We start from the raw sequence: 140,882 nt of genomic DNA, 5'->3' as shown, positions 1-140,882 counted from the left end.
AGCAGAGTAGTACTCTTTAATTAATATTTTGCTTTGTCTTTTCTGTGAGAGAGACTGACCCCGACACTACACGGGATAGAGCGAGCACTAGTATTGAAGAATAAAGATAAGGGTGGGATGAAATAGTGTAAGATAATGAGTCCTGCTAAAAATGAGTTCAAATTTTGTGCTATGTGAAAAGCAAGCCCCAGCGAACAATATCCTAGGGTGCAAATGAGGACAGGGCTATATGAAGAGATTTTAAGGACAAAGGGGAAGTGGAAGGTAGGGAAATGCAAATGTAGATTCACATTTTAAAAAGAGAGACAAAAAAAGAATGTATTCAGCCGTTCCAGATTAGTGAACCTTAAATTAATGTTGGGCAAGGCTCCAGGATGAATTATTAAAGAGATGATTCATAAAACCCTAGAAGAGGATTAGCAGAAGTTCACTATGATCGATTCATGACAGAGCTCATCATTTCGTTTTTTAGCGAAAGAAAGAAAGAAAGTGAAAAAACATCTCCTGCCTTCCGAGCATATCTGACATTCCACAGGCGCACTGCAATGTTTCCTAAGTGTCTGGGGAGAGGATGGAGAAGTAGGTATTGGAAGTGGTGGTGGACCCCCCATGGCACCACGGCCCACACGTGCCCAAACCAGGGACGCTTAACAGAGGAGCGTCATCCAAAGACCAGGGTCTCAGTGTTGCTTCCCAGGGTTCACCCATGTTTCACATTCCTTGCAGGACAGGTCTGCTGCTGATGAATTCACTCAGTGTTTGTCTGACAAAGTCTTTATTTCTCTTTCACTTTTAAAGGATAACGTCACAGGAACGTCGTTCTAGGTGGGTGGCTTTTTGTTTCTTTCAGCAATCTGACTATTTCATTCTATACTTTTTGCTTGCGCGGGCTGTGATGAGGAGCTTGCTGTCACGTTTATTCTTGTTCCTCTCTAGACAAGGTGCCCCACCCCCCACCCCGCCAGCTTTCTGCATGTTTTCCCCTTCTTCTGTTTGGTTTTCTGCAGTTTGAATATGAGATGATGAGCTGTTTGCTTTGTTTATTTTATTTATCCTGCTTGGTAGTCTCAGATCTGCCTGTATCTGTGGTTTGATGTCTGTCATTAATTTGGAAAATTCTTGGCAGTTTTCCCTTCAAGTATTTCTTCTGCTCCATTCTCTTTCTCCTGATATTTTAATTGCACATATGTTATGACTTTTGAAATTGTTCTGTAGTTCTTACATGTTGTACCATCTTTTTCAATATTTTTCTCTTTACATTTCAGTTCAGGAAGTCACCATTGACCCATCTGTGAATTTGTCGATTTTTTCCTTAGCGGTCATGGGTCTAATGATGAGCCCATCAAAGGCATTTTTCATTTCTATTACAGGGTTCTTTGCTTTATTTCAAGTATTTCCTTTTGATTCTTGTTTCAAATTTCTATTTTTCTTCTTGCATAGCTCATCTTGTATAGCTTCTTGCATAGCTCATCATCTTCTTACATAGCTCAACCTTGCATGTTGTATTAAATTCTCCATTAAAGCACCTAACATATTAGCCATTGAAATTGTATTATAAAATCCCTTTCTGATTTTCAGTATCATTTCAGTTTCTGTGGCATATTTGAGTCTGGTTCTGAGGATTGCTTTGTCTCTTCAGACTGTGTTTTTTTGCTTCCTTTTTGGTAAGCTTCGTAAACTTTTTTTTGAAAATCAGGCAGGTAAATAAGTAATAGGCCTTTCATGTAAGGATTTATGTTAATCTGGCTAGCAGTTGGGCTATGTTTATTTTTTAAATTTTTTTTAAGATTTTATTTATTTATTCATAAGAGATACAGAGAGAAAGAGAGGCAGAGACACAGACAGAGGGAGAAGCAGGCTCCATGCAGGGAGCCCAATGTGGGACTCAATTCTGGGACTCCAGGATCACGCCCTGGGCTGAAGGCAGGTGCTAAACCACTGAGCCTCCCAGGCATCCCTGGGCTATGTTTAATGCTCACTAGAGCTTTAGGTACCAGAGGCTTCAGATTCTTTCTTAAATGTGTCTCCTCCTGACTTGGGTTTCCCTATGCACTTTTTTCTTCAGAGACACTTTGTGTCTTGCAACCCCTTCATCTGTAATCCAATATTATTATACCAGAGCCCCATTGCTGTGGTGGGAAGGTGTGTGTGTGGGGGAAACATTTAATAATTTTATGATTAAATCTCAGTCTTTGAGACTGTGCTGTGTCTCTGGGCTGTCACATCCACAACTGATTTTTCAGTGGCCTACCTTTTAAATTTCTCCCCTGGGTGGTACAGGAAGGCTAGAAGGGGATGGACTTAGGAGAACGCCTCTCTTAGCTGGAACAAGGCTCAGGGAAAGTCTTTCCCCCACAAAGGTAGGACTTTGTTATGGAGAAGACCATTGAGTATTTCACAATGATGATTCTTCCCCATTTTCTGGCACAGACAATAAGGAATATTTCTCAGATCTTCACCATGAGAGCCTGGCTGGATTTCTGGAGGTAAAGCTTATAAATGTGTGGGGGCACCCCTAAGACTGTGACCCCTAGGAATTTTTCCTCTAATCCTCACTCAGCTTCTAGAAAATTGTCAGAATTACTCTGTAAATGTTCCTACTGGTTATGGTTCAAGTACCTTCTGCTCTAAGTAAACATATCAACTGTGTGTCTCCAGATTACAGGGTAATGTTTTGTCCTGAAACCTCAGTTCTCTGATGGGTACAAGAAAATCATTGAGTTTTAGTTTATTGAGATATTTTAATCATAAGGATGGAAGTGATGACTTCCAACTTCATTACATGTTGAAGCTGATATGGAAGTCCTCAATTCTTCTGTTTAACATTTTAAATTCTTGATCTGAAGATGTAGTGAATATGGTTAGACAGTCCGAGGATAAGTTATACTAAGAGGAAAAATGACTACACGAATGACAGAGTTGTGATATTGACAAGGTGAAACAATGACATGACTCGACCAATGATAATATAGAAGGGATAAAATTAAGTTCCTGTCCTTGCGTTCAAAACGCATTTTTCAAGGATGGGACAAGCGAGCTGATCCTTAACAATGACACGAAAAATATTCCAAAATAATTAAAGTGTTGGTTCACTAAAAGTGTTTTGGTTATTAAACAAGAAGAGTCAAACCTCAAATACAGTAGGTAAACCATTTTCTTTATTGAAGGCTGTCAAGAATCTTTAATGTGCTCAAGTTCATCATGATTTCGTAAGAGGATAAAGAACTAGTAGCATTTCTCAAATTTATTTGACCATTGATCTGTTTTTTAACTCTGACATTTAATAGTTGTGAAATATGTAACCTTTGACGATCTTAGTTTTCTCATTTATAGAACAGGAATAATGCTGACTCTTTACAGTCATGCTATAACAGCTAAATGAGAATAAAGTTTGAAAACACTTGCCATTGTGCGAGGCACGGAAGAATTTCTGGATTTTAAAACTTTAAAAAATTTTTGTTATTTCTAGACTTTACCTTTAAAAAGATACTTTGGAATGTTTAGCATACAATTTAGTCATTTACCAATCAATAAGACAGTAGTCTAGGAAAAACCCTTGGTTATTAGCCACAAAGACGTCAGGAGGGTCCCAGTGGATAGGGAAGGGTGGTGGTGAGTGCTCAGGGAGAGACTTAGAATCATGGCTTTTTTTTTTTTTTAAATCAATCACAGTGAAACTATTTGGATATTTTAATACACTGTGTCTGTAACATTGTATATCTTCCCACTATCAGTCCCATACATGGGCAAATAAGAATATGTTCAGAGAAGAATGTTGAACAGTGTAAATAAAATCAATATGATGTTACATGAGGAATAGCTAAAGGAACCATAGATGATTGTTCCAGAAAAGGGAAGACTTGGGGGATAGGGATGGGCATAAAGATTGTCTTTAAATATCTGAAAGACTGTCATATGGAAGACAGACTGGATCTGTTATGTGTGGCTAGAAAGAATTTAATCAAGAACAATGACTGTGTGAAAGCTTTAAGACATGAAAGTTCAGCTCCACACAAGGCTGTTTTCAGAACTCAGAGTTGTTCAAAGCATGCTGCCCCCTGTGAAGTGCTGAATTTTTCGTGATTTAGGGATGTTCGAAAAGAAAATAGTTAAATGCTGGAGCAGATGTTGTAGAGGATATTAAACTATTGGACACTACATGTTATAGATTCAGCTCAAAGTCCCCATCATCCCTGAGCAGCTGGGCAGGAGCCCCAAAAGGCAGAAATAAAATGAAAGCCAGAGAACTACATAAATTAACTACATAAGCTGCTGGTAAGTTAGTCTACAAATTGAGAACTTCTTCATCCCTGAGCACTACTAACCCAAAGAGAGCCAGATAAAAGCAGTTTTCTATCATAGAGATGTACAGAAAAATTCAAGACTGAGGTCAGCTTATTTTCTTTTTAAGAGATGTGTTTTGATGTTTTAATCTTCCTTAATTTAGTATGTAAACAACATATGTTACTGTATGTAAACAGTAACATAGTTACTGACTAATGCCAGGTAGTTTAATGAACAAGGAAGCAAGAAAGATTCAGAGACATACAGAGAAAAAGATGAGAGAGATCTGGAAAAAAAAGAGAGAGAAAAGCATATTCTCTTTTATTTGCCTGACTCTGTTGCCTCTCTCATGCCTTAATTTCTGCTTCATGAAATGTCCACTTCTATGAGGTTTGCATTTTTCATTTATAAAAGAAGGAATTTAGGCAAGATGCCTTGTTTATTCATTCAACCAACATTTATGAAGTGCATATTTGGTTGGCAGGCACTGTGTTGGTTCTCTGCGGGTAGTGCAAAACTCCTTGCTCGCCCTCAGGTTCTCTCAGCCCATGTCCATTCTGTGACAAGATGTCTTTGGTCTGGGGTCGCCAGGCATTGTCTTTGAAGAACCCCTAACTGGAGACTCAGTCTGAAAGGATTCAATCATATCAAATGAATGCCTGGTTGTGAAAGACTGTGACCCTGGAATAGTTATATTATATAATATTATATATATATAATATATATAATAATGAAGGGCCCAGGAGATGTGGGGCAAACTAGTTTGGTGACCAGTGAGTAGCATAAGTGTACCCTGACTTTCGGTCAATCACAGCGGCAGGCCCTTTCTAGAGCATGTGTCCGACACCAGCCCCTGGGCTCTCTGGCTAGGCACGTATGCAGTCTTCACAAGAGGCGTCCGAGGGCAGCTCCTATCATAATCTTAATTTTTCACATCAGCAATTGTGGCTTTCAAGGATTAAACCATTTGCCCATGATCTGCTGGTGAGCAGCATACTGAAGGATGGCATTGGGCCTGGCTGGCCAGGATCTGGTCCTAAACATATCAAACAAGTTGCATCCTGCCGCAGCATATGGTGGTCCTCTGCTAGGGCTCTCTGCTCTGGGAAATCTGACCCAAATATTCACCTCCAAATTAGGGCTGACTCACAGGGTATGTAATACCCTCTTCGAATACGTGAAGATCGTGTTGGCCGATGTATATTTTACAGAGAGGATATGTCCAGTGAGCAGCCGGGAGGTGGATGAGAACAGCCTTCTTTTTGTGTGGCCTTAAGCTCTGTGTTCATTTCATTTTCTGACTTGAATTCTGTTTACAACCGGTGGATGGTGTCTTCTAAATCCTACACTGTAGAAAACCCAACAAATGCTTAGATTCTGAATCCTTGATATTTAATAAAAACAGATTTAGAAAAGGAGGATGAAAAATTGGGTCAAGGCTATGTTCAAATGAATTTTACTGTCACGTTCTAATGCTAGAAACCTCTAGGCCAATTAAAGTGTATTTATGTAACATAGACCATGAACCAGGGCAACGCTTGCTCCTGCAGAAATACAGAAATGAATCACAAAAAACTTGCAAGGACCTGATAATATATTAATAAATATCATAGCTATCATAACTCAGCTCTCACTGTATGTCAGGCACTGTAACAGGTTATCTACCTATATTTTGTCACATAATTTAATCTTTTCAAAAATTCCATGAAGTAGGCATTCTTTGGATGCTCTGAGGTTCTGCCATTAGCTTTTCCATGACAGAAATGAGATTTAAATTAAGGTCTTTCAATTACAACATGAGAATTTTTGGTAGTGAGGTAAAACTATTGTATAAATAATAATGTAAGGAAAAATAATGAGGTATCAATAAAACATAAAGATAAATCATGAAAGAGGCTCAAAGAAAAGCCCAAGCACAAGCCATGGTAAAAATGTCATGAAATGCTTTGTAGAGAATATAATGTTCGTGAGGGGCCTTACAATGCGGCTCTGATTTTTGTACCAAGTGAAGAGGATGCGGAGTGATGTGAGAAGGCAGGTGTTCCATATACGGGAAAGAATAAGCCAAGACATGGAAATGGCAACTGGTAATTCAGAATAGCTGTCTGTGCCAACGGTAGAAAAAAGGGCTGGGCAAATTTTAGTGATACACCTGAAAAGTAGCTGCAGCCATTATGAGCTTGTGCTTAATATGACAAGCAAGGGAGCAATGGGCAAAAGCTGAGTTTACATGTGTGTGTGTGCATGTTTGTGCATGTATGTGTGTATGTGTGTGTGCGTAGGAGATCATGGAAAATAAAGAATTTTTAAAATTCATTTTTCATTGAACATCTACTATCAACCAGGCAACGTACTATGGGACTATTCACACTATCTCAATTTGGAGATGAGGGCCAAAGAATTGTAGACTGGAGATGGGGAACAGTGGTCCACGTGAACAAATCCGAGGGCCCAAATTCACATTACTGTGCCGACCCCACTGAGTTGAGTGTGTTGCTCTCCCCAGGCTTGTCTTGAGTTGTTCATCTTCTGAAGTGCATTTTCTGTTTGTCTTCAAATGTTTGGAGATGAGTAAGTGAATCAATAGAGCTCTAAAAACATTGCTTCCCCTCACCTGAAGGTCAGGAGAACCTACACAGCTGTCCAGTGTTCCTTTCATGGCCTCAACACAAAGACTTTGATAGAGACCCTAATATATCTGCAGATTTTTTTCACTCATTGAGAGTGTGTGAATTTTTCCTGTGTACCCTGAGACAAAGTTTACTGAGCCAAATTATCTAAGAGGCATCTTAGGAGAAATTAAATTTGTTCATGGTCATATCACTTTCACCTTCTTACAAAAAGCAGAGATGACTTTTTTTTTCTTTAAGAAAAAAATGTGTTTAATTATTTTGTTGCTTTCTCCTCTGAAAAACAACATGTTGCCATAAACTCCTAGTGACATTCAAAATAGTTCAGGAGAGATGCCGCTGATAGTGATATTACTTTCATACAGCTCTGCTTCCCCAGGAGGATTATAAAATGCTTTTGAACTACCAAGCAGTCTATGTGCACATACAGGTAAAAATTCTTTTTTTGTGTGTGGTTTTATAGACCCCTGTACACATTCCATTTCTATCGACTGAACACTTATGGCCTCGTCGTGAATAGAGAAGCAATTCTTTCCACTAAAATGCATCAACAAAAATCCCATTGTAAGTAAAACAGGTTATAGCTGCCTGGCTAAAAGCTCTAGAGACCCCAGTCCATTGGGGACACTCCCTTAGGCAGGTAGGATAGTACACTCTTACATTTACTTCGTGGGGCCTCCCTTTCCCTTATCTGTGCGATTGCTTCCCAATACTCTCAAACATAATTCATCCCTACTGCATGGATTTGTGCAAGAGATAGAGTTATGGGTTGGGATTTACAGAGCCACCCTATTATTTCATAGTTTTTAAGAATCAGTTTCTACCAAGTCAATGCACCAAGGTATTTGTAGTGGCCGCAGGCTGGGACTCACACACTAATCCCACCCCCAGATCAGAAGGATGAGGTCATGGTGCTCATCCCAGTGTGTGTTATTAGATGGAATGCCACCATTGTTTGCAATGATCCCCTACAACAATCCATTTTAAAGGTGCCAATAACTGAAATTTTCCTGGGGACTATGGGAAGCGACAGGCCTGAAAAAGCCACGTTAGACCTAAACTCCATGTATGTGCACAAGGAGCAGGCATGTCTTAGCTTCTACATTTTTTTCTACTGATAAAAAAGAGCCTTTCAGTGATTACTCTACCCAAACAACTACAAGTTTCAGGCAAACCTGTACTGTCAAATGAGAGAGAAGAAAATACAACTTTATTATGAGAAGTTTTTTTTTGTTCTGTTACAAGCAGTCCAAGATAGTTGAGATTCAAAACTATGTATCCTACAAATGGCTGGAAAGCTAAACTTTCTTCCCCTAGTCAGTCAATGAAATGAGGCACAGAAGCAAGAAATTCATTGTATTAGTTTCCTATTATGGCTGTAACAAACTATCACAAATTTAGTGGCTTAAAATGGTACAAATTTATCATTTTTCCATTCTAGAGGCTGAAGTCTAAAATCAAGGTGTCGATAAGGCTGCATTTCATTTAGAGGTGTCGTGAGAGAACTGTTTCCTTGCCTTTCCAGCTTTTCTGGGGGTGTTCCTTAGCTTATGATTCTTTCTCAGTATCACTCCAACCTCTTGCTGTCTTGCCACATCTTCTCCTACTCCCTTTGACCTTCTTGCCTCTCTTTTATCAAGACTCTTGTGATTATTACAGTGGATTTGATCTGATAATCCAGGACGACCTCTCTATCTCATGTTCCTTATTTTAATGTCTGCAAAGTTCCTTTGTACTAGGTAAGGTACCAATCCACACGTTATGGGAATTAGGACTTAGACATCTTTAGGGTGGTCATCATTCAGCCTACTATACTCAGCTGAGATATGGGACCCAGAAAAAGAGTGAGCCCTGAGGTTCCCCTAAGTACCTCCTCACCTCCTAATACTCACCTTAATTGTGATAGAGAAAGGTTACCTGTGACTTGTTTAAATGCTTGGATCCAAAGAAGTAGGAAACCAACTCTGGACTTTCTAGTTAAATGACCTGTTAGGTTCACAGAGTTTAAGATTCTTTAAATTGAGTTCCTATCATCTGCAACCCAAACAGGCCTGATTCGTACACTTACTTGCCCAGGGGTTCCACGTGGCGTCATCTGATTGTTTGAGTCCAACTCTTGAGCACTATCGAGGTCACTGATGATAATGTCCATTTCTCCTTTATTTGAGAGATTCTTCTTAATTCTTGGTTGGTGCTCTCCTCCCCATCCCCAACCCTTCCCTGTGTGGCCATAAGGGACTTACGTTGTGGCTCCTTTCTTTTAGGGTTACACTCTTCTCTAATCCTCAACAAACATCCAACCTGTTTCTCCCAGCATTTTGTCTTAAAAGGTGTACAGTGACTTACTGGGACTCCAGGCCCCAGAATCGAGGACCACAAAGAGATGCACCTTTACCAGGGTATAAGAAAGGCTTCATCTTTACAGAGATGAGGGACAACCCCCACCCCAACCCCGACTTACCTTCAAGATTGGAATGCATGCTTCTTGTGAGATATAGTTGAATTTCAAATTCTATTATGCCAAATTCTTCAAACTCACATGCCACCCACAGACTTCACTACTGGCTTTCTGGAAAAACAACAACAACAACAGCAAAATCTCCTTTATACTTTAAGACTTTGAATTGCCAAAATGGCAGCTATTGTTTTATATCAAGAGTAAACACAAGGTACTAAGATGGTGTCAGATAATCAACTTTATCTAACTTATACTAGGTGGCAGGCAATTATTTTTTTAAGTGAAATGCAGAGATACCAATAGAACTTATGATGTTATATTTTATATTTCTGTTCACCTTAGCTGGGTTGTCCCTTTAATTTGGGATGCTAATCCCTTAAGTGAAGCAATTCAGATTATCTTATTAACTTCAGGATTGCACATTCTCTTGAGGCATTACCTATTCCTTATAGAAGTTTCTATGGGTTATTGGTAGGATTTTGAGCTAAAAATTTGCATGTGGTACCACCCTGGCTCAGAGAGATGCTGAAAGTCCATGATGCTGTTGTTATTTGTCAATCTGACAAGTCTAAACAACATTTTCCAAAATCTCCTTTCTTGATTGTTTCCAGGAAAAGAAGTTGGGCTAAAAAAGACATTCTTGTGTGAGATTTGTGTGACATAAGTGAAGCAGCAACTATATTGTAACAACACACTCTTATTAACCTATTGGCTTACCTATTGCATAGTAGCACTGAGCCTGCGAGTGCCCCCACCTTCCCCTGGATCTTCCTTCAGCTTCTTGGATTCCTAGGCCATGGCAAGGGGACCACCTTTTCCTACGGGAAACTGAGGTCAGAGGCAGTGAGAACTGACCTGGATTTCAGTTTGTCCCGTGTGTTCTAACTTGTTTTTGTTTTTTTACATCCATCTTCCTTTCCCAAATTCTTGCCCTTTAGGCTTCAAGCTCAGACTCAACCACAAACCTAAAGAGACCCCTTAAGCAGCACTCACAATTGTGTAAAGTCAAAACCCTTCAGATAAGTATATAGATCACAATAGATCAATATACTGACCTCTTAGTACCTCTACTTCTTTGTTTAAACCCTGATTGTTAGAATACCCCTTTTCCAGCCATACAAATCTGTTTGTATAAGAATTGGCTCCCAGCTGTCAGGATCAAAAGCTGATCTTTCAAATTCACATCTTGTTTTTATTCAGTGATCATTGGCTATCTCTTAGGTAGAGCATTGACTTATGGCTTGGTTCTTACATATTATTAAAGGTCAAGATTTTATGACTTTTCCCAAATCTTATTTCTGGACCTTAGCCTTAACATTTATCATTTGATATTTGACAAATGGAATGTGGATATTTATGTACTTTTATTTTGATACTTTACATTCCCAGGTGATGATCCTTTCATTATTATCATATTTTCATATTTTGTTATAGATGTGATAATGGTTACATTTATACGAGGTCTTTTATCATAAGCATAATAACTAGGAAAAAGACAACAAATAATCCACTAAATCATCTAAAAATGTCATATTTCATGCAGTGGTGATTATGCAATAGTACTTAAATGAAGGATCATCAGTGCACATTCTAGCATACTGTATAAGTTATAGATTGTTACTGAGGGGGAAAAATGTTGCTGCCACCCCAATATATGCTTTTGGAATAGTGACTATTTTAAGCTGGTTATTTTTAAGAAACTGCAGAAAAAAAGAGAAGCTTTGAGAAACAAGTAGAAATTACCATGTTGTAAGAGATATTCAGGGACCCCTGGGTGGCTCAGCTGGTGTGTCTTTCTCAGAAGGGCCTTACTATGGCCTCAGGCCCTCTGCTGCCCTCTCCTGGCTACAGCTACTTCTGCTGCCAAGGAGGTTAATTCATCAGGCCGGATGGAGTCCACTGGGACCTCTAGCCCAAGGCAACGACAACAGCTAGGCCAGGGATGACACTAGGTTTCATCGATACTGCACATTCTCATCAGTAGGTTTACTAGCTGTGCGACCTTGAACAAGTTCCTTAATCTCTCTGTGCTTCATTTTTCTAGTGTATAAAATGGGATGATAATAGCACCTACCTTGATCAAATGTTTTATTATTTGTGAAGCAATTAAAACAGTGCCTGGTAAGGTGCCTGGGTGGCTCAGTAGGCTAAGTGTCTGCCTTTGGCTCAGGTCATGATCCCAGGGCCCTGGGGTTGAGTCCTGCATCAGGCTACCTGCTCAGCAGGGAGTCTGCTTCTCTCTCTCCCTCTGCCTCTACACCCTGCGTATGTGCTCTCTCACTCTCAGATAAAATAAATGAACAGTGCCCAGCATATAGCAAGTGCTATAGAAATATTAAAGAAATTTTAAAAAAACAAATGAAGGGTAGCAGATTTTACTACCTCAAAATATGCCTCTTTGGCATAAGGATTATTTTGAGCTGATTAGTTTTGAAAAATAGCAGACACTGAAGAAGCTCTGAAAACAGAGTAGAAGTTTCTCTTATACAGGGGAAACTGATGTTTATGAAGAAAATTTTCACTTGTGTGTCTTTCTCTCTGTACCAGAAGAAAAATGACTCTGAATCACAAGAGAATCTTACCAACGGAAAAGACCTGCACTTAAATCTGCCTAACAACTTTACCCTTGTTTACTATGTTTTTCCTGGTAACTCTTTGTCACTGCTTCCCTCTACCCCCAACACATACCTTTTCTTCTTTTGTCTTTAGCTGAAGATGATATTTAAATTGGTAGTTTGGGCCATTTCAAGGGTTTACTGAGTTACCCTGGGTATCTCCCTTGTAAACATGAAGTACATGTGTTAATAAACTTCTGTTCCTTTTTCTCTTGTTAATCTATCTTTTATTGCAGGGTTCTCCACCAAGGACTCAGAAGAGTAGAAGCACAATTATTTTTCCTCTCCTACACAAACAGTGTGTTGCGTAGGGAAGAGTTGGTGATGACAAGAGAGAACATTTTAGGGTCTTTTAAAGATGTCTTCCAAGGACATGGGAAAAGGGAATGAGGGCAGAGTGCCAGGCAGTTTCACACCTACTAAAGATCCTGATGAGCTCAGCCTTATATGCAGTTTTATTTTATTTATTTTTAAAGATTTTATTTATTTATTCATGAGAGACACACACAGAGAGGCAGAGACACACGCAGAGGGAGAAATAGGCTCCATGCAGGGAGCCTGACGCGGGACTCAAACCCAGGACTCCGGGATCACGCCCTGAGCCAAAGGCAGACGCTCAACTGCTGAGCCACCCAGGCATCGCCTTACATGCAATTTTAAAGGTCAGATTTATAATTATTTGCCAACATCTATTCTTCTCCCCTTTAGAAATGACCTGTAGCATGTTCTTTTGGGAGTAATATTTATTCATTTATTCTATAATATAAATTTAATAAAAATAATATGTATATTTATTGAGCACCTACCTCATTCAAAGCAAATGGTTCAAGCTGGAGACACATTTAGACAGGCTAAGCAGTTCTCTGCCTAGATAAATCTTAGATTTTGGTTGGTGAAAGAGACATTATATGGATAATTGTACACTCAGTTTTTTAATCACAATTGTGAAGAGTACTCTGAAGGACAAAGATAATGTGAAAGAGGATTCCCATCCTAATCTGGTGGGTCAGGGAAAGTGCCATTGAAGAGATGATATTTCATCTGAAGAGCTGATAATTTAAAGAAGCTAGATAGGAAGGGTTTTTTGCCTTGAGGAGAAGAAAGACATTCCACACAGAGGCAGCAGCATGGGCAAAAGGTTCTGGAATCATTTTGCACTATATGAGATCCAAAAAAGAAAAATAATTAATGTCTTCCTTTAAAAAATAAAAGATTGGTGAGTCTTCAGAATTAAGATGGTGGCATAGTAGGGGGACCCTGGGCTTGCCTCATCCCTCAAACCCACAGCTAGGTCAACATCAAATCATTCGAAACAACTAGGAAATTGATCTGAAGAGTAAGATAACAAGTGGCACAATTGGGAGGGAAAAAACGTGGCAGATATGAAGTTTGGACACATGAATTGGGGAAGACAAAAGCTGCAGTGCCCCGGAAGGGAGAGACCCCTTTTTGGGGAAAGAAGTCAGGGAGGTAGGGAGGGAGTGGAAGAGAAAGCAGTGAGTAGATATTGTGGTGTGAGGATCCCCTGGGTCACACTGGGAGAGATCACTCCTCTTCTTGGAATACATTTGGAAGAGCATATATTGCCTCTCCAAGGACAAAAGGCCAGCTGGGAGCCACTGAGCAGCTGTTCAGCAGCAGGGGACACAGGTACACACAGAGGGTAGAAAATCTGGTGCTTCTTGCTGAATCATAGATTCCAGGCACCTACACAGCCCTGCGACTGCTTTTTTGGGACAGGATGGTGCTAGTGCAGTGTTGTGAGGCTCTCTTCTGGAGAGGAGAGTGGGTCCTTGCCTTGCAGGTGCTATAGGATTTGGAGTTTTGAATCCCAGCTACCTGCCAGAGATAAAATACAGAACTGCCCACAGCTGGGCAGACAGGTAGAGGGCAGGGATCTGACCAAGCCCCAGGAAATTGTTCAATTATCTGTGAGGGCCTCCTGAACAGTAGTGGCCATGGGTTCCCCGTTCCCCTCCCTGGGGACAAGATGGCGGGATGATGTCATCTTCCACCCACCACCACCCCTCCCCCCTCAACACCCAGTCAACCAGCACTGTAGAACTCCAGAGAGAAACAAGCACATCCACTGAAGGATAGAGTCACTTATGCAAAACCCCATTCCCATGCACTAGGCAGGGGTTTCTTTACTAGGGCAGGTCTGACTGTAAACCAACCCAGCCAGCCTAGCTCTCAGAAGACCAACAGAGGCTCCTGACATGTACCAACGCTACCGATCATAGAGTGTTCCACGTGTGTTAATTTTACTTCTGGTAGAAATAGGACCATGCTTTCTTTTTGAAAATTTTTTTAACTTTTATTTTTATTTTATTTATTTTTTCCCTTGGAATCAGATTTATAGTTTTTTGTTCATTTGTTGGTTTGTTTCCTTTTCTCCTTCTTTTGGATCAAGCTTCTTTTTTTCTTTCTTTTTCTTTCTCCTTTTTCTCCCTTCTTTCTCTCTTATTCTTTGGAATCAGGCCTATAGTTGTTTGTTTGTTTGTTTGTTTGCTTGCTTGCTTTTTTATTCCTTTTCCTCTTCTCTTCTCTTGGATCAGATCTTTTTTTTTTTTAAACCAGGCTTATCTTAACAAACAATTCAAAGCACATCTAGTTCAGGTCCAAACACTCCCCATGGTAAGCAAAGAGGAACTCTGCAGAGAACTGACCTGTGGGAAAGAATAGTTAAAACACAGCAGAGTGCACACAGCACTGGAGAGGAGCCACCTTAAACTGTCACCTATAAAAAAACGGGCCATAAACAAGCAGACTGCTGCTAAGCAGGTGCTGCTGGAAAAGCCGGCCCTTGACAATAATAAGATCTTAAAATGGCATCTGCCTTTATTTTATAGTACAATTGGAAAGATGGTTAAAAGTAATAAACCCAGCTGATATGTTTTATGAGTTGGTAGTTAGCAGTGTTTACTGTGGAGGAAGATTTTGGAGAAGATACTGTCTGCCGCCCGCCCCCACCCCCACCCCGCACCCCAAATACCCGCCTCCCTCCTCAGCACTGAGATTCCTAAGCAGCTGGAAGGTGGAGGGTCCTCTGTACAGAAGCAGGCAGCAGCCCACCCATCATTCCTCACTCTCTTCCCTGCACTGGTATTTCAAAGAAACCAGAGTGATTTGGAGAAACACTCTGAAATACCAGAACCAGTATCTCAGAAACACCAGAAACACTTCCTGAAGCACCAGGCTCTGGAAAAGTGTAGGACCCCTTATTTATACAGTATAACTCTCAGGGGAAAGAAACATAACATGCTTTCATAACACACAAAAGATAGAAACCTAGATATAATGAAAAGATGAAGGAATTCTCTCCAAAAGAAAGATCAAGAAGAAATCACAGCCAGGTATTTGCTCAACACAGATATAAGTAATATATCTGAATAAGAATTTAAAACAATAGTCATAAGAATACTAACTGGGCTTGAAAGAAGCATAGAAGCCACCAGAGAAACCCTGGCTGCAGAGATAAAAGACCTAAAAAATAATAAGGCCAAAATAAAAAATGCTATAACTGTGATGCAAAGCTGACTGGATATAATCATGACAAAGATGGAAGAAGCAGAGGATTGAATAGGTGATACAGAAGATAAAATTATGAAAAACAATGAAGCTGAAAAGAAGAGGGAAAAGAAGCTATTAAAGTATTAAATCTTATATTTATATATGAATATATATATATACATATATATATATATATTCAGTGATTCCACAAAGTGGAATATATATATATATTCAGTGATTCCACAAAGTGGAATAATATTTATATCATAGGAGTTTCAGAAGAAAAAAAGTGGGAAAAAGGGGCAGAAAGTTTATTTGAATAAATTATAGCTTAGAATTTTCCTAATCTGGGGAAGGAAACAGGCATTGAAGTCCAAGGGGCACAGAGAACTCCCCTCAAAGTCAACAAAAACAGGTCAACACCAAGATATATTATAGTGAAACTTGCAAAATACAAAGAAAAAGGAGGAATTCTGAAAGCAGCTAGGGACAAAAAGTTCTTAACCTACAAGGGTAGACTCATAAGGTTAGCAGCAGACCTAACCACAGAAACTTATCAGGCCAGAAGATATTGGCACAATATATTCAACGTGCTAAATGGCAAAAATGTGCAGCCAAGAGTACTTTATTTAGCAAGGAAGACATTCAGAATAGAAGGAGAGAGAAAGAATTTCAAAAGCAAGAAAAGCTAAAGGCTTTAGTTTAAAAACTTTAGCTTATGGGCACTAATCCATTTTTGCAAGAAACAATAAAAGGGATTATGAGTGGGAAAAAGAGACCAAAAACAATAAAGACTAGGAAGGAACAGACACAGTTTAAAACAGTGACTTTACAGGTAATAAACTGGCATTAAATTCATATCTATCAATAATTACTCTGAGTGTAAATGTACTAAGTGCTCCAATAGAAAGACATAGGATATCAGAATGGATTAGAAAAAAAAAAAAAACAACAACAACATCGATATGCTGGTTTCAAGAGACATATTTTAGACACAAAGACACCTCCAGATTGAAAGTGAGGGGGTGGAGAACCATCTATCATACTAATGGACATCAAAGAAAGCTGGAATAGCCATCCCTATATCAGACAAATTGGATTTTAAGCCAAAGTCTGTAATAAGAAATGAAGATAGGCACTATATGATAATAAAGTGGTCTGCCCAAAAAGAATATGCAACAACTGTAAATATTTATGACCCCAAATTGGGAGCATCCAAATATATAAATCTATTAATAACATACTTTAAGAAACTGGTTGATAATAATATAATAATAGTAGGGTCTTTAACACCTCATTCATAGCAATGGATAGATCATCTTAGCAGAAGATAATAAATAAGGAAACAATAGTTTTTAATGACATCCTGGACCAGAAAGACTTAACAGATATATTCTGAGCATTTCATCCTAAAGCAGCAGAATACACATTCTTTTTGAATGCACATGGAACATCCAGAATAGATCACATCCTGGCTCACAAATCAGACTTCAACCAGTACAAAAAGATGGAGGTCCTACCATGCATATTTACAGACCACAATGCTCGAAGTCAACCACAAGAAAAAAATTGGAAAGACCACAAATATATGGAAGTTAAAGAACATCCTACTAAAGAATGAATGGGTTAACCCAGAAATTACAGAATAAATTTTAAAAAAATACAAGGGAGCAAATGAAAATGAAAAAACAATAGTCTAAAACTTTAGACACAGCAAAGGTAGTGTAAAGAGGGAAGTATATAGTAACAGAAGCCTTCCTCAAAAAGCAAAAAGTGTCCAAAGACACAAACTAGCCTTACATTTAAAGGAGTTGGAAAAAGAATAGCAAATAAAGCCTAAAACCAGCAGAAGAAGGGAAATAATTAAGATGGGAAAAGAAATAAATGACACAGGAATTTAGAAAACAACAACACTAGAACAGATCAACAAAAATAGGAGCTGGTTCTCTGAAAGAATTAGCAAAACTGATGACCCCCTAGCCAGACTTATCAAAAAGAAAAGAGAAAGGACCCAAATAAATAAAGTCTCAAATGAAAGAGGAGAGATTACAATCAACACCACAGAAATAGAAACAATTATAAGAGACTATTATGAGCAATTGTATGCCAACAAATTGGGCAATCTGGAAGAAATGGATGCATTCCTAGAAACATATAAACTACCAAAACTGAAACAGGAAGAAATAGAAAATTTGGACAGACCCATCACCAGCAAAGAAATGGAATCAGTATTCAAAAATCTTCCAACAGACAAACAAGAGTCCGAGGGCTGGATGGCTTCCCAGGGGGAATTCTACTAAACATCTAAAGAAGATTTAATACCTATTCTTATGAAGCCGTTCCAAGAAATAGAAATGGAAGGAAAATTTCCAAACTCATTCTGTGATGCCAGTATTACCTTGAGCCCCAAACCAGAGAAACACTCCACTAAAAAGGAGAATTACAGACCAATATCCCTGATGAACATGGATGCAAAAAAATTCTCAACAAAATACTGGCTGATCAAATCCAACAGTACATTAAAAGGATTATTCACCATGATCAAATGGGATTTATTTCTCGGCTGCCGGGGTGGTTTGAAATCTGCAAATCAATCAGGGTGATACAGCACATCAATAAAAGAAAGGTTAAGACCCATATGATCCTCTCAATAGATGTAGAAAAAGCATTTACAAAATTGAGTATCCTTTCTTGGTAAAAACCCTCAAGAAAATAAGGAAGAAGAAATGTACTTCAACATCAGAAAGGCTGTAAATGAAAGACCCACAAATAATGTCATCCTCAATGGGGAAAATTGAGAACTTTTCCCCTAAGAAAGAGGACAAAGATGTCCACTCTCTTCACTGTTGTTCAGCATAGTGTTGGCAATCCTAGTCTCAGCAATCAGACAAGAAGAAGAAATGAAAAACATCCAAATCGGCAAGGAGAAGTCAAACTTTCACTGTTTGCAGACAGCATGATACTCTATATAGAAAACTGGAAAGGCCTCCCCCACCCCCTAAAAAGAATTGCTAGAATTGATACATGAATTCAGTAAAGTCACAGGATATAAAATCAAAGTACGGAAATCTGGTGCATTTCTATACACCCTTAATGAAGCAACAGAAAGAGAAATCAAGGAATCAATTCCACTTACAATTGCGCCAAAACCATAAGATACCTAGGAATAAACCTAACCAAAGAGGTAAAAGGTCTGTATGTTGATAACTATAGAATAGTGATGAAAGAAATTGAAGATGACACAAAGAAATGGAAAAATGTTCCATGCTCATGGATTAGAAGAATAAATATTGTTAAAATGTCTATACTACCTAGAGCAATCTATACATTCAATGCAGTCCAGATTAAGAAAAAAAAAAAAACCAGCATTTTTCGCAGAACTAGAACAAATAATCCTAAAATTTGTATGGAACCAGAAAAGACCCTGAATAGCCTGAGTAATACTGAAAAACAAAAACAAAGCTGGAGGCATCACAACCCCAGACTTCAAACTGTATTACAAAGCTGTAATCATCACGACAGTGTGGTCCTGGCACAAAAACAGACACATAGATCAATGGAACAGAATAGAAAACCCAGAAATGGACCCACAACTATATGGTCAACTGATCTGTAACAAAGCAGGAAAGAATATCCAATGGAAAAAAGATAGTTTCTTCAACAAATGGGAAAACTGGACAGCCGTATTCAAAAGAATGAAACTGGACAGCTTTCCTCCACAACATATAAAAATAAATTCAAAATGGATGAAAGACCTAAATGTAAGACAGGAAACTATCAAAGTCCAAGAGGAGAAAACAGGCAGCAACTTCTTTGACTTTATCTGCAGCAATTTCTAGATACATCTCCAGAGGCAAGGGAAACAAAAGCAAAAATGAACTATTGGGGCTTCATCAAGATAAAAAGCTTCTGCACAGTGAAGAAAACAATCAACAAAACTAAAAGGCAATAGATGGAATGGGAGAAAATATTTGCAAACGACATATCTGTTAAAGGGCTAGTACCCAAAATCTATAAAGAACATATCAAACTCAACTCCCCCAAAATAATCCAGTTAAGAAATGCACAGAAGACATGAATAGATATTTTTCCAAAGAAGACATTCAAATGGCTAATAAACATATAAGAAAATAGTCAACCTCAGTCATCATCAGGGAAATACAAATCAAAACCACAATGAGATATCACTTCACACCTGTCAGAATGGCTAAAATTAACAACTAAGGAAACAGAAAAGGCTGATGAGGATGCAGAGAAAGGGGAACCCATTTGCACTGTTGGTGGGAACACAAACTGGTGCAGCAACCCTGGAGAACAGTATGGAGGAGGTTCCTCAAAAAGTTACAGATAGAACTACCCTACAACCCAGTAATTGCACTACTAGGTATTTATCCAAAGGAAACAAAAACGTTGATTCAAAGGGGCACTTGCACCCTGATGCTTATAGCAGCACTATCAATAGTAGCCAAATTATGGAAAGAGCACATTGTGTCCATAGATCATGTATTGTGTCATATATATAAATCATGTATTGTATTATATTTATATATATAATGAAATATTATTACTCAGTGACCAAGAATAATGAAATCTTGCCATTTGTAACAACACGGGTATGTTGTTTTATGCATATTTTCTCTTAGTTTTATGCTAAGCAAAATAAGTCAGTCAGAGAAAGATATTACTATATGATTTCACTCATATATGGAATTTAAGAAATAGAATATAGTAGAAGAGATGGAAAAATAAAATAAGATAAACACAGAGAGGCAAACCATAAGAGCTTTAACTATATAAGACAAATTGAGGGTTACTGGAGGGGAGGAGTGTGGGGGGATGGGCTAAATGGGTGATGGGCATTAAGGAGGGCACCTGAGATGAGCACTGGGTGTTACATGTAGGTGATGAATCACTAAATTCTACTCCTGAAGCTAATATATATGCTTAGTACCTTGAATTTAAGTAAGAAAAAAACTGACCTCTTAATTCAGTGGTCACTATGATATTCTGAGAAATTAATACAGCAATTCTTATTATTTTTAAAAGCATTTGGCTACATTAAACTAACCCCTTTCTGTTTCCGTTTGTCAGAGCATTTCATATGGTCTTAATCTAGATTTATCTAGATTGGATCTAGATGACTAATCCCTAGAAAATGCTAATCTACATTACAAAGAATCATACATCTTTTTATTATAGTCTGTTCTCAAACTGACACTTATTTTTTCAGTTGTATTTGATGCTATTGCCCTACCTGGCTCCATTAGGTCTTGAAGGATTTTTTTCCAATTGTTAAATTACTGGAGTACAATGAGTCAAATTGTCATATGGAAAAGAATGTAAAATTTTTTTTTAAAGAAGCTTGTTTTCATGTTGTTTCTAACAGAAAGCCAGTTAGTGAATCATTCACTGCCATGAAAAATTTTTTGTATATCATGTTTGTGAATGTGCATGCATTTGAATTCACATTTTCAATGTCACAAGGAAAATATCATGTGACTTTTAAATGTATTTCATCGAAACTTTAATGAGTTTTCATTGTGTCATAAAACAAATTCTTAAATTAAAAAAACCAAAATAAAAAAATAAAAAGGAAAGGTTGGTAAGTTGCAGATGTTTTCCATGATTACCTGTTTTTTCCCAAGGGCAGACTGTGTTGGTGCTATATAACTTTATAGGCATCATGCAACATCAATAGGGAATATTGAAAATAAATCTGATTGGACAAAGGGGAAAGTTCATGGAGGAAGTGATTTTAGGGCTTCAAAGGATGATTTGGACTTCAATAAACATAAATAAATTAGAGAATAAGAAGCTACAGACCAGATGAGTTATTCTGAAATGAAAGTTTTTGGTATTAACAAGATGGAAGCATTTTTGTTGTTGTTGTTGAATTTTTCCTTAGGTCTTTTCTCTGGGCTTCTGAAAATACACCGTGGAATCTGCTGCCAGAACCACTTACAATAAAGTTGTCCTATTTACAGGTTTTTTGATACGCTGTTTATTCTTTAATGAATAAGAAACGATGCCATTATCCCTTACAAAATAGCTGGGGTTTTACTTGAACAAAATCCGTTTGGAAGCGTTAAGCTGGTTACACAGAACTAATATGCCTCAAGGTGGTCATTCTCTCTGGATTAAAGCTGTGGAACAATTGTGTCTCCTGTTACAAGGAAAATGACAAAGGGCCATTATGAAAATGGACAAAAATCTCTGTTCCCAGAGGGGGACTGACAAGCTGAAAGTCCCCCTCGCCTTGCCAACACAAAAGCCTGATTGCCTCAGATTGTTTGTTTATGTAAATCAAAAGGCTGCCATTAATTCAACCAATGGAGCTGCCCAGTGACAAGGAAGGTGGTGATTGGCTGGGTGCTTTGCTCCTGGCAAATCTGACAAATCCTATTGCTTTTGTTGTAAACTCTATCTGGACACCTTTGGGAAAAGGAGCTTGTTATTATACTGAAGTAGATACTTTGTATTCATAGAGTAGGAGTTGGAACAGTAGAACCTGAAGGGGTAAGAACATAGTATCAAGGATCTTTTTGCTCAGTTTCCCCAAAGCTGTCTCCGCGTCTTCGGACTCAACTGTACAGAATGACAGATGTTCCAGGGACACTCAGCCAGGCTGAGTGCAATGGGGATACACCACCTGAGAATGGTCAACAACCCATCACTAAAACAAATGAGGGAACCAGTGATGTGGCTGGTACCCCACCATACTACAGGGTAGAGCCCCGTCTTGAAGACCTACCCACAGAGGGAAATCAGGAGAAAAGTGAGAAATTACAAGGGAACACGCTAGTCAACTGGTCCACCGATGAGAAGATTCTAAAAGGTAAAATATTTTCCTTCTCTTTGATTTGCTTGATTTAATTTGTAAATTCACTTGTGATTCTTTTGATAAACTATATGACAGGAATGTGCTGTCCATCCTCTCACTTCTGTCCCTGGCCAAATGTGGCCTCTTATTCTAAGGGGCTGAATAGCTAAGGACCAAACCTCTGCCTCAAGTCAAATCCAGGCTTATTTATTTGATAGATTTATGACCCTGGACAACTTCCCGAGTTTCCTAAAGCCTTAGCTTTCTCAGTTAGCAGGAGATGGAAATATTGGTACTGACATTTGTAGGGTTGTCATGAGGATTACTAAGTGTTTCTTAAATGTTAATTACTATTGATGATGATGATGATGATGAACAGCCCCATTATTATTTAAGCAAAGGGAATTCAGCATTTCAAGTTTTCCTTCTGAAATATATCTAAATGTATCTGAATTCATGGTTCTATATCTTATATAGATGGAAAAAGAGATATTATACTTATGTTTATAAATGGGAACCAATGAAGAAATGATTTGGGAGCATGAAATAGTTGATTTTAGTGATCACAATTGCAAATCAAATAGATCTACCTAGCTGGAATCTAAATTGATAATTTATTTAAACTCAAACTGCTTAAATATTACAGTGTCAATCTTGTGGGTTTTCCCCCCCAGAAAAACCAGAAGAGAATCTCTTTATTGTTCATAAGGCTATCACCGATCTTTCTCTCCAAGAAACAAGTGTTGATGAAATGACATTCAGAGAAGGTAAGAGGAACTTCCATTTTGTACACAGACACTGTCTGACTGAACACGGATGGCAGTTTTTACATGGGATGTTGTGTGAGTGTGATGTTGAAAAAGCAATCCAGGCAATACCTTCAAAAGCTTAAAGCTGCTATAGGCAGATAAGGGAGTCGTCCTGATTATCTGTAGGTTTCACCTTAAAATGTATTCCAGAAGCATCAAGCCTGAGACTGCATGGATTGGTATAACTGATTGGCATGCCTTGACATGACAATATGATATCAGCCTCTTAATGAGTTAGGCCACTAAATCAATCCATTTGTAAAATTTGTTTAGCATCTTTAAATCTGTGCCAGGCATTTGTGAAATGTGAATGTTTCAAAAATGTTTCAAAAATGGGTTTATCCTAAAAGCTGACCATTTACGTACATTTAAAAATAATATTAAACATTTATTTGACCTATAGAGAAATTCTAGGCCTCTGATGTAAGCAGAAAATGGTTATCTAATTCTTGTTAAAGAAATCTCCCAGGTCATGAAGCTAATTTTAATTCTGTTCTCTTAGAAAATGAGGGAATAAAAGGAACATTGATTTTTAAGTGACTTATATTTTAAATAAACTCAAGAGATTAAGAAACACAAGATCTTTTAGATTTTACTTCTAAGAAGGTATCTACGTTGAAGCAATTTCCAAATCAAGTGCAGGATAAACACGTATTAATTAATCACTCATTTCCTCTTTTGCAACCATAAACATCTTATCTCAAAATTGAAGTCGGTTCATTAGACCTGAGCAATTTAGCTTAGTTAGGACCTTAATAGGCAAAATATGGAAGAGATTATTTTTTTTAAAAAGTATTAGTTGCAAAAAAAAAAAAGTATTAGAACATCACATAAAATAGTAGATGCCAAGGGAGACAGAGATGTGATTGGCAGTTTCTTGGGTTTGTCCACTGTGCCTGGACACCTCTAAGACTACCTGCTGTCCCTACGTAGTGATAGAACAGCCATTATTGTAGTAACATCATAAGGAACAACCATTATTAAGCTTTTACATTATCACAGGTAATTTATAAAACTTAAGCCTTAAGTCCCATGAAATGAACTAAATAACTGCTTTGCCCTAGTCTTTCTGTTTCCAATGTAGCAAGTTCTCAGAGACAGAGATCTCCAAGTCCATCTAGAGACTCTTTCAAATTCTTTTTTTAGGATTTATTTATTTATTTGAGAGAGAGAGAGATAGCAGGAGGAGGGGCAGGTAGAGGGAGAGGGAGTCTCAAGCAAACTCTGGGCTGGTGCAGAGCCTGCCTGGGGCTCCATCTCATGACCCGGAGATCACAACCTGAGCTGAAACCAAAAGTCAGACACTTCACCAACTGAGTCACCTAGGCACCTTGAGACCCTTTCAAATTTCCGATCAGCAAGTCCACTGGAGACACCAATTTGCTAGGATCTTTCATTTTTATCAAATAGAGAATGAAAGCAGTCTGGATTTTTTAAGTAGATGGTGTCAGGGTGAATTTTTCCCTGAATGAATCCTTTTGTGTTTGGTGGAACATATGTTTTTCCTGTAAGACACATGTTGGTGTCTTCTGTTTTCACAATGACAAACAGCTATAAAGTCTCCAAAGAGAATACTCCTGGGTTGAAAAATAGCAAGATGCTAAAAATATTGAGGGAAAGCTATAATTTAAATTCAAGATGTAATTTTATGCATGACAACTCCATGCCTGAGTCATGATGTGAGCAAAAAGATCAGCTTCTTTGGTTCTTGTGGAAAAATAAGAATAAAAGAAAGCTTATGATTATGGAAAATATTCTAACATACATTTATTTATAATGTAAAGAACATTAACTGGGTACCAACAAGCAGATAGGAACTGGTACAACTAGTTAGGAATAATAGTCCATCCTTGCCTCTATCTCTTTTTCTAAGTTTACAATCTGATTCCTGTAGCTGGGAAAACAAAAAAATGAAAAGAGAGTGAAAAATCTTGACTGGACTTGTGGATACTTTCAGTGAAAGTAGAAAACTGGTGGGGAAAGACAAAGAGAAACATTGCCTCTCATTTTATTTAAAGACTCTTATGGTGTTGAAAAGGAATAGTGACAAAGGATACAATCTAGACTATATTTTGGAGTCACGCATAGACTAAAGCTTCCCACAGAAGTCTCTTTAGAGGCGAAAGCCCAGAGAACAACCTCCACTCTGATTAATTCTTTTTAGCATGCTCAATAAATATTGTTAAGGATATGCTGATGTGATTGATTTGAAAAGTAAAATTTGAAATGAATTAAGCCTTGTAAAAGTCACCACATGGTGTCAAACAACTTGAGTTAATTAGTTGTTATTAGGGGTATGTCTAATGTGACAGCTAATCTAGCCCTATATAGCAGTGACCTCAGCATGATTTTTAAAGGTTGGCTCTCTGGAAATCAATGACAAGTCTTAGACTACATTGTGGGTGCTTTGGCGGGCTTGGTGTCACAGTTAGCCCAGCATATGACTCCTGGCTTCCACCCATGGCTTCCAGCTCCTCTTTCTGTAACTGGTACTGTAGCACAACTCTGAGAAGCTTGGTGGCAAAAACTTGGTGGCAAAAACTGACTGTGTTACTCTGAGCATGCCCAGATGTGGGAAGTCATTGTTTTAACTACTAGAAGAAAGCCTTTTTTCTCCTGTGAGATATTTTAAAAATTTTTCTTGGGGAATGTGTGTGTGTGTGTGTGTGTGTGTGTGTGTGTGTAAGAGATAGGTCCAAATATATTTTATTTTCCATGTTCACATTTCCAGTCACCACAGGTTAGACAGGATTTTTAAAAGTCTGTCTAAGGAATACCAGTTTCACTAAGATACAATAGTCTACAACAACGACAAAAAAGTTGCATGGTCAAATGAGGTTGAGGCGTCAACTTCTTTGAGGTTTACAATATTCATTGGCATTTTATTTTATTTTATTTTTTAAAAGATTTTATTTATTTATTCATGAGAGACACAGAGAGAGAGAGGCAGAGACACAGGCAGAGGGAGAAGCAGGCTCCATGCAGGGAGCCCGACGTGGGACTCGATCCTGGATCTCCAGGATCATGCCCTGGGCTGAAGGCGGCACTAAACTGCTGAGCCACTGGGGCTGCCCTCATTGGCATTTTAAAGAGTTGGGTAAATTCTGAAGCTTACTTAACTGTGTTTAGTGCAGTATTTCCAAACTAATTTGATAGTACAAATCCATTTTATTGTGTAGACAGAACATATTATTAACCCACAGAATAATAGCCTATAAATCATGTGTGGGAAAATGATTGTCCAGAAAAATAATTTAAAGAATAAGAGTTGGGTATCTCAATTACCAATTGATTTTGCTACAGGCCACCAATGGGAGAAGATTCCTCTGAGTATCAGTAACCAGGAAATAAGTAGAAAAAAAGAAAGGATTGCTGAACAACCTCTAAAAGAGAAAGAAGAGGAGGATGGGAAGAACAAAGCTGACCAGGCAACTGAAATTGAATGGTTGGGATTTCGGAAACCTAGCCAGGTTGAGGTGTTCCATTCCAAACATGACGAGGAGCAAGAGGTTTGGGATGAAGAAATTAATAATGATGATGATGACGATTGCAATGATGATGAAGATGAAGTTCGAGTGATAGAATTTAAGAAAAAAAATGAAGAGGGTTCTCAATTAAAAGAGGAAGGTGATGCAAATGAGGACTCCCCACTGAGCAGCCCCAATTCCCAACCTGTGACACCTGAGGAGCAGCCAACCTTTGGGAAGAAGGGTGATATCTCTAGAAATGCTTATTCAAGATACAATACGATATCCTATCGAAAAATCAGGAAGGGGAACACGAAGCAAAGAATTGATGAATTCGAGTCTATGATGCACTTATAAATTAAACGGAACTGAGAAATTCTCCTGCCCACTAAAGCAAAAGCTAATTCTATTTTCCCGAAATGCGTCTTTGCAGGTCTTATTTGAGTCGTCCCCTTTAAAGACGTGAAAGCTTAATCTCTGTTTCACTGTAGAATAATATGGAAATAATCCTAGACAAAATTCAGTCTGGTAATCAAAAAGCTTTAGATTCATTCGTGGGCATTTGCTTTTTAAAATTTCACTAATACAGCCTTGTGTGATAAGCACTAAACAGCAAACAGCAAGCACCCCTGGAGAATCTGGCATGATTTAGCTTTAAAAGTAGCAACACTGGGAAATACAGTCATTAAATGAAAGAGGACTATTAGAAGTGACCTGTATTTCTTTTGGTGTCTTTCTTCTTGTACACTGAGGGTGCTAAAAGTCTGGTATTAAACCTCTCTTTCTTTTAAACATGTTTTTATAGACCTTGGCAATAAGCTGTCCAAAATGCTTTGCCTTTCCTATTATCTTCAGAAAAAGATTTTAAGTGGTTTTCCTTGGCATGTACAGAGTGAAAAGTCTGTATAGGCCTCCTTCCTAGGTGTTACCATTCACTGAATTTTCTCACTAGAGGGGCTGAGCAATTGTCAGGAAAATTCTGTTGACTAATTGTTGGCTTTATGTGCTCAAGATGAATAAAATCCATTGTGAGGTTGATACAGGGAGAGGCTAGAAGATTGGTGGGCAATAGACTAAAGAGTCAGATAGTTTTTTCTGTGACTGAAAATATAAACCTCGTCTAGCACAGTTAAAGTCATTAAAAGCAAAAATGACAGCTTTAGCACAATTTTAAGAAAATATCCCTATTACCACCCTTTCTCTTATTAACAGTATCTCAGAATAATTTTGTTTCCTTAGAAGCCCAAGACGACTCTAGTCATAACTATACTAGTTACTATGAAAATGGAAATAATTATCTTAGGATATTTTCAAAGTAGAGTGTGAGCATGTATTTTTAGTAAGAAAGCTCTGATAGTGGTTGAGAATATATAATTTACTGGACCTCAGCCCAAATCAAGATGCTTAAAATTGTGCCTGTGGAGCTTCACTCAAGCCAGTATGTCAAATAATCTATTGAATATTTATGAAAGGGAGAGTCTATATTTATATTCTTAGATAGTTTCATAATTTTTCATTTCAGGCTTCCATATATATCACCCTGAACTTTCTGTCACCACCAATAAGGATATTTTTGGCTCTGCAAATAAAAAGACAATTCCTTATTGTCTGAATGTAATACAGTCTTCATTGTACTATTCAACCCTTTGTTTATTTCTTTTTTCATTTTGTGGAAAAAAACCCGGGTTAGGCCTTCTTAGATTATTGCTTATTTATGTGTAACAAATCCCACACATTCTAATGGAAAGTTCTTCAGTTCTTCCTGGTCATATAATATATTTCCATGGTATCATATACTATTATTTACTGTTTACAAGACTCAATTTTGAATTCAAGATTAAAGCACTCCTTTTATTCTTTCAAACAGATATTTTGCAACTTGATCCTATAAAAGGTCTGTCACTCTTCATCTGCGGAACCTATAGATTTCATTCTTGATCATGCAAGTTTTCAGAATAAAGCTAGGGAAATCAGGTGTCTACTGATAAATTTAGGTAAAAGATTGGTGCATTATGACAATTTCCTATTTATTTAAATCCTCTAAATCATTTCACGTGGACAACCTATTTTCTTTTCTGGATTACTGATGACCCCTACGATTTTCTACCTAACTTCAAAACACGGTGTTATGTTACCTGTCATGGAACAGGAGAGTATTGTTAGCCTGCCATCAGCAGTGCCTGCATTTTTAATTGTTCCAGCAGAAGCATTGAATTCCTGTGGAGGTTGAGTGACTGGGTGGTCTGTGGCCACAGTCTATCGTGTCATATGGCCAAGCGACTGGCTCTAATGGGGATCCAACACATAGTAACCCTGGCCTTGTCAGTTTTGTGGCTCTTACCATATAGTTAACCAACCATGAAAGATTTTGTCAACCATGACTTTTTTGGGGTATGTTCAATGAGTCAATGCCTAGTGCTTAGGGATGAGGCAGTGTAGCTACAGAAGAGCACTGAAACTACTCTTTGACATTAATTCCCATTGCCCTGGGCTGCCATCTTACACTAAGGCCACAGAGTTAAGTGATCATAAGTAACACGATGAGGTTAGGTGACTGTTTGATTTTTTGTAACCTAGGAAAGGCAAGGGAATGGTTCTAATTTCATGAGGGATATTTAACATATTAGACCCTCCTACAGGACAAGTTAGAACACAAACTGGTAACCATACTGGAAGATTCACTGCTTTTACGATTCCAGGGTCAGGGTAGAAGAAAGGCTCTGGTACCTGGTAGGAGGGAGAATTGATTTATTGTGAGAATGTTGATATTTCTTACATGACTTTTAATTTTTCTTGGTTTTGGGGTGAACAGGAATTAATAAAAGCTCTATTTCTTTGTCAGTGTAAAATTTACCTTTCATATAATGCTACATTTGAATGCTACATTTGAAGACATGGAATTTGTCAGAATCTATCTATCATCTGTCTACAATATAAATAAAGAACTGCTATGTCTGACTTGCTCTCAATAAAGGTTTGTGTCCTTGTTTTTGGTGTCTAGAATTTATTCTCTTTCACTGCACTTCAAAATTTAGGAAGAACCCTTGCCTGTTAAAGACCATTAGTAAATGTGGCTTCAGAAATGAAGAGAACGCCTTATTTAAATTCAAAAAGGCATTATTTATTTCAAAAAGGTCTTAAAATGATTGTGTACACCATTGCAAAAAAAAGATTTCTGGCAGGTAGATATGTAATGTTCATGAAAAATTTGTAATATTTTTATAGGAACTGAGCTCTTGTTTTAGATACATCTTAACTCCAACAACTTGATAAAAATATATATGTCTCTATAGCCATTTAAACTATGGTGACACTTTTATAATAATTGTTTCTGCATATTTACATGGGGTAGTACTTCTGGCGCATTTTCAAATGCAGAATGGACATTTAAGTTTTTCAGAGTGATAGGAAAAACATTTAAAATAAGTAATAATAGAGAATTATGGAAAAAGATGAAGCACCAGAGTATCATAAAGAAGAAATATGTTTGACCACATGAAAAAGGCAACTACTTTTAAAGGCTTAACTCTCATTGCTCTATAAAAACAAGAAGGCTATAAAAAGTAATGTCAAAAGTTACAGCAAACATTTGCCAATATTAAAATATCAGACAGTAACATAGTAAATATGAATACCAAAATGTGTATACAGCTCATGAGGAACACGAGTGACTAAGCCATACAATCAACATAAACAGAGCGACACGGGTAGTCATCAACAGCAGAAATGACCCAACAGATACATGGCAAACTACAAAACCAAAGGACAATACCTAGTAATTAACTGCCAGTGTGGGAGAATTTTGGAGATGAATTTGGAAAGTAATCTGAATTTTTAGTTAACAACTTAAAATTACATATTTGAGTCCTTCTTTTCAATAACTTAAGTTGGGAGAGGCAGAAAAATTGGGTACTTCAAAATGTTCAAATTAACTCCAAATCCCTTTATATTCCATAGTTCCTATCTTGTTCTCCCATCAACAGAAGTTTTTAGGTAATTAATAAGAAAACTCACTAATTTGACCTTTGCCTTCTCTTCTTTTTCTGTCCATTTCTTACAGCTAATTTGTATAAAACTAGCAACATTTGAACAGTTGTTTGAAGGAAGAGAATTAAGGCATGTGCATAATCCTAAGTGAATAAATATCTTGATAATTTAGAGCTTGCATACTCCCTTCAAGTATGGAAAACAACACCCAGAGTGAAAGTCCATTGGAGATACTTTTGTCCAGAAGGTCAGATACAGACAAAGCTGTGCACTTAAAAGAATTAAAAATATCCAAAAGCATTTCATAGTTTTCTTTATACTTGTATGTAGAAACTCTTGGTCTTATTCTCTCCTGCTTCAAAGCATAAAATATAGACTCACATATATAATCATATATACAGACATAATATATGAATATATACACACATTTATCTATATGAATATATATGTATATATACATATATATTTACGAAGATCAATTTGCTTTTGGTCAAGTAAAGATAGTTTAGGCTTTCAAAAAATTAGGTTTGTATCTATATAAACAATTTATTTTATATAGGTATTTTTGACTAATATCCTTGAACTAGCAAATACTAATCAATCAGCAATAAAATAGCCTCTGTTTTAAAAGAAATTATTTGTTACTTATTGTTGCCAACTATCATCATTAGAACCTCACTGTATTAGAAGTTGTATTTGCTGAAAAATGAGAACTTTCCTGTATGCTTTTGCAAAGCAATGGTTCACATAAGCTTGCAAAGAAACCCTAATTGGAATGGTAACTACTAGTTGACCCATTAGGTTGAAAACAGAGGCACTGAATCTGCTTATTGTGATGGGATTTTTTCCCTTCCTTTTAGGTACAGGCATCACCAACACCTGAAATACCATCCATTTAACCTCATCAGGAGTATTTAACACTTTACATAGCTTACTCAAACTTGTCCGTGGAATGGCTGTTTATGAAAAATAAATATTTTGTACATTAACTTTGGTTAGTGTTCCTTTTCTCACTTCGTCATGTGGCTCATAGCAATTTTTGAATAACCTACACAAAAGTTGTTGGCAAAGCACCATGGTGCCATGGTGACAATCTACAAAATTAAGTAAAAGGATTTTTAGTTTGTATTTTAAATTAAAGGAGTCTTCAATGTTTTACTTCCCACCTCTGTTCAGGTTGGGCAATCTGTTGGCTTTGATTAACGGTTGGGGGCAGAAACAGTGGCAGTATCATTTATAGAGAAGCAATTTCTCTATGTCTGCTTCTCCTTCTCATATTTGTTATAGGAAATGGAAAAGAATATGTCCTGCAAGAAGTCAAGGAGATAGACCATTGCAAAAACCTGTGGGGATAGCTAACCTTAAGCCTACATTTCAGTTGGTTAGCAGAGATGGAGTAGCTTCTATAGCCTATCTATCTATAAAGCAGCCAGCCAAGGAAGACCAGAGACATTTGACTTCATAATGAAGGGATTTCAACTGAGCCCACCTGAGTTGATGGCCCTACTTAAAGGAAAAAAAACAAAACAAAAAACAAACAACAAATCATAGCAGCATGTTGTCTTTAAAGAGACTTGTTTTTTTTTTTTTTTTTTTTCCAGCTAGATAAAATGGAAACTAGATTTTAATCTCTTGCTGGTGGAATGCTCTTAGACAATTCCTCTCAGCCATCTTCCTTGTCTGCATAATGGAAAGAGTAAGAACCTAACTCACTGAGTTGGGCACAATGGTGAGATGGGGCACTGTCAGCACCTACCACACAGTGAGTACTCAAAGAGAATCAATTCTCATGTTTCCCTTTATTCACTATAAATTCTTGTTTTTATCCCAGATATTGGGATCCTTATCTGAGGCATCATTTATTTTCTGTGTTTGAACATAGAAGTTAGAGTTGTTAAATAAAGATGGTAACTCTCTGGCCAGCCTCAACCCCACTCTCTTGCATGAGAGCCCCTTGAAAATCATCCTAAGATGTTCATAAATTCAAGGTTGACTGGAGAAATTGAATTCTTATGCACTCTAACTGGTATCTTTGCCCCTCCACAATCTGTAAGGTAATACTATAAGGAAGGTTTTTTTTTTTTTTTTTGTCTAAGAGAATATTTCCAAATTAGCTGTGGAGAAACAATCCATTGTGATTATGGCAAATGGTGGTTTTTGGCCCTGTGAATGACAGCTGATTGAATGTCAGCAAGCAGAACTGAGCAAATTTGATGCTGGTGATAAAACATGGTTGTACCAACAACAGCTGTGTCCTCCTTCAGGGAGAAGCTCTGGGTAACAGTTGAAAAAGGGAAAGGAATTGTGCAAACCAGAAGGTTCAGAAGGTCTCAGATGCTCTAGTAAGTTAGTTTTTGATTGCATAGATCCTGCAAAATATTATCAAAACTATGCTTGTGTTTAAGGTAACAATATATACAGACACTTGTCTAAGAAAAAGCAATGACTCAAGGCAATCCAGGCAAAACTCTGAGGTCTCCCATAACACAGCCTCCTACAGAAGAATTTAGGGCTGAATAGGACCCTGAACGTGTCACACTCAGGGATTTCTCACTAGAAGTACCAGAGAGATAGAGTAGCATTTACACCTTTATTACAGTCTTCTGAAAACAAAATTTAGAGGATAATGCTTAAAAAATGTTGGTAGAAGATTTCACAATTAGCCAATACTCTTTAAGGTTAGGCCTGTAAGATTTCTAATTAGTGATTTGTTCCTCACATCTTAGGGTAATGGAGCAAATACATGGTAAAAGCTGTTTTTAAAATTATTTCCAAGAACAAACATACCATGTATGAAAACAATCCTTTGCTACATTGACAAGATAGATTCCAAGAGAGCTTCATATTATATCAAGGTGAAGTCAGGAAGACCATAAACAGACTGTAGAAGGTCTTGGTGAAAAACATTCAAATTTCTTTCATTGGTATGCCCAAAGGTACGTGTAGCCAAACCATAACTCATCTTTTTCTGAACAGACTTGATGTGTTTTGTGGAAACTGTTTTTGAATAAAAAGAGTCTTCAGACTGGGGGCAAAAAAACCTTTCAACATTTTTGCAGTTACACAAAGAATTGCATGAGGCACTCAGCACATTCAGTTTGGTCAGCAATTCAGTTAATCCTTTGGCAACTGACTTGTGTTTTATCCCCCATATGGCTCTGTTTTGAAAAGAATTATCTCATTTTCTAGTCATTCTCTTATCTCATCTGCAATGTCAATTATCTGAATAAAACATCTTAAGTATGATGCAAATAGGCAGAGCTGTTTCCCCTTCTGAGTCATAGTTATAGCTCTGCTTTTGTGTAATTAATTGGGAGATAAAATTAAATTTTAAATAGGAAGTCAAAACTAAAGATGCCCACTTTTATCATCAGCTCAACTGAACAAAGCTTTGTTTTTTTATATTAACAAGCGTATAGCATGGCTCCAGAGACCCAATCCCAGCAAGGTTTATGTAACTCCTTTTTAAGAATGCTGTGGAGTGGATTTGTTTAGGCCGGAGTCCTGGGGCAGTGTAATGAGCCCTGTCTCTGGAGATCCAAATTCTAATCTTCATCTCTCACTATCTGGAGTGGGACTCTTAGGCAGGTAATGTGTTTTCTGGGCATGAATTTTCTTATCAAAAATCAATACAAAGGATATTCGGATTTCTAGAATCTCTTGTGATATGCCTAAGTATTGGCATACCTAAGATTAGGAACTCAATTTGGATGGAAGAAATATTGGACTCTTTCTCATGGACTCTTCCTCAAATTTATCAGTGTTACCATTAGGTCCACATCTATGGCCTTATCCCCCACCTCCACCCCATAGAGGTACCAGATTCCTTTTCTTTTCTGGCCAAGCCTAGGTCAATTTTTTCTTAACTGTCTTCCAGAGGGTTGTTTACCTCATTTTCTTCCCCTTTCATCATATTTACTTCATTTTATTTCTGCTTTGAAATCTTTTAGAGCTATTTTTAGTATGCTTCATCCCTGTGAATGCTGTTACATCTAAAGTAGTATTTTATATAAATCTTTAATTTTTTTTCAGTGGTTCATTTCTGCTTTGTTTTACATGGCAGTGTGTTCAACAATTAAGTGTATTTTTGGTGACTATAGCGCACTGTGACCCAGACCCTTTTTCTTTGTCTTTTTTTCTTTCTTTTTAAATATCTACCTAAGTCTAGGAAGTTACTAGTATGATTGTTTCTTTAAAGTGTAGTTTTAAAGGCACAGAATGAATTGAAACAATGTCCATATCTAGAACTGAATAAGCATTTGACTTCCTCACTTAAAAGTTTTTCCACTGACTCAGATTGCGAAAAACCAAAAACAAAAAACCATTATGTAGTCATCCAGATCAAAGTTCTACCACTGAGGAATATGATACTCTTTCATACTGTTAGGTGAACATGTGTGTAGCTGGGAGGGACTTCACTAAGATGACAGCTGTGTGTTTCTGAGGTCTTTTCATCATAGGAACTCAAGTAACTTTTTAATTAAAAAAAAAAAAAAGCAAATAAAAGAATAGGTTCCCATTGATTATACCTACTTGTGGGCCAAAAGAGCTGGTTATTATCAAACTCAATCATGAATATCACTGTACTTTCTCAAATACTTTTAGCTTCATTTCCCATTACCTGTTTGATTGCATGGGGGAAGCTTGCAGGCTGAGGTCCTTCCAGCACAGGCAGGAAGCAGGCAATTCATAAGGCCACAAAGAACTGAAGAAGGACTCTAATTCAACGTTAGGTTGTTTCCCTGAGCTCACTTTTGGTTTCTCAAATATTGTGGGTTTTTAAATCTCCTGTTCAAAGCTATTAATTTTGAAAATGTAAACTACCACGGAGAAATACAGTCCCCACATCCACTGTCATTTTCACAGTGTCTTATGGGTTTAGTAGATTAAAATATTAGTTATTCTTTAGTCTTCATAATATTTCTCAAATTTCCACTTTTGGTGTTGCTTCATTGGATCACAAGCAGCAACTTTCAAGGTCTTCTGAGAAACATTTCCTTCTAAGCATAGCAACTGATGATAATTTCCAAAAACAATGTGATTCACCTGGAAAGAAAGGGGATCTGGAAATGAGCCACAGAATGAATCTGACAACCAAAGTATAAAGAAATAAAAACTAATTTTAAAAAGATAATTATATTTTTGATTCCTTAGAAATTCTTCTGAACTAGATTAACAACATGAACTTTGGACTGATAAATTTGTCTCCATCTCAAGCTAACTTCTTACTTATTCAAGCTACAAGGCTTTTTAAGACTTTTACGACTTCCTCAGGAAGGAAACAAAAAATTTATTTTCTGATGATAGGTCTGATAACTGTATTATTTAAAGGAAATAATTCCATATGGCATTTACTATATTTGATGGATGATGGCTTTCTAATTGATGGTGATCGTGAAAAAACAACCATCACAAAAAGTGAGTTAGTTCGTTTCTTATATTCCAAAGTGCTAGAAATGATGTATTTATTTATAAGCTACCCACCACAATCTCCAAAAGTACATAATGCCTGATGTCCAGAAAATCCAGATGTAATTATAAAAAAGTCAAAGGTATTTCAGAGGAGTTCTGTTATTGGTTAATATTTACTGAATATCTTAGAACTAATAGATAACCAACTTAGAACTTACTTATGGCTTTATAATTTTTTTCACCTATTAATTCTTTCCATTTTCCATGATTATGACAAAGATAATCTTAATTATATGTATATTGTTTTGGAATATTTTTTAAAAAATATACCAAACAGTGGTAACTTTGTTATAGTTTATTTTAAAGATGTTCCTATAAAAACATGGTCATCCTTGTAGGACTTTGGAAATACAATGATTGAGTATGCTAAAGATTTTGTAAAGGAGTTGGCCTTGAACAAAATCATCCTAGATTATCTACAGTGTTCTGTGAGTGGATTGTAAAGAGGTGACTGGGTAACTTGTTCCCAAACTAGACACTTGATGAGGGGAACAGTGGTGGAGGGTCATTCCAGTACCTAGAAACAATTTTCTTTTAGGTGTCTATAATCCAGAGCATTTGGGGTGGGCTGGCCTGGAGCGTATCTTCTAAATGCAGGTTAGAAATGTATAATTTTAATAATTCATCGGTATTCAGGGTCAAACTCACTATTACCCTATTCCCTTCTATGTAGCTCTCAACTCCTAATGCTAAAGGGAGAGACATGTTCCTGTTATTTAGTCTTATTCTCCATTTTATTTTTAAATACTTAACATGCTTTGGAGGACTCCGGAGGCTTAGTAAGAAAATTACCAAAATACTGAAGAAAAGAAGACTATTGTCATGATAGTCATCTCCATGGAAAGAGATGTATGGATAAAGGAACTTAAGGCAGAAGGCAGTGATGTGACATGCTACAAAGTCACAGGCATAGACAGCGTTGGAAAACATCTAATTTTTGCTATCTTAATTCAATTACCTTATTTACAAATTGGCTTACCATTTAGAGGGACTGAAATTAAACCTATATAAAAATCAGCTAACGAAGGCTTAAGTTCCCAGTGGGGCCAACCCAGTTTGTAAATAAGACCTGTGTGATTTAAGGGCTGCACGCTCCTAAGTATCTTCTCACTAGTGTTAATTTTTTTCCTGGTAACAGATTCACTTCTGGAGATGAAAAATGTGTTCTCATTTCCATCCTTTCTTGCCCCTGGTCCCACCTCCACCTTTTTTAGGCATAGTATTAAGGAAGCAGAAGGTAGTATTTGATAGATGTTTATGGATTTTTCCAACACTATGCAACATAAAATCAGTAACTTGTACACTAGTAATTCCTATTTTTTTCTAAATAACTCTATAATAGTTTTTATCACTAAAGAGAAAAAAATGTCCAGAAGAAACTAAAATATAACAGAGATGATTGAAAGGGAGGAAGATTGGGAAATGTATTGCTCAGGCCCTGATTTTGACCCGAGTAGGAAGAAAAATGTTGTGAAGGGAGCATGGTTGTCACTTACTGCAACATCAAAAGAAATGGAGGCACTCCAGGGGGAAAAAAGTGCTTACTTTTGGGACAACCCTGAGGAAAATGATAGTCTTCATACACCCAGTGCATTTTGTGGATTTGGTGACTACTTGCTAGTGAGATAATAGAAAATTTAAGATCAGTCTGAAAAAATTGTTGTCCCTCCAAGATCTCACACCAAAGCTTATGACTTTGTATCTTGTAAAAATAAAATTGTGGGAACCTATCAGGATTTTGATATTTATCATTTTGGGAGTGAATAGGATATAGCAGGGTGGTCTGGTAAATATTAACAGCTAAACTCCTGGATTTCTGTAAATATTCCCATCATGGCTGGTTTCAAGCTACCAGTGTGATGTCACCAAATGTGATGTTGGTAAGTTCCAGCAGCAACCATCAGCTCCTATAAGCTGGTAGGAACTGCCTTCAATACCTGTTGAGAGGCCAGGCCTCTGGGAATCAGGGGCTGGGGGTGCAATGATGAGAAAAAGTCTCCCTTTATGGAAAGGAGACAGAATGCTGAAAAGCAGATTCATACTAAAGTGCAAAGCTTGTAGGAAACAAACTGCTTCTTGCTTTCCCCATATACTCTCCCTACAGGCTTCTCTGGTAATCAGTGAGAACCAGTTCTAGCCTGTAAGCATTATTTTTGGCATTGTTAGTTGACTGAAGCAAATGACTTACAGAAACAAAGATGCTGATAGAAATATAACCAAAGAACCTGGTGACTTAGGTTTAAAATCACAGATCTGAAATAAATTTTTTAAAAGGAAAAAAGGACTTGACAATTTACAAAAACACCCGTTTATCTCTCTGTATGAACTTATTTTTTCTGTATGAACTTTTACACTGCCTCTATTGTCCCAAACACATTTAAAGCTTCTGATTGAGGGCGCAGACAATGAGAATTTCATGTCCCATTTAATCGGAAGTTAGATTTGCGATAAAGGAGAGTTACAAATATTTTGCTTACCAGTTCTGGGTGAAAGACTGACGCTGATTTATGTAGCCATTTTAGCCCTTTGTTTCTGTTATCGCAAGGATGCAGCCTCAGGGCCCCAGTATCAGGGATGGGAGCTAAGCACCACTCTTCATGTTTAATAAGTCTTAGCCAGGTGTAATTAAATTGTTGAAGCTGTCAGGAAATGAACAAGGAAAAGGTCACTTCACACAGCATGTACAGGTAGGGGCTTTGCCAAACATTTGGGATAGCAATGGTGACGGATATAGGCACTTTGATCAAATGTTTTGTACCCAAATCCTAGTATTAGCACTTTTAGTTCTGACACATGGGCATATGATTACCATATCTCATTTCATTTTTATCATTTTTAAGTTGGATAGCAATACGGTGTAACTCAGAGAGTTGAGGGAATGACTGGTAAGTGTTCCGCACACAGCAAGCCCTCAATAAATGTGAGTTGCAATAATAAGAATTATTTAGGGGACACCTGGGTGGCTCAGTGGTTAAGCATCTCCCTTTGGCTCAGGGCATGATCCTGGAATCCTGGGATTGAGTCCCACATCGGGCTTTCTGCATGGAGTCTGCTTCTCCCTCTGCCCATGTCTCTGCCTCTCTCTCTCTCTCTCTCTCTGTGTTTCATGAATAAATAAATAAAATCTTAAAAAAATGAAATAAAAATGAAAACTATTTAGTACAGTTAGTATATATCTGGAAGTGGAGGTCATTTCAGGCGTTCAGAACCCCAGACAAGCCTGGTGCTTAAGTAGGGGAACATTCAAATCATCACATAGCCTTTAGGGCTATAAGGAGATCCAGGTCACAGTCCTAAATTACTTTGGTGGAAATTATTATGCTTCTTTGTTTAAGCCTATCTAGATAACTGGACTCCTAGAGGCTTTGCAGGAAAGGTTAAAAATCTTTCTTAAGGCTAAAAAACGTTTCCATTATAAGAAAGGTTAAAAATCTTTCTTCTGATAGCAGAAAGAATCATCAGGTTCTGCTCTCTTAGCGTCCATAAGCATTCAATAAGAACCACTCTTGGAGAAGTTCCGTTTTGGGGAGTTGCCAATGTCTAAAATAAATTCCGATTCAGGTAATGGAACCATGTTTTCAATTTTTCTAAGTACTTTTTCCGGTTATTTACAACCTAGTACTATCTTCCTGGTCAATTTATTCTAAGTCTGTGGGTCTGCAGGAAGTTTTTTGTTTTGCACCAATGCGAACATTAAAAATACAAAAACATACATACACACACACACACACACACACACACACACAAGACTGCTGGTAAAATCTATCTAAATGCTTTTACCTAGGGAATCCTCTGTAATGTAACTGAGATGTAATTTAGGTTATCAAGTCAGTCCTTGGGTGAGACCTCTCCGCTCAAAGGGTAGTCCCTGGACCAACACCAGCATCACCTGGGAGCTAGTTGGAACTGCTGAATCTCAGCTCCACCATGAACCTATTGAATCAGAAATCTGTATTGTAACAAACTTTCCAGGTGATTTGTGTGCCCATTAAAATTTGAGAAGATGGGTCTTACGTCATAATAAAGAGAAGTTATGTGGCTACTAAGAGAAGCTAGACATTACCTTTAAAATAGACATCTCAACTGGTTGAAAAATTAATAGCTAGGGGGACTTTTTAGGTAAGGTGAAGGATAAGGCTTGGTGGTTCAATCATAGGACTTTATTCCTTTCGAGCCTTTTTTGGATGAATGTTATAAAATGGCTTGGTGTTAAGCTTCAGTAATCTGCCAAAATAAGTTAACTTCCTCCAAGTTCCTTTACTTTTTACTATTCAAACGAACTGCAAGCTTAAAAGGAGCAACAAGATAAGAAGGGAGATAGAAAATAGGGGCTGCATATTAATACCTCTACCTCCCAGCATCCCCTTGAGAGCCTCACTGGTTATCCAGACAGACCACAACTGGGGTCTTTGGATAAAACAGCGGTTAATCAGCACAGAAAATCACTAGAAGAATGAGTCTTGAAGGATGGAATGAAATAATATTTTACTTTCATGTAATTTGCACTACTTGTGGTTTTATTTTATAACTTAGGACTATTTCCTCACATATTTATTAATATGTGAGCTGTGTCTTTCAAATGATTTTTGACACTTTTCTCTTCCCTCTGCCTTTCTTTCCTAATTAAGAAAGAGCTCCCTCAGCCTCAAGTTTACAATCCATAGCTGAATTATAGCAACAGAAGGACAAAAATGTCTTTTCAGCTTTGAATTAGAGGTAGAGAGGGGATGTGCTCAGAAATATAAGCAATATTTCCCAGCCAAAGCAAACAGGTAAGTCTGGGGAGCCTAGAATCTTATAACAAAATAATTTCTCTACCAAAGATTGATCTACAATTTTAGGAGGCTGAGGTCTACTCATGGATTGATGTTTCTGTGAGTTTTATTTAGCATCCAAAATGGTAATATCCACACAGAATGAGAATGGGTGGGGAACATATGCTGAAGAGAGTGGTACCATCACTCTGAGCTCACCTCCAACACTGCTGAGTCCCCCCTGTTCTCTCTGTCCTTCCTTACACCCCTAACCCTTGTGTTCTGAGTTTGTCAGAGATTTGCTGAAGGGTTTTCCACCATGGATCACGGATTATGTAATTTGCATTACTCCCTCAACATGTAGGAGAGTGGGGAGGAGGGGGCTGAATCAGAATAAAATTGCTCCCTTAGATTATTTAAAAATATGCTCTGCCTTTATTTCCTTTATTTTATCCTTAGATGTAATTTTTTATTTTTCACTTTTTTTTGTCTTTCTTATTGTAACAGTGAACATTTGTGGAGCACTAAGTGTTAAATATTGTTGTACATGCTTCATCTGTATTACATAATTTGATCCTCAAACCTGATTTTGGGGTAGGTACTGTTATAACTGGTATTTACCTAAAGGTTAAAGGATTGGCAAAGTTAACACACTTTTGAAAGTGATGAAGCCAGAACTGGGTCCCTGGTGGGTTGACTTCAGTACTCACATTTTTTCTCCCTTGGTCACCATCTTTACATTCAGTGGCAGCGGGCCCTCTTATCACCAACCTTATGATCATGCAGAAATTTATAAGTTGATTATTGTTTGTACAGCAAAAATAAATTTCTCAAGTGAGCGGTAAATGTGCCATACTCTGCACTTCTCAGGTACACCTGCATCATCTATCAACTGAGCCCATGATGAGAGAGAAAACCCAGCCCGGCGTACCTCGCTGCTCCCATCGCAGTCTTCCAAAGTGGCTGTGGTGTTTTCAATGGAAATGCATTTGCCCAAGGCCACATTAATAAGCTAGGAAACAAAATATAAAATATGCATTAAGGGAAAACATACTTTAAAGTAGAACAAGACATTCAGAAAACACAGACTATAAAACTCTAATAAGGTTAAAAGATAGTTAAGTTGATAGCTTAGCATTACTTAGCACTGTACGATTTTATTGGTTGCTATCTCTAACAGAGACATAATGTAATCTTGCTAAAGTACAGCTTCAATCTGTCAATTTAGGCCTATGATTCAGCCACAGAGCCAACAAACAGAAGCTTTTAATTAACCCTTGCCTGGAATGCTGAATAGGGAATGAGCAAAAGGTAGCATGAAAAGTAGTTATTTTCTTGTCTCACGTTTTCCTGATGCATACTTTAAAAGTCAATGCACAGACTTGCAATTTAATCAAACCAACAGTTATGGGCTCTGTTCCCTGGCTGACCCCTTCAAGCGATTTCAGTGCCTAGGCACTGAATCATAGATAAATTGAGTCCTTCAAAGAACAGCAGATTCCGGCTGATTCCCTGTCAGAATCTTCCTAATGACTCAGGCAAGCTACAATTCATTATAGGAAAGTCATGAAAGCTAATACAGAGCCAACCTTAAAGGCACTATCTGGCAGGTCCCCAGGTTTTTAATGGATTTGCAGGGTCAAATATGGAGGCAGCTTTCTATAAGTCACCATTTAATGCAGAAAAATGTTGATTCCCTTGCCCCCTTTGACATCTTGGGCAAGGCTAACGAGATGGTGAGTTAATAGTGCAATTTAGACTTCTTAGATTTCTAAAAGAGCTGCGTAGAGTCAAGTCTACTCTCAGGAAAGCCTTCCAAGCTGAGATGTGGTGAAGTCTTTGTTGGCAGGGACACTATTTGTGCTCCTTCCTGTTCCATGGTGCCTAACACAGAGCTCTAACTCTGGGATGGTATATGATGCAGCTGCGTGGCTCAGAGCTGAAGCCTTCATAACAGGGTGCTCAGTGGGTTGGTCCTCACTTTTACATGCATAGCTTAGCTTGCAAGAAAGTAAGGGGCATCTTCAGGGACCAGAAAAATGCAGGAAACGAAACAAAACCGAACAATACAAAGCCCTTTAGCAAGTGGAAAAATTGCAACTACTTGTAGGCAAGGGACCAACATTGATTGTAAGGACAAGAGAAAAAATGCGGGTATGGAGAAGCCAGAGAGTTGGAATGGCAGTCTTCTGTATAAAGATGGACAACTAAAGAATTAGACCCTCAATAGAATGGTGTCCTGGGAAAAACAACTTACCCAGTAGCACAGGGAGACAACAAGGAAGCTAGAGTCTCCCTTGGGAATCTGACCTTTACATGGACCTTCATTTGGGTTTGAGATGCAAGGTACAGTACCTGCATTGGATAGGAACTGAGACCGACATAAAAATAGCACCAGGTTGTTGGTGCCTGGGTGGCTCAGGTGGTTAAACCTCTGCCTTTGGCTCAGGACATGTCTCAAGGTCCTGGGATCCGGCCCCCTGTGGGGCTCCTTGCTCAGTGGAAAGTCCTTCTCCCTTTCCCTCTGCCCTTCCCCCGCCCCCCAGCTCATGCTCTCTCCCCTCTCTCCTTCAAATAAATAAATAAAATCTTAAAAAACAAACAAACAAAACAAAAACAAAAACAAAAACAAAAACAAAAACAAAACTAGTACCAGGGTGATTATTTCTGGGGTGGCTGGCATGTAAAACTACTCTAGAAGGACAGAATTTCCATCAGAAATCTTCATTGGGCAGCCCTGGTGGCCCAGCGGTTTGGTACCACCTTCAGCCCAGGGCGTGATCCTGGGGTCCAGGGATCGAGGCCCACGTCGGGCTCCCTGCATGGAGCCTGCTTCTCCCTCTGCCTGTGTCTCTGCCTCGCTCTCTCTCTCTCTGCGCCTCTCATGAATAAATGAAATAAAATCTTTAAAAAAAAAAAAAGAAATCTTCAAAGAAAGCTCTGTTCACAATGTAAAGTGACAAATATGGGAAGAGACGACCACCGCTAGTAAATGGAGCAGTCAGGACGCACAGAACAAATCAACTTCAGAGATTTAATAGACATGCATGAAAGCAGGATAATCCTGGAGATAAAAGAAAGGAAATGTGCTCCAATTGTTCTCTGGATTTTAACAGAGATAAATATAAATTTCTGTGTTTGTGGACTACTCAGAAAATATTCTATCTTCCCACGGGCTTGAAAAACTCTGGCCTCAATACAGCTGAACAGGTTGTACTGCTCCAGAACCTCACAGAACCTCCAGGACGTTAATGTTTAGCTCTCCTCTACACGAGGGAATGCAGTGGGAGTGTTTGCCAAATACATTTGGCCCTGGGATCCTATTTCTGGCAGCACAGTGTATGGGAACCCCTGGTTTAACTGTTTGCTTTGTGTTTATTTTGTACAGTCCCTTCTGCCAAGCATAGAAAAGCATTAGATGGAAGGAGAACATTTTTCTTTCCCTTGCTTCCCACTCCCCTGCTTTCTCTGAAGATTTGTTTCCCTTCCTTCCAGTCAGAAATTTCTGGGGGCTTCTGGGTGGCTCAGTTGGTTAAGTGTCTGCCTTAGGCCCAGGTCATGATCTCAGGGTCCTGGGATCCAGCCCCGCATTAGGATCCCTGCTCAGCGGGGCGCCTGCTTCTCCCTCTGCCTGCTGCTCCCCCTGCCTGTGCTCTCTCTCTCAAATAAAATCTTTAAAATAAAATTTCTGGAAAAACTGCTTTTCTTCACATAGAACTGATTTATGAAGTCCTAAACAGTTGTTATTCTTTATCTCATAATGAACGGTTTTAAAAATTGATTTGTAAGGAATTGTATTTATGCCTTTATTGTAAACAATTTCAATCTTTTTAAAAAAATCAGGCAGTATATAAGTTTTAAGTTATCCATTTTGAATTATTTCACTTTCCAATTTAGGAGGTGGAGTTCCCCCAGTTTATCACAGAACTGCGGAACATTGAGCTATAGGCTGTTTGCTAAGCATAAAATGCAAATATAAAGACTAATTATTAGTGCAGTTGTTTCATTCTTTAAATATTTTTGGTTGAATATGATATGATATGTTCTTATAAAAAGAAAAGAAAACAAAAACCTTACACTGGATTTAAATTCCTAAATAGGTTGAAAGAAGGGAAAATGGGGAGCAAATAACAAAAAGTTGTAGTTTATTTTCTCGGGACTTTTCAAAATTGTCTGTCTAAAATAATGGTCTAGTTAATCTTAGTCTGAAGTGTCTGAAAACGATCTTTTTTTTTTTTTTTTTTAATGGTAATAATGCTCCCTACTGGTGATTTCAGAAGAGAGCAAACATCTTTGGTTATAATTTATCTAAGGAAGGCAACAAATAGAATTTTAAAAAATAATTTAAGAATCTTTTTTTGCATTTTAATATATTCTAGTTCAGTCATCAGCAGAAGGCTGTTACAGGACAGCGCTACAAAAATTTCCTGGGAACTCATACAAATTAGCCTCACAGAGGATACAAAAGGTAGGTTTTTAGTTCCCTCTGGTGGTTAGAGTTCAGTAATGCTCTTGCTGACATTCTGTGTTAGGGCAGGAAAAAAAATTACTATGGTGAGAATTTCTTTTCTTACTCAGGGGTTAGAATTAAAAAAAAAAAAAGTGAGTTCGTTCTATAGACACATTATCTGAACAGTGCATAAGTCCAGGGTGTTCTTCCTAATGAGTTACCTAGAACAAGATACCAGGTTGAAACACCAGAAATAGCTGCTACTTATTTCGACCTATAAAAAACAACAATTTTATACAACATTATGTTATATACAAACAGGTCACTTATACTAATTTTTCAGTTGAATTTTTGTGTTTCATCTCTTTTACACTCTTCCAGAATCTCCCCTATACTATTAGGGAGAAAGGCTCTACTAAGTCCTTGTCATCAGGAAATTTCCTAGGCAGAGAGTGATTGGTTCATACAATTCATTTTCTAGGGAGAACTGAACAAACATGGCCTCAAATGGCAGGCTTACTGAGGTCAAGTCTGAGAATCTCTTTCATGAAGAAAAAGGAAACTGAAAGAAAATGAAATAATGCCAGGAATATTTATAAATAAAAAATAAATGAGAAAACAATAAAAGAGATTAAAAATATTCATGACTAGGAAAGCACTCTAGGTCAAGGCTTGACTAATCTCTTCTAAACCCATTCTAAGGTAAATATCTTCATGTCTTGCCATCCTCTTCAAATGAAGCCCGTCTCCTAGAATGGGTTTGAAATGACTTCATCCAGGTTCTCTGCTTTCTTGCTTTAGTTCTTAGCTTTCTACTCTGTCCAACCTGTTGAGCTTGGTTTCATCCCTTCTGTTACATTATATTGTGCCTCGAATTTCCTCTGTCATTGTCTGATGCTTTCTTTTATTTTCAACCCATGTTTGAGATCTGTAAAAATCTAATTAAATCATGTTATCTCATTGCTTATTGTTACTCTAGCTTAGAAGGATTCATCACCTGTGACTGCTTCCCAAGTGAGAGCTATCCTATTTTTTTACTTAAACGTTACATACTTGTATATTGTTTTCTCCACTCAACTTTAAGCTCCACAAGTAGGAATCAAGTCTGCTTTTTACAGCACCCTATAATCCAGTTCTGAAATGCTGTCTGGTTTATTGATACCAGTAGGTATTTGCTGAAGTCATCAATGAACATGGCTGCCTAAAAGGCTCCCTCAAGTCCACCTGTATCTAACTCTTAACCATGCTCGGTGTCATCTGCACTTATACTTGGTATTTACATATAATGTAATCTTTCATTCTTTTCCACATATTTTCAAGAGTTTTACAAATTTATTTTTATGGAGTCAGAATTTAAAGTGCTGCTTGAACTTACCACACCATTAGCCCTCACAATGGGGGCCTTCAAATCAGGAAAAACATTCTCCAAGTACCATTTGAAACTTTTGCATTTTAGTTTCTTTCGAAGTTCCCGTTGTTCAGTGAGGTTTCCGACATCCAACCCTTGGTCTATGAGGTGGTCCCCATGGCCATAGAATAGCTCCTTGTACTCATCAAGCCAGACCTCAGCAACCCGCACCAGGTTCCGCTCTACTGTCTTCATCCGGTCTTTGGGGAAGGAGTATGGATTGTCATTTCTGAATATGTGGCCCACTCGGGAGCAAGGAATGATCTCAATTTCACCACCACACATCCAGACCTGTAACAGTTTGATAAAAAACAGTAATTATCAAATGATGTACACAAATCATGGGCAGTTAACACTGACAAGGAACCACCTGGTGACCACTGCCTCCTCCCCCCAGTTTGAAGTAGTACTCTCAACTTCTCAAATCTTTATCAATAGTTTCAAATTGAACTCAATAGGTTTATTTAGTTTTGTACATGGCTGTGGACCATTTTAGGATTTGTAAAATATATTTTTTCTTCCTTACTCTGCAGTGTACATGTTTTTTTATTTGTTTATTTTTTATTTGTTTTTTTATTTAATAAAGAAATTCTCACTGACTCCCAAAGTATAAAATATGGAATATGAACTCCTGTTTCAGTTGGATCAGGGAAAGGAGTATATATTTCCATTTTTTCAACTTTCCCTTCTCACATCTTGGGATGATCCGTATGATTTATGGAATACAAATTGAAAATGAGCTCAAAGTAATATTCCTGTTACTATATACTATCCCACTCCTCAAGAAAGCAGTTGTCTTTTGGATTCTCTTCACTCTGGCTGCTGCCAGGGCTTTCTTAGCTGTTGATCAATAACTATAAATACCCAGAACTGTCTGAGATGACCAAAGTTGCTGCACCATTGCCTGTTGATGGCCTGCTCTAAAGGTACTATTCTTACTTCTGTTACTTGTGCTGTCTACGGTGACCCATTACTGAATAATTTCATTACTTCCGATATACTAGAAAAACGTTCCTGGAGATATTTTGTATGAAGTATGAATCCCACAGCACTTATACAGGATAGTGGACAATTATTTCCCCTATAGCCACATGTAGAAACAGTGTCATAAAAGTTTAGGGAATTCTAATAAATTTTATGAGAGCTATTGATTCTTCCAAATTTAATCTGGGATATTAAAACATTAATCCAGAGGCCCTAAAATTTCTGTGAAATTTGCTCCCGGAGGCAGTCCCATATCTGATTATATTAGTAAAATGAAACCAAATGATAAACTCTTAACTGTAGAGAGAATTTGAGGACCACTTGGTAATACCTTGAATGAGAGCTCCATATTTTCTCCACCCCAGACATCAAGTCCAGGGTCATATGTTCCAAGTTCAAAAAAGTAATTTTTATCAATAGAAAATAATCCACCTGCCATGACGGGGCACCTACAAAAAGAAATGTTTATTTTTTTAAACTTGCTTGTCATGGGAATTCAACTTTCAGAGTGGGTCCCCTGTGCAGTTGTGATGGAGTTAAGAGACATTTCAAAATAGCTATCATGTGTGGGGAGGTCTTGGAAAGGGGTCATAAATAGCACTGAAGTCATCAGTCCCCTGGTTCATGGTGGCAGAGCTTGATTAGGGTCAGTAAAGGAGGGGCCTGGAAGTAGGATTCTTATTTGCCCTTTACTCTCTGACACAAACTCTCCAGATATATTATTTTTAAACTCTTATTTAATAGTGCTACGGGAGTACCAGGCACTGTGTAAGTATTATAAACGGCTCAGACTTTACAAAAATCCTGTGGATATGTACCATTAAGAAACTGAAGCACAGAAATGGTTAGAAACTTTCCCAAAGTCACAGATAGTATGATATCCATCAGGGGTTCAGTTGAGGTGGACCGATTTCACTCGAGGATCTCTCACTCCCCTATACGCCTCAACTACAGACAGACTTTAGGACAGCTTATTATGTGGTAAACATTTTGTAAAGCATGATATATAATCAGATTTAATTCTTAGATAACAGAAGTAGCTCCTTCTATTAGTCTTAATGGAAAAATGAAGGAAACAGATCCAAAGAGGTTAAGTAACTTTCTAAAGCTCACATCATTAGGAAGTAATGGAGTTGAGATTTATTTATATATTTATATTTATTAAAAGACTATTTATTTACTCATGAGAGACACAGAAAGAGAGGCAGAGACACAGGCAGAGAAAGAAGCAAGCTCCCTACAGGGAGTCCTCAGAATCTCAGGATTCTGAGATCAGGACTTGAACCTAAGGCAGACATTCAACCACTGAGCCACCCAGACAACCATAGAGTTGAGATCTAAATCCAAAGAGTCTGACCCCAGCCTCCATGACTGTTATAGAGTATGGGGGGATAGGAACTACACTTGCATCAGCAGCTAGACAAGACAATCAGCAGCTATACTTGAGTCACTTTCCACGGTGGTTACCATTGAGCCAGGTGAAAGAGGTTTGTGTGGAGAGCCTGTCTTGTGTTTAGGGTATAAAGCAATCTCAAGGGTAGCTAACTCCTGCCCCACACCTACTTCCCTTCTCCCACCATTTAAACACATATACCGTCTGAATGCCAAATGTCTTTTCTAGTCCATCCAGATGCAGTCTGGAATGTCATGCGGAATATAATCTAAACTCAATCACTACAGTGACCCTCAAAATGGGAGTCTGAAAAAAAGACAAAGAGGTTCTCCAGGTGTGGGATCAGAGCAAGTGTGTTAAATTCAGGCAGATACCGGTTTGAATTCCAATTTGTTATTTCACGAGCTGTATATCCCTGGGTAGATTAACTCTTTTAGGCTCAATTTCCTCATCTCTACTATCGGAATATTTTACCACCTCTCTCCTAGGGTTACAGAGAGGGTTAAATGCATAGTGTTAAATAAATGATAGCATTCCTACCTGACTTGCTAGGAATATCAATTCTGGAGCCACCACACCTAGCAAGCGATAAGGCGCGCTTTATTGAGGGTTAAGTTCTGAGAAAATGCTACAGTGCATAGTCTGGGCTGGGGCTTTCTCTTGGCACTTGTCTGCTCAAGTTCTCTCTCCCACTGGGAAGGCTTTGGGACTCCTGTTGCTCTGCCTGAGGCTGGCTGTGTGCTTGTCCTGCAGGTCTAGACTGGGGGAAGTGTTCAGAAGCCCCCACCTTGGCTTTAGGTCTAAGCTGTGTTCTTCAGTCCAGCTTCTCCAGCAATATATCCCCACTTTTAATTCGTAACCGCCTTCTGTGTCTATTTCTCAGTTCATTCATAGAATTTGGCACCCCTCCCATGGAAGGGGTAGGATTAGAATTGAAAAGAAAATCCTAACAGTAGCTATTATTACAATATTTTTATTACTATTATTTACTCTTCTAATTTTTACTCATGTTGGCTTTAACGTTATGTGTGTTTATATAACATTTATGCAGCATATTCAATTAGTTTCTATTTCTTAGGTTGTAAATCCCAGAGAGCAGGAATAGTATTAGTGAATTTCTCTGGGTTTGGGGCTGAATAAAGTACAATTAACCATTTAAAAATGAGTTTTGGTAGTGGAAAAGTAATATCTTAGGAAAACTCTGTTTGCTTTTGATCATCAATTGGTTAAAGCTATAATTCTTGATGGTCTGCAGAATGACAGGAAATATCTGCTTTGTGGAATTGCTTCCTACACCTTTATCAAAAGATACATGATTGCTCTCTAATCTTGAATTTCATACACTTACCTTATTATATCTGTTTCTTTAATTCTGTTTTTTGCAACAACATCTGGAGGAATTGTTCTCCAACCAAAGTTCATGGGCCACACAAAGATGCCTCTTTGAAAGTTGTCCACTGTCATGTAACTAATCCAGGACAAAAACAAAAGTGCTACCTGAGATGATCATTCACAGATACTTAATCAACCTGATACCATGTCTTGTTCAAATAAATGACATAAAGTGTTTACACAAATGTTTGTAGATTATCACAAACTTTTTTTTATCACAAACTTTTTAATAACATTTCAAGCAAATTTATGAGTACAACTTGCATTAGTGACTAATTGGCTGGATTGCTAGTTTTTAACTTATACTTTTCTTTTAATAATGTTCTGATAGTTTTTGAGGGAAAAAAACAATTTAGGAGCATATGTATATTTCCCATAAAAAGATGAGCTAATCTTAAGGAAGATAAATATTTTCTGGGTTTAGGCACAGCTGAATAGAAAGAGGAAAGAACTGGAAAATAAGTGTTATGATTTATTGGTATTAAGAGTTAAGAATTTTGATGATCAAATAAGCTATTGGATTGACCTCTGATCCTAAGATATCTATTATATGTTTTCATTTATTTAAATGGATAAACTGTGGATTTCTTAGATTTGCAAAAATCTGCATATAGGAATATGACCAGTATTTTCTATTGCTGTTAAAGACTCACTTATAAGTATCTTGTGGAATATGACAGTATTACCTCATATCCTTATCATTGATGACTTCAATTACTGGACAGGCTACTTTCTTTCTACTTAAATAAACTCTTTCCAGAAGAGGTTCCAACCAACCAACGTTACATTCCACGTGAGAATCTAAGAATGTCAACACATCACCTAGAGAGCCAGAAAAAAAAATTATTTGAAAATGCTATATATATACTGAGTGTGTGTGCTTCATGGTCAAAGGTCTTGGGAATTGTTCCAGAAGGATGATTATAAGGGCAGTAGTCTTCTCATTGAATTCCTGGTCCCTATAATTTCATTTTATAATGAAATAAAATCAATTTTGTTTCTAGAAGTCCTGTGGGGCAAGCATCATCTTTGTTTGTGGAAAAATTGATAAGTGATGTAGGATGAATGGATAGCCAAGACTTTAAAGGGAATCTGTAGTAGTAAAGGTGGCTGCCCTGTCTCCTCAAGGAGAGTGCATCTCATTGACCTGGGGTGGGCCTGTGTGGGCCAGGCAGTTTGATATTCCAAGACAGTCTTGGGAATGATGAAGATGAGAAATCATTCTGTATAATGGGGGGTGGGAGGGGACAAATAAAAGAGGAAGAATCAGCAAGCCTAGAAGGTAGTGTAAAAAAGATTCCTGGGATGTGGAGGGAGAATAGGGAATAGTTTAATGAGTAAAGATCTTTGGTTTTGCAAGATGAGAAGCATTCTGGAGATTGGTTGAACAACTGTGTGAACATACTTCAGAGTACTGGACTGTGTACTGAAGAAATAATTAAGATGGTAAATTTTATGTTGTGTATTTTACCACAATAAAAATAAAAGATCTGCAAGAGAAAAAGAAACTTGGAGGCCAAAAAATATTTATTAAAAATTCTTTTTTCTGTTAGTTTCTGGAAGTAACACTTTCTCCCCAATAAAAAATCTCAGTAGGTTCTACATTGTTCCAAATGATTTTATACAAATGGAGTGTGTGTGTGTGTGTGTGCTTGTAAGATTAATAATAACCTAAGGAATCTGGGTTATGGCCAAAATCCTATCGGGCCCAACCATAGGCAAATTGCAAATGCAACCCTGGCAGGTCGTCATGACGGAAGGCTGCCCTTTCACACCAGACATGGTCTGCAGCCAGTGTACCACAGCCTCTGAAGGGAGTTGCAGGCAAGAGCTCAGCCCCCCTCCCCCGCCGCCAGTGGACATGCTCTCAGCATAGCTTCATTCCTAGCTCAGGTTCCTCCATTTGGAGGCCTCCTCCAGGCCAAGACCTCGGTCTCACCTTATGGGAAGTGGGTAGGTCTCCAAGACATTTTCCTCACCGTAGCTCTCACCTGTAAACCAGGAGGAGCCTTTTGTTCTGGGCTCCTTAGGCCGTGAGATGATCCTCATATCTGCCCAATCCACTAGCCCATTTCTCAACAAGGAAAAATGGAACAATCAGGGAGTCAGCACTTTCTTCTATTTCAATTCTTACTTATTTTTCTTACTTATATTATTAGAGGAAATGATTAAAGACTTGAATGTTACTTTCATTTTGGCTTATTATTTGAATGGACCACTCTGACAATGGGTTTCTCCCCTCAACTCTTGACAAACCTGTAACATCAATTACCTTCTATTGAGTGCTTACTCTGTGCCAGACACTGTTCTAAGCATTCTGTGTGGTTGTCTTGTTCAACCCACACAACAAACCTGAAGTATAAGTCTGAGTTTTATTCCCATATAAGAGAAACAAAGAACTTAAGCAACTTTTTCAAGTTGGTCCAGCTAAGTGGCAGCCTGATAGTAGAAAACGCAGTTTATTCCATTGCCTTAAAAAAAAAAAAAAAAAAAAAAAAAAAAAGGAAAGAAGAAATGGCTAGAAAGAGGCAAGGCTTTGAGAAAGGGAAGGCTTAGAGTAAAAGCAGAAGACAGCAGGAGTCAAAGGACAAGGTAAAGTTACGTACCTGGGTGACAGATCATTATCCACTAGAAACTGTGAACTCCCTCTTAATTAATGGTTCAGTATATTATTGATTAAACGATCGACAATGGAACTTTTGCATGGGAGTGAAGAAACTGACCTTAGCCAACGTCTTGGTGAGGAATGTTCTTGTGAGGTCTCTAGGCAGAACCAGGCTGTGCTAGACTGAAGCCCCACCACTCACTTATTCCCAACTCTTGGAAAACAGTGGTTACAATTCCTGATCATGCTGGTGAAGTCTTATTTTCAGAGATTATGGCTTGTTTGATAATGAAAGGTCATTACCTCCAAAAGGTGTCCTTTTGCCCAGCCTGCTCCCTGTGTGGGAAGATTCACAGGGATTATGTGGGTGTGTAGGATACATAAGCATGGCCTGCTAAGGTCCCACTTGGCTAGTGAATAGCATGTGCAGAAGACAACCTCCTTTTTCTCACTACTTCCACTGCTGGTCCATTCAACCAAAGAGCAATCTCTACTACACCACCTCTCCATATCCCTAGAATAAGCTTATAGGGTCAAAGGGGCCTCAGTCTACTTTCTCAATCCCTGGTGGCATCAGGATGGATGCCCTGATCCTATATTCACTTCCTACCTGGACCAGATCCCCATACAGATTTTCATTCACTTGTTGCCAGGACCCAAAGGAAGCAGCTTCTGCCCAAAACATAGACCGGAATTTTATACTGTTTTATTTTGGGTGAGAAGAGAATCCTCCCATGCATGAATGTCATTGCTCTACTTTCAGACACTTTAATTTAAAATAAGATCTCAAGAACTAGACCAGGATGCTGTTTATGTAGCTGACTCCTGTTAGGACTTCTACTTGTAATGGGTATAGTCTGTGGACATTTCACAAACTGTTCCTAACCCCAAGAGTCATGGTGAAATGAACATAGGATCAAAGCCACACAGCTTTGCTTTCCTGAGCCACACTGGATAAATGACTTAACCTCTCTAGGATTTACCTTACGAGGATATTTCTAAGATCTACCTAATACCTAAATTCCTTATAAATGGCTGGTGTTGTTACTGTTTTTCAATGAGTGTTTAAGCTAGATCTCAGAATAATCCTATCTCGATGGCTACCTGGCAGGCTTTCCTAAGAGTAGGTCCCAGCAATGCTGGATAGTTTGTAGATGGGTTTGATTGTAATTTATTTATTTATTTACTTTTTGACTAGCCCAAAGATGCTCCATGTGCCAAAAAGCTTTGGCTCCTTGTTGAGTACAGACCCTGATTTATATTTAGCCAACCAGCTTGGGATATTGGTGCCAGCACCAATTAGTGTTGGCATGTTGTGTTTAGGGTTCCTTAAGGGATGTGGACCTGGCTGGCCATTGAATTTTACATAGTAATTTATAAGTGATGCTAAGGAAACCACCTGTTTTTACCTGTAACAGAAACAAGTTGTAGACATTTACAGAAGGACTATCATTTTTCAGGAAACTTCAGAGTTGTCCAGGAGTTAGATGTCATTTTAGTCCACGTACTTAAAGTTAGCCAACTGATTCTTTGGAATACTCACAACAATGCCACATATTTTGCTAAATGTCCTTGCTATAAAGGAAATGAGAATCTGATCTCTACTCTGACTCTAGAGTGTACCATTGAACCTGCCCGACTGCAGACTCCTCTTGGGAGGGAAATAACTTGCTCTTTTGTTCAATACTAGCATGACATCCGGGTGGTCGGCTTGTTCACTTTGTACCTCAATTACTGCATCTCCTTTTACTTCTGTTGGCTTCATATAGGACACTTTCCCTAGAGATCCATTGACTGTGGCCTGCCCTTGGAATTTTTAAATCCCACTTGACCTATCTCTTCATTCTCAGGAAACAACTGATTGGCCTCGATCTTTTTGCCTGAATCATATCCAGATGAAGAACCTATTATACCCTGGAAACTGAATATGTAGTGAATTTTGTTGGTAGTCAAGGAGTCACTGTTTTGCCCTTATTATTTTGTATTACATACTTTCAGAGAGTTTAATAATATCCTGGAACCAAAATGAAGCCACTTCACCAATTTCTGCAGGTCCTTGGATCTTTGATCTCATCCTTGCCTGTGACTTCCCGTCCCTTTTCCCTGAATCCTAAAGGGTAAATCTTTAGGAAACCATAGGTGTCAAGGCCTGTCAGATTCTGAATTCAGATTCTTGTCTTTCGTCTCTTTGTTTGGCAGAGGCAATCTAAAGAAAATGTCTGCTCTGGTATCTTTGCTGATCTCTGAAAACAGAGACTTCTCAGGCCCAGAATGTCTCCTGCCTTCCTTGCTCTACTTCTGATGCAGGAGACCTGGAGAACTAACAGGCTAGCCAGCCCCCCCCCCCCGCCCCCCCCGTCCCCCGCCCCTTAGGACCGTGGCTGAATGGTCCTTGAATGATTTCCTCAGCAAAAGCTGGTACAGGCTTCTGAATCCCTTTGAACTTCCCACAAGAGTCATGTGCACTTCAGGGCCTCTGGATGTACCCTTAGATAAGGCTGTTACTAACCCCAACAGAAAACACTTTTCAGCTTCTTTCCAAATTCAGGCAACTGGCTTTCCACTAATACTGCTCAAAGTGTGGGTCCTAGACCTGGCCATCAGACATAGGAACAGAAATTGAAAATGAGGGACGCCTAGGTGACTCAGTGGTTGAGCATCTGCCTTTGGCTCAGGTTGTGATCCCAGGGTCCTGGGATTGAGTCCTGCATCAGGCTCCCTGCAGGAAGCCTGCTTCTCCCTCTGCCCATGTCTCTGACTCTCTCTCTGTGACTTTCATGAGTAAATAAATAAAATCTTAAAAAAAGAGAACTTGAAAATGAATGCTTTAAAACTCTAGCAGTTTGCTGGAGTAATTTGTTAATTTGTTCTCTATTTTATATATGTGTATGCATATGACATATATATCATTATTTTTTTTTAAGATTTTATTGATGTGGGACATGATCCCAGGACGCCGGGATCACACCCTGAGCCAAAGGCAGATGATCAACCACTGAGCCACTCAGGTGTCCTACATATCATTATTTATGTTATCTGTATCTTATCTATGTTATATATATATGTGTGTATATATATATATATATATACATATATAAACATATATATACATACACACATATACATGTATATTATACATAATAAAATTATGCATATTGTATGTATATACCTACAATATAGATGTATGCATATATAATTGTGTATATATCTATATTTTTTCCCATTTCTTTCTTAGGTAGTTTATCTTTATTATAATTTACAAAAAGGGTAGGTCCACAAAATTTGGAAAATAGGAAAAAGAAAGTTCTTCTATGATAGTTTGAGAAGCAACTCAAGCAATTAAGATGCACCTAACTGGCCTTTCCAGACTAAAGTTGTGACCCTTAGCAAGTCATTACAACAATGTAGTGGGATTGGCCAGGATCTAAAAAAACAAATAAAAATAAAGCATTAGAATCTGCTGCATATGTTATTTCATTAGATGTCCACTGTAGTTATGTGTGTATCATATGTATACACTGGGTTATGATGTAAAATTTATTTCTTAAATGGGTCATGGTCAAAATAGTTTGAGAGTTACCAAACTAAAACTGAGCTAATGTGCTCAAGGTGTTAATGACTGACTGAGAACCAAATTTACATTTTTACATTTGGATTTTCTAAATTCAAAGAGATTATCTTATGGCTGTGTAACCGCAAGTACTTGAGCAGGCCAATTAGGCAACTTTTTGAGCAAGTTCATTGCACTCAGTCTGAAGAGGCCTCCCGTGTTGTCTAACAGTTTAGACTATTCTGGAGATCATCACCAGCATGCTTTGTGCTCCATGCAAGCAGAGAGAAGTTTTTTTTATAAGCAGTACATTTTTGGTTCTGCACTTGTCAGCTTTCTCTACATGGATGTCTCATTTTCATCTTAAATTTACATGGACAAAATCGGAACTCAACTATAATCCCAAATCTGTTCTTCTGGTTATGGCCCCACCGCCCACCAAGTTGCTCAGATGCCAATTCTAGGAGTTTTTTTGTTTTGTTTTTTGAGGTGGTTTTTTTTTTTTTTGGACTCCTCTCATAATTACTCTCTTCATATCCTATCTGATGACAAGTACTGTGCTTTCCATGTCCACAATATATTCTTACTCTGACCCCTTCCTCCATCTGCCCTAGTACTTCCCTGGTACGTGGACAACTCTAATAGCCTCCTTTTTTTTTTTTTTTAAAGAGATTTATTTATTTATTTGAGAGAGAGAGTGTATGAGTAGGGGGAGTACAGAGGAAGAGAGAAGCTTCAAACAGACTCCCTGCTGAGTACAGAGCCAGCCTCGGGGCTCAATCCCATGAACCTGAGATCATGACCTAAACCAAAACCAGGAGTTGGATGCTATTAACTGAGCGACGCAGGTGGCCCTTTGATAAACTCCTAATTGGCCTGCCCATTTCCTCTCATCTCTCTAATACCCATTCTCTACAAGGCAGCCAGAATGAGCTTTGAATTAAGTTAGACAATTTTATTCTCCTCTTTCACGTACTTCATTGGTTTCATATTATACCAAAAATAATGCCTGCACTCCTTGAATGACTCATAAGACTTTACAAAAGCCTTCCTTTGCCTTGGCCCCCAAAAGAATCTCATACCACTGTCTCCAAGGTCAGACCCATCAGCCAACTTCTTTCCTTAACTTTAATATACAGAACATATTTCTGCATCAGGACCTTGCACTTATTGTTCCACTTGCCTGGGAATGTTCTTCATCTAGATCTTAATCCTAAACTTGCCTACTTGGACTGTTTCCAAAGTAGTACTTTTGTACCATTTGTGTGTAATTACTTCCCAAAAGAAATCAAACATGGATTTTTAATGTTCCAAATGCAGCCTATTATTAAGAATCTTAGCTATCACCACAATGTCAATTTTGGTGTAATGTGTGAAAATTTTAAATTTGTATTACAGGCTAAAGAAATTTGGTAGCAAATCAATGGGATAAGAAAAGTTTGGAATTTTGGGTCTGGTTATAAGGATATGAACTTACGTGACCAGATAATTTACCATAAGACAATACTTAAATTCAAGCTGGTAGAGATCTGCAATGCCATGGCTCATAAGGAAGAATGGTGGCTAAATGTCTAGGGGCAGTAAAGTGTAGCAGATAAGAGTGCAGATTCAGAACCAAGGTTTCTGGGTTCCAATCCTTCTGTGTAGCACTTATTTGCTGAGAGAACTCGGGCAAGCCATAACCTCACAGTGCCTCCACATTTTCATCTGGAAAATGAGGAGAATTATTGTACCTAACTCCTAGAGTTATTGTGAGGATTAAATCAATTACTGTAGAAAGTATTTAGAATGGAACCCGGTACATAAGTAAGTTCAGCAATTATGGGTACAGGTCCTTCCACAGAAAGGTGTAAAAATAAACCAATATGTTTGACATTATTTTTAGAGTTCTCATGGACAGAAAAGATTTGCATCCCCCCATTCACTCACCAAAACCCACACACTAAAAAGAGGTGAAGAAAAGAAAGTATATTGCTTTTTGGGAAGAGAGAAGAGCAGACATACCCATAGGTCAAGGAAGAGACAAGTAAACCATTCTAAGTCCTCAAATACTGATGGGATTCAGGTCAAAAAAAGGCAAAGGTTTGAAAGGGCTCCAAGTAGTCAAATTTAGGAATATTTGAGTGAAAAAAGAAAGAAAGAAAGAGATGAAGGAGAGATGGAAGGAAGGAAGTTAATAATAGACACATTGAATTTTTTAGGGCATAAATCCATAGTGATGGGGGCATAAGAAGGGAAGAGGAAGGAGGGAGAGGAAGGGAGGAAGAAAAAGAAGAGGGAGGGAAGGACAGAGAGATAGTTTTCAATGGAATAACTGATTCAAGCAAAGATCATTAATGGGTGCAAAACCAGTGGGTAAAATGTAAGGAAAATAGAGTATTTATATGGATCAAAGTATCACATCACAAATTAATTCTTACTCCCAAAAGAAAAATCTGGGTGTCAACATTCTAACCAAATGCTCAAAATTACTATCACCCACAGTGGGACAACTGGACATCATGTGTCACTTGATTTGAAGCCATAAACATTATGTAATTCCTACCACCTATGTAGGAGAATACTATACACTACTCACGTCGGAAACTTTATTCTTAGTGTGTAACATGAGGAAACAATGAGAAAATTTCAGAATGTGGTCACATGTACAAAATAAATAACCCATACTCTAAAAAACCAAACCAGTCAATGGTAATAGTGTGTTGTCTACTTTAGATTGAGGAACTAAGGAGACTAAACAACCAAATACAGTGCATGGAACTTAATTAGATCTCAAATTTCAACAGAGAGAAGCGGCTATTAGAAACATTTTAGGAGCAATGAGGAAGTCTGAAAAGAGCATAAACCAGATGATATTTAAATATGAAAGTGTGCTAATCTAAGAGAATGTCTGTATTTTGTAGAGATGTCTACTAAGGTACACAGAGTTGTGTCATCATGTCTGTAAGTTCAAAAGTTGAGGACAAAAATGTGTACATTTAAACATGTGTCTGTGTATGTGTGTGATGACATTTTGCAAAAAGTTAAAATTGGTGGAATGATGATGGCTCTGTGGGTGTTCACTTCAGTATTATTTCAAATTTATTATATGTATTTGAAAACGAATGAAAACAAAAATATAACTAAAACAAAAACTGAGCAGCTTCTTACCTGTTGCATTCTGTGCTCCCGCCAGCCTGGCTCTTATTAAGCCATGTCTCTCTTTGAGGCGAAGAATCCGAACTTTTGGAAACTGAGACATGTATTTATCCAAATCATCTTTTAGGTAGTCTAATATCAGAATAAGAATAGATGAGGAAACACTTTAAGTAACTAGATCTGGGTAATACTAACAGTGACTCCTCAACATCAAATTCCAAAAACTATGATATTTACTGTAGTCACTAAATTTTATTCCTTGGGCCATGATTTTATTTTCTGGTTTATTTTCTTGGATGGATTTTTGTCTGTATTCAATACTCCAAAGTATGTTTCTCAAGTTCCAAATCCCTCTTTTCAGTGTTGCCAAGTGACACAGAGAAGGGATCAGCTTTTCTGAGTATTTATCAGGACAGGGGCAAATATACCTCAAAATAAATATTTTATGGGTTATATTTACATGACTTGCAGTCATTTCTATGTGTAATTAAGATATTGTCAGGTATATCAGATAGGAATGGCTCCCAGAAGTACTTCTGCTGCTCACTTTCCTACTGATTTGGGGTTTGTTTTTTTTTGTTTGTTTGTTTGTTTTTTTTTCTTAAAAAGGGCTCTGAAGATGATATAAGCTTCAGGTCCCTCCAAAGGGTCTTTCAAGTCCCTAGATCTCCCATGCATAAAAAGATAGTTAGGGCAGCCCGGGTGGCTCAGCGGTTTAGTGCTGCCTTCAGCCCAGGGTGTGATTCTGGAGACCCCGGATCAAGTTCCTCGTGGGGCTCCCTGCATGGAGCCTGCTTCTCCCTTGGCCTGTATCTCTGCCCCCCCACTCTGTATGTGTGTCTTTCATGAATAAATAATCAAATCTTTAAAAAAAATTAAAATAAAAAGATTATTATTTGCTAGGTGCCTGGATGCTATTTCTACTTATGCTTTCAAGGCCACTTCTTGGAGCACATGGTCTAAGAGAAGTGAAGAATCTTCCACCTTTGCACTCTGTGGAAGCCTCATCTCTCTAGTTCTATTGGCAATTTGTCTTCTCAACACTTAACATATAATGTGCTTTGCTCTTAAAGAAGAAACCATTGGCCTTCTATTTCTTTGTTTTCCAAAAAGTCTAACTTCGACCTGTTATTACCAGTGGGAAAGGCATCCTATTAATTGTGGGGTACCTGCTTATTGGATTTTATAAAATGGTTGAACATCTTCTGGTCTCTGGAACTTCAAAGTGCTCCATTGCTCCAAGAAGCTATGGTTAGAAAATCATTTCTGCATGGCAGGGAGAGGACAGCTGAAGGGAAGTCTGAGACAGCTGACTGAAGATACAGCTCACTTTCTACATCCTGCAGATACTTGCTTTTATGCCTCTAAAGGAACACATGAAACAATGATTTGACATTTTTGCCATTCACCCAACCTGCTATTGACTCATATCAAACTTTAATTTTCCAGGCATGGTTTCCTTACCTTTGGTACTGAAGTCATCCACCAGCAGAATCTCCTTGATGAGGTGCGGAGGAGAGCGATTAAGGACACTGTGAACAGACCTCAGGAGAGTAGACCACACTTCATCCACAAAGCACATGATGACACTGGTGGTTGGGAGGTTACTGTGAACTAGCTGCTCTGCACACCTGGGCCGGGACACAAGCAGTACATAGTGATGTGCTAAAAAGAGCCACGAGATGGTTTTAAAAATCACCGAGTGCAATTGTATGTATATACACATATCCTCACATGCTCTATCTGTCCATGTGTCTATCTGTTTATCCACCCACCCATCCATCCATCATCTACTACATATATCAGCGGTGATTTTATCATGTGTTTTTCTTGAGGAAAGGGTATAAGCAACATAAACAAGCAGAGAAAAAAATGGCCAGTAAGAGTAGCTGCTATAAAAGGACTAGCGATGCAAGACTTGAGAAGTTCCTGTAGCAGACAGGGCATAAGCTTTGCAGGTGGTTAGACACTATTTTGAATCTCACCACAATATTTTTCAGATCTTTATCCATTGATACCATACTTAATCTCTCTGTGTCTCCAGTTCTTAATCTTTAAAAGTAGGTAAAGGTTCTTATTTAACAAAGCTTTACAGCCTAGTGAGAATGCACATAAAATGTCTAGCACAGCTCCTGGCATAGGAATTCACCAAATGGTAGTTATTGCCATCTTAATTAGACCATTTGCCACAAGAGAACTCTCTGATTTATTTAACGTTACCAGGTAGTTTATGATTGCCCTTGCAACTAGCCTCCTGCCAAGTGCCAAAGGAAATATTCTTTCTCCCACTCTACATGTGAGTGTATTTATGGATATACATGGAGATGTATAATTAAACTCTTCATCTTCCCTATCTATTTAGGGGTTACTTGCTGGGACTCTCTGTGCTACAGAGTAACCACAGTTGAAATAATTTTTCAGGCATAGAGAGGAGGATAAGGCTACAGTGGGAGTTGGTATTCAGGTGGGTTGGAATTGGTCTTGTTTTTTTTCCATGCCCTGCAATATGTACTGCCTCACTGCTGGCATCCTTCCATCCCCTGTCTGTGTTACTTTTCATAGGAGGAGGCCCGGTGTAACTTCACAAAGACTATTTGCCATCCTTCCTACACAGCTACTGTTAGTAATGTCATAAGTAAATTACAGTGATCATAAATAAATATTATAGGCACTCTGTATTATTTCAGTTTAAGCCAACAACATCTCTTCCCCTTTTATGGATGAATAATTCAAATCATGGCAAGGCTAGTTCAGGATTACACTGTTGGTAAATGGCAGAGTTGGTTGGGACTCAAACTCTGGTCCGGTCTGGCTCCAGAAATAGCCATGCAGGAAGCCTTAAGTTCTCAAGAATAAAAGAATCTGGCAGCATATGTAGCATTTTGTGGGAGCAGGCACTTGTGCTAGACAATATAGCTACACTTCACTTAGTCTGTAAAAAAAGAAATAGATAAGAGCCAAACCCATAGCAAAACCACACTTCCATACGTTCATCATTTACCAACAGTACTTAATAAATTACTACTGTGTAGTAACAACTGCTGGGGATCCACATTATTACCCTCTTCTCTATCATAATAGAGCACACTGAAACTGGAGAAGTTAGACGACTTATTCAACATGATTCACCCAGAAAGGGTATGTATGGAAATGTGAACAAACAGTTGGCATTCCATTGCACTAGGCTGATTTTTCTGCACTGAAAGCATGGGTTTTGGAATCAGATATATATGTGGCCAAATACCAGATTCCCTAACTACTGGCTTAGGTAAGTTGTGTAACTTCTTTGAACCTCAGTTTGCCCGAGATTAAGAGCCTCCTAGCAGAGATTAAGAATCAGTTTATTGTAAGATTAGATGCAAATATTTTCTGAAACTCACCTACTATATATCTGAGACACAAGCAGATACTTAAGAAAAGGTAGGCAAACCCAGCTTTGGTCTGTAATTTCAATGGTTCCCTGAAGTGGGTGGTTATGATAGCAACCTGCAAAGCCTTATGAAAATATACATATCCAGTTACCAGCCCTAGAAAATCAATTCAGCAATTCTGAATAGACCCCTGAGAATCTGTGTCTTAAAAAACAAACAACATAAATAAAAATCTACAAACAAAAAGACAACCCACAAGTTGTTATTAGGCCAGTTTGGGAACTTGAGCTCTAAGACAAAGTGGATTTAATTATTCTTACCGTTGGTGGATAATCCTAAAAAAATAAATAAATTGAGGGCTGACAGGAACATGTCCTGATGTAAAATCAAAATGACACATTTTCCTGTTAACGTTAACTAGCAAGCAGCCTAAACTAATCTGATTCTACGGTAGAGATTCATGTTTAGAAATACAAATTGGTATTTGTAAATAATATGATATATCCCTGGCTTCACTAAGGTCTGTATTAGTTTCCTGTGGCTACTATAACAAATTACAAAAACCAAACAAATGAAACCCAGAAAAACTGCTTATCGGTTTCTTCTTCAATTTATCTTTTTTTTTTTTTTCCCTCACATTTTACTATGAACAGAAAGGAAATACCAGGCCACACCTTTACCACTGGGCTTGAAATTCTCTTCAGCTACCTATCTAAGTTGATGGCTTGCAAGTTCTGCTTTCCATACAGCTGTCAGACATAATTTCGTCAAGGTTTCTGCCACTATCTTGGAGGATCTTTTTCCCTCCAATTCCCACTAATGTGTTCTGCATTTCCTTCTGAGCCCTCACAATGCTCCTATTTTTACCAACATTCTGTTCAAGACGACATATGTATGCTTAAAGAGGACAGAAGCTTTCTTTTCTGTACTTCTCACTTTCTTCTAAGCCCTTACCTGTAGCATCTTTAACATGCATGTTTCTACCAACAATTTCTTCAGGGCAACTTAGGCTTTGCCAATCATGCTTCTCAAAATTCTCCCAGATTTCATCTATTATTCAGTTCTTTGAATATTACTTGGATAATACTGTCACATTGTTAGGTATTTGTTACAGCAGCAACCCACTCCTTGAAACCAAAATTATATTAGTTTTCTGCAGCTGCCATAACAAATTTTATGGCTTAAAACAACAGAAACATTCTTTCTCAGTTCTGGAGGCCATAGCATTAATTTATTGATTTTATTTCTTTTCTGCTGCATCCAGAATTTCCTGCTTCGCACAATGTGCCACAAGCTTCTAGCACAGTTGCACATAACTAATATTTGATAAATATGTATTAAATGGGTAGATAAAAAATGGAAATGGAATGAAGCTTAAGTCAAAAGATTAACGGTGGAAGAAGAGATCTTTTTCTTTCAGATAGGAAGAAAAAAAGGTGATAATATATACAGATGAGTCTATGCACAGAGAAGTTGAAAGAATTTGTAGCTCATATTGGAGGAAAGTTTTGTTTGTTAATGTGATAGGCTGGGGCTTTGAGAAGAATAGAGAATATTTGGAACAGACACTATGGGTAATGGGAGAGAGAACTGGCCAACTACACATAAAAGGATTTCTGAGGGGCGCTACGTACTTTACGGAATTTGGAGATCTCAAAATTTTAGTCAAAGTAACAGTGTGATTTGCTCTACCAGGATCTGCCAGCTTGGGCAAAGGGGGAGATAAAAGCAGATTGGTAAATTAATCCAAGTCTAGGGGTTGTTAGAACAAACAAAAGGGAAAGAAAAATGGTAGAGGATTTTAAAGATACTGGTATAAAATGGGTAAAGGTTCCATCGTGGGCTGTATGTTGGGAGAGAGAAAGTAAAACTAAGAGTAGTTTAATAGCCTGACGAAGACATCAGTGACTTCCTATGACTTCCTCATCTCTAACTTTATAACATAAGTGGATGGAAAATGCACACTTTACGCTCAAATATTCCTTACACTATTTGGTGCTTAGAAAAATAAACCAATTCTAAAAAGGAAGGGTCAGCCCCTCAAATTCTGCCTGAGTCACCTGAACCAACAAGCCTTGCTGTGAAGTCCTGGGAATTGCTTTATTGTTAAAATTTGGTCGACTTTCGAAAATCTAGTTACAAATGAGAATGCACTGGGGAGTCAACCAAGCGGGCTAATGCAGATGAATCTTCTTATATAATAATAAATGAGTAGGTTTTTGGTTTCTTTCAGAAGAAAGTTCCAAGCTCCGCCAAATAGCTGAGCGTCCACCCTCCCCATCCTGTCGTGGTGCCTTAGTTGTACCTTACTGTATGGGTAAGGTCATGAAGGATTCCACTAGATGCCAGTGTCCCAAGAAATAAGCAGCACCTGTGCCACTTATTGGCAGACATGGATTTCAGATGCATTTAAATAATCCATTGAAGACAACTCTGTGGCAGGTTATATCGTACGGGTCACACTGGAAAAAGGGGCAGCATCGAAGGATGGGGAAGAGGGGCACAGAAGGAGGTGAGAGAGGCTTGAAATATGAAGTTGCAGAGCGTGCCTTGCTCTGGGTGGCTGAGATGTCAGGCCACTCTGATATTTATATGTATCTAGTTTCCTGCACAGCTAAACAGGTTAGACATGTTTCCAGGTGTCTAGAAGAACTAGCAAGCTTGCTTTGTTGGAAGGCGACGTGCATCAGACCAGAAAGGCTTTCCACATTCACTTTTGCACCCTTCTTACATACGGACAGTCATCTAATTACTTACTACAGGTTGTTAAAATTTTTTTCAAATTATCTTCCACTGACCCAACTAAAAGCAAATTTCCTTTTTTCCAATTTGCCTATGGAAAACCCTGCTTTCTGCTGGATTGAGGGGAGGAGCTGCAGCTCAAATAAAGTCTCATTTAAATGCAAGCTATTTCAGGGTTTGTAATCTTTTTTGAGGTTAAGAAATCATATTTTTATTCTATATGCTCATCCATTCCATAAGTTAGGTGGTTAGAGTCCACAGACTCCATGCTATACCTAAAAATGAAACCCGTTCTGTTTTGTTTGGGGGAAAGCCTGGACTGACGTTATGACAGCCAATCCAAGTACTAAACACAATCGGGGACTGTCTTGAGGTCCACCGTCCGGCACCCGGTTGATGCCACTGCCGTGGAACAGCTTTCTGGACATCTTCTAGACTTGAGAAAGATGACAAGGGACTGAGTTTTGATTCCTTTCTGACACTTCGTGTCTGCGTGACCATGAGTAACTGTGCACACCTTGCAGTTTCTTTACTTTTAGGGTCAAGATTACAATGCCTTCATCGCAGAATGTCTGTGAAGATTTGACGTGATAACGGGCATAAAAATACCGCATACGTTCCATAGTAAAAACCCATGTGAGGACCTGCGGTCATGCACAATGCAAGCACACACGTTTAGACTGGGCGGACTGACCTTTCCTCAGGCAACCCTTTAATTCAGATCTATCAAGGGCTCATCATTTACCAAGAGACTTAGGGAGTGATGCATTTCGTCTTTTTGGCTTGTGTGTGCTGAATGCTCAGCCACCCACCTGATTTGAATGTCGTCTAATCCAGTAAAGAAGGGTTCAAATCATAAGATTTGGGGAATGATAACATTCTCTCATTTTAATGAATTTTTCATTTTATTCCCAAACCGTCAAAATGTACTATGTGGGTCAAGTCTCAGTTTTCTCAGGTGTGAACAGAAGGTCGAGGAGACTATTTCTCAACCTCGATTTGCAATTCAACGAGGGCCTGGAGGTGAGCCTTCAGGGGCCTCCCCTCCCAAGCTCTGCTATCTTTGGAAGGATCAGAAGGGGAATCAAGAATCCAGCGGCGGGGGGATCCCTGGGTGGTGCAGCGGTTTGGCGCCTGCCTTTGGCCCAGGGTGCGATCCTGGAGACCCGGGATCGAATCCCACATCGGGCTCCCGGTGCATGGAGCCTGCTTCTCCCTCTGCCTGTGTCTCTGCCTCTCTCTCTCTCTCTCTCTGTGACTATCACAAATAAATAAAAATTAAAAAAAGAAAAAAGAATCCAGCGGCAGAGCTCCGTCCAGAATTGTATTCCTTTCTCCAAGACGTTCGATATATTGGGGCTTCTTTGCCTCTCCCTGATAACAGGGCACAGTTGTATAAAAAGTTTACTTTTATGTTTTGCTCTTTCTAGGGTAGACAACCCTGAGTCACACTCACCCCCTCTACCCCAAGGGCTCAGCCAACTGAGGCTGGGGGTCCTGAGGTTACCCTACAGCCATCAAAGCTCCCGGGCCCAGGATCAACGTTCCCCACTTGACCAGTTGCCTATTTTGAGTAGGCAGGTGTCAGAGCGAAGTCAGGATGAAAGGGAAAAGAGCAGGGGTGGTGTAATGTGGCCGAAGTGGTTCTGGGCTGGTGATAGGGCACCTGGGGGGTAGCTCTGACCTGGAGCAAGTCACTTCCCTTCTCGGACTGGATTAGATGGACATGGACGCCTCATCTAGTACTAACGCTCCGTGTTGTCTACGCAGCTTGAGCCTGGTTCACCCATGAGTGCTTCCCTCCGGATCATGAGACCTTTGAGAAAAGGTGAATTAAAATTTTTTTTTCCTATGGCTTACACCTTTCCACATTCTCTCACTGGTCCTCATAAGAGCCACGACCAGGTCCTGAGGGATCCGGGTTCTGCTGACTCTCCCGGGCCTGGTTCTCAGTTTCTTAGTGGATCAGTTTTGTTTTTACCCCTTCTCCCCACTTCTCTGACTCCCTACCCATCAGGTCCAGGCCCTCTCTCAGAGCAGGGCTGGGGTCCCCCTTCCCTGCCCCGGGGGTACCCTGTGCTCCCACAGGACACCCTGCTGATCTGGCCGTGCAGCCAGGGCCCCGGCCCAGGCACCACAGCCGGCTGGGGGCTCGGCATTTCAGGCTCCCTCCGCTCAGCCGCACAGGAAACCACGGCCCGGGCACCCCGTCGAGGCGCCGGCTGCAAAACTAACGCCTTCCGCAGGCCGCTGGCCCCTGGGCAAGGAAGAGCGAGAGACACGTTTTAATTTCTGGCGGAGTTGAATGCCTGTGAGGAAGCAGAGGGGAAGGAAGGAGGGGCCGCAGCCTGGGCAAAGGGGCCTGGAATGAGGAGTCGGGAACCTTCCCTGGGAATCCGCAGCTCGGCCTCGGCCTGCGGGGACAGCGGACGGGTCACTTGCTCCATCCGAGCCTGGCTGCAAACCAGAGAGCGCCAGCACGTCCCTCAGGGTGCTGCCGCGAGGACGGGCTCGAGCAGCTGGTGCAGGAGCTCGTGCACAGCCGACACTACACACGCACGCACGCACCCGGCGTTCCTGGAGCGCGCACGGGCTCGCCCGCCGGGCCTCCTGCGCCGGGGCCCACGCGGGGGGCGGGGGGCGGGGGGGCACCCGGAGCAGCGGCGGGGCCGGGGGGAGGGGCCGTGGGAACGGCCGCGGCGCGGGGCTCCCGACCCGCTCCCTGGCGCACGTGCACACCAGCGTTTCGCGGCGGGGGCGGGGCCAGCGGAGGAGATGACTTAATTTGGAATAATGCAGACTTTTTTTAGACATAGAGGGGACTCTCAAAAGCTCCTTTCGTTTTGAAAGCAAACACCAAAACACAGCTTCCCACACTGTTCTTTATCCTCAATTTTCTGACCCTCGAGCAAACCATGTTTCCCTTCTTGAGAAGCGCTGCGCCCACTGGGTGGCCCGGGCCGGCCCGCAGGGAGTTACTGTGGGAGCCCGGGGACCCGGGGCAACCCTGCAGCAAGGGCTTGATCAACTTGGGCGGGCGGCTGAATGAGCACAGGGATTAGATGAGCAAACGAGAAGCAAACATAGGTTTTCACTTCCTCCGTTTACTCACTCCTCTGTCCCAGAGACACTTCGAGGTCTTCGGCGGTATTCACGACAAAAAGTCACTGACCTGCTGTAACATTTCTCAGTTTTACATTAAGCAGGCCCTGTGTAATTGTTTTCTCCCCTTTTAGTTGCAGAAATGTGTTTTACGTCCTCTGATCATCTTCCTCCTCGTTAGGAGTGCGGTAAACGAAGCTATTGGAAGGCCCTGGGTCATCTTTTGGCCACATTTAACCTTTGTTCTGCTACGGGCTAGCCTGTGCCTTCTTTTTAATTTAATTTTATTTTATTTTTACTTATTTATTCAGGAGAAACAGAGACACACACACACAGAGAGAGGGAGGCAGAGCCACAGGCAGAGGGAGAAGCAGGCTCCATGCAGGGAGCCCGACACGGGACTCGATCCCGGTCTCCAGGATCAGGCCGAGGGCCGAAGGCAGGCGCTAAACCGCTGTGCCACCAGGGCTGCCCTAGCCTGTACCTTCTAAACAAATTTTGCTTTTTATTTCCTGCTCGCCGATGTGACTTTTCAGTGAAAAAGCACACTGTGCTCTAACACACACAGACACACAAATGTGCACGCACACACACACACACACACACACACACACACACACACAGAGATGATTCAGAAGCACCAGAAAGAACCTTTTTAGGTCATCCTGTCAGATATTTCTTTCCTGCTCCCGTTCCGTTTCCCAGGGAGCTAGCTCCTCTGGGTCAATTTTAGATAAATCTCCCTCTTCATTGTTAGTCACAAAAGCCATCTCATTTCATCAATTGAAATACCCATCCTGTGTCAAAATAATCTGAACTTCATTTAACTTTCAAGTTTCTCTTTTCTCCCAGCCGGATAAACTTTCAGGAGCCTGAACTTCAGAAAGATACGTGGTCAGTTTATTTTTTCTCTCCTGACTCCTCCTCCTCCTCCTCCTCTAGTAATTTACTAGTTATGGTTTTTGACCTCAGTAGGATTGGGAGGGGAGGAGGGGGTGGAAATGAAGGTCCTACAAAGTTTTTTCTTTCCCCTCGGTAATTTAGACTGGTTTGTGGCAAATGCACGGTGCTCTCCTTTGCTTTTCATATGTGCCAGAAGAAAACTCTCTGTGTAGGAAGGAATCAAATTATTGGTTGACAGCCCCAGCTCTGGGCCAAGAGAGTAAAGATCGGTTTTCATTGCTTTAGAGAGGCTCTTGCCAGAGTTCTGTAGGAAAAGCCAAGCATTAAATTAGGCAGTCGAGTAGCCTCATGACGACGCAGCAGTGGTGGAACAGCAAGCTGTAACTCTCATTGTACTTTAAAAACTAAATGCTGGCAGTGAAAAATTTTTTGAGTCATTTTTCTCTAAAACAGATTCCAGAAGTGCACTCTTAAAATAAGTTCATTTTTGGAGTTTCATCTTCACTAGATAGCGGCAGGCCAGGAGACGACTCCTTTCCCTGCATTTTCCATAGCTAGGACCATGGTTGAGCAAACTCTGTGTATATTGATGGATTATTGCTGGCTGCAACAAAGTTCGTTAAGTAAGAGCAAAAACTGTAAGGATTAGCTTTTTATGAAGAAAAGAGATTAAATATGGAACTTCAAAATGACTATACAAAATTTGTATTTGAAGCATATTTTAGAGGCAAAACTGTATTTTACTTACTGACATCCAACATCGTTATAAATAAAATGAGATTTTTCCTCCCTTGAAAGTCAAAACATGAAAATGAAAAACCAAGCAACAAAACAATGAACTAAAGAACAAGTATGAATCAATGAACAGATCACAGTGTTAGAACAGGGTGTATTTACCCTACGCGAGATACCATTCTACTGTATATATTCAAAATGAAAAATAAGGAAGTCATTACTAATTTATAAGAAGACTTACTGCGTGCCATATTTGAATAGCTACCTACCTCTCGTTTACTGTTTTAAAATAGTATCGATTTTCAAAATGCATGTCTGAGAAACATACCTTTTAAGGCCATATTGCTTAGTGCAACAGGGGCAAACAATGAAAAGACAGAGTTTCCTGAGAAGCTGATACTGAGGACGCAAAACAGATTCGTGAGGCGCTGGTGAAGGAAGAGCACACGACGGGGAGTGTTTCAGTAGCCATGAGCACATTAAAGGTTGTTGGAATTGAGAGGTCACGGTTGAATCATGGTCCCGGAGGAGATAAGCAGCAGCTGGATTTTGAGTAATGCCAGGCCAATACGTGTGGGAGAAAAGGGTGACAATTCTGCAGGGCAGGATGGTGGGGCCAGTGGGAAGGTACCAGTTAAGAGGAACATCAGTGGATGGTACCAAACATGATGTACAGGAACAGGTAATGAGATTCTTTCTTTTTTTTGTTTTAAGATTTTATTTATTTACTCATGAGAGACACACACAGAGAGAGGCAGAGACACAGGCAGAGGGAGAAGCAGGCTCCCTGTAGGGAGCCTGGTGCAGGACTCGATCCCAGGACCCTGGGATCACCCCCTGAGCCGAAGGCAGATGCTCCACTGCTGAGGCACCCCGGCGTCCCAATGGGATACTTTCTTAATGCAAGGGGGCCACAGTAGAGAGAATGTCATATACAGAAAGCTCCAGCTACACTGCTAGGGACAGAGACTAGGGTGGCATTGCAAAGGAGAGTGAGAATAAGGATGACAGCCAGGGGTCCTTGTGCTTTTGGCAGAGGCCACGATTGCATCTCCAGAAGTTAGAAATGGTTCTCTGGGGCTCAGGAGAAAAGGAGGGAAGAGCAGTTTCAGAAAAGAGGGTTTGATTTTGGAACCAGGGCAGGTGAAAGGGTCTTAGGCCTGATGCCCGGAGCCCCTCCTTCTCAGGGCCAACCTCGTCCTAGTGTTACCGGTTAAATCATTCCTAAGAAGATCAACTGGTAACTAGTTAAGATCTTTACTCACAGGAATTGAATTTAAATAAACATACTAGCACATCTATGGTTTTTGTCCTTTTGGGGGTTCAATGTATATTCAATAAGCAGTTACCATATGCCAGTTACTGTGCTAATCATTCCATAGTGGAGCATTTTTGGGAAATGTAACTAGCAGTGAGGGAGATAGCCCCCAGAACTCTCAACATTTAAGGGCTTTCGTGGGCTGCTGCTGTAGCTAATTTTAAGGCAAGCCCTCCTGTCCGCCTGTGTTCTTATGGATCTCTCGGTCTCTCCCCGTCTCTCTCTCTCACATGTTCTCTTATTATATTCTATGATAATCTCCCCCTCGTGCTGACTTTTAAATCTTATTGTGTGCATTCTTGAAGGCATTTCATTTGCTTTTTGCGCAAGGCTGAAAATAAATAAAATCAAAGTAAGGAAACTTCAAATTGTGCCAACCTGATGAATCAAATGTTTTTCATTTGTCTTTTCTCCCAACCTTTACCCATATGAATACATAATTTGCATGTATTTAGAGTCAGAGGGTTTGGGCAAAAGTAAAGAAAATTAATTTACCCCCTCTCAAGGAAGAGTGACGCACAAGGGCTGTACATACTTCAGCGGGGCCTGTGCATAGGATCCCTGGTGGCCACAGTGTCACCTCCATCCTGGTGGCGTGGAGCGTCAGGGAGGCAGCTTGCCGAGAGCGCCTATGTTTAGCCAAGGTGGGTTGTGTGATAAGAGGGAGGGGGCCTGGCCACATGCTGTCTGACTCATTCTCTCAAGCACACGTGTCACTTTCTCCTCAGTCGGGACAGCCTCCTTCAGAAGTCAGAGCCTGACTGTGCCACCTTCATCTTCCACAGACCAATTTTCAGAAGCTAGCAGGCCCTGGGCAGCGTCGAGCCTTCCAGAACTCGCATCATTATCCTGGCGGCTGGCCCTCACACCGTCGCCCTCTGTGGGCCCTGGAACTGCGGCCCGTGCTCCTGGGCAGTGGCTGACTGTTCCCCGGGCTCCTGAGCAGTGGGCCAGGCCACCGGAGGCAGCAGGAATGAAGCTCCGTGACCCTCGCTTCGTTCTCTGGCATTTCGTGTGCAAAGCTGGTAGATTTCTGTGTGCACACGTAAATATAGGTGTGACATGTGATGTGCAGGATTTCAATCAGAGCTAGTCCAATGTAACTTTTAGGGTCCCTCTGACGGGTAATGAGCCAGAGATAAAGAGCACAGCACAATTCTGAGCATGGATTTCAGTAACACCTTTACGTTCACCGCTCTAGGACCACAGACACTATCACTTCCCAGGGCCTCAGTTTCATCATCTTAATGTTGGGCATATTTGTGTTCTCCCGGGTTATGAGTTTTATCAGGGTGAGGGACATGAGTGGCACGGTGCTTAGCTGGTAGCCGCCTGCCGATGACGCAGAGAGCTGAAAACAGCTTCCCTTAGCTGACATCGCAGTGAAGAGGCTCCTGTCACTAATAGGACAGGCACATCTGCATCTGCCTTCCACCCGGTGACGCTGACCACACAGATCACAAACAAGAGTTTGCCACAGAGGCCAGACAAGGCCGTTGGCCTGCACAAAACAGGTGCTAAGTTCGAATCTTGACATTACCTAATTCCAACTTCTAGGCAAATATTGTTTGGCTCAGGAATTGAATATCAGGGCATGCGGGGAACTGTATTATCAACTAATGGATAGTAAACATATGGCTGCAAGGTTCCCTCACTTATGAGTGGGCCAAAAAGAACCAGGAACCAAACTGCATTAAAATCAGATGAGATATTTGTGATTTGAGCCACCTCCTGGTCATGTGGTCACAGGAGTTTGGTTCATTGATGAACTGGTTCACAAGGCTCACTGAGCACCTTCAGAGGATACAGCTAGGAAAGTGATACAGTTTCTGAGTGGCCTCATCTAGTAATTCGAACCCATAATATCTGCTGGCTCCTTTCTGGGGCTCTTACGAGGTTCGTGTGATGTGTAAGCAGGCTCTTTGTAAATGGTGAAGTTCTAAACATACAAGTGGTGATTTACGTCCTCTCATACATCCCGTAGGTGTCCCAGTTTAGGAATTGATTGACTTGTACCAACATTATTTTTCCTCTATGGCTGAACTCCTTAAATGTCTACCATCCCCCCTACAAAGGGTATTAAATTTTAGGAACTGAAGTCATTTCTTCACTTGCCATTATGGTGATCACTCATCATACGCTACGATTCTGGGGAGGCCTAGAAGGCACCTGCTCTGTGCTCATTTCCCAAGTGATAGATCCCTGCCAAACTTGCTAATGATGTAAAGTCCCGAAATTGAGAATCCGCTTCATTGCCACTGTTTTAATGGGATGGCATTTTAAGCTCTCCCATTTATATATACCTCATTAGGAATGAAGTCCGCCTGATAATTTTAATAGGTTTTCAGTAGAGGAAAGGAATGGAACGTGAGCTAGTAGGGGTGAGAGCCCAAGTCTCGGAGAAGGGAGGTGGAGAGAGAACACGGCGGGTATGCGAGGTCGCAAGTTTTCTCCGTGGACTACCTGGACCGTGTGTAACGAGTAGTGTTGCTCTAACTCCCTGGATGACCAACAACCACGCAACATTATCTAGACACGAATCTTCAGCTGGAGGAAAGAGGAGAGGGATGCATCTTACCCAGCAGGTCTCGTATCTTCAATGGCTCTGTCCACGGGGATCAAGTCGCTGAGGTAGACGTTGAAGTTTCCTTCTTTCCACCTTCTTTCGGCCTCCTTCTCCTTCCCACGGGGAACGACCACGGGCCGTCCAAACTGGCCCGGAGCTTTGGGGTCCCTTGGAGAGAGCGTGGCGTCGACCCTCGACACGGGGCGCACGGCGCGCGGAGCAGGGGACCGAGCTCCTCGGCGGCTTTGGCGGAGGCCTGCAGGGGGCGCTCCTGCGGGCGGGGCCTCCGCGGCGGCGGGGACGGTGGGGACGGCGGCCTGGCTTCTCCTCGCGGAGGTGGCTGGGCCTCGGCCGTCCCCCGGCGCGGCGGGGAGCTCGGCCTTGTTTTCCGCCTCCGCCTCCGTCCTAGGCACCTGCTTGGGCTCCGGCCTTGGCTCCTCCCCCTTGGTCACGATCACCACGTGGCCTGCGGGGGAACCGGGCGCCCTCCCGGCAGCCGCTGCGGCCGCGCCCGCCGCCGGCCCCGCTCCCGGCCCGGGTGCCCCCGCAGGCCGCCCCCGGGGGCCTCCCGAACTGGCCCCGGGCTGCGAAACGGCGAGGGTCCCGGCGGCCCTGCCTCGGCTCGCGGCTGGGGCTCGGCTCGGAGGCCCCGTGGCGTCGAGGGCGCCGGCTCCCCGGGGCTCGGGCACCGCTGGGCTGGCGGGGCCGCCGCCCTCCCACGGGGCTCGCCCGGCCGCCGGCGCCCGCGGGCCAGCGCGGAGCCCGGGAGCCGTCGGGGCCTCGGCGGCTGCGCCCACGCGGCCCGCGCGCGCAGAGGTCGCGGCCGCTCGGCCTCCGGGCGCGGCTGCGGGGGGGGCGCGCGGAGCCCCGGGGGCCGTGCCCGGAGCCGAGCCCCGCGCGCCCGTGGGCCCGAGGTCCCGCCCTGCCCGGGGCTGCAGAGGCGCAGGGGCCCGCCGAGCGGCGACCCGGCCTCCCGCGCGGCGCGTCCTCCCGTCCGTCGGGGCCGCGGCCGGGGCGGCGTCAGCCCGCAGCGCGGTGCCCGCCGCCCCCCGAGGGCGCTCCCGGGGCCCCGGACCCTGCCCGCGCGGCCTCGCCGGGGGCCTCCCGCCCTCCCCGCCGCCGAGCGGGGGCGCCGCCGGGTCCCGGTCGGGCCGCGCCCGGACTCCCACCGGCTGCCCGCGGACGCCGCGCGCCTGGAGCAGCCGGGAGCCGGCGTCGCTGAAGGACAGGCGCAGGGCTGCCATGTCGAAGAGCAGCCAGAGGACGGACGCCGCGAACACGAACGCCAGGACCCGGCCGCTGCCGCGGAAGAACTTGCGCAGCCCGTTCATGGTGCAGGGGCGCCCCCGCCGCTCCGCTCCGCTCCCCGCGCCCGCCGGCCGCCCCGTCGCCCCGCAGCTCCCGCGGGCCGGGGGCGCTGCTGCGACGGCCGGGCCGCGGCTGCCTGCGTGGCGCCTGGCGGCGGAGACCCGGGCCGGCCCCGCGGGCGCCCGCGACACCGGCTGACCCCGCCCCCGCCCCCGCCCCGCCGCTCCCTGGCGCCCCGCGCGGCCGCCCTCGGGGCCCGGGAAGGGGGGGCCGCCTCCCCCGTCACCCCCGGGTCGCCTGCCGCCCCGCCCGGCGCGCTCCGTGGGGCTCGCACCTGCTGTGCTACGCGGGACTGCGTGTGTCTGGGCAGCTGGAGGGACGGGAGCCTGCGGGCTGAGCGCCCCCGCCCCCTCCGCCCCGCCCCGCCCCGCCCCGCCCCCGGGCGCCCGGGATGCGCCCCGTCCACCGCCTGCCCACCGGGCCTGCCCGCCGGCCGCGGAGCCCCACGCCCGCCCTGGGCCTTGGTTATGCAGAAGTTTCCCTCCAGCGGCAATCAAAAGGCTGCTTGAGATGTCCGCGGTCTTTCCGAGTGACTCCACCTCTTTTTATCATTAGAGTCACTGGATAGAAACTTAATTTGTCATATTGCTGCAAAAGCTCCTAAAGGCTTACTCTCAGCTTCGGTCGGTATCTTGTCGCGGACCAGTGGCAGACACTTTGTCCCAGGGGTTGGGCCAGACTTGCAGAGGCACGGAGACCGGCCAGCAGTGGTCCCCACACAGATCACCCCGAAGAAGTACACGCCCCGCCCCCCGCCCCAGTTTTCAGTGACTGACGGGGGGTGGGGGCAGCCACCGCAGTGGGTCTGCTGTCCTACTTTTAAGAAGCTCCCAGGTCTTTATGATGCACAGCCAAAGCTGAGAAACGCTGATCTGGAATAAAATGCCTCTTATTTTTTTTAAAAAAATATTTTATTTATTTATTTGATAGAGAGAGAGAGAGAGAGCACAAGCAGGGGGAGTGGCAAAGGGGGAGAGAGAAGCGGACTCCTGCTGAGCAGGTACCTGACCCGAGGCCCCGAGGCTCCATCCTGGGACCGGGATCTTGACCTGAGCAGAAAGCAGATGCTTAACTGACTGAGCCACCCAGGCGTCCCCTTTTTTGTTTGTTTGCTTTTAAACACTGTTCATAACTTTTGTGAAATTCCCTCCCAGACAGAGTACAACTGAATCAAAACCTGCATTTGGGGATCCCTGGGTGGCGCAACGGTTTAGCGCCTGCCTCTGGCCCAGGGCGCGATCCTGGAGACACGGGATCGAATCCCACGTCGGGCTCCCAGTGCATGGAGCCTGCTTCTCCCTCTGCCTGTGTCTCTGCCTCTCTCTCTCTCTCTCTCTCTGTGTGACTATCATAAGTTAATAAATAAAACAAAAACAAACAAACAAAAAATGTCTCTGCCTCTCTCTCTCTCTCTGTGTGACTATCATAAATTAATAAATAAAACAAAAACAAACAAACAAAAAAAAACCCTGCATTTGAACATCACCTGTTACAAACTTTGTCCATAAAGTTTGAGAAGCACTTCCCAGGAGCTCTGTCCTCCGAGGAACTTCGAGTGACCTGTGGATGGCAATGCCACTTACTACTCTAGTGTTAGGAGGAGCCTAGCGTCTCTGCTGTCAGGTAAATTTAGGCTCCCAAAGACTTGGGAAGGAAAGAAGGACAAATTCTGAATTCTCTGCACTTATGCATTTCCCTTGGTAGCATTTGGCCTTTAAATTTGCACCTCGCCCCAAAGGGGGAAAACCACATAATTGCAGCAATGGCAACATGTTTCTTGAATCCCTGGTTCACCTTTTTATTCAGTGCCAGCTCACTCCAATTTGGAATGTCCACATGGATGACAGCATTGGTAGCCCTCTGTGATTCATCCACTTTTCTAATATTTGTTATGTTTCATGGCTCCGGTCCTGTGTTACGGGTTGAGGGATATTGAATAAAAGGACATAGTCCCTATCTTTGAGATCGCACACTCTGTTGGCGGACACAGACACGTAGGCACATTTACAGGGCATGGTAAGTAATACAAGAGAATAATATATTGGATTCTACAGGGACCTAGCTTAGTTTCGAGATGCAGGAATAATTTTTGAAGAAACTATCCTTTGACTTGCAGGGTGAATGAGAACATAATTATTTCTGCTCATATTATGGTGTGAGAAAAGAAACATTAGTTGGATGGTGAAAGGCAGATAAATTAGTAAAACCAGAGAAGTGTAGAGAGAGTATAGTACCCAAGGGGAAGCATAAATGTCTGAGAACAATATGATTGCGATAACAGGCTTTGCCATAATGGTCATGAGTGTGTGTGTGTGTGTGGGGGGGTGCACCCGATATGTCCCCCCCTTTAGTAAAGTAAAAAGACTTTACTAATGTCTTTCCATTGAGTATCTCACTCAATCTCCAAACAACCCAAAAGGGAAGATAAAAAGCTTAGAGGGGTGAAACAACTTACAGTGGAAAAGGAGGATTTAGATTTCAAATATATGACTGTGTGATTGATGCTACAGTCCATGAACTTAAACGCCGTACGGTACTGCTTCTCTAGCTGTATAATCTTGTAAGTTAGTTAATTTTGTGTGTTTACTCTGTGATTAAAAAAAGAAAGTAACTTCTGCCTTGTAGGTGAATATAAAGATTAGAGAAAACAATTTTAAAGTTCTTGTTATGTTGAACGATAATCACTGCCTCTAATACCGTTACTGATATTTTGTATGATAGGAGTGTGGGGTGCGTGTGGGAGACAGCATACCAGCTCTTCTCGAAAAACCAATAAGATGACTGATGACTAACATGATTTTGGCAACAGGGCAAGAAGGATATTTGAGTATTTTATTATTGGTTTGCTTTTTCTAATTCCTTGACTTTGGATCCAATCAATGAACAGTTGTTCACTGAGAACTCACTGTAAGCCCGAAACATTGAAGTAGGTAACATTGTTTCCTCCCCTCATGACTTTAAAACTATTGAATAGAAGAACACCTTCCACATAAAGCATAGCACAACTACTTGGGATCCAAGTTCCAAAATAAAGTGAAATTGTTTTTCATATCATGAATATGTGGTTTACATTATGATATGGCTTTAAATATGAAAATAGGCTGCTTTGAAATATTTTACTATCCAAGATTTAGGTCTTGTCCAACCACATCCCCACCCCAATGGCAGCTGGAATGACTCAAACTCCTGTTAGAAAAGTCAACACTTATCACATCCTTACTAATCTTGACAGCTTTAAAACACCACTTGAAAAATAAGTCAATCGGAGAAGGACAAGCAGTGTAAGTTCTCATTCATTTGGGGAACATAAATAATAGTGAAAGGGAATATAAAGGAAGGGAGAAGAAATGTTGGGAAATATCAGGAAGGGAGACAGAACATAAAGACTCCTAACTCAGGGAAACGAACTAGGGGTGGTGGAAGGGGGGAGGAGGGCGGGTGTTGGAGGGGAATGGGTGACGGGCACTGAGGTGGACACTTGACGGGATGAGCACTGGGTGTTTTTCTGTATGTTGGTAAATTGAACACCAATAAAAATTAATTTAAAAAAAAAAAAAAAAGAAAGAAAAATATCCCGAGTCTGCTATATGTATTTGATCTGAGAATAATGATTTCTTTCTCTCTCTCTGTCTCTCTGGTCTGTCCGTACAAATCAAAACATAAGGCATTTGCAACAGGAGGGGAAATTGTTAAGAAAATTAAAGGAGAGCCTCGGTTTATCTACCAAGGTAAAGTTATTTATTAACCCTGGCTTAGTATTAAGTTCTAGCTGATGTAGAATACAGAATATGAGGAGTATATGAGAAAGGAGAGAAACAGCCTAGTCCCTTGCAACAGAAGGAGTGGATTGATAGGCTTGGTCTCAAGTATTGACTGGACTGTTAACAGACATGATCATGGATACGTTACACGTGAAAGAGCTCCTCTAAAGGCCTCTTAGGACCACTTGCCCATTTTCCGCCCCGGTTTCTAAAAGAATCTGTAGGAATGACGAAAATTAGTTGTAAGTTTCATTATAGACCCGATGTTATGGATCCTCAGGAACTCAGCAATAATTTCTGGTGGCCCTCAGTAGCTATACATATCTCCTCTTTTTTCCTCTCCTCTCTAGACTCATGATACTACACCAATGACAAAGTGTGGATAAAAATAAATAGAAAACAAGGAAATTATACACTTAATAAAACTGTATATACACTTAATATAAGGTAATATATACATTATCCAACAGATGAACTTTCATATAGGTAAATAGTGTTGTTTTTTACTTTACTTGTATTAATTTCCATGTTACCACCAGAAAACTAAATATATAGGTGGGCTGACTAATTACTTCTGGCTGTTATTCCAAATGGTAGCTTTAGCTGGTCAAAGGATCCTGGGGTCCTAGGATAGAGCCTCCCTGCTCAGCGGCAGCCTGCTTCTCCTTCTCCTTCTCTTTCTGCTGTTTTCCCTGCTTGCACACTCTTTCTTTCTCTCTGTGTCAAATAGGATAAATAAATAACATCTTCTAAAAAGAAAAAAGAAAAGAGTTTGAGGATTCCTCAAAAAACTTAACAATAGAATTACTCTATGACCCAGTAATTCCACTACTGGGTGTTTACCCAAATAAAACAAAAATGCTGATTTAGAAAGATATATGCACTTTTATGTTTACTGTAGCATCATTTACAATAGCCAAAATATAGAAGCAAACCCGAATGTCCATTGATAGATGAATGGATAAAGATAATGTCACACACACACACACGAATATTACACAGCCATAAAAAGGAAAATCTTGCCATTTGCAACACATGGATGGTTCTAGAGAGTATAATGCTAAGTGAAACACCAGTGAGAGAAGGACAAATACCACGTGATTTCACTCACATATGGAATTTAAGAAACAAAATGAATGAACAAAGACTTATTTTTTTTCTTTCAACGTTTATTTACATTCAAGTTTGTTCACATATAGTGTTGTATTAGTTTCAGGGGTAGAGTTTAGTGTCTTCTCAGTTTCATATGATACCCAGTGCCCTCCAGTACGTTAAGTGCCCTCCTAATGCCCATCACCCAATTGCCTCATCCCCCCACCCATCTTTCCCTCCAGCAACTTTCAGTTTGTTCCCTATAGTTAGCTGTCTCTAATGGTTTGCCTCTCTCTCTGTCTTTATCTTATTTTTCAGAAGATTCTTAAATACAGAGAACAAATTGGTGGTTGCCAGAGGGAAGGTGGGTAGGGGATGAGTAAAAGATAAAGAGATTAAGAGTACAATTATCTTGATGAGCACTGAGAAATGTACAGAATTGTTAAATGATTATATTGTATACCTGAAACTAATATAATATTGTATGTTAATTTTACTTGAATAGTATGTGTGAATATATATAAATAGTATATAGATATATAGACATATATATATGTATATATATAACTCTGTGTGTGTATGTGTGTGTGTGTGTGTGTGTGTATAACAAATATTTATTAAGTACCTACCATGTGCTACATTCTAGGAAAACAAAGAAACTGAAACTCATAGTTTAGTGTATTATTCTCAATTTTTTGTACATCATAAAGCTCATGGGGAAGGATTGTTAAAATATAGATTCCCATGTTCTACTCTCAGAGATTTTATGGTCAGATGAAGGATTTGGGATCTAGATTTTTAGTTAGATTATTGGATGATTCTGATGCAGATGAACCAAGAACCATACTTTGATTCTCAATGGTTCAATGGCAGAGGCAAATATATTAAACATTAAATTTAAAAAGTGAAACAAGCAGCTGATTGATTAGGGTGGTTGAGAAGGCTTCTGGTGGTGATGATTGTAATGAAAAATAGAAGAAAGGCAGGTGGGGACAAGAGGCCCCACGCTAAGAGGAAAGCCCCCATAAGAGGATTTTCCACCACCCTGGATGGAGCCCTTCACTCTTTCCCAAGTGATAGGTAGTTGACAAAAATCTGATAGGGTAACAGGCACATGGAGAGTTAATTGGATTAAGAAAGCCTGCCAACAACCCCATAAAAACCCCTAGACTTAGAAACTCGGGACCTTCTCAGGTCCCTTCCCTCTTCAAGAGCTTTGTACTATCGGTCAATAAACTTTACTTTGCTGCCCAACACTCTTCACCTGGTCTACCTCTTCATTCTTAAAAAGCAGCATGACCAAGAACCATGGACACCAAAGAAAACGAAATCCTACATCGATTGTTTGTGAAATCACCTTATGGATAGACCCAGACCCAGACTCAGAGTGGAGATTGTGCCAGGGACCCTTCCCAAGAGTGATGAAGGTTTAGAAGTATATGAAGAGGGTGCAAGGGAGGATGGGTGGGAGGGGTGGGGGTCCAGAACTCAAGGCTTAGGAGTGTTTGGTAATCAATTATAATTTCTCAGTCAGTGAGACAAGGAATATGGAGTAAACCCAGGGCATATAGAATGAACTGAAATCACCTGAGTGACTGGCTGAATATTATATTTTTGTCCAGTGGTTCCCCAACTTTAGCAGGAACCAGAATCACCCAGAAGACTAGCAGCTCTACTCTCAGAGATTCCAATTGAGTGGGTTTGCGATGAGTTCCAGAATTTACTTGTAATTTATAACAAATTCTCTAATAAGGCTAATTGTGCTAGTCAGTGACCACACTTTGAGAAACATTGGCTTTTGTTCTGAGAATGAGGAATATAGAGAAATAGGTATGTGGAGGACTTTGACTGGGATGTTGAGTTTCAAATGCAAATGGATATTTGGTTAGAGACAAGAAAGAAAGAAAGAAAGAAAGAAAGAAAGAAAGAAAGAAAGAAAGAAAGAAAGGAAGGAAGAAAGGAAGAAAGGAAGAAAGAAAGAAAGAAAGAAAGAAAGAAAGAAAGAAGAAAGAAAGAAGAAAGAAAAAGAAAGAAAGAAAGAAAGAAAAGAAAAGAAAAGAAAAGAAAAGAAAAGAAAAGAAAAGAAAAGAAAAGAAAGGCAGGCTTGGATTTTAGGAAAGAAGACAGGGCTCAAGGCCTCTGTGGAATCATAAGCATGTATGTAATATTATATGCATAAGGTTACTCTACAATGGCAGAAACATGAAAATGGCTGGGAAACTCGTATAAAGAAGGTTGAAGAAATGTATAATATAAAAGAATGAGAAAGAATAGAGAGCAGGAAGGCTGGACAAGAATAATGTCAGGAGATCCCAGAGAGGAGAGAAGAGAGAATGGAAGACAGTCAACAGAGTCAGAGGCTTCTTAGAAGTTAAGCCAAATGTATTCTAAAAATAGTCCCTTAGATTTGCCAGTTAACAGTTCTTCAGTGGCCTTCAGTGAGTCTGCTTTTATTGAGGTGAAATCCATATAACAAAATTATTTTAAAGTGAACAATTCAGTGCTACTTAATATATTTACAGGGTTGTACAAGCACCACCTCTATCTAGCTCCAAAAATGTTCATCATCCCCAAAGGACACCCCATCTTATTAAGCAGTCCATGGCAAACCCACTTTACTTTCCGTGTCTACCTCTTCTGGATATTTCATGTAAATGGAATCATACAACATGTGACCTTTTCACAATGTTCTGGGCACTAAGAATACAAGAGTGACTAGACCAGAGAAGGTTCCATTGTCCTGTAGTTCACACTCTAGTTGGAGATACACAAGTAAAGAACCTGGCAAAAGGTACAGTTTTAGGTATTGATGCATGCTAGAGAGAGAAATAAAAAGGATATAGAGAGATGAATAAGGATATAAACCAGGTATACTTCTTTAAAGAGGTAATATCTAAGCAGAGACCTGAACCAAGTGAGGGAATGACCCATAATACATCCAGGAGAAGGGATTTGAGGTGAAGAAAGCAGAAAGAGCCAAGACTTGAAATTTTTTTTTTTTTGGAAGAATTTTAATCAAAGGCAGCCAGAGGCATGTAAATGAATTTGAGCACATTTACAATATTAAATTTATCATGGACACACAAAATAAAAAAAAAAGACTTGTAAATAAATGCAATATGACTGATAATGATTTCGTTAATTGATCTCCAAACAAACTTTTAACTTAAGGCACTTTTATTTTGCCAACAAAGAACAATGAACATTAAGGTAAAACTGTCCACCATAAAATGACAAGCCTGGGGTGTGGGGAATGGGTAGAAGTGGGAGCATAACAATTGTAATATTGTAGAATTTTTTGACTCCAAAGAACCAATTTTTACCCCTTTAAGGGCAATACAACTTTACTGAGAAAAGAATACACCCACTGAACTGTAATGCCTCTCACAAACACATAACTCATGGTAAAATTCCTTGTAAACAAATCTTATAAATACATACATACATACATACATACATATATACATGTATGTATACATATTTGCTTAATATAATTTACTTAATATTCACACATTAAGTAAATATGTATATATACATAAATATGTATATAAATATGTATGTATACATAAATATGTATGTATACATGCATATTTACTTTTTTCTTGTAAATAATGCCTTTTTTTTTTTTTTTAGGATTTTATTTATTTATTTGAGAGAGAGACAGAGAGAGAGAAAGAGCCCAAGCAGGGACTGAGTAGGGAGCCTGATGTGGGGCTTGATCCCAGGACTCTGGGATTAGGATTTGAGCGGAAAGCAAATGCTTAACCAACTGAGCTGCCCAGGTGCCCCTAAGTAATGTTTTTTAAATAAACACTTTTAATGTAAAATTTTCTTACAAATAAGAGAATAAAAAGGATAAGTCAATGACTTGATGAGACTGCCTTTTGATTTGAAGATAGAGAAGACCTGAATGTTTTTCAAGAATAAGGCAGAAAGATGGTAAGACTGAAGATAGAGAGTAGATAAGCCCTTATCAGATAAAAAGGAAGGCCTAGAGGAGACAGAAAATAGGCTTAAAAACCCAGGTGGATTATTTAATTCATTAGAAAAGACCGGAGGCGTGTTTCATTTTGAAATTGTACCTGTTCCAGGGCAGATAAGGATGAGTAGATATGGGAACAAGGGAAGTTGAGGGACTTTGTGCCCAAAGGCTTCAGATTGTGTGAAATAAGTTCAAGGCAGACATGACAAGTTCGGAGCCAATGAGAAGGGAGTCAACTTGGTAAAAGGTGGGAGTCATTTGTTATGAAGAGAAAGAGAAAGAAATACAGCTAACTCAGAACAAGGGTAAGAATTGTTAAAGAACTTTGAGAGTCCCACTGACATTTAAACCAATGTCTCTAATCCAGGGGAAAACATTCTGAGTGACAATAGAACAGAGTAGGGATCTGGACAGTCACATAGCATTCATGACACAAACTGACAGATGGTGATGGGGAAGCAGAAACAGGATCTCCTTTCTTTCTTATGAAAGATAGACAATTTTTAAAAGATTATTTATTTATTTATTCACGAAAGACACACAGAGAGGCAGAGACACAGGCAGAGGGAGAGGCAGAGGGAGAGGCAGGCTCCATGCAGGGAACCCGATGCAGGACTTGATCCCAGGACCCTGGGCTGAAGGCGACGCTAACCTACTGAGCCACTGGGGCTGCCCCTCTTTCTTCTTTTCTTTGTAGTCTCTTTGCTAGGCATCTAGCCCATCAGCAGGGCTTGAACTCACAACCTTGAGGTCAAGACGTGAGCTGAGGTCAAGGGTTAGAGGCTTACCGGCCCCTCCCCAACCCAATGGTGATTTTTGACCAGCTTGGTGGGAAGCCAGATGTCACAGAACTCTTCTTATCTTTCGTAGGAAGTGGAATGGTTGGGTCTTAAGGCGTTCTTAAAATCTGTACAGGTTAGAATAGGAGGTAGGTGCTAGGGTTACTGTTTGCTTTTTGGGTGGAAGGAGACATAATGACAACAGGTGTGCAGGGGATTTAGCCTTTGAAAATATATCACTAATGATATAAACGTTCTCTGTCACTTTTGGCAGAAACTGGATTAATCTTCAGCTGCTCTTTGACACCACTCACTTAAAAGTTTCAGTGACTCATATGCAGAGCTTCAGTAAAGAGAGCAAAGATGTGGGCAAGTCTTTGTTTGGCCAGAGCAAAATTGCCAGGTGAAAGGAAATGAGCGCTTGGTACCCAATCCTTGCCCTGACCCCCAGGGAGCTCCACATGTCCAGCTTGGGCCACCTGTGGGATTCCAGGTGCCTACACAAATACTGCTCTCAGGACATATCCGGACACTTCTTTCTTTTCCCATCCTTCCTATTCTGGAAACTTCCTGTTCTGTGACCTTCATTTTAGCAAAGAGAAGAGGAGTAGAAAAAGAAATGTCATGGGAAGAGCAGATAGCAGGAGCTAGGAAGGGCATTCGAGGGCACTTTTCCTGTGCTATGAAAAAGTGGGATGAAATTAAAGCCTTTCAATAACAGCAAACTCTGTTTCTTCTTTCCCCCCACTATCCCCCCACCAACTCAACTTCTGCCCCCAGGAGAAAGATCAAAATAACTTTCTGTGGGATGAAATGCTGACAATGACTTTGGATCCAATTACATTATCATAACCTGGAAACAACCCTTTCATTTGAGGCTTGCTGAAATAGTGAACTGTGAAACTCAAATCCCAATGTGAGAAATGAAAGAGATTTGAACTCAGGGCTCTTTGGACATTTCCCTCAACATCAAAGTAGATTTTTTAAATCTGAAAAGCAGGATAGGAAAGGGACAAGGGATACACTATCTGAAAAATGGTGGAAACAATATCTCATTGGAAATGAAGCCAAGAAAGGAAAAAGGTTCAGATTAATGTGAGGCTTGTAATCTATCACAGGATCTGAATTTTGTTTACATTATCACATTTCAGAGTTACTTGGCCCTTCTTATGGTCTAAGTGTTTTCTTCACCTCTGGAAGATGAGAATGAATTAATTACTCAAGGCTGAACACACAGGAGATAGGCGTATGCAAGTATCCATTCACGGTTGAATTAGGAGAGGTAAAGACAGCTCTAAGCACCTCCCACCACCACCAATTTCAAGGAGCAGGAAATATGTCTGGAATTAGGTGAATTCTCCCCCACGTACTGTGGATAGACTGGAGCCATGCAAAGAAGGAATGCTTGAGAAGGAAAGATGAACAACATGTAGATTTTACTTGTGTGCACACCTATGTGTCCGTACATTTCCCTGCAAACACGCAAACTTGCAGTTTATGCAGTTTATGTTTGTGTGCACATATTCATAGTTACATGCATATGCATGTATCGAATTTACAGAGCACACCCAAACAAATACACACCAGATGTGCCAATTTGGAGCTCTGTAAGAAAAAATATTACTATTGAGAAAGAAATGAAACAAGACTTCGAAAGACATTGATCATACTACCAGCTATTCTGGTTTATGGAGGACATCTCATATGTTTTGCATATGTTTATTTTGGGTAAAAGAAAACTCAGGGGCAACATTACAACTACTTCAAAATTTGGGAGCAATATCATGTGGAAGAAGAATGCGGCTTATTCCATATGGTTTCAGGGGGTAGAAATGAGGCTGAGGCGTAGCAGATTTCTATTCTGAGTGAGAAAGACTTTCTAACAATTAGTACCATACAAAAGAGACATAGATTCTTTCTAAAAGTAGATAATGATCTGCCTTGCTCTTGGAAATGACATGTGGCAGAGGCTGCATGGCCATCTGTCACAAAAGTTGTCGGGGGCACTCTTCCATTTGGTGGGCGTTGGGACTGCAGTCATTTGCTGGGCCATCCCCATTCTGAAATTCAATGCTTCTTGAAAATATATAAACATATTTTGAGGCAAGTCAAGTCAGAGAATGGTTTTGGCTTTATGACTGCTTTTATCTTGTTCAATGACTTGTGAGCCTCTCCCTCCTATCTCAGTAGATCCCACAGATAGCAGTATTCTTTCCTTCTATTTGACTTCTCTTCTCCGCCTTGCATTTTTTATTTTCTGTTCTTTTTTCCCTTGTCTTTCCCTCGTCCTGCTTGGGCCCTCTAGATGTGAGGGATGGAGTAAAGGCAGTGTTTGTTGAGAAAGTAAAATGAGGAAGAAAGATGCTTAGCTCAACTTTTATTTTCACTTCAAATTCTGCCTATGTATGAGTACGTGAGTATGTGTATGTGTACGTGTGTGTGTAAATCCTCAGTGAGCTGTGCCATTGCTTGGGGAATAAGGCTCATAGTGTTTTTAACCTAGACTATTTCTCTCCCAAGTGGATGTTTGGAAGAGCTGGGGGTTAAAAACCACTTTTAATCATCATAATGCCTGGGTGATGACTAGCCTTTAATGGGAGAAGGGAAGGAATGCTCAGGGTCTTAAAATGGGTGGGGACAGTCTCATCTAATCAAGTATTCTGCTTCCACCAGTGATGATAGAGTCTCATTCACCCCGTAGGCAAAGACTTTGGAGAGAGATTATCATTTTTTGGTTTTGTGATCTTGGACAAGTACTTTAACTTTTCTGAGCTTTCATTTTTGCCATCTGTACTATGGAGGGTAATAAGGCTGTTGTGAAGAGGCAATGGATTAACAAGTCCCCTGGTCAGAGGAACACAGACAAAGAAAATACACTCAACAAAGGTCAGCAATGATTTTTATTTTTCCGAAATGGCCAGGAATGGGCTATTTGGACTCATTTTACACGTTGAGTATATGTGAGGTTCTACATGCTTTAATCAGTTTTCAGGGAAGTAGAACATAATGAACCAGTACGTAAGAAAGTGAGGCCTGTGGACCCTTCAAGTTGTGAAGTGGCTGGAACACCACCATGGATACAGATGCACTAAGCATCTGCAAGATAAAATTAGTCTCTCTTTTCCTTCTTGCACATATGCAAAACATCCCTAACCATTTCCCTAACACACACATACACACACAGTTGTAATTAATAAAATGTGAATTCATTTAAAGTCCTAGGGGTTTTGTCACTAGATATTTGCTCCGTAAGTGGAAACAAAATTACATTTACAACATATCAGGACAACAGAATTTTTAGAAAGGTTTTTCTTTAATTCTTATGCTTGAACAGGTTGTGATTCATACCACAGACCATTTTTAATCCTACACTGATAATGAAGATTATTTTCTTTTTAAAGAATGACTCAGAAGGCATTTCAAGATTTGCCATATCCCAAGGTCATAATCATGGACTTTAATGATAATTCTGTCATAAACCAGTTCTCGGAGGCACATTTAATTAAGCAGAATCTGCTAAAACATTGTACTGACATCGAAATTCCTTTTAGAAAAAAAAATCCCTGGCATTAGCTTGTTTACTTTTAATTTTTAATCTATTTTATGCAAACAGAGTCAAGATTCTTCATAATACTATGTATTTGGGTACAATGAACAATATTTCCAACTGATGTTAGCCCTATTTATTTAAGTAATTTCTCTTTCCCATTTTGAGTGGGAAAATGTTTCCCAAATGGGGGGAAACACGGGTATATATGACAATATGTGGTCTGAATCATATTATTCCTCTATGAGATGACTATTATATTTTTCTATAGATATATATTGAGAAGTGTTAAACTTTTCCCTGCCTTTCCTGGATGCATTTGCTGATCTACCTGTGGCACATGTGGCCTGCATGTGTGGATGCCACAAATTCCGTGGAAAGAATGGAGACATTTTATAGTTTATTAAAATATATATACCCACTCACTTTTCACTATTTGTTATGTGGATTAAATGACTTCTTACAAGTCAAGGGTTAGAAAAGCACAGACAAGACATTCAACAAGTGTTAGCTACAATTTTGGTATTTCTGAAATGGTTGGAATGAGCTATTTGGATTCCTCTTACATGTTGACCATATGAGAATTTCTGTATGCCTTAACCAGTTTTCAGAGAGCTAGAACATGATGAATCGGCACTCAAAAAATTTCATGGAGAGGATGGAAATATTGTATAATTATTAAAATAGGAGTACTCTATGTACCACTCTGTTCCAAGATCTTGATGGTAGGGGCTGCTGTGAATGTTGGGGACAGGAAGTTTATGGGAGCTCTATGTACTTTCTGCTCAGTTGTGCTGTGGAAATAAACCTGCCCTAAAAACTAAGGTCTTTTGGGGTGCCTGCCTGGCTCAGTCAGTAGAGCATGTGCTGTTGATCTTAGGGTCATGATTTCAAGCCGCCATGTTGATTGGGCATAGAGTTTTCTGGAAAAAAAATAAAGTCTGTTAAATGCTCAAACAGACTATTGAGATTAAGATTGACATTGCAAAATAATAATAATAATAATAATAATAATAATAATAATAATAGAATAATTAGGGTTTATAAAACCAAAACTTCAAATTATTTCTTTTCTTTCGTAATAGACCTCCAACCATGATTTGGGTATCATTTGCTTTGTTTTCTTTCATCTTTACTATTCTGTTTGTTAGTGCTTTTGTGCCTTAAGGGTCTAGTTGTGTAAAAAAACAAAATATTGAATAAAGAACCACATGTACAAAATTCTCTTAGAGAGGGGCATCTGGGTAGCTCAGTGGTTGAGCATCTGCCTTTGGCTCAGGTAGTGATCTCTGGGTTCTGGGATTGAGTCCCACATCAGGATCCCCGCCAGGAGCCTGCATCTCCCTCTGCCCATGCCTCTGCCTCTTTCTATGTCTCTCATGAATAAATAAATATAATCTTAAAAAAAATAAATTCTTAAAAAAAAATCTTTTAGGGAGAAAGCCTGATATAGTAAAGTGCAGATAGATTTTGAGGTCACTGGATCTTGAATTTATATCTCAGCTGTGTTGTTTTCTTATGATGGGGCTTAGCCACACCAGAACCCTCATGTGCAAGCTATGGATTTTGATGTTTATTTGTTAGAGCTCTTGTGAGAATTGGATACAAGCAGAGTAAAAACAACTAGCCCTGTATTTGGCACATAGTAGATGCTTATTACATGCTAGGGTAAGAATTAATGGCAGTTGCCATTTTTTGATTTAACTTCTTTTATTTAAATTCAGTTAGTTAACATATAGGGTATCATTAGTCTTAATTCATCTGTTGCATATAACACCCAGTGCTCATTATATCACGTGCCCTCTTTAATGCCCATCACCCAGTACCCCATCCCCTTATCCACCTTCCTTCCAGCAGCTCTCAGTTTGTTTCATATAGTTAAGAGGCTGTTATGGTTTGTTTCCCTTTCTGATTTTGTCTTATTTTATTTTTCCCTCCCTTCCACTATGTTCTTCTGTTTTGTTTCTTAAATTCCACATATGAGTGAAACCATATGATAATAGTCTTTCTCTGATTGACTTATTTTGCTCAACATAATATTCTCCAAGTCTATGCACGTTGATGTAAATGGTAAGGTTCCATCCTTTTTGATGGCTGAGTAATATTCCATTATCTATCTATTTATCTATCTATCTCTCACATCTTCTTTATCCATTCACTTCTTTATCCATTCATCTATTGATGGACATCTCAGCTTTTTCCATAGTTCGGTTATTGTGGGCATTGCTGCTATAAACATTGGAGGGCAGCTGCCCCTTTAGATCATAACATTTGTCTTTAGGTAAATAGCTAGTAGTGCAATTGCTGGGTTGTAGGGTAGCTCTATTTGAAACTTTTTGAAGAACTTCTCTACTATTTTTCCAGAGTGGCTGTACCAGCTTGCACTCCCACCAACAGTATAAGAGGGTTCCCCTTTCTCCACATCATCACCAAAATTTGTTAATTTTAGCCACTCTGACTGCTGTGAGGTAGGTATCTCATGGTTTTGATTTATATTTCTCTGATGCCGAGTGATATTGAACACTTTTTTCATGTGTCTGTTGGATATTTGTATGTTTTCTGTGGATAAATGTCTGTTCATGTCTTCTGCCCATTTCTTGACTGGATTATTTGTTCAGAACCTTTGGGATGCTGCAAAGGTGGTCCTAAGAGGGCAGTATACAGCAATACAGGCCTTTCTCAAGAAACAGGAAAAGTCTCAAATATTCAAGCTAACCTTACACTTAAAGGAAGTGGAAAAAGAATAGCAAATAAAGCCTCAACCCAGCAGGAGAAGATAAATGATAAAGGTTAGAGCAGAAATTAAGAAGTAGATGCCAAAAGAACAGTAGAACAGGTCAATGAAACTAGGAGCTGGTTCTTTGAAAGAATTAATAAGATTGATAAACGTCTAGCCAGACTTAACAAAAAGAAAAGAGAAAGGATCCAAATAAATAATCACAAATGAAAGAGGAGAGATTACAACCAACACTGAAGAAATACAAACAATTATAAGAACACATTATGAGCAACTATATGCCAACAAATTAGGCAATCTGGAAGAAATGGATGCATTCCTAGAAACATATAAGCTACCAAAACTGAAACAGAAAGAAATAGAAATCCTGAGCAGACCCATAACCAGCAAGGAAATTAAAGCAGTTATCAAAAAAATCCTAACAAAAAAAGAGTTCAGGGCCAGATGACTTCCAGGTGGATTCTATCAAATATTTAAAGAAGAATTAATACCTGTTCTTCTGAAGCTGTTTCTATTTTTTGGAAGGAAAACTTCCATACTTGTTCTATGAGGCCAGCATTACATTGATCCCCAAACCAGTCAAACACCCCACCAAAAAAAAAAAAAAAGAGATTTACAGACCAATATCCCTGATGAATGTGGATGCCAAAATTCTCACCAAGATACTAGCCAATAAGATCCAACAGTACATTAAAAAGATTATTCACCATGACCAAGTGGGATTTTCTCCTGGGTTGCAAGTGTGGTTCAACATTCACAAATCAATCAGTGTGATACATCACATTAATAAAAGAAAGGACAAGAACCGTATGATCCTCTCAATTGATGCAGAAAAAGCATTTAGCAGAATGCAACACCCCTTCTTGATTAAAACCCTCCAGAGTGTAGGGATAGAGGAAACATACCTCAATATCATAAAAGCCATCTACAAAAAGCCCAAAGCGAGTATCATTCTCAATGGGGGAAAACTGAGAGCTTTTCACTTAAGGTAGGGATCATGACAGGGATGTCCACTCTCACCACTGTTGTTCAACATAATACTAGAAGTCCCATCTTCAGCAATCAGACAACAAAAAGAAATTTAAAAAAAAAACATCCAAATTAGCAAGGAGGAAGTCAAACTCTCCCTCTTTGCAGATGAAATGCTACTTTATGTGGAACACTCAAAAGACTCCACCCCAAAATTGCTAGATCTCATAAAGGAATTCAGCTAAGTTTCAGGATATAAAATCAATGCACAAAAATCAGTTGCATTTCTATACACTAACAATGAGAAAGAAGTAAGAGAAATTAAGGAATGGATCCTATTTATAATTTTACCCAAAACCATAAGATACCCAGGAATAAACCTAACCAAAGAGGCAAAGGATTTGTACTCAGAAATCTACAGAACACTTATGAAAGAAATTAAGGAAGACATGAAATGGAAAAAATTCCATACTCACAGATCTGAAGAACAAATATTGTTAAAATATCTATGCTACCAAGAGCAATCTACACATTCAATGCAATCCCTATCAAAATATTAATGACATTTTTCACAGAGCTGGAACAAATAATCCTAAAATTTGTATGATACCAGAAAAGACACTGAACAGCTAAAGAAAAGAAAACAAAAGCTGGAGGCATCACAATTCCAGACTTTCAGCTGTATTACAAGTCTGTAATCATCAAGACAGTGTGGTACTGGCACAAAAACAAACACATAGATCAAGGGAACAGAATAGAGAACCCAGAAATGGACCCACAGCTATATAGTCAACTAATCTTTGACAAAGCTGGAAAGAACACCCACTGGAAAAGGGACAGTCTCTTCAACAAATGATGTTGGGAAAATTGGACAGCCACATGCAGAAAAATGAAACTGGACCATTTCCTCACACCATACACAAAGATAAACTCAACATGGGTGGAATATCTAAATGTGAGACAGGAACCATCAAAATCCTAACGGAGAACACAGGCAGCAACCTCTTCAATCTTAGCCACAACAACTTCTTGTTAGACACATCTCCAAAGGCAAGGGAAACAAAGGCAAAAATGAACTATTGGGACTTCATCAAAATAAAAATCTCTTTCACAGCAAAGGAAACAGTCAACAAAACCAAAAGACAACTGACCGAATGGGAGAAGATATTTGCAAATGACACATCAAGGGAAGGGCTAATATCCAAGATTTATAAAGAGCTTATCACACTCAACACCCAAAAACCAAATAATCCAATCAAGAAATGGGCAGAAGACATGAACAGACATTTCTCCAACTGGTAGTGACCAATGGCTGTTGATATACAAATGGCTTAACAGACATACGAAAAAGAAGGCAGTTGCTATTATTATCTTTATGTTAAAATTTTTGATAAATGAGTATTATTAAAGTATTATCACCTGTCTTCAATTATGACACTATGGGGTAGTGCCTGTAGCAGCAATAACAACAACAAAAAGATTGGAGATTGGCCCAATAATTTGCTGTATAGTCAGCAGGCAGAAAGCCCATACGTCCCAGAACATAATGGCCACAGACTTAGGGACAAGACACATAAATACTACTCTATGTGTTTAAAATGTGTATATGATGAACCTACATCTACACATCATAATCACTCAAATATCATTGTCATTGTTCGCATTACTGTTCATTCTTGAGGTTTTACATTCTGTGGGTTTGGACAGGTGTAAAAAGACAAGTATCCATCACCATAGTATCATACAGAGTCATGATACCACAATATCATATTTTCACTGCCCTAAAAACCTCTATGCTCCACCTATTTATCCTTCCTTCCATGTACCCCCTGATAATCACTGATTTTTTTTTTTACCATCTCCATAGTTTTCCCTTTTCCAGAAAGTCAAATATAGTTAAAATATACCATCTGCAGCATTTTCAGATAGGCTTCTTTCACTTAGCAATATGGATTCAAGCTTCCTCCATGTCTTTTCATGGTTTGATAGCTGACATTTTTTTAGTGCTGAATAATGTTCCATTGACTGGATGTATCACAATTTATTATCTATTCACCTACTGAAGAATATCTTAGTTGCTTCCAAGTTTTGGCAATTATGAATAAAGCTACTGTAAACATCTGTGTGCAAGTTCTTGTGTAAGTATAAATCATTTTCAAATTTTTCCTTAAAAACATAAGGCTGTTGAATTAAATAAAAAATGGGGAGAAAGAAATACCTTTACTACAAAAGATCCTTTAATGTTGAACTGAAGACAGACTTCCATGGGTGGAGTGGTATCACAGTAGGCTGACTTGGGAGATACTCTGAGCAGAGGGGGCTTTGGCCTTTTCTTAAATCACTCAACCCAGGGAGATCACTGATTTTGCTACACTGAAGAATTTCCTTGCTAAAATTCAGTGGGTTCTCATTCTTTTCAATTTCAGAGTTTGCTATAAATTTTAGTGATCAACTTAAAAGAATCACAAAACCCACAATTGCACTAGACAAATCATCAATACCTACTGCAGTCTGGCAAGATTCTGATCTACTTTGGACAGCAACTATAATCATCGAACTCTTGACTTTCTCACTAATCAAGCTGTTTTTCTTATCAGATGCAACATTTACTATCTTGACCATGATTTCATATATCATCATCAGGCAAGTTCCTGGAGGAAATGCCATTGCATGATTTTGGCAACCACCAGTATTTTATTCTTTGAAAATGGTGCCCTTGCAGTTGTGTAATACTTTTGCGTGGTATGTAAGCACATAATATTTATCTGCTTTCAGCTTGTTACTCCATTTTTCCTTAACCTGTGCTTTTCACTATCTATTCATACATCCTGTTCAGCTCAATTTTCTGACAAACCGCAATAACATTGTCCATATTAAGTAAAATAAAATGAGATCTTCTTGTTCTTGACTTAAGGCTAGTCTTAGCACTGAGTTCCAAGGTGTTGAGTGGAGTGGGTAGAAAGTGCCATGATTATTTGTTCTTTGATACTTTGCTCTGAGTACATGCTTCCACTTGCAGCAAAAATAAATTTTAAATGTAGATTTAAAATTACCCATAATGCTTTTAAAAGTTTTTTGAGCACAGTAGCCCACCTTGCAGTCAGACAATTTGTACATAGACATTTATATGGACAATGTATCAGCATAACTCCCAAAGATCACAAATCCCTCAAATAGACTTGGTTTCTCTTTTGTTGTTTTATTTATGTTATATGAGATTTTGGGTCATCATTTTTTAATTTTCTTTTAATCATTAGCTGGAGGAGCTTTCTAGTCATACAGCGTATTTGTCTTGTTCTGCTTTTGTTACTACTTTGAAGACTATTTCACTAACTTGAGAAGCTTCTCATCCTTGAACGTAGAACTAGAGCTTTTCATGCTACTTTAAAATTGGAGTATGATGGACTTAACCAATCAATTTATCCATACAGAGAAGACTGTTTTCTCAAGAGAGGAAATGTTGTTCAAATAGACAGGAATATATGTTGTATTTGTAAAGAAACTGAGTCTATAGTGCTTGCAGTGGGAATGTTTGGCGAGGCTAATAGAAATATTTTTCAGAGTTGAGGCCAAGGGCACGAAGTTTAAAAGCATAGAGGGTATCTTGGGGGTTCCTTATGAGAAACTATGAATGATCAGCTATCCAACTGAGCCTTATCAAATAACAGACATCATTTTCTCAAAAACTTCCTCCACTTCTTTCAAACATCATAATTTTTTAAATTTATTTTTTAAAGATTTTATTTATTTATTCATGAGAGATACAGAGAGAGAGAGGCAGAGACACAGGCAGAGGGAGAAGCAGGCCCCATGCAGGGAGCCCGACGTGGGACTTGATCCTGGGACTCTAGGATCGCACCCTGGGCGAAGGTGGAGCTAAACCGCTAAGCCACCGGGGCTGCCCAAACATCATAATTTTTTTTAATGAAAAAGACAAATTGCTATTGGAAATTTAATTTACTTTATAACTGGAAGAAATATACATTTATTTCCTTTTAAAGAGAGTTTCTTATTTCATTTTAGTATAGAAATAGCTATCTTCTTTAATGTCAGGATATTCGAGATACTGTATTGAATCCAGTTTTAAGCCTCTAGTCCCTGTGCATTCCCCCACTCAAGAAGAGAAGAATTTTATATCAGGAGACCATTTCATGATCCTCAAGTAATTGGAGACTCTTCCTTCCTTTCTACCTTTTCTTATTTGTTCATCCACACTATCCATGATAATTGGAAAGAAATGCAATTGCCATTGTATTTAAGATGATCTGGTCGCATAAACAAAAAAAATTTAGAGACATCTGTTGGTAAATTATTAGAATTTGTAAGTTAATTTTGCAAGATTGCTGTGTAAGAGGCCAACTGAAAAAATGTCAGTTGCATTCATCTATATGACATGCTATAGGAGTTGAAATGAACTTCAAAGATAAATGTTAGCTAACTCACCTAGCCAACTGCAAAATTTTTACACAGACTCAGAAGTGGAATTAGTTTTAATCCAATTGAAATTGTGAAAAAAGATTTTATCCCAAATGGCTTTAAAATCCTCTAAGGTTTATTTTTTTTAAAGCAGTCCTTTTGCAGTAGAATCCTACAAGTGTTGTGGCATTGTGAGTTATTTGAAGAATAACTTTAAGTGAAAAAAGTTATTTGAAGCGGGAGCCTATTTTTCTTTTACCTGGGCATATTAATACCTGCACAACTTCCTCCAAGATGGCAGTGGACAGCCAAGCCTCATGCTGGAGAAGCCATCACCAATAGTTAAATGGGGTTTAGTTCTGTCACACGTCCTCCCTGCCTCTTCCCAGGTGTCGGTATCTCCTCGTGAGCAAGCTCTCTCTTTCCAAGCCCTCCCTGCGGTGATCCCAAATGTTGTTTGTCAGCTGGGTGTATTTCAACCCACTAAAATAATCCTTGCCAATGGGATTCGTGCTATGAACTCCAACCCCCTCTGTCTAGTGACATATGCAGGTTGTTTTCAATTTGCGTCATGAAGATCTGTAGGCAGATGTAGGTGGTACCTAACACATGCAAGAATTTTTTTTTTTTTTGTATTTTTCTTGTATCCTTTGGACACAATGGTAGAAAAGTAATCATTCCTTAGTTATAAAGGATTCAGAGAGAGAGTTGGCTCCTGGGGCTATCCTCTGAACCTCACCTGTGTGATATATCCTGCTTGATCTTTGGAGAGGAAAGAAACCACACCAGCTCTACATCCTGCAGTTCATTTTTATCCCAGTCATGCTTCACTGTGTTTCTACAGCTGGGCCACACTCATCTACCACACGTTTCTAACTGGCAAGCAGGGCAGAAAGACAAGACATGCCTGAATGGAATCTGGACCTATAATCACAGCATTTACTTTCCACTCTTATGTAAATTTAAAGATGTGGTTGACATTATTTGCCTGTAACATTGCAACATTTTTAAAGTGGCTCCTGGGACTCAGAAAATATAAGCATGTTTTAATTGACTAGCAATCCTCTGTAGGTTTAGTAGACAGATAAAGAATAGGACAGAAGAAAATGAGAATATAATTACAATTTAAAATTTTCTTTAAAAAAAATCTCTTCTTTTACCAGGAAGAATAGGAAACTCCCTACATTTAGGGTTTGGAAAGATGCTCTGTTCAGTTAAATCCTGAAGAAAAACAAAAAACTCCAAATGTGTAACCTATGTCATTCCCTCTTTTTTCCCCAAAATGTTGAATCTAAGGTGAATTTCAAAATGATTTGGACACTTTTTCTGATATTCTGGGCATTATTTCAAAAGATCATTACAGTAGTTCAAATAAGCTTAAAAAACTGAACACAAGAAGATGCAGCTTGCTATATCTAAACAAGATCATTTTAGACATCAAAATTGTGACATTTGAAAATTGGATCTAAACTTAGCAGAATTGTGCCTAGAAAAGAAACAGTAGATTTTGAATGTATTGGAAGACATGTGGTTCATAATGGGAGATTTCACCACATGATCAAATCACTTGTTTAAGTTTAAAATCTCTCCCCTTCTTCTAAATGATGTACGTTTTGATCTCTATCTTCCTGTTTTCCGGTTTGGAGCTGAATACAATTCTCGTTTCAGAAGTATTGTTTTTAATTTTTGCTTAAAAATATCAGATTCGGATTGTCCTTTCATGTATTCAGTGGGTTTGCTGTGTTAAATCAGATGGTTATTTTTAGAAAGGAGAGAAGGATTCATGTTTAGTATTTCGATTGATCCTGGCGTAAATCCCAAGCTTTCCGCTCTCTGTCAGTGGAGAAGTGAGGGTGGCCACTTCTGCTGTGCCCTTGCCTTTTAGTTGTGATAGCCCACCAATTTGAGGGTATTGCCAAGATTACCACACTGTTCTCTAGGAACCCTCCTCTGTATCTGTTTTCAACTATCTTAGATATTACTTGAAATATCTCTATTTGTTAACAGTAAACCAAGGCCCCACTTCATTACGTTAAAAATGACTTAGGGCTTTCATACTCAGATTTTTCTCTTTCTTTTCACTGTACAGCCTTCAGAACCATATCAGGCACAGAATATTGATAGTACAAAATGTGCCAGAATGCTCCAACACATGATTTTTGGTGTTATTTTAAGCATAAACCTGTTTCTGCAGCATAGTCCATTATGGATTTTTTAAGACTTATATTTTAGAATTAATCATGATCTAACATCTGAAATTCATGCTAAATATACTAAATTCCTAAACTCCTTTGGCAAATGGTCATCTGGCCCTTGACCAGAACACAGGATGGTTTGGCCACGTCAGGATCATAGGGAATGGCTGGCTCTGTCCCGAGCCTGCCTGGTTCTGTGACATAGCAATGACGCTGCCTGAGCTCCTTTACTTTCTGAGCCAGGGGACTTCACTTAGCCACTGCTGATGGGGTTCCTCAGCCCAGGAGGTGGCCGTCTTGGACAGAATCCCACGGACTTGCTTTGAACCCACCTACTTTAAGTAGTGATCATTTGGCCTACAGACACTTAGGTTTTCTAAGCACATCAACTAAAAGACCGGTTGATCTCATAGCTGAACTGCCTCCTCTTACAAGCCACCCAGATCCTTGCATTCAAAATTTTCCAAGCATGAAACAGATTCTAATCTCTGTTCATTGATGTTCTCGGTCTCCATGGGACACTTTGCAAACTCTCCAATCACCTCATCACTTCACTCACTTCTGGTTCCCTAAAATCTTCTTAATTTAGCAAATATTTAGCTGGAAAATGAAATGTCTGTCTGAATTTCAGGCACTCCAATCATTTTTCGCTCAAGAGTGGGAAGCAGTTCCTTTCTCTTCTTTACATGTTGGGGAAAGGAAATGAATGACGCAGTGCTCTCTATTTGATGGTCCATCTCAAATGCCCTTTCCAATTTATTTCTACTCTACAAAAGCAGGAAGTTGCTCATTGTGATTGATAAAGTCGTTACGTCGTTTCTGCTATTTAAAGTCTAGCGTAGGTATATTTCAGATTGTTTTCTTGGGCGGTGAATATATTTCTTGCCTAAGATTTTCATTATTGGAGTTTCAGCAGATTTTCTACAACAATAGGAAAAATTCCCTCAATGTTCTGTTGCATTCCCTTATAGAGTAGTCAGCTGGTTGGCAATTTTCATGGTTTTGAAAAGAGCTAAATCTTCTTATTAAGTAATTACTAATTTTTTTTGTTTACATGTTTCTAACTAAATTTCTGCAAACTCAATCCCATGAAGTGCTTGAAATACATGTTAAAAGAAACCATGGAGCCATAGCAAGCAATTTCTTTCTACCAGAAATTACCCATGGAGTCAAAAGCCAGAAGAACATCCAAGCTCACTGGAAAAGTTGAAACTCAAATATCAGAAGCAGAAAGAAAGTTGAGCGTCACAGATCCAGAAGACTGGGGCTTAGTAAAAATGAAATGAGGGAATTGATGGGGAATAAGTAAGAGGAGGCTAATGAGAAAAGCTGCTAACCTTTGTGGATATTTAAAGTTTGTGTTAACAGCTTGTGGTATGTGCATGTATTTGAATTGACTTGGTTTAAAGAGCTGGAGCTGACCATAATAGAAATGAATACACTTTTTGTTATTTAAGTGGATTTTTCAGTTGGAAACCCAAGATGCCTATGACAATGAAACTTCAAGGCTCCTTACATATCTCTAAGGCTAGTAGGCTATATATTAAGCTCCTGGCAAGTTCTTATTTCTTACTTATGGTTACTTAAGCCAATCTATTTTAAACATATGATACTCTCTGGGAAAACAACAATAACATATACAATATCGTGACCTTTGAGTCCAGAAGGCAGATTTTAGTCCACAATCTGAAACCAAATTATAAACAAGGGAATAAATGAAAAAACCCTCTAAATTATAAATGATAATTCAGAACTTTTTCCAGAAAAGAGGTTGGCACATTTTCAAAATCTATACAATTGTGTAAAAACAGAGCAGATGAAAAATGGTAAAACAATGACAACCATGAGAAATAACAGCTGATTTCGAAGAAGGCTAGAGGACTCCTTGTGTAAAGGAGAAGCCGATTAGAGACAATTTACCCAGAACAAGGCACCTTACATGTCTCTTGAGTTCCTAGGTTCAGTAAATCATAATCAAAATGATGACCCTGAAATTATCATTACATAAGTTTAAGTATTTTCTTTAAAAAGGTGGTTTTTAAAGAGTTTTATTGTTAAAAGGATTTGCTTCAAAAATCCATGCTAAATAGTTGATCTTCTTGATAATGCTAGGCATATTAGATTTTGCTACTATTTTGTATCCAGATAATACATTTGAATCTTTGAAGGCTTGGTTGGGAAATAACTGGCAGATTGCTAATGAGGAAAGTCATTAATTTGGAATGCCTCTGTCTCACCAACACAAAGAAATATGACTGCTAAGTGGATGTGTTTGGAATGGTGGTAAAGGGAAGAGGAGGGTCTGAGGCCTTTACTCATTGCAAGCCTGCATTGTTCGATATTGATCTATGAAATCTTTAAAACCAGATTTCTCATTGCCAATCAATGAGTGGTACTTGATGAGTTTTGCAGTGTGGGTCTCCATTTTTATCCACTGCCCAGGTTACAGAGGTGAGGATTAAGAGGTAGTTTAGGAAAGAGGAATGGAGCCAGAACGAATTTAGGCCTCAGTTATGTCTAGAGGATCAGCTAATTTGGGGGTCCTCTATCATGACTGCTGGTGCTGCCTGTATTCTGCTCCTCACCACAAGAGGCTCCTTCATAAGACTGAATTGTGAGAGCAGTAGAATCAATATTTTCATCTTATTTTTGCCTTGGTTGCAAGAGAGTTCACAGCTAAGCTTGGTGTTGAAATATGGCAGCCACTTTTTGCCACATTAAAAAAAATTACAACTATTTCACGTTGTACCATATTGCTTATTTTTTCCCCTTTTACTGTGGTGTTCTTAATGGGTTGCTTCTATGTCTTCTATGTCTTTTTATAGTACATTTTGATGGAAAATTAACGTGAAGGGTTCCATAGGCTTCTTGTAATAGAAAGAAGCTTTAAAAAGGGAGAAAAATTCCAAAAGAGAAAGGAAAGAAGAAAAGGTGGAATATTTCAAACAATAGAGCGATATGGATGGTGAACAACAATGTTAAGAAATGGCAAATGAAACGTAAAAGCTCTCCTGTGTGTTGAATAAATATTGAAGGCACCTGAGCTATCCCCTTTGAAACACAAATTGCCTAGGTCATAATAATCAATCCATGAGATGCATTGTGGCTTGTCTGTGGTGATATTGCCTTGAACTGGGCACACTTCTTCTCTCACTTATTCATCTTTGACATGATCCCTAGTGAAATGCAGATTATTTGGGTTTTGACTTTGGGTGTGATATTTGCATAATATATAATCATGAAATATTTTCTCCTTCCTCCTTCCCTTCCTTCCTTCTTTCATTTCTTTCCTTTTACACAAGGGAGAGAATTTGTCTTTCTCCCATGCACAGATTCCTTCACTGGGGCATGGTACATAATTTTAGTTCTGTTATTGAGAAATTACAGGATTGTGATTGGTATGTCTTGCTTTTGGCATAGTAGGCACAAGACATCAGAGTGAATGTTTCTTAGGATGAAATGCAAAATATAAATGGATTTTTTTTATTTTAAGGGATTAAATTAATATGGACACAGCTGATGAAGTATTTCAGTGAATCCTAGACTGAGGTGAGATTATTCTCCTAGGAAATGAAAGGGTAGTGCTCGTCAGTTCCACTGCCTCTTCAGTTTAGAGGATTTTCACCTGATTATTTTAATTAAGCAAGCAATTTTAAAATAACATATATTTATATAATAAAAGTGCTCAAATTTAAAGGAAGCCAGACTACCTTTATTAGCATTTTGAGCTTAATCTTTCTAGTATGGTTCCAAATTTCTTATCGTCATTCTTCCAAGAATCAAGTTCCTATTTTTAAACTATTTTTATTCTTTTTCTCTGAGTTCTTTAAATTCTTTCTATATACCAACCGTGAAATAGCAGTAGTTTCCATAATAATTGCTAAGTTTTATATAAATAGGCAAAACGTAGGAGATACAAGATTACTTAGCACCACATTATAGTCCTTCAACACTTATTCCAAACTTAACTATATCCATGTACTTGTTTATCTCTATAAATGATAATATCAAGCAAAATAAAAAAAGTAACTTTTCGTAAGATGTATGTATAAGTGTTCTTAGTAGGTTGGTTAAGTTTGGGGCAGGGAAGGACAAACATAATCTGCAAGCTAAGTGAAGAGCAGGGAAGGAGTAATGAACAACTGATGAGCTGTGTATAGACAATACTAGTTATGTCTCTAGTCAAGTAGCTATAGAACTTAATGTCATACTTCGACTTTTATGATATTAACCAAAAATTCTTTAAACATTAATCTTCTCATGAGTTAATATGTCCTTTTTATGTCTGTTATGTAAACATGTCCTTCTTGTAAACAGACATTTGATAAGTCTACTTAATTGGTCCTTTAGTTATATCTAGTCTTGTTGTGCCTGAGTCATAGGGTGAGCGTAGCTTAGGATAGAATGGGAATAATTCTATAAATATATCCATGTTATGATTCATTAAGATTCCAAACTGTCTTTTTACTTAATTCATTTGGAAACTTGCTATATATTTTTATCATTATGATTTCAGATATATTTTCTTGTTCATATCATTCACTAAAAATTGATAAAAATATCTTGAAAATTTCAGGCTTTGGTCCAAGTTATCCAACATTGGAGGAGAAATGGGTAAAGTCATCTATACTTTGTGGCTTTGTAAAAATGTCTTGTACAGGATATGATATCCAGGGTTTTTTCACTCTTTAGCAGTATTTTATTTTATTTATTTTTTTATTTATGATAGTCACAGAGAGAGAGAGAGAGAGAGAGGTAGAGACATAGGCAGAGGGAGAAGCAGGCTCCATGCACCGGGAGCCCAACGTGGGATTCCATCCCAGGTCTCCAGGATCGCGCCCTGGGCCAAAGGCAGGCGCTAAACTGCTGCACCACCCAGGGATCCCCTTTAACAGTATTTTAATTTTGGGTATGGAACAGAAGGTGTTGGTCACCATCGAGAAGAGTGCAGTTTTGAGTACATGAGTATGGGTGTATATTTGAGAGTAGTGGCTAAATAGAGGGCTGCTTAGTATTGATGAGGTGAACTTTCAGCGTTTATTGTGTGTTTCGTGAAAACATATTAAAGACATGTTAGTATATTTTTCTTAATTTTTTCCTGAATTGCTATGAAAATAAACCCCAAATCTTTGGCAAACTCAAATGATATTTTGTTTTTTTTTTATTTGTACAAATGTTACTAGAGCTGTCAAGCTATTGTAAAAGATAAAATTAGCTTGATAGGGCTTATTTTTTCCAAGCCATTAATGTTTTGTTTCTCAATGCACTGTTGTATTCAGGTATTTACAAAATAATCTCATTTAAAAAATTATAATCCTAAAATAAATGTGCACTTGTGCATGTACCATTCTTTGAATATAGGACAAAACTTGGGTAATAGTGGAGTTTGCCTCTTTGTGCCTTCCACAATGATTGAAAGCAATTCTTTAAAAAAAAAGTGAACTTCACAATGTAAATGAAAATAAAATCAAAGCTTAGTAATTTGTGCAGAGGTTGTGTTTCATCAATATGTGTCTCATACAGGCAGACAGCATGTAAAAATAGAAGGCATATCTGACCAAGAATTTAAAATGACAAATTATACATAATCTGTGTTTTAAATTAATTAGTGAATTAATTGAGAAGCATGAGTTCAGGAGAAAACTAGTTGATGATGTACAAAATTTGATAATCAGAGTCATTTTTCTACAATTGTTAAATATAATTTATCTCATAATGTTATCCTTTTGTAAATTGTTACAACATTGTATGATATATGTAGCTTATTAACAGTTTCATTAATTGCTATTAGAAGAACGAAGCTATGAAAGCTGGTGCACATAGGAACAAATGTTGAGGCAGATGGTCGAAATTAGTGAAATGTGATCAGTGGCTGAACTAGTTTACTTAATTAGCTTTCTACATCAGAATAGTGGAAATAAATTTGTAATATTGTCTTCAAAAAATTGAAATTCGGAGGACCATTATCATATATCATAGTTTTAAAAATAACAAGACAAACAGCAAAGAATTGTGGGCACTGACCCATGACCATGAATTTGTTCTGTACTGAGCCGGCTGAACAGTGTAGAATGAGTGGGAAATTTTCCCATTAGGGAATACCAATTGCACTGACATCTTTCCACTGCCTGTTAACAGGGAAAACAGAGGGAGAAGAGCAAATGGAAGTTGGCCACTGCCCACAAAATTTCCCTGATGCTGTTACTTCTTTTTGTTCTTCTTCTTCTTCTTTCTTCTTCTTCTTCTTCTTCTTCTTCTTCTTCTTCTTCTTCTTCTTCTTCTTCTTTTTTAAAGATTTCATTTATTTATTCATGGGACACAGAGAGAGGCAGAGACACAGGCAGAGGGAGAAGCAAGCTCCCTGCAGGAGCCCAACATGGGACTCGATCCCAGGACCCCAGGATCATGACCTGAGCTGAAGGCAGGTGCTCAACTACTGAGACACCCAGGTGCCCTGATGCTGTTACTTCTTAATGAATAATTCTTAGAGAACCTGAAATAGATTTTTGGAATAAAAACCTTATAAAACAAATTCATCTTTCATGAGATTCCAGAAAATGCTAAGGCTTTGGAATTGTAATAATTTTCATGCTCAGGTCATTCTTGGCTATATAGCTGGGGATGGGATGGAAGAATAGTTTTTTTAGGTACTTAGATTTGGTTAATTCTTATAGATTTGAGTTTGGCACAAGCACCCGTAACATGGACAATAAACAGTTGAAGATGGTGTGGAGTGAACATGTTGGATGGAAACATGGTTCATATATTGGAGAAAATATGATGTTCTGAATTATTTAAGGGAATCCTCCAAATGTGATGGGAATATTATGTGGTTTATACCTGCTGAGATTTATGCAATTTTGAAACAATTTATTATCCCCTCCCACAGGAATGTTTTTCTGTGTTTTCTTTTAAGCACTTTCTTTTTTCATGTGTTTGCTCATACGAACATGAATAACTATAAACATATCTGATCCACTAATGGCACAGTTCCCTTTACCCCATTAGGATACAAAGTATGTTTCTTTCTGCTAGTTTTAGTTTATAAATTCTTTGATTTACAAACTACAGAGCTGCTGATATTAACGCTTTGGCCTTTGTCATCTTCCCTGCCTTTATCACCACCCATGGACTCAGGAAAAGAAGTAGGGGTAAGATTATTTTATTTATAATACATTACAGGCGCTGTGCCAAGAACCTTTGAATTTTTTAAGGTTCTAGAGAATATTTGCATCCTAAACTTTAAAAACTTATTTTTATAATATGAAACCAACATTGAAACTGATGTTTTTACCCATTTAAAACATGTAATTAAAAAAAAAAAGGTAATCAATTGCTATTTTACTAAGCTCTTCAACAGTAAGATATAAATAATATTTATTGTGGGAAGTGAGTTCATTTTTGTGTTTGTAATGAGGAAAATTTTAACACAAAATATAGTCAATAAAAAAAATGTAGTCAGTATGACAAGCTACCTTCTTATTTCCATGCTTTTTTTTTCAACAGAGAACAAGGTGCATCTTTACTATGGGTTAAACGCCATCACATTTTAGCCATTAATTCTAATACTCTTCATAAAGGACAAGAAGATGTTAAGCATGATGCTAGCTTATTAAAATTTAGGGATAAAATTTAGGAAGCCTAGAATGATTATGTAAAGAATAAAGAAGCTTAATTTAAACTTATAAATGATGACAAATAACAAGACAAAGTTATTACAAATATTCTGCATGTGAAAAATCTAGAGATAAAAGTATACTATAAATCATGTTATGAGGCCAAGGATAATATAATTTTAATATGGAGCAATATAGGACTGGATCTATGCAAAATGTGAGTTGGAAAAGCCATTTTTGTAGATTAAGAGTGCTTGATGTTCTATGTTCTTAGCTCAAAAAATTATTTAATTATTCTCACTGAACTATTTGAATTATTGTTGCACACCCATCATTCTCAGGCACTAGATTTGTAATGCCTTAAGAGTAGAGACATTGCATCACTTGTCTTTCCAATTATTGAAAAAACAAACAAACAAAACTGTCAGATGTTTAATAAACATGTCTTTATTCAACAGCTTTTTACTCTGGGGATGCCTGGGTAGCTCAGTGGTTGAGTGTCTGCCTTTGGATCAGGTCGTGATCCTGGAGTCCTGGGATCGAGTCCCTCTGCCTGTGCCTCTGCCTCTTTCTGTGTCTCTCATGAATAAATGAATAAAGTCTTAAAAAAAAAACAAAAGCTTTTTACTCTGAATGTTGGAAGTACTTGGGAAAGCTGCCTCTACTTTGGATATAGATCACTCCTAATCTAACAACAAAAATATGAGATAATATATAAAATCACAATTTATTTGTTCTCATTAGAGAATCAAGGTTGCAAAACAACTAGGATCACTGAATTCAAAGGATGACAAGCCCCTCTAAAGAGAGGAGGGTCACAAAATATTTGCCTTTGATAGAACACAACAAAATGAGGAGGCAGCCATGCAATCAGGTAAGAAGAAAACAATTGTGCAATGGTTAATTTGATGTGTCAATTTAACTGGGCCATGAACTGCCCAGATATTTGGTTGAACATTATATAGGATGGTTTCTGAATGAGAGTAACATTTGAATCTGTAGACTGAGTAAAGCAAATTGACTTTCCTTTTTCTTTCTTCCTTTTTTCAAATTTTTACTTAAATTCTAGTAGTTAATATACAGTGCAATATTAGTTTCAGGAATACAATTCAGTGATTCATCACTTACATATAATACCCAGTGCTCATCCTAATAAGTGCCTTCCTTAATGCCCATCACTCATCTAGCCCATCCTCCATCTGTCTCCCTCCATCAATCTTCAGTTTGTTCTTTATCTTTAAGAGTCCCGTATGATTTGTTTCCCTCTCTCTTTTTTTCTTTACTTCCCTGCTCCCATATGTTAATCTACTTTCTTTCTTAAATTCCACACATGAAATCATGTATTTGCCTTTGTCTGACTGACTTATTTTGCTTAGCATAATACAAAGCTCTAGCTCCATCCATGTCATTGCAAATGGCAAGATTTCATTCTTTTTCATGGCTGAGTAATGCTCCACATTTTCTTTATCCATCAATCAGTAATGGACATTTTGTGCTCTTTCCATAGTTTGGCTACTGTTGATAATGCTGCTGTAAACATCAAGGTGCCTGTACCCCTTTGAATTAGCATGTTTGCATCCTTTGGGTCAATGCCTAGTAGTGCAATTGCTGGGTGATGTCGGTTTTATTTTTAACTTTTTAGGGAAACTCCATAATTTTTTCCAGAGTATATGCATCAGTTTGCATTCCCACCAACAGTTGAAGAGGGTTCCCTTTTTTCTCTATCCTTGGCAACACCTGTTGGTTTTGGTGGTGTTAATTTCACCCATTCTGACAAGTGTGAGGTAGTATCTCATTGTGGTTTTGAATTGTATTTCCCTGATGACATGATGTTGAACATCTTTTCATGTGTCTGTTAGCCACCTGGATGCAAATTGACCTTCTTGTTGTGGGTGGGTCTCATCCAATCATGAAGGCTGGAATAGAATAATAATCTGAGTAAGAAAGAATTCTTTCTCTCTGCCTGTCTTTGTGCTAGAACATTGGTCTCTCTGCCTTCAGATTTGAACTTGGACTGAAACTTCTACCATTGGTTCTCTTAATTCTCAGACCTTCAGACTCAAACTAAAAAGATACCTTCAGCTCTCCTGGATCTGGACTTCTTCGCTTTTATAATTATCTGAGCTATTTCATTATAATAAATTTTTTATACATACACATACACAGCCTATCGGTTCTGTTTCTATGGAGAACTCTGACCTATGTAAACTAAAAATTTAATAAATTCCTAAAAATAAAATATGGGCCAATATGACAGTTTAGAACCCTTGGAAACCTCAGGCAAAGGAGAGTCTGCAAGTATTCACCAATGCTTATTCAGGCACTAGCTGGGTACTCATGAATAGGATTGGAGGCATAGTAGGACACCTGGGAAACTCTTCAGCAGTGCAGGCATGTGGATGGTGATTGGCTACTACAGAGGAAAAGGTACAAATGTCTGGTCCTATTCTGAATACTTTTCTTACATAAATAAATAAAAAAGTGCTTGCCACTGGGTGCAGGGTAGATAACTCTTTATAGCCTCACCCCTGAAACCAGACAAAGTTTGGTTGTGATTGGGATAGAAGGAATGAAAAAAGTTGTTTGCCAATAGGAAATGGAATAGGAAACTTATTTGAGCCCAAGATCTTGATAACATCAGAGTTCTGCTACAGGATAGGGCCATGAAATTAAATTTTGCACAAGACACTCAACTGGGACAGGGGAGATTTTGGCTGCCATTATAGCAGGAGAAGGAATGCTGAAAAAGCTAGAACAAGATATAGAATAAGGCATCCACATTAACCTTACACTTAGTAAGAAACTAAAGCAGATAGCTTATCTCTGGGGGAGGGTAAAAATTCTGGAGAGGGATCCCCTCTGTGGCACAGGCATGCAGAATTTGTTGAAAGATCAGGATGGAGCACAAATACTGATAAAAAAAAATCCTCCAGAACTCTAGATCTTACACTAAGCACAAGATAGTAACAGTCAACCACTGGAGGAGTTTGAAGCTTATGGTGAACAAAAGTAATTAGAGTAATAACCAAATGCAACTGAGGTTAACCTTCTTAGATTTACCCGACTTTCACACTAATGAACTGACAGAAGAAGAAATGTACCCATTTCCTGTTTTAAATTCACTGTTATTCTTTTATATACAACACCTGCATCTGATCAAATATCATATAATATACAAAAAAGCAGCAGAACAATAACCAATTATTGATATAAACAACAATAGATAAACAGTCAACAGACCCAAACCAATATATGACCCTGATTGAGAAATATGAAGTACTTTGAAATAATGATGTTAAATATGTTAAAGTGTATAGAAGAAAGGAGGAACACATGCATGAACAGGTGGGAAATTTCAACAGGCATATGGAGATTTAAAAAATGTAATGAGAATGGTGGAAATGAAAAATATGCTAAAAAGAAGAAAATTTCAATTGATGGGCTTAGCAGAAGTCTGGATGTAGCAGTGGAAAAAATTGGTGAATTTAAAATTCGACCAATAGAAATTATCTGAACTAAAACAAAAGAGAACAAACTAAAAAAGAAGAAAAAATAATAACAGAATAGGGTATTTAATAACAACAGGATAATATAAAATATTTAAAACACATATATGAATATAGTTTCATGAGAAGATAGAGACTATACCACAGAATTAACATTCAAAGAGATAAAGACCAATTGTTTTCTAAAATAAATGAAAGACCACAAACAGGTCAAAGATGCTAGAAACTCTAAAGCACAAGTTAAAAGAAAAAACACGGGAACCCTGGGTGGCGCAGCGGTTTGGCGCCTGCCTTTGGCCCAGGGCGCGATCCTGGTAGACCCAGGATCGAATCCAACGTCGGGCTCCCGGTGCATGGAGCCTGCTTCTCCCTCTGCCTGTGTCTCTGCCTCTCTCTCTCTCTCTGTGACTATCATAAATAAATAAAAATTAAAAAAAAAAAAAGAAAAGAAAAAACACACTTAGGCACATGATAGCCAAATTTCTTAATACCAAATATGAAAAAAAAATCTTGAAAGCATCTGGATTGGGAAGGGAGAAATATTACATACAGAAAACCAAAGATTAGAATGGCAGTAGGCTTCTTATCAGAGACTAAACAAGGCAGACAATAATGGACAAGTATCTTTAAAGTGCTGAAAGGAAATAAAAGCTTTAACTCATGATTTTGAAGCAAGCAAAAATGGTTTTAAACAATGAAAATAAAACATAGGACTTGTTCACCAAAGCAAACAAAAGACAAAAAATTCAACAATGAATTTCCACCAGAAGAAATGTTAAAGGAAGAATTTCAGGTAGAAGAAATATGATACAAGATGGATATTTGGATCTATGAGATTGAATAATGGTATGAATGATAAAAAGGTGAGAATATAAAACATTTTTTTTCTGTTTTTAAAACACTTTAAAAAGGTAATTGAGTTTCTAAAGTGAAAATAGTAACACTATATTGTGGTCTTTATGGCATAAGAGTAAAAAATACAACAACAAAGGCAAGGAATTAGTGGGAGGAGATAATATTGCTTGGTTCTTAAAACATACTGAAATGATATATTTTTGGAAAACATGTGGTGAGGAGTTAAAGATGTTTATTGTAAATCCTACAGAAAGCCACTAAAAAGTGAAACAAAAAGCTATAACTAATAGGCCAATGATGGAGTATAATTGAGTCAGAAAAATACTCATTTAATCCAAAAGAAGGCAGAAAAAAAGAAAAAGAAAACAAGGAATATATGGCACATTTGGAAAGCAAATAGTAAAAATGTAGATTTGGGGCCTGGGTGCCACAGTCATTTAAGTGTCTGACTGTTAGTTTTGGCTTGTGATCTCAGGGTCCTGGGATCCAGCCCTGTGTCAGGCTCTGTGCTCGGCATGGAGTCTGCCTGAGATTCTTTCACCCTCTGTTCTTCCCCCTTGACTTGCTCTCTCTTTATCTCTCTCTAAAATAAATAAATAAATCTTAGAAAAGGAAAAAGAAGAAAAAGGTAGATTTAAATAAACTCTATTGATAATTGTATTAAATGTAAATGGTACAAACATGTCATTTAAAAGCCAGATATTATTGGGGCTCCTGAGTAGTTCAATCTGACTCTTGGTTACAGCTCAGGTCATGACTTCAGAGTCATGAGATCAAGCTCTGCATTGGGCTCTGTGCTGAGTGTGGAGTCTGCTAAAGATTCTCTCAATTCCTCTCCATCTGCCTTTGCCCCCCACTTGCTCTCTCTCTCTCTCTCAAAAAAAAAAAGGAATAAATAAATAAATAAAAACTAAATACTATTAGACTGGATTAACAAGAGCAAGATTCATCCATGATCTGTCTACAAAAATCCCACTTTAAATATAAGGATATAGATAGATTCAAAATTAAGTGATGGAAAAAGATATATAAGCACTAGTCAAATAAAGTTGAAGTAGTTATATTAGCATTAGACAATATAGACTTTAGAACGAGAAACATTACAAGAGATATAAAGGGACATTACATAGTGATAAAGTAATAATTTAATCCAGGAACTTTAACAATCCTAAATATGTATTCTTTAAAATTAAAGCTTCAAAATGTATGAGAAAAAAAAACTGATAAAACTGAAAGAATAAAGAGACATCCACAATTACATTTGGATATTTCAATATTTCTCTCTTTATAAATGGCTCACAGAGAAAAAAAAATCAGGGGCAGCCCAGGTGGCTCAGCGGTTTAACACTGCCTTTGGCCCAGGGAGTGATCCTGGAGACCCAGGATCGAGTCCCACATGAGGCTCCCTGCACGGAGCCTGCTTCTCCCTCTGCCTGTGTCTCTACCTCTCTCTCTCTGTGTCTCTCATGAATAAATAAAATCTTAAAAAAAATCAGTAAGAAAACTTGGAAAATGCTATTAAACATCTTTATCACACTGACATTTATAGATTATTTCAACAAACAATAGTAAAATATACATCTTTTTAAAATGCATATGGAACATTAATGAAGAATATTTTCTGAACCATTCAAAATGCCACAAGTGATAAAGAAATAAAACCATATAATTTATGATGTTTACCAAAATAAATGAAATTATAATTTAGTATCAGAAAAATACTTGGAAAATCCCTAAATATTTGGAAATTAAACAATATACTTCCAAATATCCCATAGGTCAAAAAATAAATTACAGGTATATTAGAAAATCCTTTGACTTGAATGATAATAAAAATATGAGGTATTAAATTTGGGAGGATGCACCCAAAGAGTTGCTGCATTGCAAATGTATAGCATCAAATGCTTATATTAGAAAAAAAGACAATGATTTTTTTTTGGATACAACACTAAAAGGATAAGCAACAGAACAAAAAATTAACAAGTGGGACTATATCAAACTAAAAATCTTCTGCACAGCAAAAAGAACAATCAACAAAATGAAAAGTCAAACTATATAGTGAAGGAAATATTTGCAAACAAAAAAAATATTTTTGTTAAGGGGCTATATCCAAAATATAAAAAGAATCCAACAACTCAACAGCAGAAAACCCAAACAATCTGAATAAACAATAGAACTAAACAGACATTTTTTCCAAAGAAGACATCAAAATGGACAGGTTGTACATGAAAAGGTGCTCAACATCATGAACCATTAGAAATATGCAAATAAAAGCCACAATCTACTAGAATGGCTATTATCAAAAAGACAAGAGATAACATATGCTGGCAAGGACATGGAGAAAAGGGAACCCTTGTGCACTGGTGATAGAAATGTAAGTCGGTATACCTAGTGTGAAAAACAGTATGGAGTTTCCTCAAAAAATTAGAGATACAGCTACCATATGACCCAGCAATCACATTTTTGAGACTATACCTAGGGAAGATGAATCATTATTTTGAAGAGAGATCTGTATATCTATGTTTATTGTGGCATTCTTTATAATAGCCAAGACATGAAAATGGCCTAGTGTCCTCTGGTGGGCGATAAAGAAAATGAAGGGTGGGAATAAAAGGGAAATGTTGGCCAAAGGATACAAAGGATATTTCTGGGAATAGAATGTACACTATGGTGACTATAGTTATCAATATAATGTTGTATATTTGAGAGTTGTTAAGAGTAGAGCTTTGATGTTCTCACAATAATAACAAAATATTAATTATATGAGGTAAAGGATGTGTCAATCTACCTTACTATGGTATTCATATTGTATATGTGTATCAAACCATCACACTATGTACCTTAAAGTTACAAAATGTTATATTCAATTATATTTCAATAAGGCTGGGCCTAAAGAAGAGAAGAAAAGGAAAGAGGGGGCTAAACCCAATAATCTAAGCTTCCAGTTAAGACTCGATAAAAACAAAAGAAAATTAAACATAAAGGAAAGAAGAAAGGAAATATAAAAGTAATGACAAATCAATGAAATAGAAAAAATAAAGCTAATAATGGAAATGAACCCCAAAGCTGGCTCTTTGAAAAGATTAATAAAATGAGAAAGTATTTAGCCAGACTATAGAAAAAGAAGAGGATATGGAAATTACAGATATCAGGAATGAAAAAGCTTACATTACTACTGACCCTAAAAGGACATTTAAAAAGAAAATAACGAAATATTATGAGCAGTTTTATGGTATTAATTTGACAACTTAGATACAGGAAAAAAAATCCTTAGAAGATAGAAACTGCCAAATGTCATGCAAGAAGGAATATATAATCTGAATAGTGCTGTATTTATTAAAACCATTGAATTTATAGTATTTGTAGTTAAAAATCTTTTAACAAAGAAACCTCCAAGACTGCTCGACTTCACTGGTAAATTCTACTAAACATTTAGTAAAGAAATTATAGCAACATTTTACAAATCCTTCCAGAAAAATAAGAGAATCATCTTCTAAACTCATTTTATCAAGTCAATATTACCTTCATACCTTGATACAAAAATTATAGAAAGACACTACAAGATAAGAAATTACAAACCAATATATCTCATAATTATAGACAGAAAAATCATTAACAAAATATTAGTAAATCAAATCCAGCAATATAGAAAAATAATAGAACATAATTGCTAGCTTGGATTAATCCCAGGTTGAGGTTGCCTAAACCTTTTAAACAGCAGTTGATGTATTTTATTATATTAAAAGCAGGAAGATTCCTTTCCTAAAAAAGGAAATGGTCATAGCATTATGTTAATGAACATAGAAAAGGATACAAAGTCAACATATAAGAATCAATTGTACTTCAAACAACAATTGGAAATTGAAGTGAAAAAAAAGTCATTCATATAGCAAAAAATATATCAAATACTTAGAAATAAAATTTTAAAATATATGTGCAAGACCATTACTGAGAAAAACTATAAAACATTATTGAGAGGAATTAATAAAGATATAAAAACCAGAAAACAATACTGTGTTTATGGCTCAGAAGACTCAATTTTGATAAAATATCAATTCTCATCAAAATCCCAGGAGGCGATTTTTTTGGTTGACATTGACAAGCTGATTTCAAAATTTATATGGGAATTAAAAAGACTTAGATTACCCCAAACAATTTAAAACATCCGAAAATTTGGACGATTCACATTACTTGATGTTAAAACTTACCATAAAGTTACACGAAATGAAACAATGCAGTATTAATTTAAGGATAGACAAATTGAATTATGAAACAGAAGTGAATCTATAAATAGACCTACACATATATGGTCAATTATATTTTTTTAAAAATATATTTAATTTCTTTATTCATGAGAGACACATAGAGAAAAAGGCATAGGCAGAGGATGAAGCAGGCTCACCATGGGGAGCCTTGATCCCCAGACCCAAGATCACATCCTGCACCAAAAGCAGACGCTCAACTGCTGAGCCACCCAGATGTCCCTTGGTCAATTGGATTTTGACAAAAGTACCAAGGTAAGTTAATAGGAATGAATAGACTTTTTAACATGTGAGATTGAAAAACTTTAGATCTAAATGAAAATAATGAAATTCAATTCCTATCTCAGATGATGTAAAAAATTGGCTCAGGGTGCCTGGGAGGCTGTCATTTAAGGGTCTGACTCTTGATTTTGGCTCAGGTCGTGATCCCAGGGTCGTGATCCCAGGGTCGTGATATCAGGCCCCATGTTGGACTCCATGCACCATGTAGCACCTGCTTGGGATTCTCTCTCTCCCTCCCCCTCTGCCAACCCCCTCCCTCCACTTGTACACTCTGTCTCTGAAAAAAAAAAAAAAGAGGGATTATTGATCTAAAATGTAAGATCTAAAGCTAAAATAATCTCCATAAGAAAACATAGAGAAAAATCTTTCTACCTCATGTTTGGCAGAGATTTCTCAGATGGGACACACACACACACACACACACACACACACACACACACACACCATGAATCATGAAAGGAAAACAATTTGAGCATACATACTATGTGACTTTGAAAAAGTTACCTGCTTAATATGGCTCTCATTTTTCTTATCTATAGACAGATAACAATCCCACCTTCATTAATATGTCATGAAGCATGTAGTAGCTGCTGAAATTAGTGGTAACTATTTGTAATTACTGTTTTTATTAGCAGTAATATTAACAGTGACGTCTAAAGCAGGATGATTCTCTTCAATAAGTATCTAAACAGTTCCTGCAAAGATCAGAAAGAAAATTTATGGTAGAACTTACATTTTTTTTCTTCCTTCGTAGGTATAGTCATTTTGGAGGGTGTGGTCATTTTCTAGTAAAATGAGTCAAAGTGCATTTGAAATCCGTTTTTTCTGATCTTTTTTCTTCCTTCTCCCTGACTTTCTCAAATCTATCAAACGGATAGATTTAGATTGCTTTGATGCCTCCTTATAATTGGTCAATGAGGATGAATTTATATTGAGTAAATATTAATAGTTAATAAGTCTAACAAACGGAATTATGGGAAATGTTCATTTAAATGTGTTTTTTCCTACTAGAAGTCATTTTCTGTCATGACAAAGCCATAAACAACAGCCTGTATATAAGTTTATCTTTGACATGAATGTTAAAATGTATAACCACATAGCGTGATATTAGAAATTGATTTTTAGAAAAAATTTTTTTTGCTTTTTGTTATATGTCCCAATTTAAGCCATCAATGAATACTTTGCCAGATGAGTGACCCGATCTTTCTTCAGAGATTAAAGAACCTAACGGATTAGCAGCATTTTTATTTTGGCTCCTTGTTGATTATGACTCTAATAAGTGAGCAGAAGGGCTAATTTGTTAGGAATTCTGGTGAACAGCTTGCTGCAAGTTTAGTCAAAATAAGTTTTTATTCAGACCAGGCTTGTCACTCCTGGTGTATAAGGTGACAAAAGGTCGAGGTCTTCATGGGGTCTTCTAGGTGAGTCTAGACTAAAAGAAGAGGTATTATTTTTAGGGTTCCTAGAAGGTCCTTGCTTGAAGACTGTATGTTTGCTGATGTCTTATGGGGAACTGATTGATTTTTGTAATCTTCAATTTATCTCTTAAAAGCTGGGATCCCTGGGTGGTGCAGCGGTTTGGCGCCTGCCTTTGGCCCAGGGCGTGATCCTGGAGACCCGGGATCGAATCCCACGTCCGGCTCCCGGTGCATGGAGCCTGCTTGTGTCTCTGCCTCTCTCTCTATCTCTCTGTGACTATCATAAATAAATAAAAATTAAAAAAAATTTTTTATCTCGTAAAAGCTTGTCAAAATATAGCATGAAAATTTTATGATTTTCTATTTAAAGTGATTATTTGAGAGATTTTGCAACATACTCTTATTTCTAATTATTATATTTAATGCCTAGAGAAATAATTCAATTTGAACATATTTAGTGTTCATAGTATTGTTACTACTATAACAAATTGCTAACAGTAGAACAATGGGGTATGTAAATGTGATTAGAAAGGTTCAAAAGAACTTAATACTTAGGCTTTTATTAATTGCATTTTCAGATAATTGAAAACTAGAGGAAGTTTCATAGGACCACAAAGACAGTTCTGATCAAAAAAGTTGTTTTCCCAGAGGCAGGAAAATAAAGTAGATTGTTCCATGATTTGCATCATAAATGAAAGTCTTATTTGATAATACATATACTTTTTTTTTTTTTTTGGTCAAGCACCAACATTTTAGATGCATTTTGTCTAGTCTTTATCACAACACAGTAGGTATTATTTTGCCACTTACATATGGACGAAGTGAAGTGAAGGGAGGTTGAACACAATCTCTAGGTTTCCTGACCACGTAATACGTAATGCTATTAGCATTTTAAATGTAGGTGTTTTGACTCCTAACATATTCTATCTCACTGCATCCTTCTATCAATTGCTTTGCATACATATACCAAATTGCTCTAAACTATAATTGTAAAAGATTATTATGATTTTTAAAAGGTTTTATGTACCTGGTTGCAAAGTAAAGATATGGACTATATTATATATTCTTGCTCCTATTTTTCAATATTTAGTTAATATTTAAAGATCAGTGAACCTTTGGAAAATGCAGGAGAATTTCTCATTATTCTAACTGGTAAGAAATGGAAAATAACACGTTGGCTTATCTTGACTTTTTTTTTTTTTAATTTCAATTCAATTAGCCAACACATAGAACATCATTAATTTCAGATGTAGAGTTCAGTAAATCATCCATTGCATATAACACCCAGTGCTCATCATATCACATGCCCTCTTTAATGTCCATTACCCAGTTACCCCATCCCCCTACCCACATCCCCTCCAGCAAGCCTGTTTCTTTCCTATAGTTAAAATCTCTCATGATTTGTCTCTCTCTTTGATTTCTTCCCATTCTGCCTTTCTCTCCCTTCCCCTATGATCTTCTGCACTGTTTCTTATGCTCGTCATATATATATATCACATCTTTATCCATTCGTATGCCAATGGACATCTTGGCTCTTTCCACAGTTTGGCTATTATGACATTGCTGCTATAAACATTGGGGTGCAGGTGCCCCTTGGGATCATTACAGCTGTATCTTTGGGGTAAAGACCTAGTAGTGCAATTTCTGAGTTGTAGAGTAGCTCTATTTTTAGCTTCTTGAGGAACCTCAATACTTTTTTCCAGAGTGGCTGCACCAGCTTGCCTTCCCACCAACAGTGTAAGAGGATTCCCCTTTCTCCACTGTTGTTTCCTAACGTTAATTTTAACCATCCAACTGGTCTGAAGTCCTATCTCACGCTGGTTTTGATTTGTATTTCCCTGATACTGAGTGATAGTGCGCATTTTTTCATGTGTTTGCTGGCCATTTGTTTGTCTTTTTTGGAGAAATGTCTTGTTTATGTCTTTTTCCGTCTTGCCATCTTGACTTTTTGCATGAATTCTATCTCAGGGTACCTGAATAGTTGATGAAGGGGAGTTTTCTTTGCTTTATTTTTGGTATATATCTTTTTAAAAATTAATAAACTTTGTTTTTTAGAGTAGTTTTAGGTTCATAGCAAAATTGAGCAGAAAGTACAGTTTCCTTTACCATCCTCCACCCCTCTCACCCTGCCAAACTTCCCCCACTATCAGGATTCCACACCACAGTGGTACATTTATTTCAATTGACGAACCGACATTAATGCACCCTCACGCAAAGTTCACAGTTTTCATGAAGGTTCATCTTTGTATGGTACTGTCTATGGGTTTTGACAAATATTATAATGACATATAGCCAACATTGTCTTATCATACAGAATAGTTTCATTGCCCTAAAAAATCCTCTGTTCTCTAATTATCTCTCTCTCTCCCATAATCCCTGGGAGACACTTGATTTTTTTACTGTCCTGATAGTTTTGCCTTTTCCAGAATATCGTTCAGTTGGAATCATACAGTATTGTTGTCTTTTCGGATTGGCCTCTTTCATTTAATAATATGAATGTAAGATTCCTTCATGTCTTTTCATGGCTTAGGAATTCATTTCCTTTTAGTACTGAATAAAATTCCATTGTCTGGATATGCTCTACTTATCCATTCATCTACTGAAGGACATCCTGACTTCTTCCAAGTTTTGGCAGTTATGCATAAAGCTGCTTGTAAACATCTGTGTGCAGGTTTTTGCGTGGACATGAGTTTTTAGCTATTTTGGATAAATGTCAGGAAACATGATTGTGGGATCATATGGTACAAGTATGCTTAGTTTCATAAGAAACTATTGAACTGTTCTCCAAAGTATAAAATTATAGTATACTAGAATTTTTGCATTCCAAACAGGAATAAATGAGAGCTCATGTTGCTGCATATCCTTTTCAGCATCTGGTGTTGTCATTGGTCTGGATTTTTGCCATTCTAATAGGTATGTTGTGGTGTCCCACTGTCATTGTAATTTGTATTTCCTAATGGCATGTGATGTTGAGTATCTTTCCACATACTTACTTGGTGTCATTGGTGAGGTATCTGTTCAAGTCTCTTGCCCATTTTTAAATTGGGTTGTTCATTTTCTTATTGTTGAGTTTAAAAAGTTCTTTCTGCATTTTGGATAACAGTTCTTTATCAGATGTGTATTTTGCAAATATTTTCTCCCAGTCTGTGGCTTGTTTTCTCATTCTCTTGACATTGTCTTTTATGGAGCAGAAGTTCTTAATTTTCATAAGGTCCAGGCTATCAATTATTTCTTTCATGGATTGTACCTTTGGTGTTGTATTTGAAAACTCACTGCTGTACCCATGGACATTTAGGTTTTCTCCTATGTTATCTTCTAGGGGTTTTATACTTTTGCATTTTACATTTAGGTCTGTGATACATTTTGAGTTAATTTTTGTTAAGGGTGTAAGCTTTGTATTTAGATTCTCCTCCTCCCCCTCCTCTTCCTCCTCCTCCTCTTCCTCCTCCTCCTCTTCCTCCTCCTCCTCCTCCTCCTCCTCCTCCTCCTCCTCCTCCTTCTTCTTCTTCTTCTTCTTCTTCTTCTTCTTCTTCTTCTTCTTCTTCTTCTTCTTCTTCTTCTTCTTCTTCTCCTTCTTCTTCTTCTTCTTCTTCTTCTTCTTCTTCTTCTTCTTCTTCTTCTTCTCTTCTTCTTCTTCCTCTTCCTCTTCCTCTTCCTCTTCTTCTTCTTTCTTCTTCTTCTTTTTTTTTCATTAGATGCCCAGCTGTTCTAGCATCATTTGTTGAAAAAAAACTATCTTTGCTTCATTGTATTGCCTTTGCTGTTTAGTCAGTGATGTTGACTATATTCAGGTGGGTCTATTTCTGGACTCTCTCTTCTGTTCCATTCATCTATTATTCATCTGTTCTTTCACCAGCGTCATGCTCTCTTGTTTATTATGGCTTTGTAGTAAGTCTTTTTTTTTTTTTTTTTGTAGTAAGTCTTAAAACTAGGTGCTGTCAATTCTATGACTTTATTCTTTTTCAATCTCAAGTTGGCTATTCTGGGTCATCTGCCTCTCCATATAAACTTTAGATCAGTTCGTTAATATCCACAAAATAACTTGCTGGTATTTTGATTGAGATTGCATTGAATGTATAGGTCATGTTGGGAAAAACTGACATCTTGATATTATTGAGTCTTTGTTTTCATAAACATGGAGTATCACTTCATTTGTTTAGTTACCTTTGAAAGCTTTCATTATTGTTTTGTACTTTTTCTCATATAGATCTCAATAATTTTTGGGGGGGCAGGAGGAGTGCTAATGTAAGTGGTAATGTATTTTTAATTTCAAATTCCAGTTGTTCATTGATGGTATATAGGAAAGTGATTGACTTTTGTATGTTAACCTTGTGTCCTGCAATCTTGCTATTATTGCTTATTGGTTCCAGGACTTTTTAAATTAATTCTTTCAGAGTTTCTACCTAGGCAATTATGTAATCTGTAAACAAAAAGAGTTTGATTTCCTTCTTCCCACTCTCTAAACCTTTTATTTTATTTTCTTACCTTATTGCATTATCTCGGACTTCCAGTATGATGTTGAAAAGCAGTTAGTTGAAAGTTTGAAGTTTCTCACCATTGATGTGATGTTAGCTGTCAGTTTTTTATAGATGTTCTTTATCAAATTGAGGAAGTTCCCATCTATTCCTATTTTGGTGAGATTTTTTATCATGAATGGATGTTGGATTTTGTGAAATGCATTTTCTACTTCTACTAATATGGCCATGCAGTTTTTTCTCTTTTAGCCTATAGATGTGATTACATCAATTGATTTTAAAATGTTGAGCCAGACTTGCATACCTGGAATAAATTCCATTTAGTTGTGATATATAATTCTTTTTAGATATTATTGGATTTACTTGTTAATATTTTGTTGAGAACTATTGCATCAGTGTTTATAAGAGATATTGGCCTATAGGTTTTTTGTAATGTCTTTGTCTAAGTTTGATATTAAGGTAATGCTGGCTTTCCTTGTGCTTTCTGTTTTAGAAGGCTATTAATTATTGATTCCATTTCTTTAATAGATATAGATTCCCAGACTATCTATTTCTTCCTGTGTGATTTTTGCCAGATTTTGTCTTTCAAGGAATTAGTTCATTTTGACTAGGTTACAAATTCTGGGCATAAAGATGTTCATAGTATTCTCTTATTGTCCTTTTAATGACCATATGATTTTTACTGATGTATCCTCTTTATTTCTGATGCTTTAATCTGTGTCATTTCTCTTTTTTTCTTTGTTAGCCTGGCTAGAGGTTTATTAATTTTATTAATCACTTGAAAGCACCAGATTTTTGCTTTGTTGATTTTTCTCTATTGATTTCTGCTTTTAACTTAATTGAATTCTGCTTTAACTTTCTTTCTTTCTTTCTTTTCTTCTTTCTTCTTTTCTCATAAATGTATTCAATACTGAAAAATTTTTCTCCAAGTATGCCTTTTTCTACATCCTACAAATTTTGATAGTTATACTTTCTTTTTCATTTAACTTTAAAATTTATCTTGAGATTTCTTCTTTTACTTATGTACTATTTGGATATGTGCTGTTTAATCTGCAAATACTTGGGGACTTGCCAACTGTTTTTCTATTATTCATTTCCAGTTTAATTCTATTGTGGTGAGGGAACAGACATCGTATAATTTCTATCTTTAAATTTGTTAAGGTAGGTTTATGGCCCAGAGTGTGTTCTATCTTGGTGGATATTCTATGTGACCTTGAGAAGAATAATTTGTTACTGTTGAACAAATTTGATTGTTTGATAATCAAACAATTGACTTGATTGATAATATTGTTGGATTCAATTATGTCTTACTGAATTTTTATGTGCTGGAAATGCCCATTTCTGATATAAGGTGTTAACGTTTCTAAAAATGATAATAGATTCACCTATTTCTTCTTCTCATTCTATCAGTTTTTGTCTCACATATTTTAATGTTGTGATGTTAGGTCCATGCACGTTAAAAATTGTTGTCTTCTTAGAGTAGTGATCCGTTTATCATTATATATTGTCCCTCTTTATCTCTGATAACTTCCCTTGCCCTGAAATCTGCTCTGTTTGGAATACATATAGACACTCCTGTGTTCTTTTGATTAGCCTTTTATGGTATTTATTTATCCCTTAATTTTTAATCTGTATTTGTTTTTATATTTAAAGTGGGTTTCAGGACACCTAGGTGGCTTAGCAGTTGAGCGTCTGCCTTTGGCTCAGGGCATGATCACAGGGTCCAGGGTCAAGTCCCACATTCGGCTCTCTGCAGGAAGCCTGCTTCTTCCTCTGCCTATGTGTCTGCCCCTCTCTCTGTGTCTTTCATGAATAAATAAATAAAATTTAAAAAAAAATAAAGTGGGTTTCTTGTAGACAACATAAAATTAAATCTTGTTTTTTTTTTTTTTTTAAAGATTTATTTATTTATTTTAGAGAGAGCTGCGGAGGGGCAGAAGGAGAGGGCGAGAGAATCTTAAGGAGACTCTATGCAGAGAGCAGAGCTAGATACAAAGCATGATCTCATGACCTTGACATCACAATCCTTAGATCATTACCTGAGCCAAAATCAAGGTGCTTAACTGACTGCCACCCAGGCGCCCCAGTTGAATCTTGTTTTTTGGCCTTTCTGACCATCTGTCTTTTAATTGGTGTATTAAAACCATTGATGTTAAAGTGATTATTGATATACTTGGATTAATATCTACCATATTTGTTAGCATTCTATGTGTTGCCCTTTTTCTTTGTTCCTATCTTTGCCTTCTACTTTGTTCTGTTTTTTTGTGGTTTTAACTGAGCATTTTATACAATTCCATTTTCCCGCGTTTCTTAAGCATATCAGTTATACTTTTTTCCTTCCACTTTTTCAGTGGTTAGACTATAGTTTACAATATATATTTATGACTAATCCAAGTCCATTTTCAAAGGACACCATGTTGCTTCAAGTGTAGTGAAAGTACCTTGTAGTAATAAAAATTCTTAATTCCTCCCACTCATCTCTTGCATCATTGCTGTCATCTCACTTACACACAAGTATATGTAATCATAGGTGAGTATAAAAGTATATATGTGTGTGTATATATATATAAGCATACATATTCAAATAGATTGTTTTTATTATTTTGAATGAACTTTTATCTGTCAGGTTAGCTAGTTTTCCAACAGTTCTTGATATTATGTGGTTCTTTTTAGTCTTTATTTGGGTTTGTTTTCACTTTTTGAAATTTCTATTGTTAAATCCTGAAACTCAGAAATTCTTTCCTCATCTGTTTCCAGTCTACTAATGAGCCCATCAAAGGCATTCTTCATTTCTGTTACAGTGGGGTTTTTTCCTAGCATTTCTTTTTGATTCTTAGAAATCCCGTCTTTCTGCTTACATTATCCATCTGCTTTTGCATATTGTCTATTTCTTAAAGTCCAGAGAATACTAATCATAGTTTTAAAAATTTCTGGACAGATAATTCCAGCATTTCTGCCGTATCTGACTCTGGTTTGAATGCTTCTGATTCCATCCCTTCAAATTGTTTTTGTCTTGGCTCTGTTTGTTTGCCTTTAGGGATGCCTTGTGATTTTTGTTGTTGTAAAGGTGGACAGGATGTCCTGATTAAAAGAAACTGGGTAAATAGCCCTAATGTAGTGGGAAGTTTTGGGGGCAGGGAAAATGTTTTGTAGTCCTTTGATTAAGTCTCTTTTAGTGAGGCTGTGCACTTGGACTGTAAACATCATCAGTGCTTCTCCCCACTACCAGTCCTTAGTGAGGAAGAATGGCCTGGAGTGGGTTGGAGTTGGGTATTTCTATTCTCCCAGGCTGGTTAAGCTCTGGTAAAGTCCCAGCAGTTTAGACTCTAGTAAAAGTGTCTCCTGGGGGCAAGCCTTGTTAACAAAAATGTAATATTCTGGTATGTTTCAAAATGGTTCTTTTCCTCTCCTCTTGCTAGAGCATGAGGGGATTCTTTTTTTCTCTGATTTTCACGAGAATCTTCTAGAGCTCCTGGAGGTAAAACTCAGAAAAGTGTGGTCCTCCTCCTAGCCCACCCCCTGCCATGACTGGAACCTTTTGGAGTTTTTAACTCTCAGAGTTGTCCCTGCTTAGCTGCCAATAATTTGTCAAATTACAGTTCAGATTTTCCTACTCTGTCACTGATTCCCACAGACTTTTCTGCTTGTGGGTTTCTGCTTTCATAAGTAGTGGTTCTCTGTATCCATCTGTCTGTCTCTCCAATTTTAAGGACAGAAGTTTGCTGTATAACCTCATTTCTGTACTAGATCCAAGAGGAGTTGTTGATTTTCAGTCTGTTTAGTTTTTTACTTGTTGATAGTTTGGAGTGTTGACTTCTAAGCTCTTTTAATGTTGGACCAGAAACTGGAAGTTGGGAGCTTTTCTTTAAGGAAGGATTCCAACTAGTAAGTGTGGGAAAATGACAAAATCAGGATATCATCCTTTTACTATCTCTAATAAAATATTGTATCCAGGAAACGATGGTCAACAGGTGAAAAGCTGGGGGGAATTTTTAAATGAACAATTCAGAATAACACCTTGATCAGTCTTAACAGTCAAAACAGTATGCACAATAGAAAGTACACATTGCCACTTGTGAGGTAATCATGTCAAAATATTGAACATTGGACAGCCCAGGTGGCTCAGCGGGTTAGTGCCGCCTTCAGGCCGGGGTGGGATCCTGGAGACATGGGATCAAGTCGCACGTCGGGCTCCCTGTATGGAAGCCTGCTTCTCCTTCTGTCTGTGTCTCTGTCTCTCTCTCTCTCTGTGTCTCTCATGACTAAATAAATAAAATCTTTAAAAAAAAATTGAACATTATTTGTATCAAGCTTCAAGACCTTATTATCAGCTCATGGGAAAGAAGATAGAGACTTGCTAGATGACACCAAGGAGATCCCACCAGCAAAAGCCAGAGTATGAAAAATTCTACTGAGAAAACTCTGCTTCTTAAGCAAGTGCATGGGGGGGGGGGGGGGGGGAAGAAAGAAAATAGGGAGATGGGATGATACATAGTTTCAGAAAAGACCCAATACCTTTTGCACTCTGTGGTGTTTATTGGATTTCAATTTGAAAAAATAAATCAACTATAAACAATAAATTATGAGACAATAGGGGAAAGTTGGATGTTAATTGGATATTAGACAATGTTGAGACTTTATTGTGATAACTGCATCGCAATTAGGTGTGAAAAAAAAAACCTTTGTTTTTTAGAGGTATGTGTTGAAGTATTTATTATTGAAATGAAATTATGCCTGAAATTTGCTGATCATAATCCATAATAGAAAAGTATCATAGAGTTTATTTAGTAAAAAAGTCTTCATTTTCTAGACAAAGGGACAAATTCAGGGGGACTAAGGACCTTATTCATTGTGATCAAGTTCAGGTAATAGCTAAACTGAAACTAAAATTAATTGCCGATTTTTATTCCGGAACTTGAAAATAGGATGTTTTATATTTCCATAATCTCAATTACACTGATTTGACAAAACAAAAATTAGATAAAAATCTCTAGCTGAATAATAATAAAATTTTAAGCAATTGGGTTATGAACTAAGGTCATTTTACTTAAATTGAATGCAATGAAAACTGTAAAAGACCTAAACTTTTTCTTTTGTTAACTATTTCTTTCCAGGGAAACAAAATTTCTACAAAAGATATGTATCTTAGCACATTAGTACCATTTCGGTATTGCTCCATTTTTATTTGGACCACTTATCGTGTTGTGAGTCTCCTATATCCCCTTACTCTGGTTTTTCATTAATGCTGGCAAATTTTCACAAATCTAACTTTACTCTAATTACTTCATAACTTGAGTTTCCTAAATAGTTTTTTAAAAGTGACTAGCTAATATGATAAAGTCATTTCTGTGAGATGTTAATGGATAATAACAATTTGGTAGATGTGGAAGTGCCATTTTTTGAAATACCTACAAGGCTAATAAGAGAATTTAGGCAACTGTTGTAGACTGCTGATGACTAGGGATATATTAAAATGATGAATGGGAAACTTCCAGTGTTTCTCGCATAATATTATATACAACATGTAATCTCCTAATATTTAGGGTCACTTTTAATCCGACTCACTTCAATATTTAGTTATTGTTCAGTATTTATTTTTTAAAATATATTTCTTTTTATTTGAGTATAGTTGACACACAATGTTACATTAGTTTCAGGTGTACAACTTAGCGATTTGACAAGTTTACACATTAAGCTATGTTCACCACAAGTATAGCTACCATCTGTCCCATTACATCATTACGATATCGTTGACTGTGCTCCTTATGCTCTGCTTTTTATTCCCATGACTTATTCATTCCATAATTGGAAGCCAGTATCTCCTTTTCTCCTTTACCCATTGTGCCCAATCCCCCCACCGTCCTGGCAACCATAAGTTTGTTCTTCATATTTATAGTTCTGATTCTGCTTTTTGTTTGTTTATTCATTTTAAAGATTTCATTTATTTAAAAAAACAAAAACAAAAAAATGCCACTTATGAGTGGAATTACACGGTATTTGTCTTTTTTCAGTCCGACTTATTTTACTTAGCATAATACCCTCTAGGTCCATCCATGCTGTCTCAAATATTTCTAATTTTAAGGGGCAGAAGTAATCAAATTATAGTTCAAATGAGTCAGGATTATATTGGTGTGCTGTAATTTAGTTCCTTTTGCTATCCATCAAACACTGCTAAAAATACTTCCTGGTTAGTTTCCTTCAAAGTAGCTGCCAAAATATTGCCCATTATTTTTTTAATTGAACTTTGCAATATATTTACCAAAATACATTTCCACAACTAGTTAAAAGTGTAAATAAATTTTACATTTGCTATTACCATTCAGAGTTTTTATTTTTCATGTCAAATAAGTGAGAAAGGAAGCAAAGTTGTATAAGTAAGGTTTAAATGCTTTTTTCCTGAAAATGTTGTTATTTTTAAAATTCACAAGAACTTTAGAAAAATATGAATTAAATTCCTTTTAGTTGAGAAAAAACTGAATTCTCTTTTACATCACTTTTTTGTTTGTTTTCATTTTTCTCACTATTCATTTCCCTCTTCTATTGCTGGAATGAATTTTTTGATGACAGGGTATATTGTTTTGTTAAGTGACTTTTGTTCTAGGTTATATAATCTTGCTATCCATTTAGAAAAATAGTTAATATATAACTCCAAAAGAGAATTCTAGAATTAGAATACTGCTCAAAGAAAGCATTTTTTCTGTGGGAGACTGAAAGCTAACTTTAAAATAATTTCCAAACCTGAGCTTGAAGTTAGACACCAGTTAGCTTTAAGTTACTTTAATTTCTTTTTGCCAGGTAACAAAATTTTGAGAACAACCTAGATGTTAAAGGAGATTTTGGATGAAGACGACACAAAATTCAGATTAAAGAATGAAACTTCACACATAAATATGATTGAAAAATATTTAAAGCAATATATAAGATATCATTACTATTGTACAGATGAACCGGGTAGGTAGGTAATACTGAGGTCAAGAATACCAACTGGAATTGAAGAGATCTGGGTTTGAATTATGACCTGCACTTTATCCCCTTTAAGACAGGATAAATCAATCACTTGGATCAATAATCAGAAGTGTGCTGAAGCCTACTCACAGTGGCTTGCAAAAGCCAATTGTTACATTTTAGGGAATTTGGAAATCCAATTGTTAAAATTGTCATTATTAAAAAATTAAATTATATAAACCTTTAATTAAATAAATTATGTTAAACTCAAAGGTAACATAGGCTCAAAACTCAAGAGTTCCTAGTTATTTTGCTACATTTTAGTATTACATAAGCTTTTGAACTTATTTATGTCAATGATAGACTTATAGGGTACACAAATTGACAACCATATAGATCATGTTTTAATTTGTCATTTCATTGATTTCTAGAATTAAGAAAGTGGTGAGGAATGTTATTATACTCTTATAAGTTTATAAGAGTATTGTATTTGTACCTGCTACATTGTGAATAGCACAAAAAACTGAGGATATATTCTTCTAGTATTTGAAAACAATTATCCAATTCGGCAAAATAATCACTTGCTGATGAATGAATGCAACCCAACACGTGTTTTTTCATTTTTGTCTTACTCATTAACCCAAATAAAATATCAATTACATTCATGTCAGAACTACATTTGTTTCTCACTTGCACCTGTACGTTGGCTACAGATAAAGAGATGGATAAACATCAATGAAAGCATTCTGTGAGAAAGAGTTGGTTATAAAGAATTTACAATAAAAAATTATTTTATGTTTTATCATTAAGCGTGATAAAATGCCTAGAACATCTTGGGTGATATGTGCTGCATAGATGATGGTTGATGATGTTACCTTTAGTTAGTTACTTTTAATGTAGCGAAGGAGAAATTGAGGAGTTGGATTCTTCAGGGAACCCTTTACAGTAGGTGCACTTTGGGGTAGACTGAAGAAGTGAAGTTATGGATTAAGGTAGTCTAAGACCAATAGCTAAAATGAAGAGAGTCCCTGATGTTCAATTTTGTCTTTGTTTAATTACCATGCCTGTTATTTTCAGCTTAAATAAGGTGATTTCTTTTACTAGGACCCCAGGAAGTTTTTAAAACATAAATTCTTGGACTTCAGAGCCAATCTACAGTTTAGAATCTCCAGGATTGGAAGCACATCCTTGGTAATTCTGGGGCAGCCAGTTCAGATACACCTGAAGTTTAGAAGCCACTAAAAAATAAGGAAGGGAACCCTGAATGCTGGGTTCAAGTTCTGCTTCGGCTTTCTCCCGGTGCTGTGAATTTGTGCAAATTACTTTACCTCTCCATACGTCATTGGTTATTCCAAACCTAAAGTGGAAGCAATGGAAAACAGTAATAAAGTTGCAATATAAAAGAAAACAGATGATATTCAGTATTGCTAAAAGAGAAAAATATCCTGTGGTTCTGTGCCTATTGTCTACCAAATTCTTTCAGCATATCTATTGCTGCTTGAATCATTCTTATCTTAATCCTTCTCTTTACCCGGTGAATGAAATTCGCCACATACAAATGCTAATATTTTAAAAAACTGATTCTATTTGTATTAATTCTGTGAGAAAAAAAATGTTACTTCCTATTGGACAAATTACTGACTATATTTCTAATTTAAAATGATGGATAGGAAAAGTTTTATCAATAAATTACAAAGACTAAGCTTTTGTTTATTATAACTAAATTCTATTTTTGTTTCAAATTTGCCCACGGTATTGTATTTAAGTCTTATATGGTTATTATGTACTGGGATTTGTAATCATGAATCCTATCTGTATCAAATGTATTAAAGGTATATTCAATTCTAAATTGTATTAAGTCAGTTAGCCATCTGTTACAGAGAAAGTTACCAAGTGCTTAAAATTAAACTTGACAAATATTTCATAAAAAATATGTGTGAAAAAAAAGTTATTTGTGATTCAGATTGGCTTGCGTTGAAATATATTTTCTTTTCAGCCACAAGATGGTGCTTTTGCACTCTGTATCTCCATTGAGAAAGTAAAATATCTTTAAAATGGTTGACAAAGACTTTAATTTTATAAGAATCATTAGAGTTCAAAGCGCTTGCTATCATTTCCAAAAAACATTCCTCACTACACCCTTGGGTAAGAAATGTTAATACGAAGGTGAAAATGAAAAGCATTTTTTTAATCCTTTGGGACAATTCATTTTATCTCTTTTTAAGCAGGGTTGTGACTCTCAGAGTGTTTGTTATTTCTGTTCATAACTGAGGAAAGTCCCTCCAAGTATATTACTGTATAATCCCTGACATAGCAGAGACCCATTTATTAAGATGCCCAAACCAGAGTTTCTGAAATGCTACTCATGGTATGTGGTTCTGTCAATGTGGTCAAGTCCAAAACTGAGAAGGTAAAAAGAGAGAGTCCTCCACAAATGCATGTCATGAGCTTCATATCCAAGATGCTTTGCTTTCCTTTTCATATATGCCATTGCTTCATTCTTTTCTTTTTTTATCCAGAAGGATTTCTTGGCTAATACCATACTGAATTTATTCCTTCCACAAGACAGTCATGGACTTCTTAAATTTGGGAGTTAAAAAGCCTGTAAGTACCTTTCATTCAAACTTCGCCAAAGAAGGCATTCTTTGTATATCATCTCTTGATTAATCCAGTTGTTATCCCACCAACAAGAACCTTTCTGTGATGGCTTTTTTACCCCCCTTCTTGTCAAATGCTCTGCTTATTATTATTATTATTTTTTAATCTGCTAACCCTGTGTCAGACTTTGCTGCCTTAAGAGAGTTTCCTGAAGATCAGATAGCTCATGGTTTTACTATATCTTGTCTTTTGAAATGTAAGGAACTAAAGCAAATTATGTTTGAAGAAAGATTCATCACTTGCCTGCCCAGTAGAGTTTTTGGAGGTATTACATCCCAAATTATTTCATGAAGCTTTAAGGAAAAATTATAAAATACATTCAGAGTTTTCACCTAGGACTAGGCTTTCACCTAACTTCAAATTTCAATCTCAAACTGATTAGATGTTCCTTTTTCCACCTGCTAGACTTTTGATTAATCCCAATAGCAGGACACAAGAATGAATGTTGTCTTTGTTAAGCATAGTCTTTTTTCCATTCAGTAATCATTATTTTACATTTTTATTTTATATTTTAAATATTTATTTATTCATTTCAGAGAGGGGGCGGGTGGAAGGACAGAGGGAGAGGGAGACAAGCAGACACCCTGTCAAGTGTGGAGCTGGAGGTGGGGCCTAATCACAGGACCCTGACAGATGCTTAACTGACTGAGCCACCCAGAAGCCCCTATTATTTTAAATTTTCAAATAAAAATGTTCACTAAATTGGTAAGCTCTTGCATATCTCTACTTCTCTTAAGCCTTTGTGTGTGAGTGGGGTTATAGATTGAAGGGGAGTGAAGCAGAGGGGAGGGAAGGCCAAGGAAGAAGGTGCAGCATTACTTAATTTACATGGAAGCACCAAGGAGACACCTGCATAAAGGACTCACCTCTGCAAGTGGTTCTCTGTCTTAAGCAGCTATTTAAAGTCTCCCAAAGTCTCCAAAAACAATTTCATTTGACCTTTTGTTAAAAACCACATCTACTAAGCAACTGATTTTCTTGTTCCCAAGGGTGAAGAGTTGAGACAGGTTTTTCTGTTGCTGTGTATTAAAGTTGTATCAAGCCATGTGGTTCCTGTGTAGTACCCAAAAATCCTTAGTAATCTAAAAGTAGGGCAGGAGAAGTTACAGTTACAATTCCTGACTCGAGAATTATGTTACGTTGCTGTGATTTTTTCTTAAGATTTTATTTATTTATTCATGAGAGACAGAGAGAGAGAGAGAGAGAGAGAGAGAGAGGCAGAGACACAGGCAGAGGGAGAAGCAGGCTCCATGCAGGGAGCCTGATGTGGGACTCGATCCCGGGATCCGGGGTCACAGCCTGGGCCGAAGGCAGGGGCTAAACCGCTGAGCCACCCAGGGATCCCACCTTGCTAGGATTACCACCATCTTGAGTGACATTATTTCTTGAATTCTTTACTCCTAAGAGAAGATTGAACAGTCAGAGCACTCCTATTTGTGAAAAAGGAATGCTTTTTTTTTCGGGGGGTGGGGGTGTTAGTAAGGGAAACTTGACTTGTGATGTGCACCCATCTTGGGTTAGTAACGTCTAAAGTGCATGAACCACTTAGGGCGACCTGTCAATGAGTGTATGCTTTTGTGTCTAGCTGCTTGAGGAGACAAAAGGACTATTTGGCACACAGCGCTGAGGTAAAAATAATTCAGATGACTTTTCTTTTCCAGGTCTCGCACAACCATTGTCCTGTTAAAATTGAGAAGAGGGGGACAACTAGGTGACACAGTGGTTGAGCGTCTGCCTTCCGCTCAGGGCATGATCCAGGGTCCTGGGACTGAGTCCCATCTTAGGCTCCCTACAGGGAGCCTGCTTCTCCCTCTGCCTATGTCTCTGTGTCTCTCCTGAATGAATGAATAAAATCTTTAAAAAAAATTGAGAAGGGAATATCTGTCATGCTGTAAAATACATTTTTATGGATGTCACAATATATTTTGATAGGAAAGTATCCTGCACTCTCCTCATGAGGATATGAGGTGTTTGGATGCGAGGATGAGAGAGTGATTCTGAGTATGGTAGTCAGTGTGCACAGTCTATAACACGACCATATTTGTCTTTTTCTTTTTACTCTCAAGTTACTTCAAGGGGCCCAGTTTACAGTTTGCATAATTTAAGGATGCCTACTCTCTGGGGGGACATTGAACTACATTTCTTATCCAATTTAGAACATGAAAAAAGTAACACTCCTAGGTAGTCCTCGTACCTGTAACTTCAGTAGATTGCCCAAGGGTCAGTCATTTAGTTCTCCGGCATTATTAACAATAGTACCAAAGGAAGAGGATGAACAACACCTGTGAGATCTCTTCTCTTGCCAAGGATGGGAATAGGAAGAAGCTGTCCTTGCATTTTGAAGTCATAGGATTAAAATCGTGCTGAACAAGGTAGGTCAGAATCTTGAATTAATCCAACACGTAGGCATGGAAGTGTGGTCTCAGGACTCAGTTCAAAGAAAAGGGAAAGCTGGCTCAGGAATCTGGGGGTGAGATGGGGAAGGCAGGTTAGCTGGGGGGGTCTGTAGACAGGAGAGCATAATATTGATGTCTCACCATCTGACTGGGGCATCTTTCAAGTCCTATGTAAAAATGTAGCCCTTGGTAGCTTTTATATAATGAATTGTGACCATTGACAGCAATTCAAACTGCAATTTCTTCTAACATCTGACTAAGTTTGTCAGAGGATAATTATTTACCATTCTGATGAGTCCAGGCGGTCCGCTAATTAATTCTTCAACGGGATGCTTGCCATCCTTGTTGTTCCTTAATACTGCATACTGAAGGTTGTGCATAACTGGGATTGGCACAGGGCCTACCATAATGATTATACACGTTGAACACTTGGTGCCAAGTGCTATTTAATTCAGTTTCCCTGAGGTCAGGGAGGGAGGGAGGGCTTCTGCTGTGCCATGTATTTACAATTTTTAGAAAGAGAGTAGGTGAAAATGTGGTTTCACATTAGGCAGTTTTAAAAATTCTTAGCCCAGTGAATATTGGAAAATAATTAAGACGAGGTACAAACGCATTACAAATCTGTAAATCGAGGTTAAATGCATGGATTGGACTGAGAATTTGGAGGCATATTAACATTTTTATCAGTAAACATAATCACAAGACTTAAGAGGTGCAAGGTCATAGCATCTTGCTAGAAATGAAAGTAAATGAGAAGTCAAGTTAACATATTTTAAACAAGTCTTTCCTTCTTTTTTTTTTTTTTTAAACAAGTCTTTCTTAAAAGATGGGGCTGGGGAATGATATGAGTCAGATCTGCCTACTAGCATGAATTAATTTAAATATGTTTAATTGATACGGATTGTTGATTAGTTATATTTTCTTGTACTTTCCACTAGAAAACTCAAGCGTGGAGATATATTTTTTAGTTTCATTTTCTATACACTGCCTTTTTAAAAATTCCAACTTATATTATTTTATGTTAAACTGCATTGGGGGATGCAAGCTATGAGCAATATTTCACTTAGGACAGACACCCAATTAAGTTGACCTTGTCATTAAGAGAATCATGTGTTTCATTGCTGAATTTAAAGCTTTGATAATCATTTTAATGGTGCTTCAAAATGACCAGAAATCTCTAGCAATAGGGATTACAAATTCTCACATTTCCCCAGGCAAATAAAGGACAAGACAGGCCACCTAGTCATGTTCCAAAAGGCTTTTTCCCTTCTTTATCAGATAAGTATTTATGGCAGACAAGTTACCTCTAGGCTTTATCGATGATGATGATAAACTGAGAAGGAATGACAGCTGAAGGAGAGAGAAAAACACGAAGGCAAGCACAAACCATCTACTGGGGCGTCAGTGTGCATCAGAGAATGTCCCAGAGCATCCCCAGGAATGTGGGGGTGGGGAGGTGAGGACGGGTGTGTGGACTGACTCACCAACAACTACGGAGTTTAAAAAATTCCAGGAAATTGAAGAAAGCTAAAGAACTCTTGAGTTCCACATCTATTTTCTAAAATCTGAGCCATATTCATATCTCCGGTGAGGTTGGGCATTATTGTTCCTGTCCCCGATTGGAATGCCATAATTTTTGAACGTTACTACAGTAACACAAACATGGGTCGTGTAGGAAGTACTAGGATTTGAGCAGCGCCTGTCAGCCACGGAACACCAAGTCCTTTGCAGATCCTTTTTTCCTCTGCTGTGTTCTGTTAGAGTATTAGTCATTGAGTTGTTTCCTTAGATAGGAACAATATGGTTTACCTTCTGCAAACTAAAACTTGTCTGACCCAACCTCACTTCCTTGTCCTCTAAGGCAGAACCTGGAATTTCCATTCTATTTCAACTCAAAAATAAGCGAATTTCATATCATAGTTTAGACAACATTTAGAAAAAAAAAAAAAATCATTGCTCTGATTTATTTTCTGAAAAATCCTGAAACGGAAACACGATACAATATGCCTCTCAATTCTCACTTTTCGTGGTCAGGGTCATGGGGCGCTCACTGGTATGTTGAAGTGGGTTTTTTGTTGTTCCTCATTCCCAGGAACTACAGGCACTGTGACGTGTGACCTCTATTTAATATGTATAATCTCTTTATCCCAGTCCCAATCAAAATCCAGTTTACCCTGTTCAGTGGAAACTGGTGGCTCTTAATTACAAACTGCCCAAGAGAAGTAGGTTAGCAAGCTACTTAAGAGAGAGACAGGCACCCCTGCAACTTCTCTTTTCTAAAAAAATAAATAAATAATATATATATATATGTATATATATATATATATATGACAGAGAGAGAGAGAGAGCACAACCAGGGGGAGTGGTAGGCACAGGGAGAGGGAGGAGCAGGCTCCGCACTGAGCAGAGTGCCCAAAGGCTCCATAGGAGGGGCTGGATCCCAGGAACCTGAGATCATGGCTCGAGCCAAAGACAGAAGCTTAACAGACTGAGCCACCCAGGCGCCCCCTTGCTATTTCTCTCTTCTCAGCCGGACACTTTTGAGTGTTCCATGCTCTTTTTAAAGAAACAGCTTCCACCCATATGCTAACCAGCATAATCTTCTCTGTTAACTACCCTACAATATGCTGTGTTAAAATTCCACTTCACAGGTATCAACAGTAATTGCAACAAACATTATCCTTACCCAATGTGCTTCTCTACATTAAGAGTTTTACCTGTCTGTTGAGTGAATCCTTAATCATCACATTGCAGCACTATACTATATATTTCATATTATATTAACTATTTAGAAATAATATAGTAGTAGTATAATTAACATAGCATATTAAAATTAGTATATTTATATAGACTAGTGCAAACTAATATCTAGTATATTATAAAATAATATAGTTTGCATTATATGGTACCATATATGCAACAGATAGAAAACAAAGAGCATGATATAAGAAAGTAAATATAAATATAAACACAAGGCTGATTGTTTTCTTTTCAAACTTAATTGACTCACTTGTATAATACCCTGAGGTTCATGCATCACCTTTGCTGAATGCTGCTTTATTCTAACAGAGAACATTAATGGAATTGTTGCTACAACAAAAACATAATTTAAAATTATTTTATATCTGTCTGTAGGACATATATTATGTGACTTACTGATTGATTCTTTGACTTCACTTAGCAGTTCTTAAGATAATATTGAAAATAATTTGCATCTCCTGATGGGGTTCGTATGAGGTACTGAATGGAGTATCTTGAGTAGTAATGGAAATAGCTCAAGATTAAAAATTTGCTCTGAATAGATTTAAAAGTAAGTGATTTACAAGTAGCTGACTGTGACTTTATGGGGGAAAATATGGAGATATAAGGACTAAGTCATTTTCCTAAGATTCATGGAGTGAGCCTCAGGCAAAAGATGGAATAGAAAGTAGGCCCACAAGCCCAGTGTTCTGAAACAATTACATTGGTGTTTTTAATATTTCTATTTTCTACAATTAAAGGATACACTTACATCCCTATGCATGTATGCAAACAGTTTTTTAATTCTATGGTAAGGTTGCTATCCATCAAAGCTATTAGTTGTAACAACCTTCCATGTAAATAACACATATCCAAGATTCATCTCCTTCAGATAAACTTTCACAAAGAAATACACAGTTAAGAATGGGAATGCATATTTATTTCTCTAGCTGGCATTTTTAGATATTTTAATTGACATAGATCATTGACCAACATGTAAGTTAATGTTGATTGGTGATCTCTTTCAACATTACCTATACTTTGGATACATATATGCCACCTTCCGTGCTCAAATTTCATTTCAAAAAGTCTTTTCTTTCTGGCCTGTGTAAATTAATTTTTAAAAAAATATATTTATTAGTTTTTAATATTTAAAAAAATATATAACTGACACACTTGGGAATTTGATGAAGACCATAGGCTCTCTCCCCTGGAAAATCCACATATTTACCAAGTGATGCGAGGTTAAGGTGTTTATTATAGTATAATTATGGTACAAAAAAACTTATTTCACACCCATAAGATCATAGATACATTATTTTAAATAAATAAACTTATATATAAAATAAAACTTACTATTTTTCTAAGAACTTTGTATTTAGAATTATAGATGGACCTCAGAGGTAGTAGCTTAAAAGAGCAGGGAAGCAAAATAAGGGATGACCTTTACCTACTAGGATTGACTGTTTTAAACTTTGGGGATGGCTGAGTCAGTGAGAGTAGCAAGAGAATTCCCAAAACCATGAGGTTGATTTCTGAGTTTGATGGGCAGAGTCTAGGCTGTAAGTCTCAGGTTCTCTGGTGGTCTGTCCAGAGCATTTGCCATGGTAGTAAAGAGATGGGTGGGCCACAAGATTTGGGAGTTAAGGACAGAAATAGGAAATGCGAGAATGGAAGTTAAAGAGTTAGTACAATTGGAAAAGAGGAAGGGAATCCTGCATAAATCAGGAACTAGGAAAAACCTGTGAACTGGAAAAAGTTCTATTTGCCAGACCATGCTGAAGTCTTGTCCAGAGGTGGGTCTGTTTGGGAAGAAAAACTAAGATTTCCCTATTTGGTCTGACTGGGCCTAAAGGATTCCTCGCTATTTATGAATACATATACCCACCCTAACAAAGATGGTTGCATTTACTAGGGCAATACACAGAATTTAAGTTTCATTGAGTTGATAAGGAATTACATCACCTTAAGAACTCAGAGACCATCTCAGAATTCCTTGAGTCTTTACTGAGTCTAAGATTCCCTATCCTTTGCCTTGCTTTATGATACTTTTCCCATTATTTGTCATGATGCAACATCAACAATATCTTTCTTATTTTTTATTGAAGTATAGCTAACATACAATATTATATTAGTTTCAGGTATACAACATAGTGATTTGACAATTATATATGTTGTGAAATGCTCACCACACTAAGTATAGTTACCATCTGATCGTTTCGGGTTTTTATTTTAATTTTCTGTCTCCTCTCCATATAATATAACCCCCATGAGAGAAGAGTGTATGTTTCTTGTTTATTGCTGTGTCTCATGGGTCTGGAAAAATGTACATAAGAGGCACTGATAAATATTTATTAAATGAATAAATGAATGGTAGAAAAATAAGTAACTTCATTTATCTTGCCAACAAATGTTTATGAAATACTTTCTATGTGTGGGTCACTATAGTGGTCACTTGGGACATGGTAGTGAAAAATGACAAATGAAAATGGTCTCTGCTCTGAAGGAGCTTAGAGTATATCTGGGAAGACAGACCCATAAGTAAATAAATACAGCATATTGGTATAAATGCAACCAAATGCTGAGAGATTGCTGAAGAAGGAGCTGTTAACTCTTCTTGGAGAAGTCAGAGGTTGCTGAAAAGGTGACCTTTGAATGAGTAGGAATTCACTTGGGAGAGAATGGCTAGAAAGGGAGAACAAGTTTTCCTTAGTGTTGGGGATAGGTCAGCTAGTCAAAGAGGCTGCTGTTGGGGTAGTATTTTCAGGCACGTGAATGCAAACGGAAAGAAAGAATGGCCATCAGCTCTTTCACACCGGGTACCTCTGAAGATCACCCTCGGCTAGCAGCATGCACTGCTGGGTACAGTATCTCTATCTTGTGGCCTTCTTTGCCTCCTAGCCAGTATTATGCTTTTGCTCAAAAAGAGCCACCTCATTCTCTGATTGTTTTATGCCAAGTTGGTGTGTTGCCTGTGATTGTTTCCCAGCATTCCACAGCTTGAAGTTTGCTTTAGTGTATCCTTATGGTGTTTCTTATGCCTGCCCTGCTTGCAGGCTACATATGTTGTACCATTTTACACTTGGAGACCTTCCAAAATGTGTGAGAGAGAATGAGACCAAAGTGGTTGCCTTTAACCAGAAGCGGGTAGACAGGCAAAGAATCCTGGATTCTCAGAATTAGTGAGTTGAAATAGACTTGAGAAGTCAACTAGGCAATTTTCTCGACTCTTGGCATGATTGCAAAAAAACCCAGTCCAGGAATACCACTAACATTTTGCTCACATATGACTAAATGAACTTTTACATTAATTCTAAGTAACAATTGACTGTTAAAAATTGAAAATTGAATGCACAAACTTAAGTGCTTAGGATAATACAAGTTACCAGTTTTGGTAACATATTTATTCACACAAATGACAGGTACTATGAAGCTAAAAAGATGAAATAAGCTTAATAATGGCCTTCCATGTCTTGGCATAAGTCACCAAACTATTAAGAAATAAAAACAACTTTTGCTCTTTTGTAAAATATGATGTCTGGGAGGAATTCATCTCTGAGAGGTCTATTATTGAAATGAAATTATTTTACCTTCAATTGATGCTGATCTTTCAGAATGATACAAATAGTTGGTACTGGTTAGAAAGTAACCCTTTATAAAGTAATCACACCCAACTCTGTAACTATAAAGCCCCAACTTTGGGGACTTTCTACAGTCTACACTCTTAAGAAGAGTCACTCACAAGGAGTACAGAATGTAGTAATGGCCAAAAAAAAAAAAAAAAATTACTGGAGACTGATCAAGACAAGTATCACTCAACCAGTATGGCAGGTAAATATCATTATTATAATATACTAGGAAAAATGCAAGGCATGATCTCCTCGAAGAATTCTTAGGTTATCTGAGGAGGTTACACATACGTACCTGAAAATAGTACATCGCAGGTTCTAAATATTCTGAGCAAGCGTGTGATGACAATGTTGCTGAGCATTATGAACAAGTGGTATATTGACAAGTATTCCAGACATTTAGTGGTTAGAGAAATGGCAATGGGTTGAGCTAGATGGAGCAGATACTCAGGGTAGAAGTAGAACCTGAGATGTGTTTGAAGGGTAGGCTTTGCATGGATACAGCAAAATAGCAAGGACATCTTAGATTAGGAAACACAGTAAAACACATGAGTAAAATGTGTAAAATGGTCAAATTGCAAGATTCAGGTTGAAGGATCTGATAGAAGCCAGGATCTATTTGGGGTCTATTGAACGTCAAGATGACAATCTGGGTTTTAATTCTTTTGGAGATGCAGAGCTGTAGGAGACTCTGATCAGAGGATATGCAAGATGAAGTGAGTGCTTTAAAGAAAGGAAACATGAGTCTTAGTCCTTAAGGTATTAGGCACAATACTAAAGAATTTATCT

General features: G+C 38.3%; 2 protein-coding genes and 1 long non-coding RNA gene across 3 annotated transcripts; 2 read left to right on the top strand and 1 right to left on the bottom strand.

Moving 5' to 3' along the window:
- The first annotated feature begins 21,783 nt into the window (after positions 1 to 21,783).
- Positions 21,784 to 29,585, top strand: ERMN (ermin). Its single transcript, XM_025994238.2, has 3 exons — positions 21,784 to 22,335; positions 22,995 to 23,087; positions 26,433 to 29,585. Exons 1-3 carry the CDS (start codon positions 22,095 to 22,097, stop codon positions 26,951 to 26,953), a joined length of 855 nt encoding a protein of 284 aa, XP_025850023.1. The 5' UTR covers positions 21,784 to 22,094; the 3' UTR covers positions 26,954 to 29,585.
- Positions 29,586 to 32,184: 2,599 nt separating this feature from the next.
- Positions 32,185 to 66,007, top strand: LOC140598167 (uncharacterized). The gene is made up of 2 exons (XR_012000287.1): positions 32,185 to 32,345; positions 61,179 to 66,007. It is a non-coding gene; the product is annotated as an uncharacterized lncRNA (long non-coding RNA).
- Positions 33,155 to 75,950, bottom strand: GALNT5 (polypeptide N-acetylgalactosaminyltransferase 5). The gene is made up of 10 exons (XM_025994253.2): positions 74,479 to 75,950; positions 61,194 to 61,360; positions 59,742 to 59,861; positions 51,123 to 51,258; positions 50,393 to 50,512; positions 47,983 to 48,100; positions 46,635 to 46,958; positions 41,741 to 41,821; positions 38,533 to 38,694; positions 33,155 to 35,629 (listed from the first exon to the last, which is right to left on the bottom strand). Exons 1-10 carry the CDS (start codon positions 75,795 to 75,797, stop codon positions 35,489 to 35,491), a joined length of 2,688 nt encoding a protein of 895 aa, XP_025850038.2. The 5' UTR covers positions 75,798 to 75,950; the 3' UTR covers positions 33,155 to 35,488.
- Between the last annotated feature and the right edge of the window lie 64,932 nt (positions 75,951 to 140,882).

Source organism: Vulpes vulpes, chromosome 3 (genome assembly GCF_048418805.1).
Source record: "Vulpes vulpes isolate BD-2025 chromosome 3, VulVul3, whole genome shotgun sequence".
Lineage (NCBI taxonomy): Eukaryota > Metazoa > Chordata > Mammalia > Carnivora > Canidae > Vulpes > Vulpes vulpes.
The sequence above is the reverse complement of the archived record's forward strand: the minus strand, read 5'-3'. Positions and strand labels throughout refer to the sequence as shown.

What these genes read in the sequence shown, in the direction of transcription:
- ERMN (XM_025994238.2), top strand. Translation starts at nt 22,095, where the DNA reads ATGACAGATGTTCCAGGGACACTCAGCCAGGCTGAGTGCAATGGGGAT. An exon ending in CGATGAGAAGATTCTAAAAG is followed by an intron (nt 22,336 to 22,994) that starts GTAAAATATTTT and finishes TTTCCCCCCCAG; the next exon opens with AAAAACCAGAAGAGAATCTC. An exon ending in TGAAATGACATTCAGAGAAG is followed by an intron (nt 23,088 to 26,432) that starts GTAAGAGGAACT and finishes ATTTTGCTACAG; the next exon opens with GCCACCAATGGGAGAAGATT.
- GALNT5 (XM_025994253.2), bottom strand. Translation starts at nt 75,797, where the DNA reads ATGAACGGGCTGCGCAAGTTCTTCCGCGGCAGCGGCCGGGTCCTGGCG. An exon ending in GGGAGCACAGAATGCAACAG is followed by an intron (nt 51,259 to 59,741) that starts GTAAGAAGCTGC and finishes CTGGCTCTCTAG; the next exon opens with GTGATGTGTTGACATTCTTA. An exon ending in AAAGAAACAGATATAATAAG is followed by an intron (nt 48,101 to 50,392) that starts GTAAGTGTATGA and finishes TTCTTTTTGTAG; the next exon opens with GTGCCCCGTCATGGCAGGTG.